The 117,234-nt window shown below is 39.7% G+C and overlaps 4 protein-coding genes across 12 annotated transcripts; 3 read left to right on the top strand and 1 right to left on the bottom strand.

Moving 5' to 3' along the window:
- The first annotated feature begins 15,879 nt into the window (after nucleotides 1-15,879).
- LOC130086540 (dedicator of cytokinesis protein 6-like) lies at nucleotides 15,880-73,450 on the top strand. Of its 4 annotated transcripts, none has more exons than XM_056252611.1 (50): nucleotides 15,880-16,011; nucleotides 19,578-19,665; nucleotides 22,326-22,501; nucleotides 23,890-23,958; nucleotides 25,224-25,347; nucleotides 26,387-26,599; nucleotides 26,936-27,021; nucleotides 27,815-27,881; nucleotides 28,016-28,165; nucleotides 28,893-28,973; nucleotides 29,243-29,399; nucleotides 31,235-31,359; nucleotides 31,469-31,562; nucleotides 31,650-31,812; nucleotides 37,302-37,419; nucleotides 38,063-38,133; nucleotides 39,087-39,225; nucleotides 39,513-39,614; nucleotides 41,424-41,510; nucleotides 41,595-41,826; nucleotides 41,909-42,073; nucleotides 42,435-42,607; nucleotides 43,227-43,328; nucleotides 44,820-44,906; nucleotides 45,089-45,184; nucleotides 46,058-46,198; nucleotides 46,374-46,487; nucleotides 49,223-49,393; nucleotides 50,717-50,856; nucleotides 53,243-53,412; nucleotides 53,605-53,753; nucleotides 54,980-55,162; nucleotides 57,399-57,525; nucleotides 57,615-57,699; nucleotides 57,897-57,993; nucleotides 58,099-58,233; nucleotides 59,946-60,098; nucleotides 60,201-60,359; nucleotides 62,400-62,500; nucleotides 62,586-62,778; nucleotides 63,641-63,784; nucleotides 63,918-64,049; nucleotides 65,058-65,072; nucleotides 65,528-65,653; nucleotides 67,078-67,167; nucleotides 67,308-67,544; nucleotides 67,627-67,770; nucleotides 67,858-67,964; nucleotides 68,694-68,867; nucleotides 73,315-73,450. In XM_056252611.1, the coding sequence occupies exons 1-50, from the start codon at nucleotides 15,962-15,964 to the stop codon at nucleotides 73,355-73,357; spliced, it is 6,345 nt and encodes a 2,114-aa protein (XP_056108586.1). In that variant the 5' UTR covers nucleotides 15,880-15,961; the 3' UTR covers nucleotides 73,358-73,450. The 4 variants fall into 4 exon arrangements, with proteins under 4 accessions (XP_056108586.1, XP_056108579.1, XP_056108594.1 ...); XM_056252604.1 differs by having other exon boundaries at nucleotides 43,224-43,328; XM_056252619.1 differs by lacking the exon at nucleotides 44,820-44,906.
- angptl8 (angiopoietin like 8) lies at nucleotides 32,391-34,035 on the bottom strand. Its single transcript, XM_056253092.1, has 3 exons — nucleotides 33,653-34,035; nucleotides 32,839-33,162; nucleotides 32,391-32,755 (listed from the first exon to the last, which is right to left on the bottom strand). The coding sequence occupies exons 1-3, from the start codon at nucleotides 33,953-33,955 to the stop codon at nucleotides 32,744-32,746; spliced, it is 639 nt and encodes a 212-aa protein (XP_056109067.1). The 5' UTR covers nucleotides 33,956-34,035; the 3' UTR covers nucleotides 32,391-32,743.
- A 1,949-nt stretch (nucleotides 73,451-75,399) lies between the features above and the next one.
- Nucleotides 75,400-103,603, top strand: kank2 (KN motif and ankyrin repeat domains 2). Of its 6 annotated transcripts, none has more exons than XM_056252676.1 (14): nucleotides 75,400-75,516; nucleotides 83,269-83,354; nucleotides 90,383-90,453; nucleotides 92,100-92,162; nucleotides 92,381-93,766; nucleotides 95,521-95,733; nucleotides 95,831-95,936; nucleotides 96,516-97,217; nucleotides 97,305-97,392; nucleotides 99,159-99,378; nucleotides 100,276-100,418; nucleotides 100,507-100,707; nucleotides 102,856-102,954; nucleotides 103,084-103,603. In XM_056252676.1, exons 4-14 carry the CDS (start codon nucleotides 92,117-92,119, stop codon nucleotides 103,138-103,140), a joined length of 3,261 nt encoding a protein of 1,086 aa, XP_056108651.1. In that variant the 5' UTR covers nucleotides 75,400-75,516; nucleotides 83,269-83,354; nucleotides 90,383-90,453; nucleotides 92,100-92,116; the 3' UTR covers nucleotides 103,141-103,603. The 6 variants fall into 6 exon arrangements, with proteins under 6 accessions (XP_056108651.1, XP_056108669.1, XP_056108634.1 ...); XM_056252694.1 differs by having other exon boundaries at nucleotides 83,269-83,365; XM_056252685.1 differs by lacking the exon at nucleotides 75,400-75,516 and adding an exon at nucleotides 83,096-83,182.
- A 6,420-nt stretch (nucleotides 103,604-110,023) lies between these two features.
- On the top strand, nucleotides 110,024-110,794 carry hbae3 (hemoglobin alpha embryonic-3). Its single transcript, XM_056253182.1, has 3 exons — nucleotides 110,024-110,175; nucleotides 110,271-110,478; nucleotides 110,580-110,794. Exons 1-3 carry the CDS (start codon nucleotides 110,081-110,083, stop codon nucleotides 110,706-110,708), a joined length of 432 nt encoding a protein of 143 aa, XP_056109157.1. The 5' UTR covers nucleotides 110,024-110,080; the 3' UTR covers nucleotides 110,709-110,794.
- Nucleotides 110,795-117,234: the final 6,440 nt, after the last annotated feature.

The following is a 117,234-nucleotide window of genomic DNA, read 5'->3' as shown; positions in this document are numbered from 1 at the left end:
TCATTCTCGTGTAACGTAGCACGTTTGAGCTTCAGCAAGAACCAATGAGGTTTATTCTTGTGTTACGCAGCACGTTTGAGCTTCAGCAAGAACCAATGAGGTTTATTCTTGTTACGCAGCACGTTTGAGCTTCAGCAAGAACCAATGAGGTTTATTCTTGTTACGCAGCACGTTTGAGCTTCATCAAGAACCAATGAGGTTTATTCTTGTGTTACGCAGCACGTTTGAGCTTCAGCAAGAACCAATGAGGTTCATTCTCGTGTTAGGCAGCACGTTTGAGCTTCATCGAGAACCAATGAGGTTTATTCTTGTTACGCAGCACGTTTGAGCTTAAGCAAGAACCAATGAGGTTTATTCTTGTGTTATGCAGCACGTTTGAGCTTCAGCAAGAACCAATGAGGTTTATTCTTGTTACGCAGCACGTTTGAGCTTCAGCAAGAACCAATGAGGTTTATTCTTGTGTTATGCAGCACGTTTGAGCTTCAGCAAGAACCAATGAGGTTTATTCTTGTTACGCATGCACGTTTGAGCTTCAGCAAGAACCAATGAGGTTTATTCTTGTGTTATGCAGCACGTTTGAGCTTCAGCAAGAACCAATGAGGTTTATTCTTGTTACGCAGCACGTTTGAGCTTCATCAAGAACCAATGAGGTTTATTCTTGTGTTATGCAGCACGTTTGAGCTTCAGCAAGAACCAATGAGGTTTATTCTTGTGTTATGCAGCACGTTTGAGCTTCAGCAAGAACCAATGAGGTTCATTCTCGTGTTACGCAGCTCGTTTGGGCTTCTGTAAGAACCAATGAGGTTTATTCTCGTGTTACGCAGCACGTTTGAGCTTCTGTAAGAACCAATGAGGTTTATTCTCTCGTGTTACGCAGCACGTTTGAGCTTCTGTAAGAACCAATGAGGTTTATTCTCTCGTGTTACGCAGCACGTTTGAGCTTCCGTAAGAGCCAATGTGGTTCCTTCTCGTGTTACGCAGCACGTTTGAGCTTCAGCAAGAACCAATGAGGTTCATTCTCGTGTTACGCAGCTCGTTTGAGCTTCTGCAGGAACCAATGAGGTTTATTCTCGTGTAACGCAGCACGTTTGAGCTTCTGTAAGAACCAATGAGGTTTATTCTCTCGTGTTACGCAGCACGTTTGAGCTTCTGTAAGAACCAATGAGGTTTATTCTCTCGTGTTACGCAGCACGTTTGGGCTTCAGCAAGAACCAATGAGGTCTATTCTTGTGTTACGCAGCACGTTTGAGCTTCATCAAGAACCAATGAGGTTTATTCTCGTGTAACGAAGCACGTTTGAGCTTCCGTAAGAGCCAATGTGGTTCCTTCTCGTGTTACGCAGCACGTTTGGGCTTCAGCAAGAACCAATGAGGTTCATTCTCGTGTAACGCAGCACGTTTGAGCTTCAGCAAGAACCAATGAGGTTTATTCTCGTGTAACGCAGCACGTTTGAGCTTCATCAAGAACCAATGAGGTTCATTCTCGTGTAACGCAGCACGTTTGAGCTTCAGCAAGAACCAATGAGGTTCATTCTCGTGTAACGCAGCACGTTTGAGCTTCAGCAAGAACCCATGAGGTTTATTCTCGTGTAACGCAGCACGTTTGAGCTTCAGCAAGAACCAATGAGGTTCATTCTCGTGTAACGCAGCACGTTTGAGCTTCAGCAAGAACCAATGAGGTTCATTCTCGTGTTACGCAGCACGTTTGGGCTTCAGCAAGAACCAATGAGGTTTATTCTTGTGTTACGCAGCACGTTTGAGCTTCATCAAGAACCAATGAGGTTCATTCTCGTGTAACGCAGCACGTTTGAGCTTCAGCAAGAACCAATGAGGTTCATTCTCGTGTTACGCAGCACGTTTGGGCTTCAGCAAGAACCAATGAGGTTTATTCTTGTGTTACGCAGCACGTTTGAGCTTCATCAAGAACCAATGAGGTTCATTCTCGTGTAACGCAGCACGTTTGAGCTTCAGCAAGAACCAATGAGGTTTATTCTTGTGTTACGCAGCACGTTTGGGCTTCAGCAAGAACCAATGAGGTTCATTCTCGTGTAACGCAGCACGTTTGAGCTTCAGCAAGAACCAATGAGGTTTATTCTCGTGTAACGCAGCACGTTTGAGCTTCATCAAGAACCAATGAGGTTCATTCTCGTGTAACGCAGCACGTTTGAGCTTCAGCAAGAACCCATGAGGTTTATTCTCGTGTAACGCAGCACGTTTGAGCTTCATCAAGAACCAATGAGGTTCATTCTCGTGTAACGCAGCACGTTTGAGCTTCAGCAAGAACCAATGAGGTTCATTCTCGTGTAACGTAGCACGTTTGAGCTTCAGCAAGAACCAATGAGGTTTATTCTTGTGTTACGCAGCACGTTTGAGCTTCAGCAAGAACCAATGAGGTTTATTCTTGTTACGCAGCACGTTTGAGCTTCAGCAAGAACCAATGAGGTTTATTCTTGTTACGCAGCACGTTTGAGCTTCATCAAGAACCAATGAGGTTTATTCTTGTGTTACGCAGCACGTTTGAGCTTCAGCAAGAACCAATGAGGTTCATTCTCGTGTTAGGCAGCACGTTTGAGCTTCATCGAGAACCAATGAGGTTTATTCTTGTTACGCAGCACGTTTGAGCTTAAGCAAGAACCAATGAGGTTTATTCTTGTGTTACGCAGCACGTTTGAGCTTCATCAAGAACCAATGAGGTTCATTCTCGTGTAACGTAGCACGTTTGAGCTTCAGCAAGAACCAATGAGGTTTATTCTTGTGTTACGCAGCACGTTTGAGCTTCAGCAAGAACCAATGAGGTTTATTCTTGTTACGCAGCACGTTTGAGCTTCAGCAAGAACCAATGAGGTTTATTCTTGTTACGCAGCACGTTTGAGCTTCATCAAGAACCAATGAGGTTCATTCTCGTGTTAGGCAGCACGTTTGAGCTTCATCGAGAACCAATGAGGTTTATTCTTGTTACGCAGCACGTTTGAGCTTAAGCAAGAACCAATGAGGTTTATTCTTGTGTTATGCAGCACGTTTGAGCTTCAGCAAGAACCAATGAGGTTTATTCTTGTTACGCAGCACGTTTGAGCTTCAGCAAGAACCAATGAGGTTTATTCTTGTGTTATGCAGCACGTTTGAGCTTCAGCAAGAACCAATGAGGTTTATTCTTGTTACGCAGCACGTTTGAGCTTAAGCAAGAACCAATGAGATTTATTCTTGTGTTATGCAGCACGTTTGAGCTTCAGCAAGAGCCAATGAGGTTTATTCTTGTTACGCAGCACGTTTGAGCTTCATCAAGAACCAATGAGGTTTATTCTTGTGTTATGCAGCACGTTTGAGCTTCAGCAAGAACCAATGAGGTTTATTCTTGTGTTATGCAGCACGTTTGAGCTTCAGCAAGAACCAATGAGGTTTATTCTTGTGTTATGCAGCACGTTTGAGCTTCAGCAAGAACCAATGAGGTTTATTCTTGTGTTATGCAGCACGTTTGAGCTTCAGCAAGAACCAATGAGGTTAATTCTTGTGTTACGCAGCACGTTTGAGCTTCAGCAAGAACCAGTGAGGTTAATTCTCGTGTTACGCAACACGTTTGAGCTTCAGCAAGAACCAATGAGGTTTATTCTCGTGTTACGCAGCACGTTTGAGCTTCAGCAAGAACCAATGAGGTTTATTCTCGTGTTACGCAGCACGTTTGAGCTTCATCAAGAACCAATGAGGTTTATTCTTGTGTTATGCAGCACGTTTGAGCTTCAGCAAGAACCAATGAGGTTTATTCTTGTGTTATGCAGCACGTTTGAGCTTCAGCAAGAACCAATGAGGTTTATTCTTGTGTTATGCAGCACGTTTGAGCTTCAGCAAGAACCAATGAGGTTTATTCTTGTGTTATGCAGCACGTTTGAGCTTCAGCAAGAACCAATGAGGTTAATTCTTGTGTTACGCAGCACGTTTGAGCTTCAGCAAGAACCAATGAGGTTTATTCTCGTGTTACGCAGCATGTTTGAGCTTCAGCAAGAACCAATGAGGTTCATTCTCGTGTTACGCAGCACATTTGAGCTTCAGCAAGAACCAATGAGGCTCATTCTCGTGTTACACTGCACGTTTGAGCTTCAGCAAGAACCAATGAGGTTTATTCTCTCGTGTTACGCAGCACGTTTGAGCTTCAGCGAGAACCAATGAGGTTTATTCTCGTGTTACGCAGCACGTTTGAGCTTCAGCAAGAACCAATGAGGTTCATTCTCGTGTTACGCAGCACGTTTGAGCTTCAGCAAGAACCAATGAGGCTCATTCTCGTGTTACACAGCACGTTTGAGCTTCAGCAAGAACCAATGAGGTTTATTCTCTCGTGTTACGCAGCACGTTTGAGCTTCAGCGAGAACCAATGAGGTTCATTCTCGTGTTACGCAGCACGTTTGAGCTTCAGCAAGAACCAATGAGGTTCATTCTCGTGTTACGCAGCACGTTTGAGCTTCAGCAAGAACCAATGAGGCTCATTCTCGTGTTACACAGCACGTTTGAGCTTCAGCAAGAACCAATGAGGTTTATTCTCTCGTGTTACGCAGCACGTTTGAGCTTCAGCGAGAACCAATGAGGTTCATTTTCGTGTTACGCAGCACGTTTTAGCTTCAGCGAGAACCAATGAGGTTCATTCTCGTGTAACGCAGCATGTTTGAGCTTCAGCAAGAACCAATGAGGTTTATTCTCGTGTTACGCAGCACGTTTGAGCTTCTGCAAGAACCAATGTGGTTCATTCTCGTGTTACGCAGCACGTTTGAGCTTCAGCAAAAACCAATGAGGTTTATTCTCGTGTTACGCAGCACGTTTGAGCTTCAGCAAAAACCAATGAGGTTTATTCTCGTGTTACGCAGCACGTTTGAGCTTCTGCAAGAACCAATGAGGTTAATTCTTGTGTTATGCAGCATGTTTGAGCTTTAGCAAGAACCAATGAGGTTTATTCTCGTGTTACGCAGCACGTTTGAGCTTCTGCAAGAACCAATGTGGTTCATTCTCGTGTTACGCAGCACGTTTGAGCTTCAGCAAAAACCAATGAGGTTTATTCTCGTGTTACGCAGCACGTTTGAGCTTCTGCAAGAACCAATGTGGTTCATTCTCGTGTTACGGAGCACGTTTGAGCTTCTGCAAGAACCAATGTGGTTCATTCTCGTGTTACGCAGCACGTTTGAGCTTCTGCAAGAACCAATGTGGTTCATTCTCGTGTTACGCAGCACGTTTGAGCTTCAGCGAGAACCCATGAGGTTTATTCTCGTGTAACGCAGCACGTTTGAGCTTCAGCGAGAACCAATGAGGTTCATTCTCGTGTTACGCAGCACGTTTGAGCTTCAGAAAGAACCAATGAGGTTTATTCTCGTGTTACGCAGCATGTTTGAGCTTCAGCAAGAACCAATGAGGTTCATTCTCGTGTTACGCAGCACGTTTGAGCTTCAGAAAGAACCAATGAGGTTTATTCTCGTGTAACGCAGCACGTTTGAGCTTCAGCAAGAACCAATGAGGTTCATTCTCGTGTTACGCAGCTCGTTTGGGCTTCTGTAAGAACCAATGAGGTTCATTCTCGTGTTACGCAACACGTTTGAGCTTTCGCAAGAACCAATGAGGTTTATTCTCGTGTTACGCAGCACGTTTGAGCTTAAGCAAGAACCAATGAGGTTTATTCTCGTGTTACGCAGCACGTTTGGGCTTCTGTAAGAACCAATGAGGTTTATTCTCGTGTAACGCAGCACGTTTGGGCTTCAGCAAGAACCAATGAGGTTTATTCTCGTGTTACGCAGCACGTTTGAGCTTAAGCAAGAACCAATGAGGTTTATTCTCGTGTTACGCAGCACGTTTGGGCTTCTGTAAGAACCAATGAGGTTCATTCTCGTGTAAAGCAGCACGTTTGAGCTTCAGCAAGAACCAATGAGGTTCATTCTTGTTACGCAGCACGTTTGAGCTTCAGCAAGAACCAATGAGGTTCATCCCCGTTTTTATGCAGCACGTTTGAGCTTCAGCAAGAACCAATGAGGTTCATCCCCGTTTTTATGCAGCACGTTTGAGCTTCAGCAAGAACCAATGAGGTTCATTCTTATGTGTTACGCAACGTTACGCAATGTTTGAGCTTCCACAGGAACCAATGAGGTTTATTCTCGTGTTACGCAGCACGTTTGAGCTTCAGCAAGAACCAATGAGGTTCATCCCCGTTTTTATGCAGCACGTTTGAGCTTCAGCAAGAACCAATGAGGTTCATTCTTGTGTTACGCAACGTTACGCAATGTTTGAGCTTCCACAGGAACCATTGACGTTCATTCCCGTGTTACGCAGCATGTTTGAGCTTCAGCAAGAACCGAAGAAGTTTGTTCTTACACATCAAGTGAGTACAGTTGAGCTTCTGTTTATGTTTTCTGATCAACGTTTATATGTGAATAAAAGCCTAAATTCAATCTGTTCATTAGCTAAAGCAATCGAGTCTCTTCAGAAAATATGGACTAAATCGCTCAATTCATATAGATTAGTTTGAGCTTCTGCAGAAACCAATGAGGTTTATTCTCGTGTTACGCACCACGTTTGAGCTTTCGTAGGAATCAATGACATTCATCCCCGTGTTACGCAGCACATTTGAGCTTCAGCAGGAACCAATGAGGTTTATTCTCGTGTTACGCAGCACGTTTGAGCTTTTGTAGGAACCAATGACGTTCATCCCCATGTTACGCAGCACGTTTGAGCTTCTGCAAGAACCAATGATGTTTGTTCTTACACATCAAGTGAGTACGGTTGAGCTTCTGTTTATGTTTTCTGATCAACGTTTATATGTGAATAAAAGCCTCAGTTCATCAGGTAAAGCAATCGAGTCTCTTCAGAAAATTTTTACTAAATCGCTCGATTCATATAGATTGGTTTTGCGATCTCTTTCAGAACTTTTTAAAGCGACAAAGTGGTAGTTGCTTGGAATGTCAATTGAGGGACATAAATCTCTCAGATTTCATTATAAAAACATAAGGGTGAGTAATTGATGATACACTTTTCATTTTTGGGTGAACTAACCCTTCAAGTATATTCTTTAAAAATATATATTATTTCCATAATAAGTACTCTAAAGTGTGCTAAAGTGTACTTATTTTTCTCCAGGGTGAAAGTGTAGCAATATTGGCGATCAGGGCCGTAGGTAAAGATTTCAACCGAGAGGGACCCAAAACACCCCCCACACACATACCCAACAACACCCTGCACTGGGGCCCTGGATACCCCAGCTATGACCCTGTCCATGATTTATAAAAAAAATTAATATCAGGGTACACGGCTTGCGAACTTTCCCCAGATTTATAGATTTTACTAATCTAAGCCAACACAGGAGAATACATCAATATGTTTCTAAATATGCGAACTGTTGCTCATTACGATTTCAAAATAAAAGTTTAAACCCTCACTCTGAGTTTGGCCAATATTAAATAAGGAGTTAATTATGCTGTAAAGAATAACAACAACAATCACCAGGCCATTAGCGCCACCTGCAGGCAATTGTTATAATCTGTAATATACACAAGTGTTACGGTCGGGTGTAGGCAGGAAGCACAAGGAGACTAGGATTTCCAAAGACAGACACTTTTACTAATAAATCAAAACAACAAACAGATACTGGCAGGCAGAAGGGCAACATAGACAATAACCGACCAGGAGTGAGGGAGAACACTGGGTTTACATACACAGAGAACAGATAGGGGAACAAGACACAGCTGGGGCAAATTAACTAGACACAGGTGAAGGAACTGAACACAAACGAGGAGCAGGAAAACTGGGACACAGGACTGAACCAAATACACAGAGACGGGGGAAACTAAAGAGTCAAACTGTGACAGTACGCCCCCTCCCAAAAAGGCGCGACCTCGCGCCGTATAACATCAATGGGGTGGGGGGGGTGGGCGCCCTGGAGGCTGAGGAGGGCGAGGTCTGGAGCAGGAAGCCTCCAGGGCGGAGCAGGACGTGGACATGACCAGGGCGGAGCAGGACGAAGGCGTGGCCAGGGCGGAACAGGAAGTCCAGGCGGCCAGGGCGGTACAGGACTTGGGCGTGACCACGGTGGAGCAGGACGAGGGCGTGGCCAGGGCGGAGCAGTAAGTCCAGGCGGCCAAGGCGGTGCAGGACTTGGACGTGACCACGGCGGAGCAGGACGAGGGCGTGGCCAGGGCGGAGCAGTAAGTCCAGGCGGCCAGGGCGGTGCAGGACTTGGGCGTGACCACGGCGGAGCAGACGCACCCTCGGGCGTCCAGGGCGGAGCTGTTGGACCCTCGGGTGGCAATGGCGGTGAGGTCTTTTCAGGCCTCCGTGAGTCTCTGGCCGGCCATAACGAAGGCGTATACCCCCCCCCCCACCCCCCCCCCCCCCAAAATTTTCTTGGGGAGAAGGACAGGTTTAAGCTCAGGCTCAGGTAAAGTCTCTGGCTGGGCAGGCTGGGCGTGGCAGGTCTTTGGCTGGACGGTCTCAGGCTGGACGGGCTCAGGCTCTGGCGGGCAGGCGACGGGCTCAGGCTCTGGCGGGCAGGCGACGGGCTCAGGCTCTGGCGGGCAGGCGACGGGCTCAGGCTCTGGCGGGCAGGCGACGGGCTCAGGCTCTGGCGGGCAGGCGACGGGCTCAGGCTCTGGCGGGCAGGCGACGGGCTCAGGCTCTGGCGGGCAGGCGACGGGCTCAGGCTCTGGCGGGCAGGCGACGGGCTCAGGCTCTGGCGGGCAGGCGACGGGCTCAGGCTCTGGCGGGCAGGCGACGGGCTCAGGCTCTGGCGGGCAGGCGACGGGCTCAGGCTCTGGCGGGCAGGCGACGGGCTCAGGCTCTGGCGGGCAGGCGACGGGCTCAGGCTCTGGCGGGCAGGCGACGGGCTCAGGCTCTGGCGGGCAGGCGACGGGCTCAGGCTCTGGCGGGCAGGCGACGGGCTCAGGCTCTGGCGGGCAGGCGACGGGCTCAGGCTCTGGCGGGCAGGCGACGGGCTCAGGCTCTGGCGGGCAGGCGACGGGCTCAGGCTCTGGCGGGCAGGCGACGGGCTCAGGCTCTGGCGGGCAGGCGGCGGGCTCAGGCTCTGGCGGGCAGGCGGCGGGCTCAGGCTCTGGCGGGCAGGCGGCGGGCTCAGGCTCTGGCGGGCAGGCGACGGGCTCAGGCTCTGGCGGGCAGGCGACGGGCTCAGGCTCTGGCGGGCAGGCGACGGGCTCAGGCTCTGGCGGGCAGGCGACGGGCTCAGGCTCTGGCGGGCAGGCGACGGGCTCAGGCTCTGGCGGGCAGGCGACGGGCTCAGGCTCTGGCGGGCAGGCGACGGGCTCAGGCTCTGGCGGGCAGGCGACGGGCTCAGGCTCTGGCGGGCAGGCGACGGGCTCAGGCTCTGGCGGGCAGGCGACGGGCTCAGGCTCTGGCGGGCAGGCGACGGGCTCAGGCTCTGGCGGGCAGGCGACGGGCTCAGGCTCTGGCGGGCAGGCGACGGGCTCAGGCTCTGGCGGGCAGGCGACGGGCTCAGGCTCTGGCGGGCAGGCGACGGGCTCAGGCTCTGGCGGGCAGGCGACGGGCTCAGGCTCTGGCGGGCAGGCGACGGGCTCAGGCTCTGGCGGGCAGGCGACGGGCTCAGGCTCTGGCGGGCAGGCGACGGGCTCAGGCTCTGGCGGGCAGGCGACGGGCTCAGGCTCTGGCGGGCAGGCGACGGGCTCAGGCTCTGGCGGGCAGGCGACGTGAAGCTGCGGTGCAGGCTTGGCTGGACAGGACCAGCGGCGCAGGCTGCTCTGGGCTGGACAGGACCAGCGGCGCAGGCTGCTCTGGGCTGGACAGGACCAGCGGCGCAGGCTGCTCTGGGCTGGACAGGACCAGCGGCGAAGACGGCTCTGGGCTGGACAGGACCAGCGGCGAAGAGGGCTCTGAGCTGGACAGGACCAGCGGCGAAGACGGCTCTGAGCTGGACAGGACCAGCGGCGAAGAGGACTTTGAGCTGGTCGGAACCAGCGACGAAAAGGGCTCGGGAGGATGAGACTCAGATTGGACGGTCTCAGGCTGGACGGTCTCGGCGAGACTAGACTCAGGCTGGACGGTCTCGGCGGGACGAGACTCAGGCTGGACGGTCTCGTCAGGGTGAGACTCTGGGACGATGGCCCTTTTGGCAGCACGTGCTGACATCAACGGGGGATCGGCCATGCTGGAAACCAGTCCCCATTTCCCATAGACCGATCTGGTGGCTGGACTGATAGTGGGCGTGACGTAGAGAAACTCTGGAAGGGTGCTGGCGAGATCCTCTTCTCCAGAGCATACTGTGAATGTAGAATTACAGCTGACCAACACCCATTCCACAAAAGCGGCAAAATCATCCCGTGGACCTTCTCCGGACAACTGCGCTCTGCACGAGCCGTTTAGACTCACCAGATAGAATGTGCAGAGGCAGTAGTCCGGGTAGTGAGTCAAATACGCCGTCTCAAGAAAGGTCCGGGTGTGGTCCTCCAAAGTTTGATCCCCCTGTTCGAGACAAAGGAGGCGAACAGCGGGGATAGTCATCTTACGGTCAGTTATTCTGTTACGGTCGGGTGTAGGCAGGAAGCACAAGGAGACTAGGATTTCCAAAGACAGACACTTTTACTAATAAATCAAAACAACAAACAGATACTGGCAGGCAGAAGGGCAAAGTATACACACTGGTAACATAGACAATAACCGACCAGGAGTGAGGGAGAACACTGGGTTTACATACACAGAGAACAGATAGGGGAACAAGAAACAGCTGGGGCAAATTAACTAGACACAGGTGAAGGAACTGAACACAAACGAGGAGCGGGAAAACTGGGACACAGGACTGAACCAAATACACAGAGACGGGGGAAACTAAAGAGTAGTTACAACAAGTTGATTGTTTAGGCTATATTATGTATTATAACATGCAGTTTAACAGTGTTGTTCAATAAAATCATATGATTACTTTATCTGAACCAATTATTATTGGCTCATTGTTATTATACCTATGTATCTTAAGTAATTTTACTGGCTACCAAAATAATTGTTAATGACAGCCCTAATAATGTTATTGAGAAGTTATTTTTACTATAACAACTGTTAAATTGAAATCTGATATTGTGACAGCCTTATTTTGGACTCCATTGAACCTCATTTTATGGACAAAAATAGTTTTTTTTTTACATATCTTCGTTTGTTTTTTGAGTGAACCATCTCTTTAATATTGTACCTATTGTTGGGTCTATGCAGTCCATGGTGATATTAATACATGCCATAAGGAGATTCTTGTTACTTTGGTGGTATAATTTGGTATTGCATTGGGTCATCACTTGATATGTAACCGATGTAAATTCTGCTCTGTGAAATAAAACCAGTTGAGTAGCACTGCTTCATTGCACACAGGCATTATATGCAAACATTATGTCCCCTCCCCCCTCTGCAGGCCTTAAAGGAGCGCGTATCATAAAAAGAAGGTTTACAGCTGCAAAAGTAATGTCCTAGAGCTAGGCCATAGAAAGCAAGTGGTTAAAGATTTGAAAGGAGCTGGCTGCAAGGGTGGGATGAGGAAGGGGGCGTGCTCTGGGCACGGGCGCGTGGCAGAGAGAGCAGGTGGATGACGGGCAGCTGAAGAGGGGGAGGGGCACGTCCATTTTGGAGGACTCTTGGGGTTCAGAGAGACCCTGGAAAAAAGGCAGCCCCATCTGGAAGTAGGGTGGGGGCTGGGGCGTGAAAGAGATCTAGAGGGTGGCGTCTGACACTCTCTCTTTTGTTCTTCAGTAATGCAGCAGGGATGAGGGGTGCTCTCCTGCCCGTGGGGGGAGGGGCAGCCAAACAATAGTGCTGGTCGAAACACTGAAAGCCTTCGACGTGGAGAGGGAAAGGGAAGAAAAGAAAGACATGATGGAAACGCCGCCTGCCTACAGTAAATGCAATCAATTTACAACGCAAAACTATTTTAAATTCTCCATCTGGATGTCACATGTTGCATCACTGCCAGCAGACTGCCATAGAGTTCAAGGATGCATGTGTTCAGTGCATACGCCATGGATGTATGTATGTACTAGGTTTGAATGACAGTCGCACTGCGGTAATTCTCTTAATGTAATTGCTCGAATGATGGCCCATTACATCTCTGAGCCAGTCCACTCCCATCGGTACAGACAGTTCATCCTTCAAAACCAGTGTAACCTACACTTCCTAACAAATGACACGAAAATCCCCAGTACGTCTGCGGCAGAAAAACCCCTAAAGCTTCACAACACCGATCTATATTTATTCCTTGTGATACCAAGCATCAGCTTTTAGTACTGCACAGTGTCTAAAGCCAAAGTGAGGAGAGAGATTCATTAATCTTCATTAGCATGGTATCAGCCCTGGAGTACAGACTGCTGTGAGGGGAATAGACTGCACAAAAACACATAAAGCACACTACATTCATGGCAGAAGTGTCTCCTGAAATGCCCTTGTTCACTCGGAGAGCTCAACAAATCTGAAAACACGCACACACACATGCTACCAGCGTCATTCCTTAGGTCAGTGCTGGCTTGTTGTACCTGCACTAGCAGCTCTCCTTGGTGCTGAATTAATGGGGCATGGTGGTGCTGAGCTGAGCTATAGGGAGGAGGCAGCCAGCACTGTATGGTCATACCTCACTGACCGTGGGGGATGGGGAGAGGTTACAGCGGGGAGAAGGAGAGAGAGGAATGATGGCTTTGCTCTAAACTGATAAATGTGTGTCCTTGGGCGAAGGAAAACGTCAATAAATGCCTCCTGGTAATCCGCTTTCGGGTGTGGAACTTGATTCATGAGAAATAAACATAGATGTCTTGCTATGCGAAGTATTATTATGAGATATGTAGCGCTGCTGCAAGTATCTCCATTCAACTAACAGGGGAAGAAGTGAGAAATGGAAAGAAACCTGGCATATGCAACAATGACTTTTAGATGTCTTTGTATCAGACCTACTGTTAAACAGAAGGATACTGAACTCTATATTATTGCAGTATTTGGTTATTTGTGCAATTATTCAGCTCATGTGAAAAAAATTATGAATTCTGGCTACGTGATATTTTATTTCTGGACAATGCTGCATCTAGACAATAAGGTGGAGGGTTGAGTCATTATTTCCTGGCCACCGCCTTTTCATGCTTCAGCACTTGTGGAGTACATCGCTCTCTGGTGGCCATACAACAATATAACATATAGGCACATAAATGTGTGGGGCGATAGAAAAGATAAGGTAATATAACTTCAGTGATCCCCTGAGGCACTGCTGCATTAAACATGAAACAGGGAAAGAATAATATGGGTCTCTGAGTAAATACAATATAGAAAAGGAGTGCATAAATACAAATATTTCAGAGAGAAAAAAGGCAGAGGTACAAAGTAATTGTGCAAAAGGCTGAGGGGAGTCAAGCAATGTGCAAAATAAGTAGATGCATGTGTGTATAGATGGGTGTAACTCTTAATCTATGTATACATGTGCTATGAACGAAAATAAGAGGATTATCATAGGGTGTAGGATTAATTAAAGATATGTGAATAAATACACTGCCTGGCCAAAAAGTCGCTGTTTGGATTTAAATAGGCAAATGCTTGAGAGTCTATGACTGGATCATTATTGAAGTGATTATTGTGTTTCTAACATGTTATATGTTTGGGATCAGTTCTTCTAACACTATTTGATGGAGTGTGTTTTTCATTTCTTAAACAACCATGTTCCTAGGAAGACGCATCATGGCCTGCAGGATGACAATGATTCATCAAGCTCAGATTGTGAAAGGATGGTTGGGAGGAGCATGAAGAATCATTTTCACATATGAATTGGCTCCTCTGAGTCCAAGAGACCTTAAATTCACTGAAAGTCTTTGGGATGTGCTGGAGGAGACTTTACAGAGTGCTGGACTCTTGCATTGATGGCAATACAAGACCAAAAACTGATGCACCTTTTGATGGAAATACATGTTGCGATGCAATGTCTTGTCTTCCTACATGGTTGTTTAAGAAATGAAGAGCTACACACTCCATCAATTAGTTTTAGAAGAATTGTTGCCAAACATATAACATGCTAGAAACACAATAATCACTGCAATAATGATCCAATCATAGACTCTTAAGCATTTGCCAATTTTTTTGGCAGGGCGGTGTAGCTGTGATAAATAGATTTAGATCTACATCACACTAATTGCATTATATGATTAAGTGCACCAGCAGCATTCTAATGCCTAATGCTGTTTTGTTAGGGATTATATCTCTAGATATAGATTTTAAAAATATTTAAGGGAATAATCCATGACTATGGCAATCAGTAATTCTTGCCATAAGATTAGAATTTTTTTTTTTCTGCTGTGCTCAAAAATTACCATGATTGTATCTAGATTAACATATTTCAAACAATGAATGTATATAGTGAAATATTTGTGAAATATCGAAATGGTAATGATTAAACTTCATATATCAAATCTAATCTTAATTCTGTTTGGATAAACCACACTCCCTGCTGAAATAAAACTAGAATCCATCACAGAAGTTCTAATGATTTCCACTACAAATACCCTAAACATCACAAACCATCATTAAAAGTTAAAACAATTACATAATGGTTTCCAGTTGGAGTGCTGCCAAGTTCATGGTTTTCCAACGGTTTGAAATATTGCATAAATTGTAACAAAACGTAATGCATCTATACAGATATTATGATTCAACTAACTGATAAAACTGTGCTAAATTATGAGTTTTGTGAGGTAGGGGGCCTTTGAGCTCATTTATGAAAATAGATTATTTATGATTATACAAGTGATTTTCAAGTTGCAATTGTGTATAAAGCCTAACAGTGGCTGTAAATAGGTATGGGGGTGGAATATTTTGAGTGAGATATTTGGATAGAGTTATTGGGCTTGTTTTTGGGCTATATTTGATTGACAGACCTGGCAACACTGTCCTGTAGTGTGTTTTTGGCCACATTCCATTAGGATTTAGTGATTTTAACATGCCACCAAATAATAGAAGGCAACAAATTGCCAGCAGAGACTCACAGGGACCATATTAAAGCCATTAGAAATTCTATGTGGGTTTCAATTGTTTGTTTGTTTTCAGCAAACAGTATGGTTGTGTGTAAATTTTATATTTGGTTTTATACAACAGTTCTTTAACTAAGTAATTCATCGAGGAACTTACGTTTCAGACAAACAGGTAGTTATTTCGTACGTCTTTGTAGTTCCTTCTCAGAGTGAGACGAAGCCAAAACCAAAACATCAAGCTTTGCTTGTTAGAAAGCAACACACAGACTGAAAGCCGGTCTGGATTAGCGTGTATGAGAGTGGAGCGGATCGACAGAGATTTCCCTTCCCACTTAACGCGTTCAGTAATCACTCCGCCTCGGCTCTACTCCGGGTTTTACATTTCCCCATGAAAGAAATATCCACCTTTGACCAAAACAACTAACGGCTGGATTCTAACGGTTAAAGAAACTCAAACTGCTCATCGCCTCAGGGCAGGCAAAATAACAACAACCAACTACTGTAGTAGAATATAAATATTGAATTCTATATTATATCATATCGTCTGGCGTTAGAACTATAGCCTACTAGGCTACTTAACAGTAGGCTAAACATAATGTATTCTGATTGCTGCTATAAATAAATAAATGTATATATTACTTTAATATGCTGTGTTTGTCGGTATTAAAATCCTTATAATAACACGTATGATAACATATTGGCTTGTGGTGTCCTTGGTAATCTGCAAAGTTAGCATTATTCATTTTTAAGTAGGAAAAACATTCATCAATTTATTTGCATTATCTATTCTAGAAATGATAAACATCGCAGATCCCCAAAGATAAAGACAGGTGCGTCATGGTAAACCGGTCTGGTGAGCTCGTCAACGGCGCCACTCGCCCCCAGACCGCGAGGAGGCGCTATTATGCCCCAAAGTGACACAAGGAAGCCAATGACTCCACTCCACAATAATATTACCAAAGTACAGGGAAACTGGAAAGGAGCTCTCCCTGTTTATATGGGATGGCAAGTCTAACCAGCGAACGGAGGGCTTTTGCGCACAAGATTAACAGGTAGGGGAACTTCAGCGACTCTTGAACAGTAAAGTTGGATGTGTTGTGCACTAGTTGTCCCGCGCATCGGGATCCACGCGAACGGAGAGATAAAGAGATCCGCCACGAGTTACACAGGGATGAGCCTTTTGTTTAGTTCAACTCGCCGCACTTCGCAACAGTGTGACACTGCAACTAACTTCAGTTTTACTCTTTTAACGGATGAAGTACTTTGCAATGAATACACGGGGATTTCAAATCTGAAATGATTAGACTCCGTGGGGATGAAAGGATGATGCATTAAACACCATGAACTGTAACGTGATGACTAGTGAAATCGGAACTACTCTTTTTATCTATTCAAACATATCACTTGGCGTTTCGGGAATGCGCTTAAGGCTGTCCATTTTAAAACTTTAAAGTCAACACGTGTAATTTACACCTCGGATAGCGCTATGAAAGTTGAATGAAAGTTTTTTTTTTCTTTGAATTTAAGTTATTATAACAGTAAACAGTGGGAAACGGCAGAGCAAAAATGTATCAGTAGTTCATAGTAAGACCCAATACAAAGGACGCAACAATTAAGTAAATCTTTTTTGTTTTTTTTTTGTAATAAGAAGGGGATTAATCCAGAAATAATTTTGGTTTTACTTTACATGTAAAAATCTGTCTGTTCAAAATATATTAATAAATGTAAAATTATATAAATAGTATACATAATACTTTATAAATCAATTAAAAATGGTGTTCTGTGTTTTCCTTCTGGTCACAGATGGTACCACTGACATGTTTTATGATCATAATTTATATGAGACTAGGCCTAGGACAATTGCAGTATATTAATATTAGACCTTTCTAACATTATATTAATTATAATAGTTCTATCTGTATTATGACATGTTTTATGGCGCTTTGACATACATAATCTGTTAGAAGGGCAAACCGAAATTAAACGGCTAAAAGTATATAAACACAAAAGTGTGTATATACACAAACCTTTATGATAGATTGCGATTAATCGATTTGACAGCAGTAGTTTTGGCCTGATCGTCAAGAGCTGATGGGAATCGACTCACTTTTTGCTGAGGAAGCATCACAACAACTTACTCGATGGGTTCATAAAAACAGAGAGAAACAGCAGTATGTCTATGATGGATGTATTCAGGTGTTTATTGCTTGTTTATTTGTTGAGAGTGGTGTTCATTCATTGACGTAGACTAGAGCAACACTGATAACTTGATAAGGAGATTAAAATCACTCCAGTAATACCATGGTACTTTCGTATGAACACGGTTCTTTCTATATTGATTCATATGGTGCACAATCTCTCACCCTTACATTTGTAAATAGATGCCATTTCTGCCCAAAAGGCATGAAACCTGCGCATAGGCTTATGTTTCTTGTAGTTGTTCTGTCTTCATCTCTGTGAGAGGGGACTCATTGTTTCCCTGCAGGATGTAGGAAAGGGTGGTGCGCTTCATTCCGCCCATTGCTTTGAGAGCAGACTAGTTTTCCTCTTTCCTTCTGAAGCAGGAAATGGGAAGCCACGGTGATTTTTGTCCTTAAAAAGTGTGCAACGCCTAAAGGTCACACATTAGCATGCACTTCTGAACGCTCTTAATTTTCATTGCAGTGCACTGTAAAACAAACAGCATGTTATTATTACTTTCAGCTTGACCCTGCTTGGCCAGTCAGGCTTAGAGTTTGCCTTAACACTCTTTTCCTTCACAGTCACAGCTTTATAATTTCAGGAAATGGATAGTCAGTGAAGGGACCTGACCCCTGGGAGAAGGCCACATCCGTTCTTTGCACCACATCGGGGGTTGGTTGAATGACAGGGCCTGATGCTGGGTTTTGTTAGCAGTGCAAAGTCTGGGAACTTCGTGCTTAGAGAACGGCAGCGGTGGTTAAGGTTAGAGAATGTGCAAGTGTTTGCTCATGCAGTACTCGCCATCACATCGTGGTTATTGAACCACAGTTATTACACTGTTACTATTACACAGTTACTGAACCGAAATGAACTGATTTCAAGTAAACAATGGCTGTTTACTATTGTCTTTTTGGAGCTGCTTTACAGCAGAATTGAATTCTGTTTGCATCATTGAATTGTTCTTTTTTTTCTGTTTATTTATTCCTGCACATCAGCTTATAAATGAACATGTAAATGCTGACTTCAGTAACCTCCGTATGGCCGTGTGCCATCTTTGTTATTGTTGTTTTGCGCATACGGGCCAGTTCAGGATCGTAACCAGTTCACACTCGAATATTAAATAGGCCACATTTAAAAAATAATGCGAACAGCCAAACGAGATCTGAGCAATAAATCAGAGTTGAGCGTTAAGGCTTGCAGTGTGAACGTAGTCATAGATTTCTTTTATGTCTGTAGCACAAACAGTGAAGAACAAACTGCTGAAATGCATGCAATTACTTACAGTTAGGTCTGTCACTAAATCAAGAGGTCAGTACACGATTATTGTGACCAAACAAATTTACAGTAACAATATTATTACCTCTCTAAGTCTAACTTGGTTTATTTTGTGTTTTCTGTTTTCTGGCCAATGAATTGCACTCAAAATATTGTGTAGCATGAAAAACAGTGCACCAAAAGAGTATGTCAGAATTATTGAGGGGGAGAAAAGTATAGTCAAAAAGCATCCAGGTGACCTACTACTTACTACTTATGGGCATTTTGCTATCCCATGAGGCCATGGGAGAAGATTTAAAAATGGGAGTGAAGCGAGCGACACAACTGACGCTGTAGGTCTCATGACAGTGACAACCTGACGGATTTACTACGTCTAGATAACATTCATACTATATAGAGCACACTTTTTTTTCTCAACGACCGTGAAGCAATTACTTATTCAAAAGAAGCTACTCAGAGCGACTACAAGATTTCAGATGCAGCCATCATGATTTTTTTTATTTTTTATTTATGATGAGTGAAAACCAGCTTTAATGTGGAATATCACCAGCTACTTTAAATTGTATTCTGTTTGGATTACCAGCTATATTAAATTTTTATCATCAATACCGGTATATTGCAACACTCCTACATGCTATACCGTCCATATGCATACTAAAATTTGCTTTAAATCCTTCCTTAACTCTTGAGCTATAGTTATAGGGATAGGCTTCTTGCCCTAGCAAGCTTCACTAATGATGGGGCGTGTGTGTTTTGAAGGGAACTGGAGCATCTGCAGCTGTGTGTGTGTGTGTGTCTGTGAGAGCGAGGCAGTTTGAGTTTGTTAGAGAGCAGCTGCAGGCTATCTCTGAGAGTTACTGCGTTATTGTTGGGCATTAAAGCCTCTCATTTGCTTTTAGTTCTCACATTGGCAGAGCTGTGGCGTCCCGCCTGCTCTCTGCCAGCGGCTCAGCATCTCTTCAAACGTTCTGAGTTTGACCGTCGCCATCTAAGCAGCTGCCGGCTCTGGCCGCAGTAATATTATCTGATATCAACTCGTCTCGGTGTCTGATTCGTCGTGATCTTCTTGATGATTTTGTCATTGCATGAGCTCATGATGAGGTTATATAAAATCATGTGAATATAATAAATGTGCCTTTGTCTTGTTTTGTGTCTCTCATAGGACAGTAGCGTCTGAGGTCAGGAAGCAGGTTTCCCGGGAATATGGCTCACCACAGCTGTCCAAAAAACGTGCTGGAGCTCATCAACCGGTTAGTGTGTACTTGCGTTTATGTTTTTCTGCTTGTCTCCACATAGTCCTGTGGGCTCCTGCCAGGTCTTGAGTAAGACTGAGGGCGTAAATGAACAGTTTGCAGAATATTTGCTTTGAAAAAAAACCTGGGGCGCAAGTCTTTAATGTGATGGGTACTCTTGTTCTTCTGGAATTCAGCAAGATTAAGTTTAATACATCAATATTTACAATGTCACACATGCGTTTGCATTGGTGAGGTTTCACTTGAGTGTATGAATGTATTTGCATTATATTAAATGTTAGGAGTCAGTAAGATTTTTGTAAAGACATAGACGAAAAGAAAAGTAAAGCCATTTATAATGTTACAAAAGATTTCAAAGGAACTATTTACTCACAGGAATTATTTACATTTGAAAATATATTCAAATAGAACAGTTATTTTAAATTATAATAATATTTCATAATATTAATATTTGTTAACTGCGGTCAAATCAATGCAGCCTTGATAAGCGTGAGAGAAATCGTTCAAAAACATTTAAAAAATCTTACCGAATCCAAAGTTTTGAATGGTAGTGTATGTTAAAAAAATCAAACCAAGTGGCATCTACAGCACAACACAAGTACACTTTCAAATAAAAACATGTCACAAAAAAAAAAAACAGATCAAACAATAGATATACTGTTCAAAATGAGGGGGGAAAAAAAGGATTTGGTATTGGAAAATCGGTAATATACCAAATTAATACAAAATACCAAATTGGTATTATCCCATAATCCTGTGCTTTCCATTCTGTGACAGTTGAGCTAAAAAATAAAGATGGCATCTGAAAGTTAAGGTTTGTGGTCAGTTTGTGTGTAAATGTTTGTTTTTGACCAACGTTTTCCACTTTTGATGTCATTTCTAGCGAGGAATTACTATTGTAGTAATTAAATATTCATTTAGTTATCGCCAACGTTCTCTCTATTTTGTTATATATCATTAAACCGTTACACTGCCTCAGTAGAGCTGCATGATTAATCGTTAAATCATTCTTTTAAGAGACTTTATGAGTGAGTCATTGAATTATTCACTCAAACAGATTTAATTTAATATATTTTTAAAATAGATGGCAGCAATTAATATTTTGTCAGAACCTCTAGTAAATGATTTGTTATTCTGTTCAGTTGTCTTTTCAGTATTGCGGGAGAACCGTGATCTCTATTTCCAAAAAAAACTATCATGATTCTCAATTTATCCAGAATCGTGCAGTACTATGCAGAATTCAGTTTTGTGAGGTGCCATTGTGTGCAAACGCTGCCTGGGAAGTCATTGCCTGATAGGGCAGCGAGGCAAAAAGTCACTGCCTAGTGCCTATGCTTTTGTAAGCAGCCTTTTAAAGTCAAAAATGGATCTGAAAAGTTAGTTCTGAGTAAAGGGTTTGCATAATTTGTTTGTAGATGCCACACGGTTTCAATGTTTTGTATCTAATGCAATGCAGGTCAGGTTTTTTAAGAGTGACCTAATGCTAAAATGATTTTTGCCACCTTTGTATACAGTATATGTGATTGTAGAAGGGAATATAATGGGGAAGTTGAATTGGCCACAAGCCACAATCACTTCCTCTTGTTTTCCCCTAGCACAAGGTTATTTAGAAGTTTTCTCTGTATTTTTTTAATGCATTGTTGGTAATTCTGAAACTGTACCCTGAGAAGCTATAAGTGTCTCATTATTTAGTCAAGCCTCCATTTAAAAAATAAATAGATACACTGTTACAACAGCAAGTAGATTACTGCACTGAAGCTATTTAAATGGGTCATATTACACAAAATACAATGTTTACTTTGAAGATATAAAGTTCATTGTACTATGAAAACATTCTAAAACTTTAACTCATAACTTCTGCCCTAGTGAAAAAAAGGACCATTTATTAAAACTAAGCTGCAAAAACTTCCACAAATTTTTGATATTAGATTTATACGTTAAACAAAGTTTGCCAGTTTATTTTTTGAGTCTGCGAGATGGATGAGAGAGAAAAAAAACGAAAAGTTTGGCACTAAAACTTTACTGTAAGTGAGCATTAAAAAAAAAAAAAACTGTGCCAGTACGTTTTTTTTATTATTGAAAGAAATGAGAACTTCTATTGAGAAATGATGCATTAAATTAGATTTGTATGTGAAATACTGTTCTTTTGAACTCTCTGTTCATCAAAGAATCCTGAAAATAAAAATATGTCATGGTTTCCACAAAAAACATTAAGCAGCACAACTGCTTTCAACATTGGTAATAATAAGAAACATTTCTTGAATAGAAATTTAGAAGGATCATGTAACTGATGTATTGCAATAGAACACAGCAATTTTAAATTGTAATCATAATTTCTTAATCTAACTGTTTTTATTGTAGTTTTTGATTGAATAAACGCAGCCTTGATGAACATAAGAGCCTTTAAAATAAAACCTTTGAATGGTAGTGTGCATAAATACATACAAACGTACATAAAGAAAATGCAGTTGCCCCATAAACTATTTGGACAGTTAAGCAATGCTTGTATGTGAATGAATTTGATCAAAATATAATTCAGTCATTTTGCTGGAGTGTTCAGAGTGAGTGAGTCAGGCCCAGGCGTGACGTTTTTTTGTTTGTTGATGTTTTGATTTTGACCATTTAGTTTGATCTTGTCAAACATATTCTTTGTCTAGGTTCCTCTGACGGAGGCGGTGGAGCCAGTGGACTATGAGGAGTACGTTAGCAGCCATCCGCCCGGAGCAGAGGCCGGACCCCTCAGGCAGCTCCTGGAGTTCCCCAGCGATGACCTGGAGCTGCTGCTGCAGGAGAGAGAGTGTGCTACCATAGAGCCGCCGGTCCCTGAGGAAGAGTGAGTCGCCCTTCACACACACACACACACACACACACACGGCTCACTATAATGAACCTTGCCCTTCCTCACGCCCTCACTGCTAATCAGGTAATCTCATCATCTTGGGTAAGCTATGCTGTGCTGCCTGTGAGTGCACTAATACCCCTTTCCACCGACACCGTTCCCTGTACGGGTTCCCACTCTCGAACCGTTCCGTGCATTTCCACTGCAGATCGGTTCAACACCGGCCCTAAAAACTAGCTGGTCTTGAATGGAGCGAGGGATGGAGAAAGGCTGTCAATGGCAGTCTTGTTGAGCAGTGTAATAATGTTGCACTATTGCTCTTTATATCTAAATATATAAACCTGTGCAAAAGTGAGAGGGACTCAGCGTGTGAGAGAGCGAGTGAACGGTTTTAGTTTCAGTTTATCTCCAAAGAGGACACATGAGAGTACCAGGAGTTTATTCGAGTTGCCAGTTTGCTAGAATCACTCCCGGGACTGTGAGCAGCAAAACCGAAGTGCTGCACTGCCTGCACAAACACCGGGACGTGCACTGTTTGATTTTAGCTTGTTTATAGTTGGGTTAGCAACACGTAGTAACGTTATGTCAACATTCGTTCCTGAACACACTGCTGGCTTGCCTTGCCGAGAATAGACTGTGGCTCTAGAACGTGAACCATTCTGGTTTAATGGGGTGTGAGCAGTGGTTAAATTGGGCCGGGGCTCAGCCCCGCCACATAAGCCTGCTCGTTTGTGTCCTGATGTGCCTGTTTGCAGTCAGTTGCCTACTGGAAATTATGTCACATAAACTTAGATGAAAGTGATGCTTTTGAAAACATATTTCTGACAATAAATTAAATAGTTTTGAAATGGCATGTCTATTTTGTCTCGGCGGAGCTGAGATGAGAACAATCGGAACACGGCCGTATTCTTGTTCAGCTGCTAATCTCGTTGTCAGTCGACCATGATCACGCACCGCTCGCGCATGCGCATATAGGTGACACGGATAAATGTGCGTCATGTGATTTTTCTCAGGAGATGTTTTGAGCATTTCACTTCAGACACCGGATTATCAGCAAACTGCCAAGGGAACTGCTAGCTGGCTACTCAAAATAAACTAGCAATCTATTCAGTCAGCATATTTGTGTTTGATCTGTGTGTGCTACAGAAATATAAGACTTGTTGATACTACAACAATGCAAAGTAAATGCTCTTAACCTTGCAGTTTTTCACATATCATGTAAGACTCAATTTCTCCATTTCTTTGCACAAAACTCTCCAGAAAGTGCGCCCCCCCCCCCCCCCCCCCCACACCCCCCCCACATAATACATCCCAGTTTAACCCCTTGGTGTGAGGGTATCTGGGGGTTTGACTGTATCTCTTTTTGCACTCACTGTTGATAGCTCTCTGGACCCCAGAGTGAGGGATGCCTTGGGGGTCTACACCGACGACTGGCTCATCATCCAGAGGAAGTGAGTATTCTTCTTCACACATGAGATTGGCCTGTAAAGTATACACAGTACCAGAAGTATAATTACCAAAAAACGTTCAACAAATCTACATTTTCAATCAACTAGTTCAGGTTTTTAATATTTTTTGTGGAAACCATGACACTTTTTTTTTTTTCAGGATTCTTTGATAAACAGAGAGTTCAAAAGAACAGTATTTCACATACAAATCTAATTTAATGCACCATTTCTCAATAGAAGTTCTCATTTCTTTCAATAAAAAAAAACGTACTGGCCCAGTTTTTTTTAAACTGGTTAATCAATTAGTGCATCCTGGGATGCTTTTTAATCACTATTGAAGGAGTTTCTATGTGTACTCTAATGTTAAAAAACTTTTGTGTATTTTTTTTTCTTCTCCTGCTCACCAAGGCTGCATGTATTTGAGCAAAAATACAGTAAAAACAGTAATATTGTGAAAAACTATTACAATTTGTTTCATAATATTTGTGAAATATTTATTACAAATTCTTTGATGAATAGAAAACGCATTTATAATGTTACAAAAGATTTCGATTTAAATGAAATGCTATTTACCGTCTCTTTTGATCAATTTAATGCTTCCTTTCTGAAGAAAGGTATTAATTTCTTTAAAAAAAAAAACTTACTGACCCCAAACTTTTGAACGGTAGTGTATGTATGTGGTTAGAATTGTTGCATTATTCCAAATAAATAGATTGAGATTCACAAATACATGAAATACAAAAATTGTACAAATAGAAACATTTGTAAAAAAAAAAAGAAAAGAAAAAAAAGATTTGCAAATAAAAACTTTTTTTTTTTTTTTACCAATGTGTTTTATGTCAGAAAGCGATTCACAAATGTGTGCAGCAATTCACAAATGAATTCCAGGCAGAGTTGTGTTTGTGTCATAAAACACACTTGCAAATTCATTTTCGTTTTTTTATTTGAGAATTGTATTATTATTTGTGGATCTCAATCTATTTATCTGGAATAATGCAACAATTCTAACACTTTATGCATGCTGGACACGTCAAATTTAGTTTTGTTGAGAAGTTCACACATACAGTTACAGGTACAGTTACAGGTACAGTTTGTTTTCTCTACAAAACTAAATTAAATAATAAAATATATTTTGCTTAAAGGCCTTTAAACCAAAGGATTTCAAGATCATAAAAAAACATTTAGTTTGTTTAAACTTTGCCTGGTTGTGTATGACATTGATGCTTACTGGAGGACAAGTAGAAACATGCTGTTTTGTGTTCTCTCAGGTATCAACGATACAGCACGACACAGACGCCTCATAACTCTGAGCGGCAGCGGGAGAAGCAGAAAGGACTCATCAAACAGACCTTCGAGCTGGATGAGGCAGCCGTTGACCGTCAGGATGAGCAGGTAACTCTCTGTTACCGTGGCCTATAAACGTGCATGTGGTTGACGGACTCCACACGAGATTTTCCAGTCCTAGTCCTCTTTCTTCTCACAATCATTTACTAAGTTTACATTTAGAAATAATAATAAATACAAGCAAAAAATAATAATGATAAAATATCTCCCAGACTATTATTTATTTTATTTATTTGTATTAAATAAAAATAATAATAAGTGAAACTGAGAAATTGCCTGGATAAATGATCAAATTGTTGTACAATGTTTTCTTGTATTGTTTTAAATCAAAGTTTGCATTTGAAAAGTTATTAAAAAAAGATCAAAAATATTTTTAAAAATCCCCAACTGAGAATTTTCTTTATTTGTTATTTTATTATTAAATTAAAGATTGTTATAAGTGAAACTGAAAAATAAGGATCATTATGGTCTTTGTAAAATAATGATTGGTTTTAAATTCAATTAACATGTTAAACTAAAGCCCCTTTCACACAGCGCTTTGAACCCGGCAAATTGCCAGAGTGCCTTCTGTGTGAACGCAAACACGACCCGGGATTGATGCCGGGATCGATGCCGGGTTGGGGACCTAGTAACATTGCCGTGTTCAGACCCGGAACGCGCGCTGTGTGAACAAAAGCCAGAACCAATGGCGTATAAGGGGTGTGTCGTAGTGAGGATTCACGAGCCTTTGCAATGACGTAGTTATCGTGCGGCTCAGTTACTCTAGAAGAAAGTTTGTGTTCGTCATCGATACAAGAAAGAACGAAAAAATGTCTGCAAACTGGACTGAAGTAGAGACCCGTCACATCCAACGTCACGCGTCTTTCCGGAACATACACGGGTTGTGTGTGAACACGCTCTCTGATTCCGGCAAATCACTGGCAGTGTGAATGAAGCAAAATCAAACGAACCCGGGTCAAATCCCGGGTCACTTTATCCATGTATTTTCCGGAATCTCTGTGTGAAAGGGGCTTAAGAAATTCCCAGGATACACTGTTATTTGTATGGTTATAATCAATGGTTAATGACAGGTTTTTGTCTGTGCCAGGATGACTCGAAGAGGAACTCCGTGTCGCTGGAAGAGACGCCGCGGGGGAGCTGGGCCTCCAGCATATTTGACCTGAAAAACTCCACGCCTGATGCGCTGCTGCCGTCTGTGCTGGAGCGCACGGCTCCGGAGGACATGGACCGCCGCAACGCTGAGAACCGCCAGCACTGCCGCCACACTGATCTGCTGGGACTTTACCCTGCACCGGATGAGGTCTGAAATCATTCAAGTCAGTGTGAGACTGTGTGTGAAAGAAAGTTGAGTCTTCTGTGTAGGAGACGATGAGTAACACTCAACACTTTTATGTAGGAGAGCTGTCAAACGCTGAAGTTCAAAAGCAGAGACGTCTGTCTCTCTGATGATCCATCTGCGATTTTGTTTGATCTTGTCAAACATATTCTTTGTCTTTCCTCCGTCTTTTGCTCCTCCGCATCGTCGCTGCTCATCCTCTCGTTTTGTCTGTGTACACATTGTTTCTGATGACTGAGCAAACGTTGCCATGGTGCTGCCTGAGCCGTAGTCATGATGACGGTTCTTTGTGTTTGACAGGACGAGGCCGTCGAGAGGTGTGCCGTCCCTGAGGTGCCCAAAGAGCACACCGGCCAGAGGATCATGGTCAAGTGTTTGTCGCTCAAGTAAGGCTCTCAAGCAGCCATCAGTCATTTTATCGCTGAGGTCAACAAGTGACTCTTGACTGACCATTTTACACAGACAAATCAAACATTTGTTTTAAAAATCCAAAATTGTTGCTTGTACTCTTTGATGTACTTTTGATATTCCAGAAATCTAATGTTAAATACCAGTTCAGTGTTGTTCTTTTTAGTCTGTGCTAACTCAGATTAGTTTCAATAATAAAAGCTCCTGACTATCAGTTTTGTTCAGTTCTTTTGGAGTCCTAGCTGAATTAATTTGAACAAATTAGTCCCTCAGACAATATACTTCCGATCTATCTATGCTATCTTCTTTTACCCTAGTTAGTACATGTATTTAAAAACAAAAATAGTGGCTACTGAATTAACACCCAGTCAAGAATTCACAATTCTTGCGGCAACATCAGTCGACTCGCAACTCTTTCTACAGTCAGACATTCTTTAACAATTCCTATAGACTCCAGTGAAAGGACCAAACCTTATACTAAATGTTTATGGCTCCTACAGTCTTGGAAGTGTTTCAGATATTTCTATGTTTCGAAAAAGCGATATTTTTCAGATGCCTTTTTAAAAGACTACAATTTACAATCTACAAAATATAGATATTTTATTTAAAATTCAACCTAGTAGTAGTGACTACGTTACACTCCACTGCTGAAATCCGCTGGGTGTTAATGTCAAGCCCTGACTGTATTCATTGATTGTGATTTAACACTCCTTCTGATTACACATTCACCCTGAAGAGTTAAGATCTGAATCACTGTGGTTGTTCTTCCAGATTTGAGATTGAAATCGAGCCAATATTCGGATCACTGGCTCTGTATGATGTCAGAGAAAAGAAAAAGGTATGACAAAATATTCATAACCTTTTAAATGTTTGTTACTGAAAAGGTTGTGGGTTCAAATCCTGTGATGGGTGACAGGTTCATGATCATTCATATGCTGCATCCCTTTCATCCCTGCTCCTTTCCTCTCTCAGATTTCTGAGGATTTTCACTTTGACCTGAATTCGGATCAGATAAAAGGCTTGCTCCGACCCCACAACCCCAACGTAGCCATCTCCACCCTGACCCGATCTGCTATCTTCTCCATCACATACCCATCTCCTGAGATCTTTCTAGTCATTAAGGTATGTCCAGCAGGGGGCGCAGTGCCACATGTCCTACAGAGGGTGCAGGAGGAACTCTAGGACAGGGGTCGGCAACCAATGGCATGCATAGCTAAAGAGAGGTGGATGTATTTAGTTTAAATAAAGTCCCTCAAACTTGCATAGACGTACATTATGAGGTAACAGTGGCACAGCCTGTTTTATTTAGTTAGGAGTTATACTAAAACATTTTCACTGCAAATAAATATGCATTTTATTTTTAATATAAAAATATAATAAATATAATTGTATTATTTATATATACACTTACTTAATATTCACCAAGAATGGATTAAATTGATCAAACGTAACATTAAAGACATTTACAAAATAATTCTGTTTTAAATAAATGCTGTTCTTTTAAACTTTCTATTCATTAAAGAAAATATATTGGATCAGTTTCCACTAAAATAAGCAGCACAACTGTTTTTAAAAAGGAATTCTATGCATCAAGATATTTTTCATAAGAATGTCAGGACTTTAAGCTTTAGAGAGATATATATAACACGTTTTTACCAACTATTCTTTAGTTGGTAAAACTTGTCTGATATAGTTCAGTTTCTTGTTGGCTGAAAAAGAAAAAGGAAAGGCTTGTTTTCCTGAGTCCTGACATTTAAGCCGGTCACTATGTGTGTGTGACAGTTCTGTCACCTGGCCTCAGGCCTTTGGGACATCCTTATTGTTGAGCTCTGCTGTATCTGTGTTTCAGCTGGAGAAAGTCCTTCAACAGGGAGATATTGGCGAATGCTGTGAGCCGTACATGGTCATGAAGGAATCCGACTCCACTAAGGTACGAGTGTACCATGGGTTTTTGCATAAGTATTTCATCAGACACATCTGGCATGATTATGGTATCCTCTGAGCATTTCTCAACTTGATCTGGACTACCGCAATATTTGTCATTCTTTTTCAATATGAGCAAGGTCCAGTAGATGCTGGAGCCCGTTACTGCCACTGTATAATTCTGCTGCCAAGTTGCTTTTTTTGGTTGTTTGAAATGGCATGACAAATGCTGCTCATCCATTACCTTTACAACGGGGGCTGTGTGTGTATATGCAGCATAAGGAAAAGCTGGAGAAGTTGAAGACTCAGGCCGAGCAGATGTGCACTAGGCTGGGACGTTTCCGGATGCCCTTTGCCTGGACCGCAATTCATCTGCTGAACATCGTCAGCAGTGTTGGAGGGATAGACCGCTCAGATTCAGACTCAGACACGGGTATAAACCACTCAGTCAACACACTTTTTGTTTTAAAGTTGACTTTTTATTGATTTCTTTCTGAAGTAGTCACCTTGAAGATGTCCCTGAAATTAACACACACAAGGGATAGGCATTATGTTTATAACCGGGGCCTAAAATTGACTTTTTGTCACACCTGCCAATGGCAACACCAGCCATTAATCCTTATTAAAGTAACAAAAGTTATTCAGTCAAGAGCAAAAAGTGATTGTTCTTTGTCTTCTGTTGATTGATTAACATTAAAAACTCAGACAGCAGCAGGAAAATTAGGCTGCTGTCACTTTAAGGGCTAATGCATGGATTCAATATACTGTTACACATGCGTTTTATTTCTTAACTGGTTACGTTCAGTAAAGACATAACTCACTATGTTATGTTTACTAGGATACTTGCCAAAACGGGAAGTTTGAATATGTCTGTTCAAGTGCAAGACGTGAAAGAGAATTCTATTCACTATCCGTGCGCTGTCTGATACGCAGATTTTTGTGTGCGTACTTCCGATGTTTAAACTTCCCACACGCGCGAGGAACAAATTGAGTTTCCTTTCGTGTCGAGTAATTCAATTGGCAAGGCTTAAACTTTTGTGACGATGCAGCAATTGACACCATATCATATACTCGCAACTTATATCTGTATATTTGTTAGCATTTTTCCAATATTCGATAAATGTGCTCCACCATTTTGATCCAGAAATACATTAGCTGTGTCTCATTTTGAAGGCTGCGTTCTCCAGAGGTCCCATTAAATGTACTAACATTTAAATGAATCATTTGATCATTGTGCTTACAGCTGTAATTCATTTCTGTAATTACATCTATATTTACACTGTTGACCCACCCTTAAACTTACCCACACTAGGGTTGCCGCGGTGAGGAAAATTTCCCACCGGTTAATCGACGTGTCACAACACCGGTAATCCCGGTGTCACCGTGGGGGGCGGGGCGGGGGGGTTAAATAGCTTTTAAATGCGTGCGCGTTATACTTTCACTTTCGAAATAAGCGTCAATTGGCAATTCAGCGTCAATTGCTTGAATGGACAAAAAAACAACAACTCGGCTCGCTGATAATAAAACTTTTATTTATAGACAGAACTTTTATTAGCATAACGATCGAATAAAAATAACCCCATGCATAGGCTGAAAATCGTCAAACTGTGGGCCCAAACAAATAAGAACCATAAAACGTTTATTAACGAATAAGAAAATAAAACAGGCCTAAATAAATTACACATTCCGCCATTATCTTGCTTTTCTGTAATTTGACTCGTTCTCATCTCCACACGTGCTAAATGGAATCCTGATGCTTGCTGATCTGTGACATGACTGGCTCTTTGCACGCACTGCGCAGTTCAGTTTTTAATTATAATGTATGTTCTCTTCTGAACTAAATAATTGATAATTATTATTTTTAATTAATTCAAATAAATATTTTAGCAAAAACGAATACTTTAAAAAAGTCAAGACATCGCGGTGTCACGGTGGGAAAGTGATGTCACCGGTGATGGGGCTTAAAACCGGTAACACCGTCAACACCGTCTATCGCGGCAAGCCTAACCCACACCAACAAACCTGTCATAACCTTCGCCGGATCCCACTTCAACAGCAGCACAAGTGTTTTGCAATTTAACATCAAAAACAATTGTTAGGGACAATGTACTTATTGTGTTTATAACTATATAGTAATTAAAGACTCTTAATATAACGGCTGTGACTGTTATATTGAATATAGATATTCTATATTAAATATTTAATGTCTCCCAGCCCTAGTAGCATGACTCAATTATATAGCAAACAGCATTTTGTCATTCCTTACAGAGCGCAAGGGGACATGGAATGAGAGGAAGAAGAAAGGTTTTGAGAGGATGAGTGTTGGAGAGGACATGTGCAACTTCACAAACTTCCGGCCAGCCACTCTCACCGTCACCAATTTCTTCAAACAGGTCAGATCTCGAATTTTTTGTGTCTTGTGTTTCTGCTGATGGTAGTGTATTAGCATGATGTATTGTTTCCCTCACTAAATGAATGCTGGGTGTTTCTGTGGCGCTCCAGGAGGGGGACAGACTGAGTGATGAGGACTTGTATAAGTTCTTGGCAGACATGAGGAGGCCGTCATCTGTCCTGCGTCGACTCAGACCTGTGACGGGTACCTGGGTGCACTTATTTATTTTTTTACCTCTGTTATATTATTTAAGCATTTTATCACACACCGTCGGTCTCTTTCTCCGTCTAGCTCAGTTGAAGATAGACATCTCCCCGGCTCCAGAAGCCCCGCACTACTGTCTGTCTCCAGAGCTGCTTCATGTGAAGCCTTACCCTGACCCACGCGTGCGCCCCACCAAAGAGGTGCTGGAGTTTCCCGCTCGCTACGTCTACACCCCACACACTACCTATAGGTCAGTCCACACACAGACATGTCTATGGGCAGATAATAAATCTGAAAGTGTCATACAAGTATAATAATGTATCATAAAACTACATTCTGAGTGTGAACTCCTATGATAGGTGAAAACAAAAGTCCCTTCAAGGCAAGTCATTTCACTCGTGGCCATCTTTGAAACGCCTCTCGGCAGCTCCTATTTCTTTGAATGGGGAACCATGAAATTCTCCAAAGCTATTCAAGCTTTTGATTAAATTTCACATTTGAAATCACCACTGAAATCTGACAACAACTGTCTCATAATTTCCATAGCAACTGGAGCTTCTAAAGGCAGCGTATGCAATGACTTTACGAATTGGCGATTGGTTCTTTTATTTAGAAGGCGGGACTTGTTCTGCCATATTGCACATTGCACTTTCTCCCATTTATAGTAATATGAGTGCACCGTCTTTGTATATCTAAAGTCTTTGTGTGATTAACAGACATAAATGTAAGCTATTATCCATTGATCATCCTCCCCTCTGCCAGAGTTCACAAATCTCATTTATGTTTGTGTTAAAAAATGGTGTATTTTTTCATCTCATTGACACCAAATCACTCATTATACTTTTATTAAATAAGTTACAAACCACAAATACATATACAGATATATATTATGATAATTATGTTTTGTGCTATTATAAACATATTATCCATATTATAACATTATAGAAAATAGTAAAATGTTTGTTTCTGTGGTTAGGAATTGCATTCACACAGTTTTTACAAATATTTTACACAAAAATTCGCTGTGCTCGTGTTTCCTGAGGCCCAAAGTGCGTGTAAAGTGATTGGCAAAGTGGACATCTGTGTCATAAATGAACATGTAATAGGTGAGATCCGTTTGCCGTGCAATGAATGGAGTGTTGATGAGGATTGCAGTGCCTCCTCGTTGGTGATATTAGTGGTTACACCATATTCTGAAATGAGAAGCAAGTACTGGCATGAGCCGATGATCTACCGATGATCACATGTTTGCTAGTAAGTCTGCGCTCAGGCTTACCTGTTTCTGTAAATCAGCCAGCTGGTGGTTTTGATTCTCCAATTTCAGTTTCTGTTCTTGGGTCCACTTCATCAGATCCTTCAGGATAGAGATGTTTTTAAGTGTTGTGACCGGATATAATCGGTTATGTACAGTTAAAACTGTAAGGGTGTTAATTGAAAGGCAGTTCTGCATCTTAGCTACCTTGATCGTGCCTGGGACGGAGTTGTTTAGGTTTTCCTCCAGGATGGTTAGTTTTTTCTTTAGCTCTGCCTCCTCCAGCTCCACCCTGGTGACCGTTCCTCTGTTCTCTTGGACCTGAATCTGCAGTGCTTTCGTCTGAGCCTGCAAACAGACCAAATTTATTTAAAATTGAGCTTATATGTTTATTCATTACAGCCAAAACTTATGAAATGAAACCGTTTTGCCAGAATGGTAGCTGTGGGGTAAAGTGTGTCAGATAATTTGGGGTAAACTATGACAGTGGCTCAACTAAAAGTGATATTCTTATCAATAATGACAACATTCAAATGTTCCTGAATCAAATAAAGTGGAAAATATAATGAAATGCTAATACTATTACATGTATATAATTGGGCAAATTAGATTTACTCCTCCTTGCCTAGAGGATAACTTAAGTTAAAAGGGGCACTCTCCTCTCTGCTTAATATTCATAGACGAAGCTGTTAGTACATTTTGGAACGGACACTAATGGGAACTAGCACTTCTGTTACCTAATTGGGGCAGTAATTTCCAAATGGCCGATTGAACAGCCTGGCTAGTATTCCAGTCTGTCATGAATGCATGTCATTGATCAAGTGACTCATAGGCTCACCTGAATGAGCTGAAGTTTCTCTTTGATCTGTCGCTCGGTTTGAGCAGCCTCCTCCGTGTCGTGCCCCAGTCTCTTAACCTCGCTCTCGGTTCGGCTGATGGCTTTCATGACGCGGGCCATCCTGGCCTCTGTGCTCTGGTATATGTGGTGCAGGGACTCGCTGAACTGCACCACGCCATACATAAGGATGTTCACGTCATCCAAGGAGGCCGGGTTTCCCCCCGTTTGGAAAGATTTCAACGGAGATGTGGAGACCCTGTTCCCGCACAGAGTCAGAAACAGCACGCATAAAGCTGCCTGCATCCTGTTCTCTCCTTAAAAAACAAACTGTGACCGCCACAGGTGCAAGCAAACAGGCTGTTTTAATGTGCATGCATTGCAACATGGTGCTGCTTTTATAAGCTGTGACTATGTTGGACATTGGGAAATCAGCTGAGAGACAGGCCTATCAGAGCTGCGCTTACAGCTTTGTGTGTATGAGAGAGAGAGAGACCTTGACATGTTGGACAGACACATTTTTTGTGGTATTTAACCAGAGACGTCCTTTGCAGCCTGTTTGCCAATGCACTCTTCTCCTTTAACCCCAGAGGTGCCCGGATCATCCAGTGAACCCTTTGTCACACACTGCCATTTTAGGGCTATATTAATAAGAGATTGTAAACGATTGCTGCATTATTTATTTAAAGATCATGTTTAGCGTCACAGGAAGAGATACAGTAGGGGCCTGTATGTTCATGCTGCTGCTTCATGTTCAGTGTTTGATTTGGGGTAAAGTCAAGTGATTTGTAGTGCCTTTCGTGTCTATTTCTGTCCCTGTTCCTCAAACATGCAGACGAAAGAGTGTCACGGTGCTCCTCTTGTTTAGAATAGTGTGGTCAAAAAATGGTAATAGAATGAATTGCATGAAATGCTGATTCATTGATAGAATTAATCTCATATGTAATATTTGCTGAGAAAGCCTCCAAATGAAGATAATTCAAATACATGATTGATCTTTCTCTCCATATATTTTTCTCTAGACTGTTTACATAAGTAGTTGTATTTTTGACCGTTTACAATAGGAATTGAAGCTTAACTATATTAGTAGTTGTAAACTTGACCATTTACAATAAAAATGTAAGCTTAACCATTTTTATTTGTAATTGTAAACTTGACCGTTTACATTGGGAATTAAAGTTTAACCATTTACATTAAAATTTGAAATATGTCCGTTTATAATAGTAGTTGTAAACTTGAACGTTTACATTAAGAGTTGAGACGTAACTGCTTACATTGGTAGTTGAAACTATACTGTTATAACAGTTTATAATAGTAGTTGTAAACTTGACTGTTTTACATTAAGAGTTGAGACGTAACTGCTTACATTGGTAGTTGAAACTATACTGTTAGAACAGTTTATAATAGTAGTTGTAAATTTGACTGTTTTACATTAGGAATTGAAGTTTAACCATTACATTTAAAAGTTAACACTTAACCGCTTCTAACTTGACCCTTTACATGAGCTTAAACTTAACCACAAACTTATTTGTGAAGGTTTACATTAGGTATTGATGCCTAAACATTTAAATCAGCAGTTGACATTAGTAATTTGAGGTGTAACCAATGTTCCCTCAAATTTTTTTTCTTGCTGAGCAAAACTTTTTTCTATTGGGCGGACATTTTTCGCCACCTGAGCAAAAATATTCTTTATACCTGACCTGTGCAGCATACGTAGAAACACAATGGTTTCAACATTCAGTTGTAACTTTTAACTTGAATGTGCCATTTCTATTTTATTTGACCCTTGATGTAACTTATTGGTATCAAATCATATTTCCGAAAAACAAGCTTCTTAACAAATTAAGAAGTCACTAAATGAAGCACATTTTAGGTTATCTGTTTTTTTTTTTTTTTTTTACAGTACTGTTAACTGTACAGTCTTTAGCAAGAAATCCTTTGAAAAATAATTGACAAAATCTTCTGCAGGACAGTTCAATTCTTTACTAGAATATAGTATGAAAGAAAAGTAAGCTGTTGCACCGAGATGGTTTGGGAAAACCATAAAGTGTTTTTGTACAGTCAGTGAATTGTGTACAGGATGCATTAAACCATCAAAGTTAAAGATTGTTTATTGCTTATGAATTTCCTATATTTTCTTTAGCAGGGGGTTTCAAACTTTTTAATGGCAATGAGCCCTAAATAAAAACCCTTGTGAGATTCTTTATTTAGTCTTATAATATAATAAAATATAGGCATAATATAATATAAAAAAAACGAATTGAAGTATTTGAAGTGATATAATATATCAGTTTAAATGCTTAAATTTGTTTACATATTATATTATTATAATATGAAAACAAAGCATTTAAATAGATCTAATAGCTAAATATTTTCAAGAAAAGTGAATATAATCTAATCTTTTATAATCTAACCATCCCTGAAACTCCCCCACACACACAAAAACATCTATTTAATCTAATGATGTATTTTGAGTTTGCATGCGGGTGGGTGTGTAATTGTTACCGTTCTGTGTCCATCAACCGTTATTTCCACCACTTTAATCAAACCACTCTTCTTTAAAACATTATGATGTGATTTTATTTCGCGTGTCTATCTATGCATTTCTCGTTGCCTCTCGTATTGAGCTATCTGGTCCGCACACACGACTTACTGCCAATCACACGCGCTCACATCGTTCTCTTTCTATGAAACCTGTAAACTGCATTCACCAGTTTTCTCTCTATAGCGGTTGACCAGAGCACTGAAATTAATTCTCACTTAAACTACAATCAAATGGATTTCCCCACACGTTTCGCGTCAGTCCTCTGCGTGTCATTTTATTCTTTTCTGCGCGGCCGAGGCATCAGAAGTGCGCGGCCGCGCACGCACGCAGCTTAGAGGGAACATTGGGTGTAACCATCGGCTAGGGGTCACGTGACTGGGAGATCCCTATATTAGTAGTTGTAAACTTAACCATTTTCAAAAGCAGCTGTAAACTTGAAATCTACTCTGCCGTTTAAAAGTTTGAAATCACCGGTTCGGTTCAAATGTATGAATCTCTTAGAATTAACATTATAGAACATTATTAATGTTGCAAATATTCATTGCTGATTGAATGACTGTTTAATAAATAAGTTTTACAGTAATTGTAAAGCCTCATTTTCAGTCCTCAGATCATTCTAATATCCTTGTTTGGTACTCAAGAAACCTTTCTCATTATCTCAGTGTAGTTGAAAATGTTTGTGCGGCTCAAGGAAGTGTGACAGTCGCAATGCAGTGTCTTTTTTCAGTTGCCAAATTGAGGACACTTGCATTTGCTGAAGTCCAAATTTGCTTTCAAACAAGGAAGCACCTTTCTCGAGAAACTCGTTTTAGTGACTCCGTTGACTCAATCTATTGTCCTTAGTGGTGCACGCTCAAGCATGGCCTTCATTTCTGTGTTGAAACAAGGACGCAAGCTGTGTCTAACCAGTGAGAAATTGGGAGAAGTGGACTGAAAATAAAAGTTATAAGTATAAAAGTTTCATAGACTTTGCAAACTTTAATGGGAGTGTGCATACTAGTTCTGAACTTTGAGGTTTATATCATCTACAGGCCCTCTCATAAACCATTGCTGGTTTGATTGAAAAGGGTTCATTATTGAATGTATTTCCCTCTCTCTTCTCCTCAGGAACCTGTTGTTCATTTACCCTCAGACTGTCAACTTCAATAGCCGGCAGGGTTCAGTGAGGAACATTGCAGTGAAGGTGCAGTTCATGGCAGGAGAAGATCCCAGCCAGGCCATGCCTGTGAGTCACCGATCACACCCACGCCCTGTACTCCCTCACGGCTCTAGTCACACTGTCAAAGCATATTCTCATGGAAAGACAAAAAAAAAACATTTGGAATTATGCAAGTACATCTGATACGATGATCTCATCGCTTAGATAAACCTAATTGTGCACATTAAAGCTCTCCAGATCTGTGCCAAGAATATGACAGCGCCTCCTTAAAACGAATCGATCCACATCACAGTATTTTAGCTCTAACTAAACACACAGGTTACATTAGTCACTCCAACCAAATCTCCAGATGGATTAAGAAGCGCTCTGGGAGATTTTGGAGATTTCAGTGAACTCGCAGACACAGGACCTTTTACATTGGGTTAATCTAATCAAGGATTTTTAGAAACTCCCTAATAGTGTTAGTGCTGCATTCGCACACCAGTTGCTCACTCTGAAACATCCGTAATTTATTTAAGGCTCGTGTGAGGCCATATGCAGTGCAGGTACATTAGAGGCTAAATTCATTTTATGACAATTAGAAAATCCATCCACGGCTTCATGATTAGCGAGGGCAACATCATGGCTGAAATGTTACTCCCCAGTGACATCTAGTGGAGCCGTTGAGCTGTGAATCACCAATGTAATGTGATTTCCACCCTCTGAACAGGTCATATTTGGAAAGTCGAGCTGCGCTGAATTTTACAAGGAGGCGTACACCCCAGTGATCTACCATAACAAGTACGAACTCATGTCTCATTCACTATTCATTACAGAATCATCACTTTTTATTCATTTTAGTCATGTTAAGAATTGTATTACATTTACTTTTTACATACAACAGTGGTTTTTGACTCAAAGGCCTCCAGCACTATATATTTTTTGAGAAAGAGTCTCTATGTTCATCAAGGCTGCATTTATTTGATCAAAAGTACAGTAAATAAATGTGTGAAGTATTATTTATATATATTTATTATTTACAATATATTTTTTAAATGATAAATCAATTTATTCCTGTGATGGTAAAGCTGAATTTTCAGCATCATTACTCGGTGTCTTCAGTGTCACATGATCCTTCAGAAATCACTCTAATATGATGATTTGCTGCCCAAGAAACATTTCTTATTATTAGCCATTTTGAAAACAGTTGTTCTGCTTGATATTTTTCCTCAGGATTCTTTGATGAATAGCAAACATTTTTGTAGGTAACACTTTATTTTAAGGTGACGTAGTTACGCGTTTATACATGTACTTACTATAGTAATAACAGTAAATTATGCATAATATTATGCTCAGTACTTATTTGAGTTAGTACAATGTAACAGTCACCTTAAAATTAAGTGTAACCTTTTTGTAACATTATAAATGTCTTTACTGTCACTTTTGATTATTTTAATGCTTTCATTTTGTGAGTCTAGAAGTTTTAAAAACTGTTCTTCAATAAAAAGCATTTACCTCTTGATTGTATGTTTTTATTTTATTTATTTTTTTAGCATTTTAACGAAGTTAGAGTTGTTTTAATATATGAATAATATTAACATCAAATATATTAAATATATTATTATTAATTCTGATAATAATATAGTATTAGAAATAATTTGAAGTTACCCAGTTTAGTTCACCGAGGCCCCCTAGTGGGTCCCAGCTCCTTGATTGAGAACCACTACTTCAGTCTCCTCTCTCCGTCTCTGCAGGTCCCCGGAGTTCTACGAGGAGGTAAAGATGAAGATCCCTGCCAACCTCACCGACAACCACCACCTGCTCTTCACCTTCTATCACATCAGCTGCCAGCCCAAGCAGAACACCCCCTTGGAGACGCCCGTGGGCTACACGGTGAGAAAAGGACCCCCCTCTCTTCTCCTCTTCCTCTCTTCCGTCTCCTGACAGTCCCGCTCCCGCAGTGCTGGAGAAGCACTCCAGGCTATCTGATGAAACGCTCACCTCGGTGTGACCCCTCAGAGACACCTGAAGCATCCTTGTGCGTCACCACAGAAGCACTCTCCCCAAGTTGTAGCGTCATGTGATTGTAGGACACTGATAGCATGCTAATGCTTTTGAACTGCAAATAGGCTATGTGTAAATAATTTGGGGTTAATCAGAGTTCATGTTGCTCCCCACAGTGGATCCCCCTCATGCAGCACGGCCGCCTGCGCACCGGATCCTTCAGTCTGCCCGTCTCTGTGGAGAAACCTCCACCCAGCTACTCAGTCCTCACTCCTGATGTAAGACATTTATCCTGCACTTGATGTTTGTTTATGCATGTGAGAATGAATGTGGAAGTGAAGGACGGCAGACCGATTTCTTCTTCATAATTCACAGACTACTACTACCTGGCTTCTTATTGAATTATAGACACTTTCAAGGAAATTGGTGTCTCTCAAGACCTTTTTTTAAAGCACTAGAGACAAAATTCCATAACTAATTAATAAATAATCAATAAAAATAATAACATTTTAATAATAAATAATTCTTACCATTATTATAATTTTTTAATAGTATTGATTATTATTATTTGTTTTTTTTTAGAAATTACAAAATCTCACAAATCTAGTTTTTGAACTGTATTTAGATCAATTCCAAATAATGCTTTTATAAATATTTAAGACTTGATTAATACAAAATGGTGATTTATTGGACTAATATTCTACATATCAAATTTAATACAAGAAGTCAGTGTTACAATCACCTCTGTAATCATCTTTCCAACAACCAAGATAAAATATGTATTCATTTTATTCAAAGGCATCAATACTCGAGTCTAGACAGCTGTGGAAAAATTTTGGACATCAAAATAATATTTTTTCTCAAAATCATTTGTTTTCTCAAAGTACAATGTGTCATCACTCTTGCTTATTTGTGACTGAAGAAATTTAGCCCATGGTCTCCCCTACACCATGTCCATCTTAAAATTGAAAATAATAATAATAATTATAACAGGTGCCTATGCACCGTCAGTGTGTGTCCCCTAATAATGCCTTTTTTTTTCCAAATAACAAATAATATTGCAAGTAACAACTCCATTTTCTCATGTTGATGCTTCATAACATTCCTGGTGCTTCTAGTCGAATGTGCTAATTAATATTCATGAGTCTGGCTTTTAGCAATTTAGTAAAGCCTACTGGGCAAGCTTCACATTATGTAATGAATAATATTCATGAGCCAAGAATAAGCCTTGGTAGGATTTGTAGATTCATGCTGTGGCACAATCTGACTGAACTTGGGAACGCCCATGGGCACGACAGAAAAATGCTGAGCAGTAGATCTGCTTCTAGTTAGTATTAAGCTATTGTTTTGATTCGGCATGAAAGGAAACCCAGGTTCAAATCCCAACCATATATATATAAAATTATATACATTTTTAAATAAACTAAGCTAAGCTAAAGCTTACTTGACAGCAACTTAACTTGACAGTCAGTGATGACAATGCTTTTTCGTTGTATGAAAAAAGAGCAGCTCTGACATTTTTAATAATCATTTTTGTGTTCCACGTGACAAAAGTCATACAAGTTTGGAGCCACATAACCGATAATAACAGAATTTTGGTTAAAATCAAATGGAACACCTGAAAATGTGAGGGCATTTTAAAACTGTTCTTTCCAGGCTTGGAAAAGTCATGAAAATTCATTAAATGATTAAAAAAATCATGCTAATTTCCATAGTGAATAAAAAAGTTTATAGTTATGCTCTAAATTCTAAAAATGTTTTTTTTTTATATATATATATATTTTTTATCGTTTTTCATCAATTTTGAAAGAATGGAAAAGTTATGGTAAAGTGATAGAGAAGTCATGAAGATGTGGACCAAAATTTGTGGGGATCTTATTGATTGCGAAAATTGAAGTGTGAATGGGTAATTTATGGCATAGCTTTTTAGACAAACAAAATGTTACCAACAAAAATAATCATGCGACCTAACTATCCAAGTTACAGATAATGATTTAGAGCAAGCTGCAACATCTGCTTGGCTGTAAAATCTGAGGAGGAATGTGAATGTGAGGATGAAGATATGTTGTGGCCTGTGTGTGTTTCAGGTACAGCTACCAGGAATGAAATGGGTGGACAACCACAAAGGAGTCTTTAATGTAGAAGTGACCGCAGCCTCCTCAGTTCACACACAGGTAATGAAATAAAAGGGGGGGGAAAAAACATTGCACACATATATAAGTCTTATTTCCATGCTTATTTCACCTTTCTATATGTAGGATCCACACCTGGATAAGTTCTTCACACTTGTGTATGTTCTGGAGGAATACTCGTTTCCTTTTCGGCTGAAGGATGTTATAATCACAGAGGCGAATATAGAGGCGGAGCTGAAGGCCAGCATGGCCGCTCTTAAGGGCGCGCTGCTGGACACGTGCGTGCGCTTCCTGCATCAACTGATGAGCAAGCTCATACTGCTAATTGTACACCCTCCTGTTATAGCAGGACAGATCGGTTAGTAACTGGATCTGGTCACTATTCACATATTTTGGTGTTTCCTTGTGTAATCCATTTCCTCTCCTTCCTCCAAATGCAGTGAATCTTGGCCGAGCTGCCTTTGAAGCCATGGCCCTGCTGGTAAACCAGATCCATAAGAACTTGGAGGGAAACCAGGACCATCACGGTCGTAACAATCTGCTGTCCTCCTACATCCACTACTGCTTCCACCTGCCCACAACTGAGCCTTTATCTCCCCCTGCGGGTGAGTGAGAAATACAGCTCGCAAACCACAAAAATGGTTTACAAGTCATGTTCACATGTGAGATTTGAGAGATGTGTTATGCAAAACATCCTTCGTGGAAGAAATAGTGTGGGTTTGGAACAACTGTTCACTTTGGCTGCACTTTTAAGTCTTGAAAATGCCCTAAGTTATTGAACCATGGCTAAAACTGTAAACAATATCTAACCTTTAAGGCATGCATGCTGATTCATTAATCTAGGGCTCACTGTTTATGTATTGAAAGTAACTGATCCGCTAGCATTTATACTCGCACTCATTTGACCTTAAAAGCAGGATACTTTTTTAAGTTAATTCATTAAGAGCATCACTCTTCCTCTTTCAGTGGGAGGCGCATCATACGAGCTCCCCATCCAGTATGCCACGCTCTCTAGGGCGATGGCAAGACCCAGCAGCCTGCTACTGTCCCGCTCCAAGAGCATTAGCAACTCGAACCCCGACCTGGCCTCCACACCAGCCACCCCTGATGAGGAGGTGCAGAGAATCATTGCCAGCAAGGTAGGCGGCTCTTCCTCTGGCTTCTGATTGGTTGTTCAGGTTACTGCAGTTTGCCCCTCTCTGTCCTGTGTTTTTTCTAACTTGACATGGCAGCTACAAAGAACTAAGTGTTTAAAAAAAAAAAACTTTGATTGTTTTCTCTCTTTTCTTGATTAAAGGGAAAATTAAAGCTAATCAATAAAAATCAATAGTAAAGATATTTAAAAACAAATTTGATTAATTAATCAGTGTCATCACTTTGCAAAACAAAGCTATTTCTGTGGAAAAAAGGTTATAAGCATATTGTAAAAAAAAAAAAAAAAAAAAAAAAGCCTTTTTATTTGATTATTTGAGAAAATAACTGATTGATTCATTAAATATTTGCATCCCTACTCTTTGTCGTGTGCTGGAGCTAGAGGCTTAGAGACTGACTGTGACATGTTTACTGTGGCATCTGTTGATCGCTCTGCTAATAATGGTGCTATGTTTTTTGCTGTGGTGCCCCCTGACTTTTTCCCACCCTCCTCTAAATTAAATCTGGTCCTGCACTTGGTCCCCTCCCTGTGACGCCTCTATGTGGCTGTTCTGCCTCCCCTGTGTGGCACTGTGGTTTGTGTTTGTGTCGTCGGCGGATAAGCAGGGAATAGACCGCTCACATTCCTGGGTAAACTCTGCTTACGCTCCAGGGGGCTCGAGGGCTGTGCTCCGTCGGAACCCCAACTCCAGCTGTGAGCTCAAGCAGGTGCCAATCAAACCCTATACCCTAACGTCCTTCCCTACTGCCTCTAACCATACACCCTAATATAACCTGTAACCCCTTCAAATCACTTAACCCCACATATAACCATAATGTTATTCATTACCATCTCAAACCCTGCAACCTATTATGTCCTTTTACTCTCTTAAAACAAATAACCTAACTTGACCTATTACTGTCTCAATACAGCTTTTTACAGTCTCAAACCCTAACATTAGTTATACTATATAAAATGTTTAACCCTATCATTACTTGTCACTCTCTCAAACCCTTAACGCCTCTATTACTTGTTACTAACTCAAACTCTTAACCTAACATTAGTTGTCACTGTCCTAAACCCTTAACCCTACATTACTTGTTACTCTCTCAAACCCATAACCCTATCATTACTTGTTACTCTCTCAAACACATAACCCTATCATTACTTGGTACTAACTCAAACTCTTAACCCTAACATTACTTGTTACTCTCTCAAACCCATAACCCTATCATTACTTGTTACTCTCTCAAACACATAACCCTAACATTAATTGTTACTAACTCAAACTCTTAACTTAGCTTGTTGTTACTTGTTGTTCATTCTCAACTTTCACATGCTTCCAGCAGTACACCATATCATCATGTAGTCTCTCATTGCCTTCACTCTGGTATTACGTCTGTAATCGTACTCCGTAATCTTGTGCCAGCTCCTCTGCTGCTGTCCATTTGGCTCTGTCTTTGTAAATGTGTGTCTATGTCTGAGGGTGTATAAGCGTTTGTCTTGAAGGTTGTGTGTTCATGCCTCCTCCTCTTCAATCAACTCATCTCTTTCCTTTGTCTGCTGTGCTTCTCCTGCCTTGGTAGAAGTCTAGTTACCAACGATACCAACATGTATATTTAGTGTAACCCAATGCAATTAACTACTACAGTGTCTCTTCTAGATGCTCATATCCACCCGTACAATATTTATGGTCTTTTTAAAGAATTATTATTATGGAGTGCTTGATATTGATGTTTTATTCAAATGTTTTATACCATTGCAAAATTGTAAACCAGCTTGCTACATGGATGATGATAGTTTCGTGTCTCTTGTAGCACTCTGCCATCTTTTTCTCCTCGCATATTAAAATAATTTCAAATTATCAACCAATATTTTATATTTATTTATATAATTGTATACTATCTGTCTTAATACACAGCTATGCACCAGTCTACTTGTTATCAGTCAGTTAACCATAAAATAAACCCCTTCATGATTATACAAGTCCTCAATCACCCTGTCAGGGTTTATTTTGCATTAATGACCAGCTGACTGTACATTATCCTTAAAGTAGCATGAATTAAGTTTGATGGTTTTGGGTTTGTGCATCCAGCAGACATTCTTATCCCTCTTCCCTCCTTCTCTCTTATCTTTCTGTCTTCCATTCTTCATCATCATCTTCATTGTTATCGTTATCATCACCACCACCATTCTTCTGTTCACCCACTGGTCTACAGGCCAGTGAGCGTGCCTGTAATCGCATGTCTGCCTTCATCGAGACTTCCTCCATTCTCTGTCCTCCCTCCAGGCAGATCGCCAAGAAGGTAGAGCACATGTTCATTTACTCATCCGTGCACTCTCCTGTTTATTCATTCCTTCATTTATGTACTCACCCATTCATTGAGCCACTTTATCTTGTACTTTATTTTATTTCAATGTTGTGATCCTGCCTTTATTGTGTGTGGTTCAGAAAATCATGTTTTGTAATAATGCTCTCTGCGTTCAGTTACTTCATGAAGAGTTGGCTCTCCAGTGGGTGGTGAGCACCAGTACCGTGAGAGAGGCGTCTCTGCAGCAGGCCTGGTTTTTCTTCCAGCTCATGGTCAGTCAACCTCCAACCTTGCACATTATTTACATCAATAACTCAAGTCAAGTCACGTTTATTTAAATAGTGCTTTATACAACACAGATTGTTTCAAAGTAGCTTCACAGCAGTGAACAGGAAAATGCATCATTTATGTTGCAAAATTCGTCAATTATAAAACAAATTTCATCATCTCTACTGAAGATAATAGTTGTGTCTCATTCCGAAGGCTGCGTCCTCCGGAGGTTGTTGGCATTGAGGCTGCCTCATTTCAGTAAAGTAACCATTATATAACCATTATACAAAGTCCTAAACAAATTGCAACAATTTACGCTTCACAAAGGGGAAACAACAGTCAATTTTATAATGGTTACTTTTCTGAAATAAGACACCCTTGAAGACGTCCGGAGAACGCAGCCTTCGAAACGAGACACAGCTTGTCATTATTCAGCTAATTTAGTTCAATGCTTTTCCATTTCATGTCAAAGTTTAATGTTGCAAACTTCATCGATTTTGAAACAAGTTCAATTCAGCTCTACAGAAGACAATAGTGTCATTATTCAGTTCAAGTCAGTTCAGTTCCATAACAATGTTGATGTTCCCAAGTTAATGTACTTTTCCTGCTCTGTTCATTTCATATTTTGTTCTCATCTGATAGTGTCAGTGCAGTTAAATCGATAATGAATGAATACTTAGTCATTTACTCACCATAATGTTGTTTAAAAATGAATAATGACAGACTAACATTTTTGGGGTAAACTATCCCTTTTATAGTTCCAGTGAATTATTTCAACTGAATTATTTCGGAAGGTTTTGAAAAACCTAGTGTTTGGTTTATACGGCAGAATTTAAGTTTAGGATGCTATCACTCATTCTTCTGTGTGATAACAGGTGAAGAGCATGTCCCATCATCTGTTCCTGTCCTCACGCCTGGACATGCCCCGCCGCCAGCGCTTCCCAGACCGCTTTGTGGATGACATTGCTGCTTTAGTATGTGCCATCAGCGCAGACATAGCCAGCAGATATCAAAAGGTAAAAGACCAGCGGATCTCATTTTACTGCTGGAGGAACACAGACCTTATGTAGATAAGAGGAGGTTTGAGACTTTATGATGGTTTCTACTCTGTTTTACGACTGTTTACTTTTGTTATGAATCAACAGGAAGCATGCTTATCTCTGTCTGAGCCAATATTCATGTGTGTTTCAGGATGTTGAGCTTGTGGAGAGGTTAAACAGCAGCTTGGCCTTTTTCCTCAATGACCTGCTGTCTCTCATGGACAGAGGCTTTATTTTCAACCTTATCCGCTCATATTATAAACAGGTACTTGCACAGGCACACAAGCATGCATCCTTTGCGTTGTTTACAACGTAGCTTCACCATTTTGGGCGATTCACCTGAATTAGCTTTTAAACTGCCCCTATTATGCTATTTTAAAGGTTCCTAATTTTTTTTCGGAGGTCTCCTACAATAGATTTACATGCATCCAAAGTCAAAAACCACTTGAATTTTTTCATAATACACATTGTACATCACCTCATTTCTCAAAGTGTCTGTAAACGGATCGTTGGAAGTCGCTCTAAACCCCTCCGTGAGCCTACTCTGCTCTGATTGGTCAGATGGCCCAGTCTGTTGTGATTTGTCTACCGCTTACAGCACATTATCACATCTGAATTTTAGCTCGGGAGGCTTCCTCAGCACTTGAAACATAGTGAATTACGAACAGTAATGACACCATCACTTTTACCGTATCAATTCCAGTGCGAGTCCTCATCCTTTGGAAGTGCATGCAAAGTGGATTGGCAGTGCAGAAAACAGTGTCTTCTCGACATGTTGACAACACAAACCAAACTCTTCCAGGCCACAGCTACAACCACAGTGTTTGAGGGCGGGGCAAAGTAGATGCTCTTTGTGGGCTGCCAATGAAGACCATACCATATGCTGGCATTATGCCATGATCACTATATTATGTACACCAACATATTTTTGTAATAAAACTCAGTTTATTGCCTGCTTTCTGTGGCACAATGTTAATTTGGTTAGACAAATATTGCTGAATTTTATGAACAATACTCCTCTATAAAAAGCCTTATTTACATAAAAAGGTGTGTTTGCACTGAAAATGAAATCAAAATTGAAGTTTTTTGGCTATTAGTGTGAATATGTCTTACTGTTATCTTTAAGCTAGTGTGTTCCAAACCAATGGCAAAATTCGCATTTAGAAGATACAAGCATTCAAAACTTACAGACTCTCTCTTCTGCCAATTGGATCAATGATTTTGATGACATCACTCTGCACTTCAGCTTCTCATCAGATTTTCTGTCCAATCAAATTCTCTCTAGAATCTAAAGCGTCCCGCCCCCAAATAGACGCTGCGGCTTAATCAGTCACTTGTTCACACATTTACTAGGGGTGTAACGATACACAAACCTGACGGTTCGGTTCGTCCCACGGTTTTGAGGTCTCGGTTCGGTTCGGTTCATTTCGGTGGGGTGTGGGGGAGGGGGTGGGGGGGGGGTTAGAAAGCTAAAAATGCTTTTATTTTTTATTAAACAGTGCTTTAATGAACAATTTGGGTCCTTGTCTTTAAATTAATTCAATTACAAGTAAACGTTTCTCAAGGACAACAAAATTATCTGCTAATGCTGTAAACTACAGCCCTTACTTGCACATTACTATAACATTAAAGCTTAACAACAGAGCCTAGACTTTTAACCTAAATTATATAATAATAATAATCAACACTCAAATAACAAATTGTATGAAAACATGTAAACTGCACATAAGGCAATTTTTGCATTAACATGTTTTTACTCTAATTTGGTATTGTCATATAATAATTTACACAGTTGCTGTTATTTTCATGACAACTATTTTAAACATACATTAAATAATCAAGATATCATAAACAGGTTAAGTAAAATATAATATATAGGCTAATATATAGCATTTATTTAGTGAAAGAGTTAGCAAACCAGCAAGCTGTGGACACTGAATGACTTGCCTGAGGTAAATATAAAGCTATGTGAAAAACTAAGCGTTTTATTGACGTATTTCCGCTGTTGAAACACTGATTGAGTGTTTACACGAGTTATGATGCCTTTCAGTAAGTATACTGTATCTTTCAACATACCTTCGGGTGTCCATTCATGTTTATTCTGTAACTGAGGAAGAGATGATCGCGCTCCGCGCTGCCGCATGCATACAGTGATATCTGTCACGCCACATCTAAGAGCGCCAAAACGGCATTTATTGTTTGCATTTCGTGATCAAATAGACATAATTTGAAAGATTACACCTGGCTTATTATCAAAAGTAACAAAACACTGAGCTTATTGCGATTATAAGTGGTTAATGGTGGTTAGGCAACAGCCCTGTATTCGTTGTGTACACATAACACATGAGGTGCAATGAGCCGGGGCTGGGCGGGGCCGCAGGGGGCGGGGCGCGTTCGGTTCACCATGAGAGTATCGCGATACGTATCGTGGGTGGTGTATCGCGGTTTTTCGGTTCGGTTCAAATATCGTTACACCCCTAACATTTACTATTTTCTACATGGTGAATGACACATAGTGCACTATACAGGGGACGGGGAACGATTCAGGCAGTGTACATATGCTTTCCATTGGGGTGAATGAAGTCTGGTTTCACGTTAGTCTCACGCAAACCGCTATATTTTAAAGCAAAATGGAGGAGAAACCGTTAGAGATAAGAAGGAAACTGCGTCTTTACCGAGCTCAACGGCCCTGGTTGAGCTGTGATATAAATGAAACGCTATTGGCTATTTAAAAAAAGGGGAGGAGCTGTTCAAATGCCCCACCCTGTCTTCCAGTTTCGGTAGAAATTACATCAAAACATTGAAAAATACTGCGCTTTTCAAGGCACTTCAGTGGGCCTTTAATTTAAATGCTTATACTAGCACACATAGTACCTGGTTAAAATAGATTGCTGGTGGTTTAGTGAACAAGGCATAAAACACTACATGAGAATGTGTCACAGCTGTGACACATTTAAGAACCACATTTAAGAGAACAGTTTGGTACATTTGTGTCTGCAGATTAATAATAAGCTCCACACAGCGCAGAACCCCAGCTCTCTGACAGCGCTGAGGATGGACTTCATTCGGATCGTCTGCAGTCACGAGCACTACGTCACCCTGAACCTGCCCTGTGCCACCCTCAGTCCCCCCGCGTCGCCCTCACCCTCCACATCCTCCACTACCTCTCAGGTACACACACACTCTAACACAGTTGGGGGGAAAAACAGCAATTGCTGTTATCGTAAATGTGCTGCTTTTTCCTCATACAGTGCAGATTCTATTTAGACCTATTTATATAAACAGTCTTTCATGTCATGACCACAAAACTCCTGTAAAACCTGGTAACATTCCCACAATACACGGAAGTGTGTCAGACAGGGAGATTATGAAACTATCTGTAAAGTGTTTTTTTCCCTCCTCCTTCAGAGCAATACTCTACCATTCAAAAGGGGTCAGTAAGATTTTTAAAATGTGTTTATAGAAGTCTCTTATGCTCACCAAGGCTTCATTTAATCAAAAATACAGTGAAATTTTGAATTCATTCATTTATTCCTGTGATTGTAAGGATGAATTTTCAGCATCATTAATAATTCAGCACATGATCCTTCAGGAATCATTCTAATATGCTGATTTGATGCTCAAGAAACATTTCTTATTATTATCAATGTTGGAAACTGTTGTGCTGCTTTAAATTGTGACACTGTGATCATTATGTTTATGAATCTTTGATGAAATGAACAGCATTTATTTGAAATGGATTTTGTGTAACATTATAAATGTCTGTACTGTCACGTTTGTTCAATTTAATATGCCCATGCTGAATACAAAGGATAAAAAATATCTTACTGACCCCAAACTTTTGAACACTAGTGTACATTTCAGTACTTTTAACAAAAATATGGGCTTCATGTTTTAACATTTGTGCCATGTTTACTTGTGCTTTACTGTAAACACAATTTAGATTTTTTAATAAACAAAAATTATGAAGAGAGATGAGCTGCAATCATTTTCAGTGGTAACTGAGATTATGCCACAAATGCAGTTTTTTTTCCTTTAATTCCTTCAGCTCAGACTGATTATAAGAAATGAATTATGCATGATAAAGTGTGAGGGATGTTATTAGACCCTGCAAGGCAGATTTACTTTACTCCTCAAGCTTGACAAGTTCAGTTTTGTGTCATGTGGCTAAAATTAAATCCTGGGTGTTCATATTCTCTTGTTTGGATTAGGGAGAGTGCTCTCTCTTCTACAAATCTGTATATAAACTGACCACATTCACATAATCTTCAGAATTGTAGTGTCAGTGCTGTAGAGTTTCCTGATTTGTTTGTAATTGTGTGGTAAAGTGTTTCTCACTGTGGAAAATAAATCCTCTCATGATGGATGCTATGTTGCTGTCTGGCACATTATATCAAGCTGGACACACTCAAAGGAGTTCCCTTAGGAAATAAAGTGCACTACACTATAGTATGGCGGTTCTGAAGCAGATCTTTTCTGTGTCTTCTCTCGCAGAGCTCAGCGTTCTCCTGTCATGTTCAGGATCAGGGTGTGGTCAGCATGTTCGAACTGTCGGTGCCGTTCCGCCAGCAGCATTTTCTATCTGGCCTTCTGTTGGCTGAACTGTCACTCATCCTTGAGCCAGACGGAGAGGGGTGAGAAACGTTCCTACACAAGTATTTTACTAGGGATACACATTTAGACATTTTCATGACAATAGCTGATTACTTTCATCTCATGGTCAATAAAATTTGGCTACAATTTATTTATTTTTTATTTTGAATGAATGAATGAATGAATAATTTATTTCTTTTCTTTTTCCTCTTCAGAACATGATCATTAGTAACAGAACATATTTTAACAAAAAAAATAAGAAGAACATAATCTCAGCATGTTCAAAAGAAAAAATGAGAAAGAACGACAAAAATAATAAAAAGACACAAAATGTAATACTAACAATAATAAAAATATTAATGAAATGGCAAGAAACAGACTGTATGGTAATTCAAATCAACCTCTTGAAGAGAAAATGAGACGTTTGTCCCAAGTCCACCTTAATTCATATACTTTTCTAGTATAGACATTTTAAACCTTCTTTTAAATTGCACAATATGATTGCTTTCCTTAATTATTACAGGTAAATTATTCCACAACCTCACCCCATTGACAGATATGCACATACTTTTGAGTGTGGTACGTGCCATTGATTGAGAGAGATTTCCCCTCCTTCTTAAATTGTATCTACTATCTCTTTCCTTAAACCATTTTTGAATATTACTAGGAAGTACTTTGTTTTTAGCTTTGTACATGATTTGTGTAGTCTTAAGATCCACTTTTAATATGCACAAATGAACACAATTTTGTTGTAAAAAGGTCACAATTAAAAAAATAAATAATCAGGTTCACTCTAAGTTCACATTCACAGTGCCAATTTCGATTCCATGGTTAAAGGCTGGAATACACTGCATGACTTTTGTCCCACTTTGCAGACTGGAGGAGTCGACGCTAGTTGTCGAAAGTCATAGGCTGTGTCTGTGTTCACTATTCCTTACATTACTCCACTAATATTGTCCACTTGAAGGAGGGAATGAAGACGAGTGAGTGAATTCGGACACTGAGTGCGCCGGAAGGGCTGCCACTTTTGCATAGTTTGTGCTTGCTGTTTAATAATCATTTGAAACTTACAAACTGGCAGCTCCAGTCTCCATGACAACTCTGTCATGGAAACTGTGTATAAGCCTTAATTTAACAATTTAATAATCAATTAAAAATGAATTTACACCCATCTGATATTACGCGGTAGCCACATTGGACCAGCGTTTTGAAAGATGGATGGATGATTTATCTGCAGGCGGCATTTTCTGGTCAGACGCAGGAATTAATTCGGCGCGTGACTCACAGTGCATTATGGGTATTCTCTAGCCGTTGAGCATACATCGGTTGTACACGGTATGTTGTGTGATTGAATGAGGGCACTTGATAACATCCACTATGGTTTCGGACACCTCTACACCTCTACTATTTGAGGCTGTCCCCTCAAATAGTGCCCCTTTTAAGGGTATAGGAGGCGATTTCGGACACAGCCATCATCAGTTTGAAGTCGGAGTTGACCGATATAAAGTCACGTAGTGTATGATGAGCACAGACTATGAATTTTTTCACCTTCATATTATGGTTCCATCTAGCCGTAGGAGATCAAACATGTTTGATAATTTGAGCCGATTTTAGAAAACAAATTCACGTCCGAAATCGAATACTTCCCTAAACTTATACTTATAGTATAAGAAAAATTTAGTACCTGTTCAGACAGTATGCGATTTCATTCAGACGCAGCGATTGTTTTCATTTGTCACACATCTCTTAGCATCAAGGCACCTGTTTTTGCAGTTTGTTGTATTCAGAATGACTTGAACGTCTGGTTATGTGTGATCCTCTCAGTTGTTTAGTGCTGTTTTAGTGATGCCTAGTGTTTAAAAATCTGTTTATTTAAAAGCTTTGTAGTGTATTCCAGCCTTAAAAGAAATATGCTGATGACTTTTATTGCTTTAACTTAGTCAATTACTCAAGTAAACAGTCACGCATGTATGAAAAAAAAAGAAGCAAAGAACCAAGCTATGGAACAAATACATTTTAACCAATTATTAGCATGTTTTGCTATGTGAAAAATCATCGACATTTACTCACCCTCAAGTTGTTCCAAACCTGTATGAGTTTATTTCTTCTGCTGAACACAAAAGAAGATATTTTGAAGAATGTTGGTAATCAAACAGTTGATGGACCCCATTGACTTCCATAGAATGAAAAGAAAATGCTATGGAAGTCAATGGATGCCGTCAACTGTCTGGTTACTAACATTTTTCAAAACAACTTTTGTGTTCAGCAGAAGAAAGAAACTCTCATACAGGTTTGGAACAACATGAGGGTGAGTAAATGATGACAGCAGTTTCATCTCCCTTAGACACTCTTATAAACAGGACTTTAAAAATGCATGGACTCTCTAACACTGTAATCACACAGCTCACACCTCTCTCTCGTTCTCAGTGTGTTCTTCCTCCACAAGAAGGCCATTAGTGCGCTGCACTCTCTGCTGTGCAGTCACGATGCAGACCTCCGCTACACAGATCCCCAGGTGCGCTCGCACATCGCCCAGCTCTACCTGCCACTCATCCCCATCGTCATGGAGACGCTGCCCCTTCTCCACGACTTCACCGGTTAGTGAGACCCTTTGGGCCGAGTGCCCACAATAGAGCAGTCTGCTTATCTCTTCTTCGGCTATTTATATGAACACTTTGTTTATGACTTTAATAGTTTTCCAAAGGTCAGAGCTCCGGAGAGTCATTAAAAACTGAACAAAAGTCCCATTTCAGCCAAGATCTGTATCTCTCCACCTTTGTATGTCCCAGACACGTCCCCACAGCGGGTACGTCACGCCTCGGCGCTCGTCGACGATAACGACCCAGACAACGGCACCATCAGCCAGTCTGTTGCCATGGCGATAGCTGGCTCACCCCTCCCCCATTCCAAAGCCAACCCCTTCACTCTGCCGTCAGTGGTGAGTACCTGCTCGCTGAACACCATTAATAAGTCATGTTATGATTTAGATGAAGAAGACTGTGTTTTTGAATGTGTAATGTTTTTAAAATAAGTCTTTTATGATTACTGTATTTATTTGATCGAAGTTTCAGTAAAGCAGAACTATTGTGAAATATTATTACAATTTAAAATAACTGTTTTTGAAATGTAATTTATTCCTGTGATCAAAGCTGAATTTTCAGCATCATTACTCTAGTCTTCAGTGTCACATGATCCTGCAGAAATCATTCTAATATGATGATTTGATGCTCAAGAAACATTTTTTTATTATTAGCAATGTTGAAAACAGTTATGCTGCTTGATATCTTTGTTGATTTTTAAAAAAAAAATTACTTTTTGATTCTTTGATGAAAGTTCCTCAGCGTCTATTTGAAATATAAATGTTTTGTAATATAATATTAATAATGTCACTTTTGATTAATTGAATGTGTCCTTGCTCAATAAAAGTATTCATTTATTTAAAAAAAAAAAAATTACTGACACTTAACATTTTGAACAGTGATTTATTTTTCAGAACTGTGGCCTAGCAGTTCACCGGGTTCTGGCCATATTCCCCAATTACACATCACTCTCCTCTTATGCCAAAAATAAGAAAATACCTTTTTTTTTCCTTTCTTTTTTTTTCCTTTCTTTTTTTTGAAATAAGCTATATTTATGCACTCACTGTTTATTTTTTGAGTCCACATTCTTTACCCATGCTGCTGCTGCTCTAGTCGAATAAATAGAAAAGACAAACAACAGAAATAGAATTACTTGTGATAGTTCATGGTCTTCTGGAATTTTCCCTCAAGTTCAACTGAATGGTCACATCTGCAGTGTCTTAATATCACCACTAGAGGAGCCCTTCACAAACACACACACACACACACACACACACACACACAAACTCCTGCTCATTCTGTCTGCTACAGTACCGCCCTCCTCCACAAGAGGGGCAATTATTATAAACTCCTTCCCCTGAAGGTGTACAACACTGTTTCCTGTCCATTAGTGAATATTAATGGCAAGCGTATGGCTGAGAAAATGAGTGTTTATTATACATATGGGTGTGTAAGGAGTGGACATCCTCTGTATATGCAAACAGGCTGCCGGATGTGATGTCTAATCAAGCCCGGCTTTGTTGTGTTTTTCTGTGTGAGTGTATTTGTGTATTGTAAATGTGTTTGCGTTTGCTTCTCGGTTCAGGCGGGCCGTCAGTGTAGCGCCCTCTCTGCGGAGTGCAGCAGGACGCTGCTGGTTTGTTTCCTGTGGGTGTTGAAGAATGGAGACGCTGGGCTGTTGGAGCGATGGGTGTCAGACCTGTCTGTGCCACAAATCAACCGCTTGCTTGATCTTCTTCACCTCTGTCTGTCCTGTTTCGAATACAAGGTACATCCACATCCCCCTCTCATCTTTTTAAGTTAGTGGGTTCATATGGATTTGTCAATGTCAGTGAATGTGAATACATTTATAATATTTAAAGGGTTAATAGATCCAAAAATGATTCCATAATTTACTCACCCTCAAGCCATCCGGTGTATATGACTTTCTTCTTTCAGCTTAATACAATCGGAATTATATCAAAAAATATCCTGGCTCTTCCAAACTTTATAATGGCAGTGAATAGTACCTTTGATTTTGAAGCCCAAAAAAAAAGCGCATCCGTCCATCATAAAAGTACTCCGTACGGCTCCAGGGGGTTAATAAAGGCCTTCTGAAGCAAAGCGATGCGGTTTTGTAAGAAAAATATCCATATTTATAACTTTAGGAACTATAATCACTGGCTTCCGGTAACGGCCGTACACGAGTCTAGTTCCGGCTGAAGGTTTCAAGGCAGCAATCCTAACTATGTCCCTTTAGGGGCTCCGTAGAATGCGTTATTGCGTCATTTTCCATGCCTTTCCAAATAAGGTATTCAGCTTCAGGCACATCCCTCGTCTCAATAATGACTAGTCAAAGTAGGATTGATACGTTTTTTTTTCTTTAATACCAAAGGAACAGTGAGAATAACATTTGAGAAAGTCAATCAAACATTGTGCTGTTTCTGGCTATGTAGCACCTGCCACTTTCCCCTAACTTAAAAAAAATAAAAATAAAAATCAAATCAAATCTGAGAATTTTAAATGTAAACTTTTTTTTTTCTACTAATACAATATTTATTTGAAACCGTATTGTGTAAAATAAAAAATAACTTTTTTACTGAAATAAATAATGTTTTATATATTGGAGGGAATAAAAAAATGCAAATGTGATGTTCCCACATGACAGGACTGCGATCGTTATGTGAGTGGCACCTTACTGCATGTATTTTTTTATTTATTTTTTATGAATGCCATGTACTGGTTTACAGAGAGGCTGTTATTAAAGGCACACTATGCAAGAATTGTACCTTGATATAACAGCTTCAAAGTCATTTCGGTGGTAAACCAACTCACAGTAGGGCGAATCATCCTGGTAATAAAGCTTGGCGGGGTCGCCGCTGGAAAAACCAGCAATGCAAGTTTGAGAGGAGCGCCCCCGACAAATCTCGCGAGAATCACGACTTGCTTTACGGCAACGACGTCACACACATCAACAACCACATATGAAGCACGAAGACACTTGCGCGCATTTCAGACGTGATACTTGACAATGGAAAAAGCAAAGAAAACGCGGTCGGAAGAGACTTGGAAAAGGGAAAGAGAATCTGACCGCGTGAGGAACCGGAAAAGAGTCCCTGATTCGCCCTCGCTATGTGTGTGCGTGTTGTGTGAGTGAGCGCGAGGGCGGGCGCGGCTGATGAGCTGATCAGCGCCAGCTGTTTTGAATGAGGATGTCCGATATATTGTTTGTTACCTCGTCCTGTCTTTGTCAGTTGGTTGTTGAGGCTACCAGGGTTCTACTCGCCGTGTTCTCCTGCATTCCACTCCTGTACCATGCTGTGGTTTCCTGAGATTTTCCCGGAGGAATTTCTACCTGTTCCTGCATCTGTGTCTGCCCACTGCGTCCCTGCGTTGCCGAGCCTGAGTCTTCTTCTGTCTGCTTCCATTTTGACCCATACGGATATCTACTATTGTGCTCAATAAATTACTGTTTACTCGCAACTGAATCCTTTGACTATTTCCTTGTGACAGTCCCACTCGGTCGGGCTTTCACTAGTTGGCGCGAGCTAAAAAGCAGCACTGGATTCAACCGCGATGCTGACCTGGCGATCTTGTTGATGGATTAAGTAGCCTAAATCTCTTATTTCTAAACTTGATTGCGTTCTATGTTGTTGCGCTTGCTTGTAGTATGCCATTTTTTTACGATGCTGTTCATTCATCCATTGTTGATAATTAGACCAGTCCAAAAATGTCCACATATGTCTAGATAGCTATTTACGACAGTGTAAGTGTTCCACAGCGACAATAGGGGTCACTGTTTGACTAAAACACAATTTCTGCATAATGTGCCTTTAAGGCTGGGCCAGTTTAAAACTATAATTGTCTGATGTTAGATATCTAAATTTTAGATAAACATATGACATGACCCCTTTAAAATTCACAAAAATAAGTGTCTTCTGTTAAACCAGCAGAATTTTGACTAGATTTTTTTGTGTGTTGGATGTTAGTGTTTTGATCGTCCTGTTCATTGTTCCTCTTCTCAGGGGAAGAAGACCCTGGAGAGGATCAACAGTCTGACCTTTAAGAAGTCTCAGGACATGAAGGCCCGTCTGGAGGAGGCCATACTCGGCACCATCGGAGCGAGACAGGAGATGGTGCGCCGCTGCAGAGGTACGACAGATGCTCTGTTGGTATTTGTGCCCAAGTAAATGTTGATGCATTGAATTTGTCATTCATCACTGGTCCTGTGCGCTCCTCAGAGCGGAGTCCTTACGGAGGTCAGGAGAATGTCCGCTGGAGGAAAAACGTCACTCACTGGAGACAGAACGCAGACAGAGTGGATAAGTGTGTCTTTTTCCCCCCCTTCTCTCGCTTTTTGAATATCTTTCCATTGCTGTTTAGCTTCATTGGACATTTGAATGCTGTTGCTGTAACTGTCAGTCGACTTAATGAAGCACATAATCACAGGGTACATGTGCAGTTGTGTGTGTGTGTCAGATGGGCACTATGAATAGCTTACAGTAAACGCTGTCTCTGCGCAGAACCAAGGCAGAGATGGAGCAGGAGTCGGTAGTGGATGGAAACTTGGCAACAGAAGCTGCTCTCATAGCCCTGGACACACTGGAGATCATCGTCAAAGTAAAGGAGACATTTTTGCTCACATTTGAATGCAGTTACAACAGATACCATTCGTTACAACTGTGTATCTTAGATTAAAAGTGTTTGTGTGTGTGTTTGCATCAGACGGTGGTGATGTCAGAGCTGAAGGAGAGTGTGTTGAGTGGTGTGCTGAGAGTCCTCCTTCACAGCATGGCAGGAAACCAGAGCGCCCTCTTCCTGCAGCACTGCTTCAGCACACAGAGAGCTTTGGTCTATAAGGTTTGTGTCTGGCTAACCCTGAGTTTTGAACATTGGTGCAAAACCCTTCCTGCACCAGGGGTATTAGACAAAACACTATAGCATTTGTGTATCAGCCATTTATCGGTTATAGCTCATTTGATGAATATAATTATCAGCTTATTGGTATCAGCCAAAACTTTCAATGCAAAACTCTACACTGTGAAAAATGATCGTGAATTTAACGGTAAAAGTGAAAAACTGTTAATTGGTTAACAGAAAGTTTCCGTACTATATCGGGTAAATGACTGTGATTCATCACACTGTAAAACAGTGTTAATTACGTTGACGAAAATTATTCGTCAACGACATTTTTCACAGACGCAAACGAGACGATAACTAAATAAAACCTAGTTTTGAATGACAAAAACTATGACGAAAATCTATTGACATTTTCGTCAACGAATAAAAACTAGACGAAAATGTTAGATACTGACGATCTGGGAAGCGATCCAGTCAGAACTGATGTCTACAGTAACATAACAGTAACATAACTGTTATGTTAACCTAAGTAACATAATCTACTGTAGATTTAGTCGACTAAAATCTTATTGTATTTCGTCGGCTAAAACTAAATAATTCAGATGACTAAAATATGACAAACTAAATGGCATTTTAGTCAAGACTATGACTAAAACTAAATCAAAATTTGCTGTCAAAATTAACACTGCTGTAAAATTACTAATACTGTTAAATTTGCAGTTTTTGGAAGTGAAAAAGAACAAGTCATTGTATAATTTACAGTGAAAAAACGTAAATTGACATTCCTGCAATTTCTTGCGTGACACTTCACATTTGATGTATTTTTGTTGAAATAACGGTTTCTTCATAGTTTTTTCTAATGAGTTATGTACATTAGGGTTTTATGTTAATGTTGTTAAATTGATGTTTATTGCATTTTTTTAAATTTCATGTGTGTCACCATGATGGTGTTTAGTGTTTGTGTGAATGACACTGAGCTTCTAATAAAGTATTAACTTTCTTGTGGAAAAGCTGCTCGTGATGAGCTTTGATTCATCATGTGACTCATCACCACTGTGATTAGTGGTTGTCAGTGTTTTACAATGGAACAAAACAGATATTGCTACTTCAATAGGTTGGTAAATTAACATTATATCAGATAATGAAATACGTTTTTTTTTACTGTAAATTTAAGTTAAAGGCCATTGCACACTGAGTCCGAAATTCGCATCCGAAATTTTCGCACGTTAAAAAATAAATGTCAATCACGCTTGCACACTGCCTCCGAAACTTTCGTCCGTCATAAAAAAAATCGAATCGGGTTCGATTTTCTGCGTTTTTCGCATCCGTAGCAATCAGTTTGAATGGTGTTTGAATGATGTTTTGACAATTCAGAGCCACCGAATCTCGAATACGAAAAAACGCATACGAAAATTTCGGACTCAGTGTGCAATGGCCTTAAGTCTGGAAAACCTAAAATGTTGCTACCGTAATTTTTACGGTAAATTTCTAGCAGCCACAGCTACCGTTTTTTTTTTACTGTAAATTTTACGGAATTTTTTACAGTGTAGTTATTCATGCTATTTATGTGTCTTTTAAAATCATTGTTGTGAAATAACACTCAAGACTTTTCTTAGTTGTTCAGGTCAGCTCTGTGTACATATGGCCTGTTATTTTACATAGATCACGAAGGAAACTGTAGAAGTAGCTAAGCTGTGCACGTGTTTCTCTAGTTCCCAGAGATGTTGTTTGAGGAGGACACTGAGCTCTGTGCAGATCTGTGTTTGCGGTTACTGCGTCACTGCAGCAGCAGCGTGAACTCCGTACGCAGCCACGCCAGCGCCTCCCTCTACCTGCTCATGAGACAGAACTTTGAGATCGGCAACGTAAGGCACAATGTCACGTTAAACTCTGATGCTTGATTCAGCTTTCCCTATAAAGACATGATAAACTAAATCAAATCCTGTGTCTTTCCTCCCGATCTGTAGAATTTTGCCCGTGTGAAGATGCAGGTCACCATGTCTCTGTCTTCACTCGTGGGAACCTCTCAGAACTTCAACGAAGAGCATTTGCGGCGCTCTTTAAAAACTATTCTCACGTATGCTGAGGATGACCTGGAGCTCAGAGATTCCCCCTTCCCTGAGCAGGTATCAAACACTTGAATCTGGGTGGCCAGCTAAAAGGTTCTAGGTCCGAATGCCGCAGGGGACCCAACCGCCACCACTAATGTGCCCTTTAACCCTAAAAACCTTATAGACCTTAGTCAGGGCAGCGCCATATTTAATTTTTGACAGGAAGGAAAACAAAACACTGAGGGATAGAATTAGAGTTCATTGGATCGTGTTACAGTAAGGGATCGTACTCTTGTTTAACAACATACCAATTGTTCAGCTGACGGAACGCAAACTTTCAGTTGATAGTTGAAAACTTCATGAAAACGTCTTAAAAGTTGTGAGTTATGAAAATGACATTATCCAGGACCTTTATTCAGTGCGTGCCGTTGTAAAGCCGTGTGCGTCTGTCCCTCACAACCTCGCTTTCATCTGTTAAATTCAATACAGCGTCTAACCCGACTACGGCCTATACTGTATCATATTTAATACATGAACTTCTAAGGCCGCTAAATTATAAACACGAATTAAACTTTGCTGGAAAACTTGAAATCTACTATATGCCTTTTGTCAGTCCCCTTCAGGTCCTGATACACATGTATTAACTCTGTGAAATCTTCAATGATTTGTTTAATTGATGATCTTTAATAAGGTTTTTAATATTTCAACATGAACATCGACTGGACTAAAGCAAATTAGGTTATCCATATCCATACGTTTTGCTCCCCACAATAAAAACTACAGAGATTTGATCATAGAATTAACCATTTAAATGTCATTTTACTGAGACATATTGGGACTTTGGGAGATATAGAGTGACAATTGATATTTATATGCACTATTATGTAATCATTGAATTACATTACAAGCTATTAGAATTTCGTCATTCGACTTTTTTGGCCATATAAATATCAATAACCCGATGTATCAAATATGACAAAACATAGAATGTATACTGTATATATACTTTTTAAATATACATATATATATATGAAGAGTTTGGTTCCAAAACGCGATAAACGCCATTTTTAAAATAAATTAGTTACTGCAAAAATCAGTATTGTATCTGGTTGGTATTGAAAAGTCAATGTTTAATTTTAAGTAAAATGCGATATCCGCCGTGTTATTCTGTCATGTTTTCTCCCTTTCTTTCCAAACCGCGACAAACGCCAGTCTCCCTTCTCTGCAGAATGCGATATATCCGCTCTCAACCAATCACAACGCACCATTCCACACAATGTAAACCGTAACGGCAGCGCCATAAATACACCCGGCTTCCTAGTTTTTCTTGTCTATTTTGTACTTTTCGATCAACAAACAAACAAAAAAATGAATAATTTTGACGGCATTGAAGAACCTGTGGTTGTTTCTGCGGTGGGTAAGAAACATAAGGCATCGAAATCGAATCATTTACGTGAGGGGATTAAGAAGATGAGGCACTCGGGAGGAGGAAACATGTTTTCAATCTTCTTTACAGTTCTTAATAAAAATATTATACTAAAACTTACGTTGTTGTGTATTTTCAACAGTTTCAATATGAAAAAAAAACTTTTATATTGATTCAATGGATTAATTGCATTTTTAAAAAAAATAATTTAAATGGATTTATTGCATTTTGGGGGGAAAAATAATCCGTTTTTATAATAAATCTTTGAAAATCAAAACCTGGATTTAAATTTTTTTTTTTGTTATTATGACCTACAAATGCTATGTGAAAGTTTGAAACAGAAAATAGTGGTTTTCGTCTTTCCACTTTCTTGGTAAAGAAAACACATTTTTACTCAAATTAATCTAAATGGATTTATTGCGTTTTGGAACCAAACTCTTCATATATAAATTATTGTTAATTGTTTTATTTTATTTTTATTTTTTAAGATTTTGTCTAAAGGTCTAATAAACTATTCCATTAAACATTTTTTATTTGTTTTATTTTACATAATCCAAATGTCTGAGGATTATAATTTTAAATGTCAGGCTTTAAGGATATATTTTTCTACACTTTATATCTGCCATAAAAATGTTGCTTTCTAGGAGAGTCACTAATATGATGCTAATGTTCTGCTGTCGTGTCTGTAGGTTCAGGATCTCGTCTTCAACCTCCACATGATTCTCACTGACACTGTGAAGATGAAGGAGCACCAGCAGGACCCAGAGATGCTCTTAGACCTCATGTACAGGTCAGTGCTCTCTCTTCATGAAACCCAAAGGACGTCTAATGTGGCTCCTGTGCTGTATGTGAAGGTGGCTCTTCTCTTTGTGTAGGATTGCTAAGGGCTATCAGAACTCTCCAGATCTGAGACTCACCTGGCTGCAGAACATGGCAGGGAAGCACTCGGAGAGAGGGAACCATGCGGAGGCAGCACACTGCCTGGTGCATAGCGCCGCCCTGGTGGCCGAGTACCTCAACATGCTTGAAGATTGCCGCTACCTCCCCATCGGCTGTGTGTCCTTCCAGGTAAATGCTCGGTGTGTGTGTGTGTTTAGGCTTGGTTAAAAAAAAAAAGCTTAAACTTTTTAAATTATCTAAAATGTTTCATCTGGGCCAGTGTTGTTATTGTTAACTAAAACTGTTAAAATTATTTTCCAATAATTGAAATAAAGCTCTATATTACAAATGTTGCCTTTCCAACTAACCAAAATAAGTTGTTGGAGTACTAAAATGACTAAATCTGAAATAAAAATATATTAAAGCAATATAGAAATATGTAAAAAAAAAAAAAAAAAAAAAAGATTGCATTTTTTATTCTTTTTTTTTATAAATATGGCGGTAAAAGGAAATTCAAAATAAAAAAAAATACTATAATAGTATATTAATAATACAATTTTATTTTTTTTATTTTTTTATTTTATTATGTCATAAAAATGAACAAAATCTGGTCATTTAAAAAATCTAATTTCCGTAGCAAATATACTTTTTTTATAGTTAAGGTTTGCTCTTTTGGTAGAACTCTTTATCCAGTATTCATTAATTAAGAACTGAAAAAGTCATGGAAATTAACTGGTGAAAAGGGGAACTCTGGTAAATACTCTAATTCTTGCATTTGCATTTTACAGTCAAATGTTTACACACAAATAAAATAAAAAAGATGAATACAATTTTACTTTAATGAAAATAATAATCTCACAGCAGTATTTATACTAATCATACCATATTTATTTGCAAACATAGTTTGTCAAATAAAAATGTCAATTTATTAAAATAATGTTTTATAAATTAATAATGTTTTAAAAAAAAAAATTTAGATGTATTGAGAGGAATAAATTTAACCAAAAAAATTGATTTTTAGTCTCTTTGACACTTGAATTGCATTTCACAGAGTATTTCGTCCAATGTGCTGGAGGAGTCTGCGGTGTCTGATGATATCCTGTCCCCAGAAGAGGAGGGCATCTGTTCAGGGAAGTACTTCAGTGAGTCAGGGCTCGTGGGACTTCTGGAGCAAGCAGCTGCTTCCTTCAACATGGTGAGAGCTCACGAAACCTGAGAGCATCCAAGGGAATCAAAGGGATTTAGACTTGTTTTTAAGTCAGCGACACACATTTTTGTGGGATTATTAGCGCAGTGACGGCTGACTGTAGTTTCTGCCTCTCCTCTAGGCTGCCATGTACGAGGCCATAAATGAGGTTTATAAGATCCTCTGTCCCGTTCACGAGGCCAACAGAGACTTTAAGAAGCTCGCCTCCGTCCATGGCAAACTGCAGGACGCCTTCAACAAAGTATACAATCAGGTTTGTTGACACAGGAAGTCATGTCTGCAACAAGGTCCAAACAATCTTACATGGTTTCTGGAGTCAGTATGTCGAATGGCTATTTCAGTATTTATTCATTGTACATTCTTAAATAGGCTTGTAAATAAATATACCCTTTTATAGTTAATTTGCCTGCTGCTTTGTTCAGTATTAGAACCACAGTAGTAAATAATACTAAATTAATTAGTATTATTTATTAAGTTTTATCAAGTTTTGCAGTAATTGCTGACTTGGGTGAAATTGGCAGTTGGACAGAAATCATTGTGCTGATGTATTATTTAAAATGTCATTTTAATTAAATGTATCGATTTATCTACATGATATCCTGATCTTATCGGAAACTTGAATCGTTCAGATGGTGGGAAAATTCTGTACTCCAGATTTTACATATGGGATCATAAATTTTCATTTAAATATTCATTCAATCATACCAGCACACTTGACTTTTGACAAAATTCTCCTTTCTGATATTGAAAGTAGTTATTATATTGAGGGAGGGGAGGGGGAGGGGGTGTAATACAGGAGTAACCATGGTAACCGCTGTATTTCTGCTTTTCCATAAGCACTACCTACTGTCACAGTTAATTTGCATGAATCAGCATCTGCTGTTTTTGTTCAGATTAATTATATAAAACATGCATAATCATTTATTAGGCTGAAATGTGAGGTTTATCATTTTATACATCTTAATTTTATTCAATTATTTATTATCTGAGCTGTAAACTAGTAGTTTTTATGGTCATTTTAAAGTTTAGAATGTTATGCAGGTATATTTTAACTGTAATAATTAATAGTAATTTATCGTACCAAACTAACAATAGTAATTGGAGCCGGTCTTTGTGCCGAGATCTGGACCACAAACACTGATTGCTGACCTCTGGTGCAAAGCTCTCTGTTATTGTAATGTGTGTGTGTGGTTTAGAGGTTTGATTGATGTCTTCTCTGTCTTGTCGGTGATGATGTGTCTCCCGCTGTGTCCGCACACAGAGTTCAGGATGGGAGGTAAGGCTGTTCGATCACACTGTGCTCCTGTATTTATCAGTACCATATGTTGCCGTTTATGTTAGAAAAGAATTCTCTCCTCCACAGAAACTAACTGTCTCTGCTCTTTATCTCTTTTTATTTCTCCATCCGTCTCCCCCTGTGCGGTCTGGATGTTTTCCTGGTGAGTGAACATGAACTCTGTTACCCGACATAAAATTCAAAGCCGTTCCATCTCACTCTAAGGTTCACCATCTCTGACACACTTATGTAAGGCCATTTCACAAGAATGGCAGCAGTCAGTGCCTCGAACACATGTGTACGCATTCAGATCCAGACTCCATGCCATCAGTGTTGTGTCCTTAGGCATGAAGCAGACTAAAGAGATGTTATTTAGGCTTTTATGTGACACACAATGCTCTTGTCTCTCTTTACATGTCTCTCTATTGTTCCTGTCGGCAATGTTCAGGTCACAGAGGATGTTTGGCACCTACTTCCGTGTGGGCTTCTATGGATGCCGCTTTGGAGATCTGGATGAGCAGGAGTTTGTCTATAAAGAGCCTTCTATCACCAAACTGGCCGAGATCTCACATAGACTGGAGGTCCGTTTCTGGTCTAGAGAAATGATAATGGCGGTTGTTACTCTGTTGATAATAATACCAATATTTAACTATTACTTTTTACTATTGATTTTATTATTTGAACCGTTCAGTACGAGGCTTTCGGTTCGGTACGCATTACAAACCGAACGATTCGTTGGACCATTTTTCCTGCCGACCAAAATCCGCGCTGGCGCGAACACCACGGCGTTGCGCAACATTAAATGGCAAACGTAACGAAAGCGGACCATTTATCAGTTTGGACCAATGTCAGTGCAGCGCGAGCCGATCTTGATCAAGCGACAGTGTTACTACACAGCGCTGAGAGATCCAGTAAACAAAGCATTTGAATTCGCCACTGAAGTAATAACATCACTGCGAGATCTAGTGAGAAGCATTAAAATGTCTCCGTTATTAACGGATCAAACAGCGCTGACGTGGAAACCAGGAGAAACATTGTTCCATGAATGAACTAGTTATACGTTTTAAGTCCACAGATCAGCAACATTCACCATGGATTTAATGTAGTAACACGAACTTGTAACCATGGAAGTTTGGCAGAAATAGTCAAATGCTTTCAAGCACATCACACACAAAAGATGAGGGAGCACTTCAAAACTCAAATATTATCATATTTTAATGTTATTTTTAATGTGATGACCAAAACATTATTTGTTCATCCTTCAAAGATTACCCCCATTTATAAAACTAAAAGTTTCAAGATGTAGGAAAACTCACACTTATTTAAAAATATTTTTTCTTTTAATAAATAGGACATTTCTCTGGCATTTCTTTCTTTTTGCTGTATAGAAGACGTACCGAACCGTGACACCACTGTATCCTATCGAACCGAACCGTGAATTTTGTGAACCGTTACACCCCTAATATTTATTAATATTAGTAGTAATTTAAATAAGGGATCGTGTTAAATGACGGTTATTTTCGTCAGTTGCTGCTTGTTAGGTCTAACATTCTGCCTGCTTAAAATCAGACACAGAGATGAAGTAGTGCGTAAGATTACATTCATTTCAGTGAATGAATTATAGCATTTATTTGAATTTATTATCGAGAGAGATGCTTACCTGGGTCTTTTCAGAGTCTCTCTCTATTAACTTTGAAGCTGTGAGTTTAATTACTTCAAAAACAGCGCTGTTACCCCCTCTTTGCTGACAAATATAATGTAGTGATTCATTAGCGAAGCTATTTTATTAATAAAAGTCACAGGGCAGCGTTGATGCGTTTCTATGCTCCTGAATGTTTCTGTGCGTGCTCAACGCCATCTCCAATCTCTGTGTGTGTGTGTGTGTCTGTCTGTCTCTACATGTGCATGTCAATATCAGGACCATGGTCCACCAATTAGTTTTTTGCATCTCAAATGATGGTTTTAATACAATTATTTGTAAGGAATATGCATATTTCCTTTATAGGAATTTTACTCTGAACGATTTGGTGATGACGTGGTGTCGATCATCAAGGACTCCAGCCCTGTTGACAAGACCAAACTGGACCCCAATAAGGTTAGAAACGAACGCTAGTTCAGGACTGAAGGCCATATATATGTGTGTGTATATATATATGTCTTTTTGACCACTATAACTGCAGTTTTGAACACATGGTCTCCATATTGAAGAGTGCCGTGTATGTTTATGTTACCCAGGCATACCTTCAGATCACATATGTGGAGCCTTTCTTTGACACTTACGAGCTGAAGGAGCGCATCACATACTTTGACAAGAACTATAACCTGCGTACGTTCATGTACTGTACGCCGTTCACGCTGGACGGTCGGGCCCACGGCGACCTGCATGAGCAGTACAAACGCAAGACCATCCTCACCACCTCCCACGCCTTCCCCTACATCAAGACCCGCATCAATGTCATCCACAAAGAGGAGGTGTGGGACGCTTCTGTTTTGGAGATTTTGTAAATTGCTACAAGAAACAGGCTTTTCTGACTACATTTCCTCCTCGCTACAGATCATTCTGATGCCGATGGAGGTGGCGATTGAGGATATGCAGAAGAAAACGCAGGAACTGGCCTTCGCCACCCATCAGGACCCTGCAGACCCAAAGATGCTCCAGATGGTGCTTCAGGGTAGTGTTGGCACCACTGTTAATCAGGTAACCTTTAGATTAAATGTTTTGTTTTCTGTTTGTCCAGTATGTCGGCTTGTTTGTGGATGTGAACCTGTACATGTCGTCTCACAGGGTCCGCTGGAGGTGGCTCAGGTCTTCCTGTCTGAAATTCCCGAGGACCCCAAACTCTTCCGCCATCACAATAAACTGCGCCTCTGCTTCAAAGACTTCACTAAAAGGTGGAGTGACTTTCCTGCACACTTTCCTGCACACAAGCACGCTCACTTTTTGGCAGAGTTGTAAACGTTTAGATAGTGATTCATTTGGCAGGATTTTTAATCAAAGCATTAAGGGTCAATGCAACCACATCAACCTTTATATGTGATTTTTAACAAATCATAATTGAAATACTTTTAGCGTTTTAAATTATTCGCCAGCAAAAGTATTTTGAATGAGAGTGCAATGTTTAATTAAATAAATTAGTTTACTTCCAACTGGTGACAGTTTTTCACCTTTTTTTTTTTTTGTCTCTTCAAGTATTACTTAACTTATTTTTGATGCTATGAACTTATTTTTCCTGCTAAAGATGCATATTAAGGAGAAGTATTTTGAGATTTGTCTAAAACCGTTTGAAGATGATACTAAAGCGAATCGCTTTTCAGTGTAACAAGTCCAATTGAATCTATCTGAATTTAGAAAATTTGCTTTTGAATTAAGTAAAAAAAGCAGTGACTCAAAAATGTATTTGCTTTGGCCTTGGTTTGGATGTTTATGGTCCTAAACATGACAACAGTCTATTTCCATATAAAGCTGACAATTACCACATATCAGCATGGTATCTAAACGAATACTATACGAAGTGATTCAGTGTTTGAAATGAATACTAAAATAAAATGTTCTAAATTTTAGTTCATTAAAATGGACAGCTTGGTTTTTTAACCTACTAACTTGCAGTATTCTTGACTCAGGTGTGAGGATGCTCTGAGGAAGAACAAGTCTCTGATCGGTTCAGATCAGAAGGAATACCATCGAGAAATGGAGCGGAACTACACTAAACTGAGAGAAGCTCTGTTTCCCCTTATCAACCGGAAAATTCCTCAACTCTATAGACCGCTGCCTCTGCCGACCACACCAACACAGAGGTAACGCCACACACTCCTCACTCACCCAAACACCAGCCCCTTAAGCATGTACACTTTGTTACGTTTTGCGGTTTTATCTGAAATTGATGATAGCACAATAATAGAACAGGTCCTCGCAGCCTGGTTACTTGTCAACTAAACCCATCAGACTAATTAAAAATCTGTGCACCCTGACTCATGCTAGTTGTATAGCAGCCAATTACTAAAAAAAAAAAGTGTGCATTATGAGACTGTCTTGGCCTTAAACAGCATGTTCACAGACTGTGTAGTAATATAAAAATGAAGGTAACGCTTCCTTTTACAGTCCTGTTACCCATGTACTTACTATGTACTTATTATAGTAATTATAATTACTCGGTAATAACTAGGTACTAACCCTGAACCTACCCCTAACCCATGTACTTACCTTATATTAGCCAGTACTTTATAGGTAAGTACACTGTAAGTACATGTAAGTACTGTATTCAATAAATAAATGTTAAAGGTGCTATATGTAACTTTTTTCTTCTAAAATGAATCCTTTTTTATTGCCAGTGTGTGAAGGGGTTGTAATCACACATTACAATGATCCACTTGTCGGGTTTTGCTATTACCTTTTGAAGGCCAGTATTCCTATTTCTATGTGAAGTCTCCGGGTCGGATTTTCTGCAAAATCAATCAGATGTGACGTACATGCGTGCTCCCGAGCCTCTCTCCTTTTTATATACGGTCTATCTATGCGACGGCACTGCAGCTGACGACAAGAGTCTGATAACACCCAAAAACGACCTGCCTCCAGCACAACACAGACTCCACATAAATATAAAAAAACTAAATGTATCTGCTGAAGCTCGTCAGGCCAAACGTGAATCGGATCGACTTAGGACGAAAACACGGATCAACATCGGCAGAGCGTTTGAATTATGGAGAGACCGCCGCTATTTTTATTGTGATAAATTACAAGTTTTCAGATATGCTGAAATAAATAATGGTAAGCTGTAATGAAATAGCAAGGTAAACTACAACATACATGAGACATGAAATGAATACAAAAGACTGTTCCAGGATAACAAAAAGTAGGTGCTTTAGGATGTAACTTTTATTTTATGTACTAGATCTACTGTCTAACGTCACTCATCCCACTACTATCATATTGTTTATAATACACATTTCCAGACACGTTCAGTACAGTAATGTTACTTCCTACGATTTTACTGTTACCGTATTTTCCGCACTATAAGGCACACTTAAAAGCCTTTCATTTTCTCAAAAAACGACAGTGCGCCTTATATATGGATGGTGAACACACGTTCACCAAGACGGGGAGACAGCGCCGGGCGACTTACGCCACTATCTGCCAATGGATCGTGGATGCCTGGGCTGATATATCAGTCTCAACTGTGATCCGAGCTTTCACGAAGGCAGGAAGAATTATCTCTTTATTCAGCCGGCTCACATACCCGTATTTACTTCCTGTTTTCGGTCGAAGTGCACAGTAGGCGATTGTTGAGTTCGCGCGCGCGCGATCAAACCTCCTCCGTGTGTTCAACATCTGATTCGGATGAACTATCCATTTGAGCTGATATTCTCAGAACACCACACAGCACCGTCATCGGCTGACAGTCTGAGTCTCCACTGTTGCTTAGTTACCAATGATCGCGCGCGCACTCGACAATCGCCTACTGTGGACTTCGACCGAAAACAGGAAGAAAATACGGGTATGTGAGCTGGCTGAATAAACATCATTTTTATTCATATCTTTCACATTTACTGCAGTCAGATTCACCGTGTTCACTCACATGGCTGTGCACTTGTAATGACACATTAAGGTTGTTAAGAGGCTAAAAGCAGGTTTAAAACTTTTCCCGTTTAAGTCAACAGGTTGCAAATTTTAAAAAGAAGATAACACGGTGTAGGCAACACCGGTTTTTGTCGTTGTTATCTGTACTGACAGCACTCCAAATTTACACAAAATGAGCTCAATGTTAAAATTGACCGAAGTTTTCCTTTAATGTTTGAACAACGTTACCATGGGAGTGAACGGAGTTGTCAGAACGCTTAATAAAGTTTGACTTTATCTGACTGTTTTGTTGACATACCCTTTAGCACATCTAGTGGATGCATAACGCAAACCCAGTCAAACGTTTGACTGCAGTATCTTATGCGCCTTATAATCCGGTGCGCCCTATATATGAAAAATGTTCTAAAATAGGTCATTCATTGAAGGTGCGCCTTATAATCCGGTGCGCCGTATAGTGCGGAAAATACGGTACACTGAAATTGTTCAGTCTAGTTCACTAACCGTTTTCGTTATCATATTATACATTCACCTATGTTGACATTGCTGCCTGATTGTGAAAGATACTAGCCTGGGAAAACCCAGACAACTTCCGGCAAATTTAGATTTGCTCTGAAAGTTAGTCTGGCAAAGAGCTCATTCAAGCCCATTTCCAATCCGCCGAAATCGAGGCACCAATCAGAAATGTTGGGGCGGGCTTTACACGATGACGACAGCGCTGGGATTTTGAAGCAGATTTTGTAGCCTACATTACAAAGATGGATGCCGCCGTCGAACATCACTCGTTCGAATCAGCTATCGCGTCTGTTTTAAGTGATTTGAACGTTTCCTTTTTGTTAAAAACCGAGCAAAGAACAACACTCGGAGATGTTTCTCCGCCGCTCTGCATACGTCATCTCCTTCATCGCTCTGATTGGGTTTAGGTCTATCCGCGACATCTGTTGGTGACGCCCCTCTGGAAATGATTTGTCTATGACGCTTTGCCAGACCATAACTCAGTTACAACTGAGAATGGTCTGGTTTTAACCAGGCTAGAAAGATACACGAATAGTTAGTGAAATGCCTTATGCTAGATAACACCACATGTCGGCTAAATGCAGTCAATGTAACGTTATCATGGTACGAGCATAGAGCATTAGTTCAACGTCAAGCTGATAAAAGTAGCCTATTATTGTAACGTTGCAGTGGGAGTTTACATGAGTTTCCAGCGTGTTGTGTGATGCTTTCTCCGGTGTGTTGAGAGTCTCAGTGTGGCCGTGTACCATGAGTGCTGGCTCTCATGTAAAAATTGGTTGCAATCTGAAACTTCACCGATAGAGGCCGCTAAAAAATACATATAGCACCTTTAATACAATTTTATTACATGCATCATACATATTAATGTTTGTAGTTAAATATAATTATATATTAAATAATTAGTTAAATAAGAAATAACAAAAATAATAATATTAAAGTCAGCATGAAACAGAAGTTGCACTAGTCATTTCTTCCCTATTGTGACGTATATCCTTGTGAAACGGCTTCTGGAATGGCGGGACTTGATTTTGTCCATCGGGAATTGATTGCATCGTGGTGCGCTGGGCGTTGCTTACTAAATGGTGGCAGATCTGGATGGCAGTTTGCAGTCAGTTGTGGAGGGTATTTAGTCCCAGACACGTGTCATGAAGAAAACTGACGTCGTTTCGAGACGGAGGGGAGTGTACATGAATTTGAAAAAATAAAAAAATAATAATAATTATACACTTAATAAACACTCCAACATTCTGTAAAAAAAAAAAGAAAGAATTGTCTGTTTTGATTTCATGGTGAAATAATAATGCTCATCATCATCAGTACTTTAGTTCATTATGTGACCCAAGCCGGGATAAAGGAGGGTTGAGCGTAGGGCTTGCAATCTGGTCCCATAAAAAATTCTTATTGCTTAAGAAATGACAAGAAAGCAGTGCTCAGCAGTGTTTCGGAGGGTCGTCGTTCATGATGGGGACCCCCCCCCCCTATCAGCCATGAGAATTGGAAATAATAATACGGTGTTAACATAACAATTTTAAATAACAGAAATTAAAATATTGTGTACCAAAAATGGATTCAATTTTGAAAGTGTCTATTAACCTTTTGTTGAGACAATGTACTAATATAATAGTTACATCTACATTCAATAAATATAATAATGTTTAGGAGAAATTAAATGCCTATATCATAAATATATAATTATGTTAATAATAATAATAATACAGTAAAACATTGTGTAATAAATGAAAATAAAATAAATGAAAGCAGTTGTGGGTTTACCTTTTAAGACAATTAAATTATATACAGTTGCATCTACAGAAATAAATATGAATAAATATCAAGTAAAAATAATGACTAATAATATGAACATAAATAATAATAATATTAACAATAATGAAATTCAAATAACAGAAAATAATATCTTAATATATTAATATTCTAAGTGTCTGTTCACCTTTTGTTGAGGCAACATACTAATATACAGTTCTACATTCAATAAATGAATATTAATGTGTATAATAAGTTAAAGTCTTTTGTTTTTCCCCATCCAAACCACATTTTCCTGAAGTGAATGTTCACTGACTGTCAGAGCCATGACCACCATGAGTCACCAGAGGGGATTTGTTCAAATCATAGATCTGTTCTTGCTCATCTTTACAGGAATTCTCTCAGCCGGTCCAGTTTTCGGCGGGTGGAGTGCTGAGGTGTGGCGGAGCTGAGCGCGGGTGGATGTAAAACCAGACGTGATCTGCCGCTCCATCATTTAACACACTGCACATTCCTCTCTCAGGCACAAGCCCTCCTGAGCCAGCCTCTCTCTCTCTCTCTCTCTCTCTCTCTCTCTCTCTCTCTCTCTCTCTCTCTCTCTCTCTCTCTCTCTCTCTCTCTCTCTCTTCCGTCTGTTTACTCTGAGAGGTTATCTGCTGTAAACAGAGTCATTATGATCTTCATGGGCACAGCAGCATAACTGCTCAAACTAGCCATCAGTAGAGAAAAATGAGCTTCTTGCTCAACTGCAGAGGTAATTTTAGGTTCTAACCAGCACACGGCATTCAGATGCTCCCCTGCACTTCCTCCTTTTGTTTGTTTGTTTGTGCTTTCTCGTCTCATGCGCTTGGATGAGTGTGAGAAAGAGGGCAGCAATACGAGCCACAGTCCTTCCAGACATTTGTGAGTGTTTGTGTGTACGTGTTGCCACATAAAACCTTGTAGCGCTGTCTGATTTATCTGCTTGCCCTCAGTGTATTAAAGTGTTTGTGAAAGCTCCATGTCATGTCTTTTCCAAGACCAACGGCTGACAGGCTGAGGCCAGAGACCGGCTCACTCAGAGAAGACGCGTTCAATCTATCACATCCTTTGCGTAAACTGTTTTTATAACTAATTCTGCTGTTGGCTCAAGCACTGATGTTGATGAGCAAAGAAAAGCTGGATTTGTTTCAAGACTGTCGGGTGTATAGTGGAGATCCCTTGATCATTATTTAGTGTGTCCCTTTAGGTAACAAGAAGAGGAGGGAAGCATAAGCCATTAATATAGTCATTTACTGTGGAAAAAGTTCCACACCGCACTAACAAAAGAGCACACTAACGTTCTGCACTGACTGCTGTGAATTTTGACTGCCACTTCTGCACCGAATCCTCCTTTCAGACACGAAGGCGTTTTAATGTTATTGTAAATGCACATTAATGTAATGTATACTATCCACGTTATGCACAAGTATGTAAACTGGAAAAAAAAGGAGAACTATTTAGATGTTACCATTTTGTGATGATACCAGATGAAATGGTTTTTGAATGTAGCTATTATCCTGAATTAGCAATACTTTCACTTTCCTACCATAGTTGGACTGCTGTAATATCCCGTCTTGCACTATTCTAATGTTTGTATGACCTCTACTGCCTGTCTCGACACTATACTGTGCAAACTGCTGGTCTAAATACTGTATTTTTAATTACCAAAATGTTTTTTTTATTTATTTGTATTCTTGTCTTTTTTTTCTTTTCCAATTTTACTTTTTATATTAAAATAAATTTCTCCTAATTTTTCATAGCAGCTTTTTTTTTTTTTTTTTTTTTACACACACTAACACAGATATAGACACACATTAAAGGTAAATAATAAATGTGTATTATATATAAATAAATATAAATCATATCATTTACTATATATTCTCTATACAGTAAATATATTTTAATTATTAAATGTTATTTTAAAATATTAATTCATATATTTGTTGATGCTTGAAGGGTCGAAGCCTCTTCTTTTTACATGCAGCTCTTAATCTCATCACAGCTTGATTGTCTGCTGCTCAAAACGACCTCCATATGTTCAACGTGTCATTGACATGTAACGAGACAAAGAAAAAACGCGCCTGTCCATCTGCGACCTAATAACAAATTAATAATATTGTTAATAATGCGGCTTTACAGCCCATACGGACGATGAATGAGCTCGTCATTGCCGTATATCGGTCTGCACATATGACGTAAGGTCATTATGACGGCATGGCCCCAGCATATCACTAGCGTTATTTAATTACAAATTTAAATGCAGCGATTCGGTGTAACCGCCTTAAAAATGAATGCAATAGTGATGAATGATTTTCAATATGTTTCCGGAAGTCTATTGTATTTAATCATTATGAGCAATCATGTTGTTTCCAATGGTATACCGAAACAATTTGCTCAATATTGCGAGGTTTTTTGAAGTGAAAAATAAAAAGAGCAAACATTTAAGGAAGATAATGTATGCATGCGTTGGCTCTTTAAGAGCAGAGGGAGGGGTTCGCTCCATGGTTTGGCTGCGGTGTTTTTGTCTCTGTCAGTGAGACTGCTGGCCTTATCGACTGAGGGGACTGGAAGGGGGTAGGTGACAATACACACATGCTGTCTGCTCAACATTGTGCTTTTTATGAGGAGAAAAAAAACATGCAATTATACAGTAAACGGGTAACGTTACATTGCCATTTTCAATTTGCTTTCATGGCTGTGATGCTTCAGTCTTTGTGCTTCTCGATTTTACTTTGAGTTTCAAAGTAACGGTACCATGATGGGGATTCACATTCACCATTTAAAACTGGCTACCCTTACTATTATGTGAATTATTTATGTTGCGTTCATTTAAAAAAAGCAACGCTCGTTTTTATTGGTTGATTTCCATTATTATAGGCATATGGAAATTAAACCGCATGCATCTTTCGTGGGAAGCGCGCACAATGCCTTTAATAGTGTGATCCTTAGAGTTCAGGTACACGCGTGTAGAATTATTCAATTCATTATGAATATGGTAAACTGATTGAAGTGTTTAAGAAAGCATTTGTTTTTAATAAAAGCAGAGTTCGTTTGCGGGCGCGCGCTCTTTTTGTTAGTCAAAACTGGACATAAAACACCTTTTATGTGTTTTATCTGAACATTGCTCTTGTATAATCGTATCATTTAAATGGACTCTCGACGGAGATGATGGTGAAACGAGTGATGATGGCGGTTTGGGGTAAATTCTTCATTAAATAAAAGCCCCGTGACTGCTGTGACTCTGGGGAGAGGGTGGGACTGCTGGAGTTTTTCATGACTTCCAGATGTTCATCACTTTGGCTTTGAATTCATGGGCCTTGATTTGCTTGGTTTAACACGCGTGTTTTAATGTTTGCACAAGTCTGATTTAAATTAGAATGTTACTGATCGTGGAACCCATCTTGGAATGTAGAACTTGTGGAAAAAAAGAAGGGAATGAGACCTTTTCAACTCAGCTTAAGTTTTAGTTGAAATTGTCACGAAAGATAATGTTTTAGTTGTAGTTTCATAGTTTGCTAAGTAGCCTAATTTCTTTAGTCCGTATTTGTAACTGCCATTGAAGGTTTTTAGTGTTGGCTATATTGTTTCAGTCACGCCACGCGACTTTTTGTTTTTGTTTTGGGGGTTACTTTCGTTCTTTCTCGTCAGTCGTATGTTTAACTAACACCTCGTTTAGGTTGTGAAGTGGTTATAACACGCGCTCGTAGTCGTGTCGTAGTGCGCAGTCTCCGGAGTTCATGAGACGCGCGGGGTGAAGTCGTGGAATTCCTCGCGCAGGAATGCGCGGTTATAAACCCCATTTGCACGGTGGACCACATGCTGGGCGTCTAAATATTGTTCGCAAGACTAATGAAATTAAGCCACAGGACTACGCGAATGTGTCTCGAGCGCTTTTAATTTCCATTAATTGTTGATGTTTCTCAGCATGTCACTCAATTGTTGACAATGACATCCTCCCAGGACACCGCGCCTCCCCATAGGAAAGAAAAATCACAAATGGGATCTCATTGGTTTCTCTTTGACAGTATTGATACTTTTTTCTGAGGTAAAGACTACAGTAATCTCAGACAAATATCCACCAAGTAACTCGACCATGTCTCTAACTGTGCTCAGATTTGCCAAGACACCCGTCTTTGCTCTCCACATTCATTTTATAGCCACTATATGGCAGCAATTGTCTTCTCATTTATGTCTACTTGGGTATTAGGAAATGCTTCCGATGCTTTGAAGCAAAACTCCATTATTTCTATACATGGATCTTTGCGACAGCCTTTTGTATCTAAAAATGATCCTCAGCAATTTTATGGCTTGTCATGTTCACTTTAACTTCCCCTCAGCAAGCGTTATTCTGCTTGATAGGTGTGTAAATCTGTCTGTCACTTTAAATGTGACGTTAAATTCATTGTAGACAATGGCAACAATAATCAAGCATGCAAACAGTCACCATCATTCTGTTTGCTGAATGTTTATTTTTTATTTTATTTCTTCATTTGCCAGGCACATTAATCAACAGAAACATAACCATAAATGAGCTAGAGGTAACCCTATAGGCAAATTTGTATCTTTTGTCCCTGTTCTAAAATTAGAATAAAACAATTTATCACAAATATCTCATTCAGACCAATACCAAAATCAGTACAATCCACATCCACAAAACGAATGATGCGGCACAAACCATGTGTCAAGGCTCACAGAATTTCTAATAATACTAATATTATTTAAATTAAACCTGCTTGTTGGCATAGGAAATGAAAAACTATACTATATTTTTTTGTGAATGGAAGCCTCATAGCATAATTGCCTAAGTCATTTTGTGTTTTTTCTGGTTTTCCAAAGACATTGAAATATGAATTAGGCAATTATGCTATGAGGCTAACGTTGATATATAATATATATATATATATATAAAGGTCTATTCGACCTTCCAGTGAAATGACAGATCTCTCTCTGCCAACATATGCCAGACTTTTCCAATTATTTTGTCCTCATAAACTCTGTCCTTTTCTCAAAATCGGACAATCGGATTTGCCTCCATCCAATCAACAACCACTGGATAAAAGTCCCCGCCCTACATTTTTTTTTTTATTCAACAATCCATTTCACTCAGATGAATGTCACAATACGGAAGAAATGATCTGTCACTACTTCCGTTACATTGTGACTTTACATACATGGAGTAATACATGGCCATTAAAAAAAAAAATGCCCCAGTTTTGGTTACATTTAGCTTAAAGTGCACCATGAAATCAAAATAGAAAAAAAATTTTCATGGAATATTGCAGTGTTTATTATAAATAATTTTTCCGTGCACATCATTATTACTTTAAATTAATTTGCCCTCGCAATCTTCAAAAAGAACTTCCCCTCCATCTTGCAGCTCATCTCTTCTCTGATGATACGTTTACTGGCACGAGGGCGGGACAACCTGTCACTCACATGACATCGTTGCAATGGCAAACCACAACCATCCAATCGATTCCCTGATAATAAAGTCCCGCCCTAATTTTTTTTTCTTGTTCAAGAAGGATTCATACATATCAATAGGGAAGAAAAGACAATCGCAACTTCCATTGCATGCCGACTTTAAGACATAATCGATTTAGAACATGATGTAATATGGCGGATAGCACAAGCAATTTTGGAAGCAACTTGCTCCTTTGTGCAATGTATGCGTCTCATTTCTTTTGCCCACCAGAAAGTGAAGCATTCTCATCCAGAGAAGACATTAATCTGAAGGGGAGGATGGAAATTTTAGAACAGACTTGAGTCCCTAGAGTGAAGGTGTGTCTCAGTGTTTGTCTGCTGCATGTGTGGGACATGTGTTCTGGGGTGTGCGCTGCTGCTCGTCTAACCTAGAAAAGCTCAATGAACTCTTTAGCAAAGGTTCTGCGCAAACTCCGACACTTTCAAAGCACACTCGTCGTTTCATAGTAACGTTATATTCAGCTCTGTCAGGATTGTATTCCACAGCTGCACTCTGGAAAAGTTTTGGTTTCCACACGAGAGAGCTTGATCCTGGAAATGGCCGAGGCTGTGAATGTTCCCCGTGAAATCTGCTTCCTTACTCTTTGTTTACATTAGCGAGGAGAGTCTGACTAACCCCTAAATTCTCCCCACCACAGCTGTCCCGACCACAGTGATGAATCGCCACCCCTAACATACTCATGACCTTACTGCTTCTGCATGACACTATACACTTACAAAGTGTCTCTTTTGTTTGTCTCTTTCTTCTTTTAAGCATTTATATTCCCCCTGCTTCTCCATAACCCGTAATCCTGGATCTCGCAGGAATTTGCCGTTAATTCTCATTTGGAGAGGTAAATTTGGATGTCTGTGGTGATTCCTGTTGCCCAGCTCCACCCCGCAGGCCGTTTCCTGTCAGAGGTCAGCACAATGACCAATGGCGTTGCGGCGTGTGTTTGTTCTGCTCCTGCTCCGGCGGTAACGTGAGCGGGGAGAAGCCCCTCCCTGGACCTTGAGCTTTGGCTTCAGGCCGTGGTGTTTCTGTAGATGCCGTCGTTTTCTCCACAACACTCCCTAATGTAAAAACCAGCCCTGTATGTGCAGGGCATGTGGATGCTTTCCAGCATTGGTCATAATTCTTCATAAGGTTCTGGTTGGAGCATTGCTGCACCCCATATATACATGGATAGCAAGTCCGTTACATAACATCTAACCCAGCGAAAACGTCCTTAAAACGAGAGTGCAGTCATTCAGAGTTCTGCATGTTATTCTTCCATCAACAGGATCTGTTCGCACAACAACAGCTTTGGACCACCAATGGAGAAGTATTCCTCGCAGAACAGCTTAGTCTTACAAGGCCTCAGAAATTAACAGGGGCCACCAAAATGAACAAAAATGCCTCGCAAATTCAAGATAAGAGGGCAAAAATTGGCCCTGTACAATTCAACTAAATCTATTGTGACTGTCGCGATTAATGTGAAAATGAATGAAAAGTGTTGATTGTGGCATTACAATTAGATCTGCTCATGTTGCATCAGGTTTCTTCTTGTTATTTTTTAAGTCTGCCGTTAGTCGATAATTGTATCCCTTAAAACTCATCTTTGATCACCAATATTACATATTTAAATGTTTTTTACTTGATAAAATCATTCATGCCTTAAAATAGCTCGAATGTGAATCTACACCCGTGCCTCATTTAGTATACGGGGTTCTATGAATATGCAAATTAGCCCCGCCTCCACTCACTCACACCAGCTCAGAGATCCACTCGTTGACGATCACACGTTCTCAACATATGATTGGTTACAAGGTAGTTTGTGACGTCAGAAACACCCGCGTTTTTGAGACTGTCTTTGGTTCACTGCGGTTTTAAGAAGAAAATAATCAGCAATGCTGTTTGCACATGGTTTGTCTTAAAGCATACTAAAAACACCACATAAGACATATAAATAACATTAAAAGCTTGATTTCACCACAGGGGGTCTTCAAGTCAATCAGAATACTATAGACTGTTAACGTTAATAAAAATTGCCCATACACATGTGTAAAAAAAATATGCCCATATGGATATCAGTATCAGGGGGCAAATTTTGACTCTTAATGGAAAAGTTAATTTCTGACCCTGGTCTTACTGCGCCATATTTCTAGACAAAACTACAGCACACATAGTATAAGCTTATAATAAACATAACGTTATCATCCTTTGATGTAGACGCTAATATAATTATCATTATAGTTCTTGTTCTCGGTGTAAACGGGCCTTGAGAGTTGTTGAAAGACTAGTTCAAAGACACGGCACAGTTCCCTCTATGTCTCGTATGTTTTCTTGAGTGGTCAGAGGAATGCACTGAATACAATCGCGATTGGGACGGACTCGAGACTATTCTGATCGCAGCATTTTTCACCCCCTATCTCAGACTTAGTTAAGTTTTTTCCTTAAGCCTCATTTTGTCCTGCTGTGCTTCTTTTTTTTTTCTTTTTTTTTGCCGCATATGGTCAGCAAAGAGCAAAAAACGTAAAGCCAATGGAATTTTAAATGACTCACACTGGCTTTCTTAGTCTCAAAGCTGCCTTTGCCTAAAGTATTTTTGCTCCAGACATTTCCATTTAAATATCACCCTTTGCTGTTTTAGCCTCTCCTGGTGTCCATACTGGACCTACTCCCTTTGTGTCTTCCTGCTCTCATTCCTGCTAAATTTTCTGTGGTCTGTTACTGTTGTAATCTTTTCTATTTTTCTCTCCCTCCCTAATTTTTAAGTCTCCCCTTCTTCTCGGCTGGGAGGAAGTGACCGACTAGTTTCTGGGTCTTTGGGGAACTGCAGCTCCCTTTCCTGTAACTCTTTCCGAACCTGAACTCATGTGCTGTTAGTACACGGTTCTCAATGGACCGCTACCCTTATAACTACCCTCAAGTAGTTCAGTGCACAGTATCATCCTCATCTATCTAAAGGTTGTGAACTTTTGTTGAGTATGTGCTTGACATTGTATGGCTTCATGTGTGGTTGGAAGGGGACATTTGTATTGTTGGCCCTAGACATAATTGTGTAGTTTGTAGGTGTCAATCTTTTGAGCGTCACTACAAAGCTAGCTATTGTTGTATGTGCATGATTAGCCTATTCAAAATAAATCGCTATCCACGATTTTATTTAAAGTACACTAAAAATCACGTTTTGTGACATGATATATGTACATGATATACAGTGTGGTCTACTGTATGTACAGTACAGTCTGAGACCACTGGTAAAAAAATCTATTTAGATTTGTTCTTATTTATTTTTGCCCATTCCAAAGATGTGGTCAGTATAATTTTTTTTTTTATGAAAGAAATCGAAAACTTATATTCGGCAAGGATGCATTAAATTGATTAAAAGTGAGAGTAAAGACATTTATAATGTTACAAAAGATGCTGTAAAAAATGCTGTTCTTTGGAACTTTATATTCATCAAAAAGTCCTGAAAAAATTCAACTGATTTCAACATTGATAATAATGAGAAATGTGTCTTGAGCACGGAAAATCCAGCTTTGCTTTTACAGAAATACATTACCGTACATGTTTGGTGCATGTTTGTTTACAGTAAACTTAAACTACTATAAGATTTTTGCTTTGACAATAATCTAAACTTTTAACTTTAAAGAGTTAAAAAGAGACCAACCATATGTCTGTATTCCACAGCATTTATGCATTACAACCATTTAAATTTGGATAGTGCATTTTCACGTCTATGCTCAAAAAGTGGGGTGACAGTTAAGGGGTTAAATTTCATTACTTTACATAAACTTTGTTTATTTCCAGATTTGATTTAGATTTTGAATCAAATTTTTAAAACTGTTTTGAAAAAAACCCCAATAATAATAATGGAACAAAGACAAATAAATGATGTCCATAAATTCACGACATATTTGCTCGTAAACCAGTAGTGAGAACATGCAGAAAAAGAAACCGCACGCTAAACCAGTTTATGATTACAGTAAGATTCTCTCTTTGTTTTCCAGAAAGAATGGGACTTTCTCCGCAGTGGGCAAATGAGAAGCATTACGTGTGTTTTAAAGGCAATCTCTCTCTTTTCCACATGCTCCTCCCAGCACTATATTAGAACCAGCTGTGGAGTTTGAGGCTGAATGAATGGCTCTTTGTGATTTGGCTGTCACTTCTGTATAAAGCTCTGTTTCTTTCCCCCTCTAGATACTGGCATGACAAAAGTGTTGGAACAATGTAACCTAATGTTCCTACTTTGACATTGTTACTCATATAAAAACATATCAATTCACCACTAAGACTGCATAAATGCGTTTCGGACATTGTTTGAGCTTTAGAAGAACGTGCACTTGACACATCAGAATAGTTTAGATGACCAGAAATGAAATGTCTGCATGAGATTTTGAGGATAATTTTCTAGTCATGTAGATTTTTATCCAGAAAGTTATTGAGCCCTGCTGTTGGGGAAGTCTTTGAGGTGGAGGAGTGTTTGTAAAGGTCCACGATGTTCTGGAATGTTTCTGGGTGCCGTCTGGTGTCTGGCAGGGGTGTGTCCGTGGGTTTGACTCGGTAGTACTCCGGACCAAAAAACACAGCGCAGAGCTTTCCCAGGCTCAGGACGGTATGCCAAGTAACATGTTGTTGTGGTTAAGGGATATGAAGGGTGTGTTGTGGTGGTAGGCAATGATGATACAGAGCCAAGACGAATTAGTCTCTCACAGAAGAGGCTTTTTTCGATCAGCAGTCGTGAGGAGTGGCTTCTCTGGTGTTCGAGATGACATTGAGGGTCTAAAACGAAGGGTGCGACCGAAATCATACAAAGAATCTGCCAATGTTAGTCACAGTTTGAGTTGTTCTTTAAATAAATCATCTTTTTTCCCCTTCAGGATTTTGGTGGCACCCGTAAGAGAGTCGCAGGAATCGAAAGAGGAGAGCGAGGAGGTCGGGGAAGAGAGACCATCATTGCAGCACAGTGAGTTAGAGGTCCTGCATTCTTGCATTCATGTTTTTCCCTTGTGTGCAAGAGCAAGGGAAAGCAGGGAAACCTTTTGCCTGCTGTGACAAATGCAACAAGGTGAGGTCAGGTGTGTGTGTGTGTGTGTCGGGACAAGATGCAAAAGTTGCAGGCAGGACGAAATATAACTTACTTTTAGCGGGAGTTGGGCCGGAATATCGCATAGACCTCTACAGTGAATTATTTAACTCTAACTGCTGTCTTTAGACAAGATACAAATTACTCAAGTGGCTCCCTTGAGTTTAAGGAGTCAATTTATTCCTGGTTTGTAGATAAGGATCCCAAATTCCACGTCATAGCCAAGAAAAGTGAAGCAGCTTGTTGCGAACTGACCTTGAAATTCACAGTGATAAAGGGACCTTTGAAGCATAAAACCCAAAAACCCCTCTATGTTTATCCGTTCCTCAGAAAGCTCGCTTGAGTGAAACTAATGACCAGACATTCTCCTTGACATGTTTTCATAATATGAAATGGGCTTTGAGGAATTGTGTTTTCCCGGCTCCACGAACATGGTAAAATTACTCCTACTAGCCACCAAATGTGGGCCCGATAAAAGATTTCCCTACATCCTCTTTCCTTCGATTGCTAATCTTAATAATGTGGCGGTGGGTGGGGGAGACCCTGATGGCAGGAGATGTCGACTTCCGCTGCTCTGGAATGTAAAGCGAGGGGAGTTGGGAGAGAGGTATGGAGAGAAGGGCATGGGTTTAGGGCAACACATTCCTTCTGGAGGAGGGTAGAGATCAGCATGCCACTGAGAAATGGCAGGGCGCTGCCGGGGAGGGGGGGCACACTGTGTTCTGTTCACCGTCATCTCAATGGGACAGTGTTTATGCGCAGACAGAGGAGGAGGAAGGTCACCGCCACACATGCACGCATGCCTCTGCGCAGTCGTAGCCGGTGAAGCCCTGTTCTTCGGCAGCAGAGGGTGAACGTGGTGGGCTGCAGAAGGGGATTGTTTGGGAGCATAAGGCACAGCACTGAAACGACAAGAGTCAGGAACACTAGTTTTCAGACAATAACTGACTTAATCCAATATGAATGGCCCTGTGTAAAATTTGCCTTCATAATGTTAATTCTTTCCCCCGCCATTAGGGTTGCCAACTTTCTGAAATGGAAATATAGAACGGGGGGGGGGGGGGGGTTATGGTATGTGGTAGTGACATGCCCCCTGAAATTCATACATTTTATATCATATTATAATGCAACTTATTAGGCCTATATATTTATAGAATAGCAAAGTAGGCTTAATCAATATACAAGATTTAACCACACAGATATATAAAGGCTATCATGATCATTTTGCAAAAAATGAACCATGTATTTGTTTAGATTATAATACGTTTTATTTTTAACTTAAACAAATACAACATATAACATTCGAAACTCATCGGCTTAGACTGCATTTGAAGAAAAATAAACACAACAGTTTTCTGTAGCCTTGTGCGAACTTATTCAATAGAATTAGACTTCTAGAATGTTCTTTCCGGTGCAATTTTTTTTTTTTTTTTTTTTTTTTTTTTTTTTATCATAGCCTACAAATGTCTTCGGAAACACATTTTACTCGATTTACTGAAGCCTGTAAAATGCATTTGCAGCTGCACAGCTTGGCTCTGGCTCGCTCAGGCTGCGCTGCGGAAACTGCACATCCAATGGCGCGGGCGCCTCTGACGTGCGACCAATGAGCCAACTCTACGTCATTACACATCAGAGCCCGTCAAGGTGGCGCCAAGTCCCCGAATTTGCCATTATAGCAGCGGGTCTTCGTTCATTCATCATAGTCTGTCTGACATGCGTCAAGCTATGCGTCTGTCATGGATTTGCACTGAATTGATTCTCAAAAATACGGAACAAAGTGCGTTCCGTATCAGTTCAATACGGAACAAGCCTTTTATGTGTCAAATACGGAACGATTCCGTATTATACGGAACGGTTGGCAACCCTACCCGCCATTGACGGACATTTCCGTAATTTATGAGACAATGCTTCCCTGCCATTTAAAGGCCCCCTGTGGTTAAAATCAAGACTTTTAATGGTGTTTATATGTCTATGTACTGTTTTTAATGTGCTTTAATGTGCCATGTACAAATTCATAAGTCAGTCACCATTGCTGAGTATTTTCTCTTTAAAACGGCAGTGAACCAAAGACACTCTCCAAAACGTGGTTTGAAATCACTGGTGTTTCTGACGTCACAAACTACCTTGAAACCCATCAGATCAATTTGATAAATTCTTCAATTTTATCACCGAGTGGATCTCTGAGCTGGTGTGAGTGAGTGGAGGCGGGGATAATATGCATAATTATAGAACCGTGTATACTAAATGAGGCAAGGATGTAGAGTTACATTCAAGCTATTTTAAGTCATGAAGAATTTTTTATCAAGGAAAAAATGTTTAAATGTCATTTTGGTGATCAAAGATGAGTTTTAAGGGATAAAATTATTGACTACAGGGGGACTTTAAAGGTGCAAAACGCAGGTTTCTGAGTTTTTGCAGAACTACGCCCCCTCTGGCGACAAGCGAAACTGCAACCAGAGTTGTGCACGCTCATAGACCACACGCACACGCACGCATGCACGAGCTGTTCATAACTAAAGGAGCATCTGCTGTACAGATCTTTGGTGTACAGTACAGCCAAAATGTCTTCAGAGGTAATAAAGTTATAAATCTGCAAGTCATTTCAAATATATGGAAGTAAAGACATTTGAGTAAATTACTCTTATGTGTGAGGGGAAAACGGGGGTAGTAGAAAACTTTGTTTATGTGTTTACTGTACCTATCCACCTATGATTGTATTGTTATGAAAACGCGTTCATGAACAATATAATTGATTACTTCGCAATTGTTCAAAATAATAATCATACCGTACACGGTTGGTCAACAACGTTCACTCAAATGTCTCAAGGTAATAAACAATCAAATGTCACCATGACGTTTTCATAAAAGCCAAAACAGGCTAAGCTGCCGAAGACTTGCGGGGTTCAGCCTGTTGTATTGATCTGAGAATATTCCAATAACAATACATCCTTTTTCTGTTAGAATTTACTCAAAATTTGTGTCTAATTATCGGTCATATTTTTCAGCATGTTATCACACTCAAGAATCTTGAACTGTTTTGCTAATCACTAAACTACATGTAGCGCTGATTTATTTAGTAGATATTTTGACAGGGACAATACACACTGACAAACATTAATGTGAAATGTGTCAATACTTGTATTGACACATTAACATGTATTTTATCACAATACCAAAATATTTTACGGTTTCCTCGTTTTGATAGAATACGAGCTCTGACCAATTTGATGTTACTGTGGAGAGAAGCACTGAGGATAGCAGTGACAGCAGTGAAAGGATTTACAATTTACTATTTTTACCGAAAAAGACAATATAGCCAATGCAACGGCGTTCTTCCTTGTTGGTCCGAACACAATTCCTAGTTTATGAAACTGTTCACTGACAATGGTATAAAATCAATTCTGATTGTATATGTATCTAGCTTACGCTAAAGCATTACACATTTTACGCATCGTCATTTGTTGTCATACATAGATTGGCCGTATCAAACATTAGAGACTGGGCTATATCTTACCGTTTTATCAAGAAAAAAGCCAACTGAGGATCCCGTTTGAGACCAAGAGCAGACCGGAGATCTCTCCATTTCCCGAGGTTGACTCTCGTCTTACTCCGACGCCTGTCTGACTCCAATTTGGCCCTTTTGGTGGCACTAGACAAATTTTTTCTTTTTTTTTACTTTACGTGGAGTTTGCGTTGCGGTTTGGAATGGACTACAAGCCGGTCTCTTTGAATCCATCTTCTAATTTTGACGCACGAGTTGTCCGCTGATGCGGAGAATGGCGGCGCCGGCGAATACACAAACTTGCGAGACAGCCTGGTGAGCGTGAACGCGCATGACGTCACGCCCAGTCTCAAATTCGAGCCCGAATCCCTCTTACATATTTTACTCTACAGGATTATAGAGGCAATCTCAGTAAGCAGAGAAGGGCTCATTCAGCCCATCAGGCAGTTCTTTAAGCATGTATAGGAAGAAAAACAGGTATTTTTAACATGAAAAGTTGCGCAATGCACCTTTAAGAAATGTTCTGACTTTCCGTGTTTTCACTGTTATACGATAGGGGGCGCTATTACACTTCTTCTGAAAGAGTACTGAATCTCCGGATCAAAACACAGGCGAAACAGAAACAGAAACAAGGGATATGTCAGCAGATGCATCATCAACATTAAACAGCCAACATGACATCATGACTTTGCGTAAACATACACGCCACTTTCAAGTCAAGTGGCGTGTTATCTATACGCATTTTGAGCTATCCGCGTATATATTTACGCCGAAATCTTTTGCGTGTATGTCTACGCCATTAAATGTCCGAGTGATTCCGCGTGTATGTGTACGCCGTTAGATGTCCGAGCGAAACGAAGCAAAATCTATATCTACATCTGTGGAGCGATATTTCTTTTCCTAGGATGGTAGGAGAAGACTCATAAATGGTATTAACCCCAGTGACTGGTAGGTTTAGGGACGGGGTTGGGGTAGGTCATATATTTATATATACATAATACAGTAATGTAACGTTAAGTCAAAGGCGTTGATAAACACGCTGAAAAACGATTATACGTGTTGATAGCACGCCAAAAATGGAAATACGAATTGGCGTGTCATACATATGCCATTTCATGAGATCAGTCTGAAACAGCATATAAATCAAAACTGTCTAATGTTACTCAGGACGAGCTATTATAGGACCGTGAAGCTTTGGGGGTGTTGATGGACTCGATCTGCTCCATCTGTGTATTGATCATCATTCTGATCCAGATGTAGTCTTTGACAAAAACGTGATTTGCTCAGCTTTTTGCTCCAAATTTGAGATGGTCCTCACTGCAGAACCTGAAATCCTCCTACCTTACATATACCTAATCCTACCCATCTCCGCCCCCTGATCCCTAACCCCACCCCTAATCCTACCCAACTCCACCTCCTGATCCCTAACCCCACCCCTAATCCTACCCATCTCCGCCCCCTTATCCTAACCCCACCCCCAATCCTACCCATCTCCACCCCCTGATCCCTAACCCCACCCCTAATCCTACCATCTCCACCCCCTGATCCCTAACCCCACCCCTAATCCTACCATCTCCACCCCCTGATCCCTAACCCCACCCCTAATCCTACCCATCTCCACCCCCTGATCCCTAACCCCACCCATCTCCACCCCATGATCCCTAACCCCACCCATTTCCACCCCCTGATCCCTAACCCCACCCATCTCCACCCCCTGATCCCTAACCCTACCCATCTCCACGCCTTAGATCTGGATCCAACTCTGCCCCCTGGATCTCGTGTACTGCAATGAGGTGCTACTGCCAAATTTAGCTTTTTTATGTAACCTACCCACATTAAATTGTTTAAAAAAACTAATGCAAGAAGCTAGAATATAACTTTTTTTTTGTTTATTCTTTCTTTGGATATGTTTCATGGTCAGATATTCATAAAACAAAATATTTTGGGGGCCATGAAAAATTTGTCTGGCAATTGTTTGAAAAACGCTGGCTGGGAAAGAGTTAAGGAGTTGTGTGATTGGTTTCCAGGGTGTTGCTATGTGGTTGCTAATGTGTTGTAAGTGGTTTAAAGTCGTTTGTTGTTGCGCTGCAGTTTTCTTGATGGTTGCTAGAGCATTGATATGCGGCTGATAAAGTATTCTGAGTGGCTTTTAGCATGTTGCTATGTATGCTAGATAGGGCTGAATGATAATCAAAATAAAATTTGACATAAGTGTGATTTAGAAAATCGCAAAGGCTGCGATTAAATAATTAATTGTACAATGCAATGTGATTAAATGTACGCACAGCATGTTTCGGAACGAAGTGCAGCATTGTTTTTTTTTTTACACACGTGTAGCTCATTTTTTATTTTCTTAACTCTAAATATGAACAATACTAATAGAGATGTTAGAATAATAGTAGAGCAGAGAAATAAAAGTAAGAAACTGGTTGGAAGAGAGCAAGGGTGTTTGTAACATAGCGAAAGAGACAGAAGTTTGTAGGCTACGTCATTGCTGAGGGCTGGATGTTTGTCATGCTGTGTGCCTTTACTGGAGTCTCTAATTATGGCTTATCAACCGCCCCCCTGTCAGCATCGCACTGACACTCACTTTTCACACGTACACTCACAAATCTGTGTGTTAGCGCTCACAATCACACACACCCTAAACATTTTCTCAAGCGTACTCAACATTCATCTGTGGCTGTGGCAGGGGAATAAAAAAAAACACTAATTAAGATGCTATTGACTTGAGGTCTGTGTACCTTTGGATAATTTGTTTTCTCATTTTTGTCAGTTCAGTTAATTTATCACATATTCAACCCTTCTCGTTATTATAAACAAATGTTTTTGTTTGTTCCCCCGTTAAATGGGTGAGATGTCAAGTGTAAGAAAGTGAGCAAAAGCACACAAGATGGATAGTGGGCAAGAGTGCTTATTTTGTCGACTTAAGATCTACAAAATACCAAATCAGTTCAGTCAGTTTCCGTATGCCCTACTTTTCCCCTGAAAGAGGCAAGAATATAAACAGACTGGGAGGGTCATGAGATTAGAAAGAGGGGAAAGATTTGTGTGAGGCAGCAAGGGTGAAGCAATTTCCCATTATGAACTGAAATGACTGGAGCAGTCAGCAGTTCTCTAGATGTATGTGAAGCCCAATTCTGTGGTCTAAAATGTTGTTAATGTTGGGAACAGAGATAGCCCATGGCACTGCTGTCCCCTACACACACAAACACTAACTAATGACCTAGAAAGTTAATCTTTGGCAAAAAGGCACATTAGCTGAGAAAGATGCAATGCTGAGTGGACATAAAAAGCCAGATGAAGATAGTGAAAAAACAGTTAAAGAAAGGCCTATTCATGTAATGCATCGGTTTCATTTTATCTAAACGATTTAAGGCTGACTTCCTTTCTTCTGGTGCAATAGGCAACTGAGAGAGCGGAAGAAGAAAGAGCCGGCAGAGGTCAGCTGCTATCTCCTGATCATCAGCTGACAGAGTAAGGAAAAATAAGGGAGAGAAAGGGAGATAAAAATCATGGAAAAAGTGTGGGAGAGAAAGGCAGAGCAATAGTGCCTGTGTCTGTGTTTTTTACAGTACCTCAATTCTGAGAATCACAGAGAGCGTATTCAGATGATTCCTAATAAGGCTGTAACTAGACGCTCTTTCTTCTGTTGTCGCCTGCCAGAAAACTTTCCCCTCTTTCTCCCCTCTCCACCAAACAAGAGAACTAGGAACAAACAGAAACTGAACAGTAAAGCCCAAGTATACTTCGGTTTTTTTTACGTGAACGTTTGCGTATGTGTACAGTTGAACGCGTAACCTTTCAAAGTATAGCCTACTCCATGTGATAGCATGTGCAAATGCTGGTGGTCAACACATGTGCTCTAGAAAGTTTGATCTTTGTCCAGTGTCTGCACTATTTTTCTCCAGAAGTTATGACCGATAAAAATGTTTTTGTATTCTTTTAAACTAAAGTTGCTGCTATCTCATAACGCCTTCACACAAGCGCTTGTCACTGCAGCCGTCTGTTGTTTTTACAGTCTTTTCTTCCCTATTGTGACCAGTGTCGGGGAAAGTTACTGCTAAATGTAATGCATTACAATATTGCCTTACTCTCTAAAAAAGTAACTACTGTAATTGCGATACTTGGTTACTTTTTATGGAAAGTAATGCGTCACATACTTTTGCGTTACTTTTCCTGATCTAAGCTGGGCTTGCTTATTTGATTTTTAATAACAAAAAATATATATTTTTGGCTAATCTACTTTTGGCCCTTTCAGACTGAAAGTGATCTGAATAAGCCTCAGGCTGAAGGAAATGCAAAATTTACTCCTGGGGGTGCAGCTCAAACAATATGTAATTTATTTATTTATTAAATGAAACACAAATGTGATGTTTATCTAAAGTCATTTTTACTTATTAGTATGTTTGAATTGGATAATCAAAGGTCAGCAGCAAAGACATTGGTTATAAAGTGAGATTAAATCCATAAAGTATATTTGTGTAAGTTAACATTTAATTATTGCAGGTTTGCATAATATTCTGAGTTTGCATTTTACTGTTTTTAGTCATTTTGAGAAATACAGAATGTTTTTGTGCAAGTGAGATACATTTAGCCTACAGTAACCATCATGTTTACACAGTGCACACAACTCCTCTGCACTTACAATTCTCTCATCATGAGGACAGAAGAGCTGTCAGTCAATACATGGGAAAACAAAGTAACTTGTGTTACTTATTTGAATAAGTAACTCAGATATTTTGTTGTAAATTTAGTTACTTGAAAAGTAATCTGATTGCATAAAAAATTACAGGTGGCACTTGATTTTGTCCTCGGGGAATTGATTGCATTGTTGCTGTTTGGTATTACTCATGTGAGTGACAGGTTGCTGGAGGGGAAATGTTATTGTTCCACTCTTGCACCGGTGAACACGTCATCAAGTTCACATAAATAAATAAAAAGTGCATGTATAAATCATTTATAAGAAATAATGCAATATTTCATTAAAAAAGGTTACATTTTGATTTTATGGTGACTTGAGTTTTGAGTGAGACTTTAAAGATTTTTGAGTGAGGTCTAGTAGCTGGCCATAAATCTCACGAGTTTATTGGGAAAATACTAACAATATTTCTCTTATCCAGGAGAGATTGGCTGGTGAATGACAATCATGGCTCAGGTGCTTCATATGGACTCCAGTTTTCCTGGTAAGATCCCAATTTTAAGTTGTATACTGCACATAATGTAATGTTTATATTTTGTGATTGTATTATCCTTTCCCTAGTTCATCCGCACTTAAGAGACTAACTAGTAAAGTAAATCCTTGATCTGATCATAGCGTAAAGTTTATTCTTTTTCCTGTTGTCTGATTCCGAGATTAGACAAAGATTTCCTGCAGTTAAAAATTTGTTTCCTCTGTCCTTAGGGAAGATTAACCCCCCGGCACCCCCCTCCTTGCATGGAAAGGAACAAGAGGCTCCATACTCAGTAGAGACCCCCTACGGCTACCGTCTGGACCTGGACTTCCTCAAGTATGTCAATGATATTGAGAAAGGAAACACTATTAAGAAGGTGCCAGTGCAGCGGCGCCCACGTTACGGCTCACTTCCACGTGGCTACGGCTACACGGGCTCCTGGTGGACCTCCACTGAGTCACTGTGCTCCAATGCCAGCATGGACAGCCGCCACTCGTCATACTCCTATTGTGCGCCGGGCTTCCACAGCACACAGCGGCCCAACTTCAGTACGGCACGTGTGGAGAAGACCTTGCTGGATGCTCGCCGCAAGCTGGAGGAGGAGAAGGATGGCCGTCGTTTCTCGAACCTGGGCAGCATGCACAGCAGCGTTGGTGGCTCCAACACCTCCCTGTCCAGTGCGCACAGCTTCAATCGTGCCCAGGGAGGTGGCTCCTATACGCCAATGAGCTCTGGCTTGTCCACACCCGTCTCACCGACACCTGCCCATCTGCAGCATGTGCGGGAGCAGATGGCCGTCGCCCTGCGGAAGATCCGGGAGCTGGAGGAGCAGGTAAAGACCATCCCGGTGCTGCAAGTGAAGATCTCCGTGCTTCAGGAGGAGAAGAGGCAGCTCAGTGTGCAACTAAAGAGCCAGAAGTTCCTGGGGCATACGCTGGGGTTCAGTCGAAGCCGTCCAAGAGGAGACCTTTACATCGACATACCCGAGGAGGAGGCGGGAAATGGGGCAGGAGTCTCGAACAGAGCCACAGGGAGTCTTTCACCTACCACTCCGGGCTCCCTCCAGGACTCAGGGTGTGAAATCGAGGAGACTGTAATTGTCAGTGGAGCTCGTCCAGGTGCAAGGCGGGAGGTGCGAACCGTCGGTGTGGGGCCTGAGGCGGAAGAAAGGAGTTATTGTCAAGTAGGAGTAGGGGTGCGAGAGGAAGACTTGGGGCTTCTGCCTGAAACTGAAGCCCTCAAGACTAAGGTGGGGCTTTTAGAAGTTCAGCTGAGGGAAACGTTGCAGAAGCTACAGAGCGCTCAGCAGCAAGTCGAAGGGGCTCAGAGAGAGAGACAGGCTCTTTCCCCTCAGGTAGACCATGCAGTGAGAGCCACTAGTCTCGGCTGGCAGGAGCAGCAGGGTCAGGCTGGTGCCGGCCTGCACACTGTTGTCAGTTTTACACAGCAACCTCATCAGCAGAGGACCGTGGGGATCCAAGTGTACACGTTGGAGCAGCCCACAGTGGTGGGTGTGGGGAAGCTGCTAAGAGCCCAGAGTTGCAGTTCTCCCGCTCAGCCCTTGTCTGTACCGGAGGGGCCCCACAGAAGACATGCAGAGTCCCCTGCAGCTGAGGGTGTGTATGAAATGGCATCCAAATATACATTCACATACTGAAAACAACATAAACACTACACATGTAATTACAAACTTTTGTGTGCCATTTCAACTATTTAAGGGTTCACCATTTACTCACCTTCATGTCGTACCAAACCGATTGACTGATCGATTTCTTCTATGGAACACGAAAGGATGGCAAATATTTTTGTTGCTCTTTCCTTTACAATGAAAGTAAATTGGGACAGATACTCCTGAAATTAAAAAAGAAAGTATCATAAAAGAACAATGAAAGTTGTCAATATTACTTATTCCCTATATTAGTGTTCTGACACCATATGTTAGCCTACTTATATTCTGATATGGAAGACACAATGTACCAGGGTTAAAAGTAATAAGGGTTGAACCTCATTGGTTGATGCATGTCGTAGCCATTCTCTGTGCCAGTTATGAATTTGCAAATTTGGTCTGTTCCTTACTTAAAGCGGTTGCATGGATTTAGAAGGCATCAGAATTATAGCACATAAAGGGGCGGTCACATTACACTTTTCATTCCTTTAATTTTCATCCACACACAAGTGAATTTGGGACAGCGGAAACACAAGCTTTGCAAAGCATTTCAAAGCATTAGTTCAAGTTTGGTGAACTGACTAATTCTTATCATGTGAAGACGTATAACCAATAGAAGATTCATACGTTACAGCGTGACCTTAGCTGAATTAATGAAACACAAAGTTTAAAGCTGCGCAGGTCTTCAGTAAAGTGGAGCAGGTTGTGTATTTTTACATTTTGGATTGATTATTGTTTGTTATATGTTGAATTTTTATTTTTTAAAAAGGCACCACCAAGCATGACGTTAAATCACGTTAGTGTTTTTGCATGTTAAAAGTCTAGTGTGCACCCCCCTCCCCCCCTAAAAAGGGACAGTTTACTCAAAAATATAAATTCTGTCATTAATTACTCACCCTCATGTCATTCCAAACCTGTAAGACTTTCGTTCATCTTTTGAACACAAATGAAGATTTTTTGATGAAATCTGAGAGCTTTCTGTCCCTCCATTGACAGCTAAAGTTCATAAAGAGATCATAAAACTAATCCATATGGATTGAGTGGTTTAGTCAAAATTTTCTGTAGAGACTTGACCGCTTTATAGGATGATCAGATTGAATTTAGGCTTTTATTCACATATAAACATTGATCAGCGAAAATAAATATTTATCACACGAGAATGAACCTCATTGGTTGTTGCACATCAAGCGAACATGCTTGAGCTTCCGTTAACCACAACTGATATGTGTGAATAAAAGCCTAAATTCAAACTGTTAACCAAATAAAGCGATCGTGTCTCTTCAGAAAATTTAGGCTAAACCGCTCAATTCATATGGATTAGTTTTACGATCTCTTTATAAACTTTTTGAAGCGTCAAAGTGGTAGTTGCGTAGCTGTCAATGGAGGGACAGAAATATCTCTGATTTCATCAAAAAGATCTTCATTTTTGTTTTGAAAGTCTTAAGGGTTTCATGAGGGTGAGTTATGACAGAATTTCATTTTTGGGTGATCTAACCCTGTAAGTCAGTTGGACTACTTTTATAGTGCTTTTTTTTTGTCACTTTTGGAGTTAGACCTATGTCCTTTTTCACGTTCACAGTATTGAAAATAGGAGCATGGATGTTCTGCCTTTTTTCTTCTTTTTGTGTTCCACAGATCAAACAATCATCCCTTAAATTATTTTAGCAGTTGTGCTAATTTAGACTGTTTCTGTTTTGTCCTCAGAATTACCACGTGAGTTTCCCATTGCAATAAGCTCTAAGCAGGTGCGGGAGGTCTTGAGAAGCGAAGTGTCCAAATCAGTACCAGTGACCAACCAGGCAACCGCTATGGAGACAAAGTGCAGCCAAGTTGCTGCTGTCTGCCAACGGCTAAATGAGGGAGATATTTACCAGCAACCAGCAGAAGAAGCCATCCAAATCGATCCATCAAAACCAGGTTCGCTTTGAGTAACTGGTGATAACAATGAATCAGACGTCTTCCATATATTTAAAGTAGTGATTCTCACGATGTCCACTTTGTTTGTACTGTCCAGCCTCCCCTCAGTCCACACTGAGGTCAATCATGAAGAGAAAGGCTGATGGGGAACCTGGCTCTCCGTCCACTAAAAAGAACCTGCAGTTCATAGGAGTCAATGGGGGGTAAATACAAAATTATGTTTATTAAATAAACAATAAGATATGTTGCAGTTTTTGTGTTTTAACAATATTAGCATTGAACTATCTATTGTTCTACCTCACATTTTGTGACAATCGGAAGAACGAAATGCCTCTGTAAAATGAAAAGAACAACCACTTTCCCCCTTTAATAATAAACATAACGAGTGATATCGTTGTTTTCATTTATGTGCAACCTATACATATCTATTAACATCTCAAGTAATGTGTTTTAGGGTTTCATGACCCTTTAAGGAGAATATTTCTCAAACATTTTGGTTACGTTTTTTTTCCCTTTGCATTCAGACTCAATTCAGACTTTTTGGGGATAATTTAATGTGGATGTGCTAATTAAGAAGTTTTAGATTAAACTAAAAAACAAAATGTGTCAAGTACAAAGTACTTAGAATCTATTATTTTGCTGTCTTGCAGCACTTTTGCTTCCATCAGGAACTACACATCTAGTTTAGATTATCCATTTAGGATCAATTTCATAAGATCAGAGGGTTTTATGTGAGTATTTTGCAGAAATCTAGTATAAAACATCACTATTGTGCTCTGCAGGTACGAGTCGACATCCTCTGAAGAGAGCAGCTCGGAAAGTTCAGAAGATGAGAGTGATGCAAGCGAATACCACGAGGCTACAGAGAAACTGCCGGATTCTGCGGCACAGCCATCTCAGGTGACCTCCTGCATCCTGCAGCCCACCTCTCAGACAGAAGATGCCCAAACACCTCAGCAAAGCACTGCCCAGCCACCAGCCAATCACACTGCAGCACAGCTAAGCACCAGCCAATCACATGCCACGGATGCAGCTACCCAGCAACAGGTCACCCAGTCACCAGCAGCAGAGGCAGACATACAGCACTGTGTGAGCCAATCGTCAGTGACCACCACGGCTCATCCGGAGGGTGTCGTTCAGTCCACAGAGTTCAAATGCGTTTTTCAAGTGCATACCTCTGAAAGCCCTGCCGTTTCTCTTGAACAAAACTCTGTCCAGTTATCATCCACCAGCATTGCAGTGCAGCAATCCAAAGCCACTGATTCAAATGTCCAGCCAGAGGTTTCAGACCTCGCTGCTCAACAGACGACAACTCAGTCACAATCCACCGGTGCCAAACCTCAGCAAGAGGTTAGCCAATCAGAAACCGCTGACCTCAACTCCCAACAGGGAGCAACGCGTTCACAATCTACTGATGCCTCAGCAAAACAGGACATAGCCATATCCTCCGCCACTGACACAGCAGCTAATAAACAAGCAAGCAGGTAGTTTGACTCAAATCAGTGACACAAGCTATTACGAGATTCACTGTTGATTATATAAGTTGGCAAGCATTTTCTCCTTCTTTTCAGGCTGGAATTGAGTGGCAGTCTCATGACGGCCCTCCACACCTTGCAGAAGGCCCTCAGCGAACCAAATGCATTTAGCCATCAAGACGCGGTATGTTCGTCAGTTTTGTTTTTATGATTATAAATGACGGATGTCATAGTTCATATCTTCAAGATTTATTTAAGGTTGTTTTAAAAGTTTGGAAGTGTAGTATGTAATGATTTTGCTTAGAAACTTTCTGATTTCTGCAATGTGGAAAAACGTGGACGGAATTGCAGAATCCAGTCATGAAACTGAATTTACAGTATAACGTGGAATATCACAGGATATGGCAAATTTTGGATGAATTTAGTTAAAAGTAGGGCTGTACAGACTATCATATTGTCATGTCATTTATACACACAGAAGCTCAAAGGTCTTCACGACAACCCCTTCAAAATCAAAATTTGGTTTAACTTGAAGAAATTGTAGCAGAAGTACTTTACTACTGTACATTAGAATGTGCTTCTCAATGTAATAATAATAATACTTTTTTAAAAATGTTAATTTTAAGGAATATCACACAATTGACCGTTCGCAAAGACCCGCCCCCCTTAGTTACTGTCGCTATGTCCGACAAGCTACGCTGCTCTCACACACACACCATGTTCTCACCCAGTGAAAAAAATACATCGCGGACTGACAACACGCTGACAGACAGGACAGACCAGGTTACTTTTCGGTTACTTTTGATATTAAACATATTAAACAAAGTCTCACCTTTCAAATTTGGTCATTTTTTAAAAAGAAATTTAAACAATAAATACCGTTTTGTGGCTCTTTAATGTGTCGTGACAGATCGCTGTAGAGCATCAGTTAAAGCTGCTCGTGATCCGATCATCTCTTCCTTCTAGTTCATTTATAGCATCAAATAAACATGAATGAACATAAGGAGGAATGTTGTTTTGACCGCAGAAAGGCGTCAGTACCATAGGTCAGTACACTCCGTTTTTCAAGTTCAAATCCTCCCATGTTAATCTACTAACTCTCCTGACTGCTTTGTCGGAAAAAAATGGCGGATGGCGAAGTATGATTGGTCAGATCACCTGTCAATCAAGCTCCCTGCGAAGGGTCAATTATAGTCCCTGTTTTCATTTTAACAGTAAAGCTCTTTTGTGCAGCACTTTGTTTGGCAAAAAGGAATTAAATTTTCAATTCATTTAAATTTTAAAAGATTAATTGAATTATGCCTTCATTTTATTACCACCTTTTTCTGCTAATACATTTGTATTAAATATAAATCCAGAAAAATTCAAATTGATTAAAAATCGATTAGACATGCTTTTTGTTTATTAAAATGTAATGAAACCAGAAAAATATAGAAACGGGGAAAATAAAACTGAATTTTGTTAAAAAAAAATCTAGTTGATTTCATAAGGCCCTGGTATTTGCAGCATCTCCAACTGCATCACAGTCATTTCCATTGTGATCGGTGATGCTTTTAAAATATTAGGCAAGAATCACTATTGTTATTGCTCATTTTACAGTATTTCCCACCTAAAACTTTGCCATGGACCACGTCCCACACTCTTTGTGCGACAGGCATAAATATCTGAAAAACTGGGGATCAGAATATCATACAGACTTGAGGCAATGCCTGGGCTGTTGTCATTCCAGCTCCAACATAGTGGTGGCAAATTGTGCATGGACAAGCACCACCCACATTTTCTAAAGTAAATCCCAAAAATCAAGCTATTTTTTGCAATTGCATTTTGATGATGCAGAAATGACACACTTCACATCTAAAATAGAGTTGTTAAATTCCATTAATTGAACATGACCTGTTTATTGCAAGACAGGGCATTAAAAGCCGTTTGTGTCTTGTCTTGTGTTGACAGAGGACGGCCTACACCAGCGTGCTGCAGGAGTGGCTCAGAGTGTCCTGTCACAAGGCTGCTGACACTGCAGTTGTCAAGGCATACATGGACACCTTTGCCTCCATTTCCCCGCAGCTACTGGAGTTTGTCATCAACATGGCTGACGGCAATGGAAACACAGCTCTGCACTACACTGTCTCTCACTCCAACTTCCCTGTAGTTAATCTGCTGCTGGGAACTGGTGAGTGACGCTCCTCGCATCTCCGAGCAATCCTCACTGCTGCTGACACACTGTTTTCGTACGTGCTTTGTCACATTACGTCTTTTCTCTCCCTAGGCAGTGGATCTGTAGTTCCCAGCATGCTTTGCTAGGGACTGCATTAGGAGAGTGAATTTAGGGACTAGGTGTCATTTTAGGTGTTTTTCAGTAAAGGGAAAGACATGCTAGTGTTTAATATCAGTTATGTTGGGCGTTTAGCAGAGTTTCTGTAATGTGCTGAAGAGTGAGTAATATTTATTTATACTAATGTCGGTACTGACAGTAATTAAACCTCAGTAAATTAGGAAAAATAATTAAGTTGGATCAACATAAAAAAAATGCAGTTTGACAAATGTAATAGTTAAGTTAAACATACTGCAGTAAATTAATTTGACCTAAACCAACTAAATTGAGTTGACCCAACTAAAGTGATTTACTTTGAATTAAATAAATTAAATTGTGTAAAAACTTTCTTCAGTTAAATTAGGGTAACACTACATTAAAAGTAACAATAATATTTCATTATTAATATTTCAAATATAAGGTGGTTTACACTGTGTTAAATTAATAAATTAATTGTAGACTGCATTTCTTTTAGTGTTCACTTGTTTCATGTACACTTGAATAGTTCAAAGGTTTGGGGTGTGTAAGATTTTTTTAATGTTGTTGAAAGAAGTCTCTTAAGCTCATCAAAGCTGCATTTATTTGGAATAAAATTAGGACAATTATTAGGAATAAAAAATGTTTTAAATCCTACTGACTCCAGACTTTTGAACAGTAGTGTACTTGTTGTGGCCAAAAATATGTCCGTACCTTTTATTTGCCATGTGACAGAGCTATATCTGTACCTCTTATTTATCAGCTGTCCTTGTTTTGTAGGCCTCTGTAATGCTGACAAGCAGAACAAGGCTGGTTACACGGCTATCATGTTGACAGCTCTGGCTGCCTTCAACTCTGACGGTGACCTTCAAACCGTCCTACAGCTGCTCTGCACAGGCGACGTCAATGCCAAAGCCAGCCAGGTGCGCCCTCTTCTGGTCAATCACTATACTTTAACATATGTCAGTCACTGTGTGATCTGTATTGTCCTGATGCATGTGTGTGTGGTAGGCAGGGCAGACGGCACTGATGCTGGCGGTCAGTCATGGCAGAGGGGACATGGTGAAAGCTCTGCTGTCCTGTGGAGCCCAGGTGAACCTGCGTGATGATGACGGCTCCACGGCGCTCATGTGTGCCTGTGAACACGGTCACGTGGATATCGTGCGGCAGCTGCTGTCTGTGCCAGGCTGTGATGCCACGCTCACTGATAATGTGATTATTTCTTTGTTCATCAAGCATAATCCATTCATCCATTACATTCTGTCTTTCTTCTTTAGCTTTTTTTTGCATCTTAAGTGTGGTATACTATATTTTAAAACTTTTAACTGACTTTTTATTCAACTTGGAAGGCAAATGTTATTTCCTTTAGCTTGAAGGTATAAACATTTTTTTTTAAACCAAATGAAACCAACATGAATACATTTCTAAGAACTTGCCACTTGTGTTTTAAACAAGATTTTTAAAAGATTTTTTACTTTTTCGGTAACACTTTACAAAAAGGTTCCATTCCTTAACCATTAGTTAACTGCACTATAGCAATGACGAATACTTCTAAAACAGTTATTCATCTTAGTTTGTCTTAATTTCAACATTTACTAATACATTATTTTAATCAGTGTCGGCTAATTTTAAAATAGAGGAAGCACTCTAAATTGTAGCGGTCTGGAGATCCCCTCCTAAGGATTTTTTTTCTCAACTACTTTAAAATAGCTTTTTTGTTCACTTCTAGTGAAATGATACATAAACAGCAATACCAAGACTATCACTTGAAGCAAAAATCCATCTTTCTGTCCTTTTAAATGCCGTTTAAGGAAGCTGATTGCTTTAGCCTGTCTTAGGCATGTGGTCTTCCTTCATTTTTTATTTGTAGCTGCTGTTTAAATGGCGAGCGGTTCGAATGCCAATTTGTTGGCAATCAAATGTTCATATCTCTACTCATAATGAAGGTAGATGGTACATTTCCCATTGTATCACTTATTACGTCTCTAAGATGATTGGTTGCCATAACGCACAACCGGCACATCCGGGAACTTAACTGTCAATTTCGTCCCCGCCCCTTTTTGGGGGAAAACAAACTAGACTTCCCATAGACTTCAATACAAAATAACGGCAAAAACCAACGTCCGTACACAGCCGACAGGAGTAAATAACTTAAGAAATCACTTATATAAAACATGTCAAGTAATTATATGTCCACCCTGCCTGCCATAGAGCGTAAAAGATACATACACAAACTTAATTTGGTCAATTTAAAAACATGTCCGTTTATTCTCCCAGCGTCAAATTGGTGTAACAACCCCACCCAGTGAGGTTATATATATTATAATGTATATTATAAGACAAAATACATATATTTAAAGACGTTTACTTTCAAAAACGAAGTAAAATCATTCACTGGCTTACCATATGGTGACTCGATGAAGTACGATACGAGTAAATGTCAGGGTAAGACCATAGACAGTAAAAGAAAGACACCTCTGGCCACTGGGTGTGGTTGTTACACCAATTTGACGCTGGGAGAATGAAGGGACATGTTTTTAAATTGACCAAATTAAGTTTGTGTATGTATCTTTTACGCTCTATGGCAGACAGGGTGGACATATAATTACTTGACATGTTTAACCTTAATGATTTCTTAATAAGTTATTCACGCCTTTCGGCTGTGTACGGACGTTGTTTTGTGACGCTATTTTGTATTGAAGTCTATGGGAAGTCTAGTTTATTTCCCCCAAAAGTGGGCGTGAATCTGTTCAGAGACATTCTATGACGTAGCGCCGGTTGTGCGTATTGTCTTTTTTTCCTAAACACTTTATTTGATTAAAGTGAAATAATCGAGGGTGATTGGAAGAGCGGCGGTGGTTCTGACTTCAGTAATATTTTACGGTGTTACAGTTGTGAAATTACAAACAAGAAATGCACATTCTGCGACATGAAATCGATAACTGGGAGTTTTATTAACATTAAATCATCCTTTGCCTCCCTTGCCTCTCCTGCTGCTTAATCCCACTGACTAACATCAAAAATTTTATCTGTTAATATTATTTAATAAATCTGAACTATCTATGATTTTGTTGTATTTTTATCAATTGAATTCATTCATTCAAACCTTTATTTAACCAGGATAAAAACTCCTTGAGATTAAAAATCTCTTTTACAAGAGTGTCCTGGTAAACGTAATGTATCCTGGTGAATGTAAACAAAGATAAATAAATACTTTACCAAATCTATCATTGGTTAATTTTAGGTAATGCATTAACTAATTTTACCTTATTGTAAAGTGCTACCCCTTTTACTTTATTGTAGACACTCATATTTGTCTTTATATTTGTCTTTTCTTGAATGTTGTTTCCTGTTTCACAGGATGGCAGCACGGCTCTCTCCATTGCTCTGGAAGCCAGTCAGAATGACATCGCTGTGCTTCTGTACGCGCACCTCAATTTTGCTAAGCCGCCTTCCCCTGTAAGTGTGCTTGCTCTGTTTTCACCTAACAGCCAAAGTTAAAACACGTGTCAAAATAACAGATATTACACGCAGCATTACGTTAATCTGCCCTGTGAGTTGACTCGCACAGTTTTTCCTTTTCGACAGGTGTCACCAAAGTCTCCTATTCTGGGATCTTCTCCTCCCTCCTCTGAACTGAAGTAAATGGATGCCATGAATGTGATGTCAACTCTTCCAGCTTACGTTCCTCGTCCATTCCAGTGTGTGTGTGGGTGTGGGTGTGGAGGTGTGTGTGTTTGTATACCCACAATTTAGCATGTACAACTTTTATAGATATAAAAATTGTGCACTCTTAAAAAGGAAACTAGCACTTGGCACCATCGGTCCTTTATCTGTTGTTTTCTGCTCCTTTTGTAGCTCATTTAAGTGCGCGTGACTCAAATAAGAATAACAACGAGCGTGTAATAGCAATATCATTTATCTAGCTGTCCATTTGTTGACATGAAACAAGTGTTACCATATAAAGTCAAATTATAAAAGTGCATTTACTTTTAACTACCCAGCAGCAATTTTTAACAACCATTTAGTCATATAGTCCAACAGCATTGATTACATTTATAAGAGCATTGTACAAAAAAAAAAAAAAAGTTTATCTTGATCAAGTGTCCTTTCGCAAAAAACACATTCTGAGTTTCCACAGCAGCTGTTTTCAGCACAATGTTTGATAGCTTTTACTTGGTGATTTTCAATATTTGATTATTATACAGTGCAGTTGTCTCACCCTACGGGAAACGGGAAACATAGTGCTCCACTTACTTCTCTAGGAGATTTGTAATACTATATTTTACAGGTAATACACTTGTGATGATATTTTAGCATTTTTACTGAATAAATTCCCGTGGTGAGATGTCATCCTGGTTTTAGGCTTGTGTAAATCATCTGGATGTACAGGTTCCCAGTAAGTGAACATGATTTCACCAAGTACAACATGTTCCTGGATCAACATTTCAATCAACCAATCAGATTTGAGGGATAGGTAATGTTATGTTTAGGCTTACAACCAGGGTTAAGGGCTTATACACCATTCTTAATCACCTATCATGACCATCTGATTTTAGGGATAAGTTATGGATAGGGGTAGGACTATGTTTTTGGACAGAGAAACAAAGACATGTTCCTGGGTCAACATATTTAGTTGATCCTGGTACAACATGTCCGAAAATGTATTCCTAACCATATCCTTAACCCTAACCCTACCCATAACTTATCTCTGAAATCAGAGGGAAATGATGGTGAATAACTCTGATGTAGAAACACCTAACCCTGATTATAAGCCTAAACTTGACATTAACTGTAAACTCGTCCTGCAAATCTGATTGGTTGCTTGAAATGTGTGTCTTACTTGGCAAAATCACAGTGACCATTCTCATTACCACCCCAGGTTTGTTCACAGCTGATGCTGTATTATGGTCTATTGAGGTTGTACTTTGTTTACTCTGATTTGTGGAGGACTGCATGGTTTTGTCATCTTGTTAATGTAAAAAAAAATAAAATAAAATGATTGAAGGTTTATTGAACAAGGGCTCTCCAAAACAATATTGATGAATATAAAATAATGTTGCAGAGCTATACATTCTCTTTTTTTTTTTTTTTTTTTTTTTTTTTTAAATCTCTGTTTTCTTGCAAATTACCAGTTGCAATGATACATAGCCAGAGAAGGAAATAGAAGGTACTTTTTTTTTTCTTTTTTCTTTTTTGGTGAGTAAGACCAGATGTTGTGCACATTATATATGCACATGTTGCTGAGCACAGATTGATTTGGCTCGGTATTGTCTACAACGAATGTAAGATGTTTTCCAAAATGAAAATAATATATATCGTCTCCAAAGTTTTAGTGCAAAGACTATAGAATTTTTTAAGCATTTTTTTTAACCACACAAGTTGTTGGATTTTAATATTTTAAATGGAAGAGCTTTGTTTAATTTGAAAGATAGATTGAACCTTTTGGTTTACCCACACATGCTTTCATATAACTAGTTTAGTACCTAATTAGTTTTATACTCTTTTGTATTTGTTTTATTTAACACTCTTTGAATATCTTTCAAAATTTGTAATATCTGTTCACAGTTTTGTATATCTTTTGGCACATTTGCCGGTCATGTACCTTTATGTAAAGTGCTCACACATTTAAATTTGTTTGTTTGTTTCCCTAGTTTTGGGGAAGAATAAACTTAGATAGAAGGACGTGTGACGCTTGGAATGGAGTATTTATTTCATGTATAAGCGTTGTGGAGCTACAGGACAATGCAGCCATTTTAAAAGAGAAAAGTGTCCGATGTACAGACTTTCCTTTTTGTGCACGCCAGAGGGCGCAATAATACAGCGATGGTGAAAACGGCTCTCAGTACATCTGTGGGAGATGGAGCGCAGGCCTAGATATAGCATGTCCTATCAATGTCAATATAAGAGTTATTTGGCGGAATTAACACCTTTTATTAACATGGTAACGGTTTCATTATGTCTTCGACACCTGCACAGTCATGTTGTTCAACACAATCTGATTGACCTTTCTTGAAGAATGGAACCCTTGACCAAAAACACAATTGTAAAACATGATCCCCCGGTTTCCAAAGCTAGTCCCAAACTAAAGCGCATGTTTGAGCTGTTTTTATCTGAAAGCAACTTGAATATCTTAAAATAGGTCAGTGCCATGATTTGTCTCAAGATGCACACCAGTAATGTTTTATTGTGTTTTTTTTTTTTTAAATCTAAGGCACGTTTATAAAAGCTACTTAAATGTCCTAATTGAACTAAAGCCTTAATCTAAACCCTGTCTGTGAAACAATGCTCATTAGTGTAGTCTAGACTTTACGTTAACTTTTACATGGCATGATCGAACAGAATTGTCTTCTCGCTATGTTTAGTCTACCAACTGATAAGTAAATGCTATGTATTTTATTAATGGATATAAAACATCCCAATAGAAAACAACATATATGACAACTACAATATTCCCAATAGTGCATGCAACATTGCACTGAGCTGTAGGCCTATCTATTTTGCCCAGTGAAATATTAATACAAAATGCTTATACAGCCCATACCAGACGAAAAATATGAAAATGACCAAAAAGCCATATAGTGTGACCAAGAAAAAGCCCCTAATAGCCTATAGTTTATTATGTCATCCTTTATTAGGACATACCGTTTATTCCATTTTTTATATTTTATTTTCTAGTCTGTTAATATAATTATTGTTATCTACCCTTCGACGACAATCAATGACCCCCTAAAAGGCTATAAATGTGTTTTTAAAGAGGTTCCGTTCTGTAAAAGAAAGATGAAAATTAGTTTAAAAAAATAATGTGTCTTGATTCTGATTAGCGGATTTATGGGATGAAATATTTCGTATAGGCTAATGAAAATCATACACATACAAACGAGTAGACTACCCAGCAAACATTGGTCCGACGGCAACGTCGTGTCCCTGGACAAAAATAGTTGCGGCCAGGACGTCATAAATCGGTAAAAAAATGTAACACAGAACATTTCCTAAAAATGCATTCAGATACATTTGTACATGTCTACAGTTGCATGTATAATTGTTATTTTAACTTTTAGCTCGTGTAGTTATGTTTAGTGTATCGGGTGAGAGGACGTCACCTGGCGACGTCTTTTACACGTGCATTTAAAGTCCATCATGACCCTCTATGAAATCCTTGTTAAATATGCAAATGCTGCGCTTAATCCTCGCATGGTTAATACTGCAATAATTAATGTAGTTGCCCATGAAGTTTTTAAGAGGTTGTGAAGAAGACGTCCACTGGCGTCCTTTACACGTCTAGTCAGGCTGTGAATACTATACGTCCACTGGCGTCTTTTGCACGTCTAGTCTAGCAAGACAGAAAAAAATTATCAGGATTTATAATTCTTTATAAAATACACGATTTATATACAAATGAATATGTATTTACTTTATCTTGTTTTTATAAATTATAATCACAAAATGCACAGTATAGTCAAGTGATTGCAAAGCCACTGCATTATAGTCATTATTTTAACCTGTTGTACCTGATGTATTCGTTGTTATTTTTTTATGGAATGTACATGTAAAACAGAAATATACCCGGTCACCATTTATGTCTGAGTTGGATGTAATTACCCAAACCCTCTGCCCAAACCATAAACTGTGCTGCCAAGATGTAGTAACAAAAGATCTCGCGATATTACAAAATCCTGCGATGGGATTATCTCGCGAGATGTTAACACGTTCTCCCCATAGATTCTGGAACTTTGAACAAACACGAGGAGAGGAGGGAGTTGTGTCGATATTATTAAAAATCTACTGTTGGGTAAGTACATTTTGTATTAGATTAACGTGCTTGAGTTTTACTTGTGTGACATGAATGAACCGAAAGAAATTATGCCCACATTGTCAACTGAAATTTACTGAGTTTGGCTAAAATTAGCCAGTAGGCTAAAAGTAACTTTGAACGTATACAACAACGGTAACGTTATACCAAGTATATTGTTTAATGATACAGTCATTACTGTAACTTATTAATGTAGCCTTTTGAGAGTTTCTTTCAGAAAGTAAATTATCTGAAATGGAATGAAATGTTTAGCTGGATTTTAACATGTATGTTTTCAGTAACTGCTTTCAAAATAAAAGCAGAACATATTTTATACAATAAAATAAAATGTAATGCATGTTGATTAAATTTTTCTAATGTGTCATTCATGATTCATTCATCTTGTTCCATGTTTTTTTTTTTTTTAGCTGTAGACCATAAAAATATTTTGAAAATAAGTGCATATCATTTACCTAAAATTTTAATTTAATAATAATTTTATTTATTTAAATATATATATATATTCTCTTCCCTTAGATGCTGTGAAGAGGTGGAGCCCAAATGCTACAGACTCTGAAATTGATGCAGCAATGGCAGAACACCTGAAACACGCTCCAGGAAGAGCTGGTGGATACAAAAACTGAGCCAAACAATGTGTTTTTAAACGGATAGTTTCCCCAAAAATGAAAATTGTCATCATTTACTCAACCTCATGTTTCAAACCTGTATACCTTTCTTCATTGAATTTTAATTTTTGGGTGAACTATCCCTTTATAGAATAATTCAGTATTTTGTAATTGGTATTTTAGTTTGGTTAACAAATGTTAAACATTGAAAAAATATTAAGATACATTTTGGCTGTTCAAGATCAATAAAATGTGCTAAATCAGAACATGCTTCTTTTTTTCTTATGTCCACAAATAATGTGTTCTTGTTTGTGATGTACACGTGATTAAAACGTTTTATTGACGGTCAGGTCTGACTAGACCAATTTTGGACCTTTTTAGAACCTTTGTCAAGATGTGTAAACTTCAAGACTTGATTGCCTTTCACGATGTTACACAATATGTGTGTGATTATTTTAAATGCAGGCTTATATACACTTAATTATGCAGCAACACATTTAAACACACAAATGACGACGCATTTAGACGTCCAGGGACGCGCTGAAGAGACGTGGAATTCACGGCCAGAAGAGACGTGGAATTCACGGCCAGATGACGTCAAAGACGTCGGTTCAACTTTCATTTTGGAACTATTTTTCAACCATGACGGGACGTGTCGGACGGACGTCTTTTCAACGGTCATTACACGTCCAAATGTTTGCTGGGTAGTTTCATGCCTCTTGTATTACTCCGCCTTTTTTATTTTATGAAAAATAAACATTCATGTTTCAACTGTAAACAACAACCATATATTGACTATAAGGCTAGCTGCATACGGTGCATTTGGCAGATGAAAGTATAATTTTGTTACACGCCTATTAATCGGGTCTGCCGTCTTTTTTGCACACCTTCAGCACATGCCCCTGAGTTACAGCATTCATCGTGAAATATCTTGCTTTCTCAGAAGTAGCATTTGCAGCATGCTTCAACAGAAAGCATGAAGATCTCCACGCCTGAACAAATTCGTCGTAATCGACATCAGTGCCAACCAAGGGTGGACCTCCTTCTGAACCTACTGATAAAATGTGTGTATGTTTCCAGAAGATTAGACTTGAAATCTAACCTTACCGTTTCTCTACAGCAATAGTAGGCTAGTTTGGTCAAATATTAATGTCAGTGGTTTTATCACTCCCAGACAGTCTTTAATTAAATGCCGATTTTGGCAACGTGAACACAAATCAATGCATCATTCTAGAAATAAGTCATTTATCGGCTAAGTGCCATCAGCACTCTTAACCCCCAAAAAACACAAGCTCCTCGTAGTGGGTCAAAACATGCTTCAGCGTAGAGAATGTTGTGACTATTTCATGAAAACGTGTTTCTTTACTTGTATATTTTATTTTAGAAACCTCTGGTAAAACATGAATAAATGCAAAGAATGACTCTTGTGCAAAAGCAGTGTGCTTGCTTGTATAGAATGTGCACTTCAGATTCTAAAAGTATTTTTTTTAAACTACTTGCAGATAATATAATATAAAATAATTGTACTTAAATGGAGTACACTTTCATTGTGACTCTTTCTTAAACACACTTTTTTAAAAGTCCACGGTAGTTGTCTAAATGTTTTAAAAATATGGAAACACAAAATAACACTTTTTTGAATAGTTCTTTTCAACACTTTAAAAGTGTGTCATGCTGGGGTCCACTCCCAGTTGAGTTTTAACAGTTTTGAAAGTGTAATCGAGTTCATATTTACTCTGTGCAGAGTTAAAATGTAATTCAACAAACTCTAAACAGAGTAATACATTTTATATTGGTGTTTTATACTCGAATTTGTTTCGAATTAAGTGGGTCAAAAGCACTCTTAAGTAATTGCATCATTTTAAACAATAGTTTAAGTCAAGCCTTCAGTTAACAATAATCAAACAATGTCCTTGTTAATGAAGCCCTTGTGGGGCTCCTAGAGTTTGAATAATAAAAACACGAAATGCTCACTTGATTCACACTAAAACAGCTGTGTCTTGCTTATCAAGATTCAAGAGTTGTTTTCCCACTGGTCGGGAGGTGGAGTCAAAAAGTGCGTTCAAAACAATGCCCTTCTCTGCTTTAAGAAGCCCTGCCAAGAACCACAGATTGCTTGAGTTGTTGTTGTTTTTTTGGCAGCCTGTTCACAGCTAATCCAGTAACCATGAGTCTTACTGCAAAGGACAAATTGGCGGTCAAGACCTTCTTTGACAAAGTTGCCCCTAAGGCCGAGCAGATCGGCAACGAGACTCTGTCCAGGTAATGTGAAATGTGCATAAATGAGCGGACATTTATAGCATAAGCTGCTATTATAGACAATCTATCTAATTATTATTTTTTTAAAATCCTTTCAGGACTCTGTTCGTTTACCCTCAAACGAAGACGTACTTCTCCCACTGGGCAGACCTGAGCCCTGGCTCTCCTCAGGTGAAGAAACATGGACTGACGGTAGTGAATGGTGTCCTGACCGCTGTGGGGCTGATGGATGATCTCAAGGGTGGTCTGCTCACCCTCAGCGAGCTCCATGCCTTCATGCTTCGCGTGGACCCCGCTAACTTCAAGGTTCGTTCTGCTGAAAACATTTGTCCGAGGATCTCATTTAACATCCAATTTCAACAAAACACAGTCTATATTTGTTATACGTTTTTATTTGATTCCCCCAGATCATCAATCACAATCTCCTCGTGGCGCTCGCGCTGATGTTCCCTGAGGACTTCACTCCTGAGGTGCACGTTTCTGTGGATAAGTTCCTCGCTCTGGTCAGCCTGGCTCTGTCCGAGAAGTACCGCTAAAGTCGACACGGCTTTCATCTCCGACGCGACACTGTATTCGCCTTAATGAGAATGAAAAAATAATAAAATGAAATATATGAAATCAAGCTCTCTCTCCCTCTTTTCGTTTCTGCACACAAAAACACCACTGATCTGATGTGTAGGCTATAGGCCTATACACTGTGAAAATGTATTTTCATAATTTGTTATCAGAACTTTTTTTCTTTTGTCAAATCAACTTAGAAAATGAACGTGGTTCAGATAACATACTATTTTGAGTTGATGTTGAAAACCAATGTCATCCATTGTGTTATCGCAAATGATTAATATTTTTTATGTTAAACCAATTAGTTTTTACAGTGCCACTTGGAGTTTAATTGACTTGACAACTTTGTAACAGTTCTAAAATAAGAACTAACGTGTTTGTTTTTAACTGCAGTTATTTGCATTTGCAAATCATATCAGTTATATAGTTCATGAAGTTAGGCTAAATTTATTTGAGTATTTGTGACAAAACACTGATAATCCATCTCAACCCAAAATACATTTTGGCAGTTCAAGACACGCTTAAAATGCTCAGACCTTTTTTATTTTATTTTATGAAGATGTTTCAGAAACTTTATATTTGAGAACTTCATATAAAACACGAATAAATGGAAAGAATGACCACACATTTATTAGTGGTGTCCTTATGGGATATTTGACCCTACAAATTCGATTAAACCATCAAAACATGAGGAAAATAGGCCTATTTATGACGGAAGAACAACACTCTAAACAACTCCTTTAAGGTATTTATCTGACAAAAATATTTGGGAAAAAGAGGCTACAGCTACAGGTTTTATTTTACTATGCAAACAAAGTGCATATAAAAACGTTCACATAATTAGTTATTAATACTTCGTTGTTTTTGCAATTTGAAAGACAGCCTGGTCAAAAGTGACGGGAATTAAGAGATGATTAAATTACAACCAGTTTATATCAAACTATTTTCTTAATGAAGGCCTGGGATTGTTCTGTAGTTTCGTTGGAATAATGGATATGGGCCTACTGTACATGAATAGTGTGTTTTATGTAAATTTTGAGCACAAATGGCCCATAAACAATAAATAAACGCATGACACGTGTAACTTTTGAGTCTAGATTATGGCGCCTTGTTTCCTTTTACGAAGGGCGGGGGAAAAGGTTTCTTTACTAAATTAGGCACGCAGGCTAACTGTACCGGGACTGTAAGAGATTCAAGCATTGTTATCAGATAGCTAAGCCATTCTGAAAGCCTTAGCACATCTCTGCAACAGCCGCTGACAACAACTCAAATGCTCAGTTCTGGAACCAACCATCTGACACGACAGGTAAAATTTGATAACTTTCTCTTTAAAAAAAAAAAAAAAACCAGGATGCTACATCTGATTACACAGAGGATCCAATCGTGCGTTTGATTCCATTCTAGCTTTTCATTCTAGCAAATATGGTCGAGACTGTGAAGGTGAATTGTATTATTTAATTTAAATAAATGTAAATCAATTATTCATTAGGCTGTTTTCCATTTCGTAAAGTCAATTTCAAAGATTGAGTCCGATTTATATAAACATGGCCAATCTGTTTAGGAGCTCAGCTCAATAAAATGAAGAATACGCGTGTTTACCTCTGAGCTCTTCACAGTACCTCAATTGTCTCGGCAGTATTTGGCCTGGTTATATGTATATTATTATGGCAGCATCTGAGAGTGACTGACAGGATCAGACAGGTTGTGTGTGGCGCTGTCCAGTGCTGAAACCAGCAGGTCGGAGATAAATGGACGTCAATCATATGGTCATTATCAAGTGAAATATAATGGGGGTTATTTAAAAATGTGTATATGGAGAAGACATAATTGGCAAAAGTGTGAGGAATATTATGATTATTAATATGGGGATAATTAGACATACACACTGCTGTGATTGTTCTGTAATTTCTTAATTGCTTGCTCAGTTGGTAAATAATTTAGTAATAATAAGTAATCCTAAAGTTAAATGTTATTTTTTTCACATTATCGGGAAACATTCCTAATATTTTTCCCCATATGGATTTAGTTGACAAAATGACAAAACATGTCTTAAATCTAAAAAAAAAAAAACGAGTAAACCTGCAGTATATTCACAATGGAAGTTTTAGTTCTATTCTACAAGCTTTCCATAACAAAAATTTAGTAGCTGTTTGACTTATTTACTGTAAATATCAAAGAGAAAGTAAATCATGAGAGTAGTTCCATTTTTTTTTTTAAAAGAGTTGAAGTTGAAGTTTTATTCACAAACGAGGAGAAGCCATGACATAGCTGACATATAAGCAAAAACAATTTTATTTAAACATACACATTAACACACTTTACACAGGGTCTCTTGGGATCCCAGACAAATGAAAGTTTGGTCTGCTCATGCAATCCCAGTGATACCAGCCTTTGCAACTGACACATTCAATCTAAAAAAATATAATAAAATTAGGCCTACATTTAACAAACCTGTATTATTCAAATTCATGCTCAAAACAAAGTGAAAATAAAAGTGTCTGCTTTGTCTGGTGTACAGGGATATTTATTGACATCTTCTTTGGAAAAGAATCAAGGTTAGCCTATATTATAGACATTATAGGGTTATCACATGCATAATTCATCATGGCCAATTAAGATAATCATTAAAATGTATTTAAAGTACATTAACATGTTTTCCTGCATGTGTACAATTTTGGAAACATATATAACATAACACTAGAAATTTACCCAGAGTATAGAAGTGGTTCTGCAAACTAGGAAAGTTTACTGCTGCCTGAATTCACCACATGAGTTTAGAATGAATATTATGCTACGGTTGCTACCATACATTTCGGCAAACCTATAAACACGCTTTAAAGACCAAATGTTAAAACAGAAAGGCGCCAGATAGCACAAGTCTATTTGATGTGATGTTTACATCTGGAAGACGTATTTTTAAGAGTGTTTGCTCATCTGCAATACGTCTATATGACGTTTCCTGTCAGATATCAAATATACGTTTAGAAGATGTCAGTTTAACATGCATTCTAAATCATTACATCTTAAAGACATCTTCTAATCTCGTTTCTTCATAACATCTAGTTCTGGCATGGAACTCTAGATGGCGCAGGCTGATAAGTCTTTAACTAATTCGGTAACGATCACATCATTATCTGCATGATTGGTTGCTGATTGGTTGCTGTTGCATCAGCAGCCAATGAGGTGCGTGTCAACATTCAAACAAATACCGTGTGTGTTGCTGTTAGCAGTAGCCTATGCAGTGCCCTTTCAGAACGCATCTGGAACCAACATCTAAGATAAGTGATTGGTGTTTTATTCCACATCTCTGCACATATTGTGTGGTCCGGGTATTGCCGTAACTAGTAGTGGGCATATCGAGGCTTCGTGGAACACTGAAACAGTTGAAGCAAATGTGCCGTATTGTTTCGAGGCTTCGAAACAATCCGACACCCGTCTCCACAGTGACCCCTAGTGGTCAGAACAGTGTAAATGCAACAGAAACGCTGGCCAAACATGCACAAAAACACATTTTTACAAATCTATTGCATTTTTTTTATTAAAAGTACATTTTTAAAATGCAATTATCTAATCATTTAATAAGATTATCAAGTGTCTATGTTCTTTTATCATTTGTCAGGGTTTGTTTTGTTTGTTCTATGAATGGATCAGCTAAACAGGCCAATAAGAGACTATTAACTACCATTATTTATTTTAATTATACTAATGTCTAATTAAAACGTCTACAAATGTATAAAACTGAACAGAGATCAGGTCAAACCCACAGACATTCCTTTATTGGTTCTAAGTGACTCCTCATGATTCATGGGTTGACGGAGATCATCGCCCCCAGCGGTGAACCATTGCAATTTTGAAGTGTTTCGGTTTCAAAACGTTTAGAAACCACGTTAAGGCCAATTAACAGTTATGACGTAATGAAACCCCGTTTACTGAAATCACGTGACTCTTGCAGTTTGATACACGCTCCGAACCATTGATTCGGAACAAAAGATTCATAAAGGTTTTGAAGCTTCTTGAAGCAGTGTTTTGAAATTGCCGTCACTACTTTTAGCATATGTTAAAGTGATATAAGCATTTATGATTTAAAAGGCATTAACCATATTTAGCGGCATAAATGACGCCTCATTTTATTTCCAAGAGCAATGTTTTCATTAGCTATAGGCTACTACATGTGTGAGGTTGATTCAGATGCTCACTGTGTCTGAATCATGCAAAAAGAACAATCAGTTAAACTAAGCCTCATGTTTATAGTATTGTGGAGTGATTTATTAAGTATAAGTTAAAGCACTATGCTGTTGTGTCTATGCAGCAGAAAATGGTCTATTGTTTGTATCTGTGTGAGTAGCCTATATGTTGTCTAAGCTATGGATGAGATGGTTAAAGTAAAATTAGCATTCACATTCAATGGGATTACATTTTTGGCTGCAAAAAAAAAAAAAAGCATGTTCATATTTCAAGGATAATGTTTCATTAGCTATGTTAATATGTTGATGCAGTGTCAGAGCACGCTGTCATTCATTATCGCTTCTAATGGCTTAAGGCTGATTTATACTTCTGCGTCGGACCTACGCCAGAGCCTCTACGCTATAGACTACGCGTTGGTTTTCATTTATACTTCTGCGTCGTTGTCCGCCTTGACGCGCAATTACGCATGCAGAGGGAGCATGTGAAACCCGGGGAGCGGTTCTAGCAGGCCAATCACAGCGCTTGCGGTACGCGTAGAATTGACGCGTTGTTACATTTTTGGAGAGGTGCACGTCAGGGTACGCCGAAGGGTATGCGCGCTACACACCGCCTACGACGTAGCTACGGCGTGAAGGCCAATTTATACTTCTGCGTCGAGTGTACGCCGTAGTGTACGGCGTACGCTACGCACGTAGGCGACGCCGTCATGAGCATTTATACTTCTGCGTTTAGGTCTGCGTTGCTCTGCAGTACAGCGCCGAAACGCTTGTTGGCGGCGGAGGGTTTTAATGTTCCACTGTGTTTAGATTCCTCGCGGCAAGAAGAAGAAGATTCCTCGCGGCTGTTTTGAGTTTAGGTTACTACAAGCAATGTCGACTGAAAGAGAGCAGATCATGTTGGAGTTGGAGCTTATCGAGGTGGAAAAGGTAATTTTTTTTTTTTTTTTTTTTTACAGTTTCGCTGTACTTAGAATTTAAAAATGGCGGGCGGTGCAGAAGAACACGCCGGAAATACATAGGAGGAAACGCGATGCTCCCAAGCCGACCAATCACAGATCTTGCGGTCCGCGTCGTCGCGACGTGTAGTTACATTTTTGAGGAGGTGCGCGTCAGGTTACGGCGAAGGGTACGGCGTATGGTACGCGTCTGTGCGTATGCTACGCCGTACCTACTGCGCGCACCCGACGCAGAAGTATAAATTGGCCTTGAGTTTGACGCAGAAGTATAAGTTGGGGTTTACATTTATTAAATAAGAGTATAAGGGTCTCTATCAGCTTGCAAAGTTATATCTGTTGTTCACAAGAACACATAGCATGCATTCTAGTGTTAAGCTGGTCGCCAAGGTAGCCAAGGCACACGTAGCCTTAGGTCGCTAGTGTTAAGCTGGTCGCCAAGGTAGCCAAGGCACACGTAGCCTTAGGTCGCTAGTGTTAAGCCGGTCAGCAAGGTAGCCAAGGCGCACATAGCCTTAGGTTACTAGTGTTAAGCCGGTCAGCAAGGTAGCCAAGGCGCACATAGCCTAGGTCTCTAGTGTTAAGCCGGTCGGCAAGGTAGGCAAGGTGCAATGTTTGAAGTCGTTCCCCTTCTGACGTAGGAAGGGGATCTTATTATAATTTTTCCGCCCCTTAATCAGCACGTTTCCACCCACGGCGCCGCCATTTGGTTTTTCGCAAGCGACAACAGTGTAACCAGTTCTAACACAATGACAAAAGTTTGAGCAAAGTATGCAAAGTGTTCTTCCGTTGGCTGCACTATTTGACCAAAAAATGCACAGTTGTCTTATAAAGACCTCAGGGAACTGTGTCAACTTGTGTAAAACATGACGGTACATGCAGAGACGATGAGGTGGATCAATGTAACTCCATAACAACTACATAAATGTATCCACTAACCATTCAGAAACGTCCAGGCGCAGTCTAAAAGTTGCAAAATCTTCCTGAGTTTCTCCGTAAGGCTGCACTCCGCTACTGGTTATTTCTGAGATTTTGGATGAGTGAGATTTTGGATGAGGGAGATTTTGTTTTGTTATTGCTTGTGTAAAGGATCGGCCATCGGGGGCGGAGAGCAGGAGCTAATTTGTATTTAAAGGGACACACAAAAACAGCACGTTTATATTATATCTTGTGATATCTACCAATCTCCAATCTTATATCTACCAATCTCCCAAGAGTTGTCATGACAGAATTATCTAATTCTGGCATTCAACTCTAGATGGTGCAGGCTGATAGGTCTTTAACTCATTCGGTAGAGATCACATCATTATCTACATTGCACAGCTGATTGGTTGCTGTTGCATCAGCAGCCAATGAGGTGCGGG

This window comes from Rhinichthys klamathensis, unplaced genomic scaffold, assembly GCF_029890125.1.
Source record: "Rhinichthys klamathensis goyatoka isolate OS25496 unplaced genomic scaffold, OSU_Roscu_1.1 h1tg000004l_1, whole genome shotgun sequence".
NCBI classification, from domain to species: domain Eukaryota; kingdom Metazoa; phylum Chordata; class Actinopteri; order Cypriniformes; family Leuciscidae; genus Rhinichthys; species Rhinichthys klamathensis.
This window is presented reverse-complemented; position numbering and strand designations above follow the sequence as displayed.

Excerpts from the sequence above, each read along its gene's own strand:
- kank2 (XM_056252659.1), top strand. The coding sequence starts at position 92,117 with ATGACAATCATGGCTCAGGTGCTTCATATGGACTCCAGTTTTCCTG. Across the intron at positions 100,419-100,506 it reads TCAATGCCAAAGCCAGCCAG|GCAGGGCAGACGGCACTGAT; the intron begins GTGCGCCCTCTT and ends TGTGTGTGGTAG. Across the intron at positions 102,955-103,083 it reads TTGCTAAGCCGCCTTCCCCT|GTGTCACCAAAGTCTCCTAT; the intron begins GTAAGTGTGCTT and ends CCTTTTCGACAG.
- LOC130086540 (XM_056252604.1), top strand. The coding sequence starts at position 15,962 with ATGGCAAGTCTAACCAGCGAACGGAGGGCTTTTGCGCACAAGATTAAC. Across the intron at positions 41,827-41,908 it reads TGTTATAGCAGGACAGATCG|TGAATCTTGGCCGAGCTGCC; the intron begins GTTAGTAACTGG and ends CTCCAAATGCAG. Across the intron at positions 57,700-57,896 it reads AACGCAGACAGAGTGGATAA|AACCAAGGCAGAGATGGAGC; the intron begins GTGTGTCTTTTT and ends GTCTCTGCGCAG.
- angptl8 (XM_056253092.1), bottom strand. The coding sequence starts at position 33,955 with ATGCAGGCAGCTTTATGCGTGCTGTTTCTGACTCTGTGCGGGAACAGG. Across the intron at positions 33,163-33,652 it reads AGAAACTTCAGCTCATTCAG|GCTCAGACGAAAGCACTGCA; the intron begins GTGAGCCTATGA and ends GTCTGTTTGCAG.
- hbae3 (XM_056253182.1), top strand. The coding sequence starts at position 110,081 with ATGAGTCTTACTGCAAAGGACAAATTGGCGGTCAAGACCTTCTTTGAC. Across the intron at positions 110,176-110,270 it reads GGCAACGAGACTCTGTCCAG|GACTCTGTTCGTTTACCCTC; the intron begins GTAATGTGAAAT and ends AAATCCTTTCAG. Across the intron at positions 110,479-110,579 it reads TGGACCCCGCTAACTTCAAG|ATCATCAATCACAATCTCCT; the intron begins GTTCGTTCTGCT and ends TGATTCCCCCAG.